At 50.4% G+C, this 124,070-nt stretch overlaps 1 protein-coding gene and 1 long non-coding RNA gene across 2 annotated transcripts in view; one reads left to right on the top strand and one right to left on the bottom strand.

Moving 5' to 3' along the window:
• Window positions 1-7,810, top strand: part of LOC147105341 (uncharacterized) — a 16,880-nt gene extending 9,070 nt beyond the window's left edge. Inside the window, exon 2 of the long non-coding RNA XR_015081738.1 lies at window positions 6,459-7,810. This is a non-coding gene — a long non-coding RNA (uncharacterized LOC147105341). The remainder of the gene's footprint in view (window positions 1-6,458) is intronic.
• A 40,871-nt stretch (window positions 7,811-48,681) lies between these two features.
• dennd2c (DENN/MADD domain containing 2C) lies at window positions 48,682-120,546 on the bottom strand (the record flags this gene model as incomplete). Its single annotated transcript, XM_086011800.1, has 17 exons — window positions 48,682-53,919; window positions 55,844-55,930; window positions 58,174-58,413; window positions 63,490-63,601; window positions 67,739-67,780; window positions 69,571-69,748; window positions 70,965-71,113; window positions 76,486-76,626; window positions 78,526-78,603; window positions 79,649-79,718; window positions 81,603-81,712; window positions 85,613-85,800; window positions 92,979-93,023; window positions 98,891-98,987; window positions 108,073-108,264; window positions 111,447-111,556; window positions 120,375-120,546. Coding segments are annotated over 17 exons (2,043 nt in total), but the record flags the coding sequence as incomplete, so codon positions are not given.
• Window positions 120,547-124,070: the final 3,524 nt, after the last annotated feature.

Genomic DNA, 124,070 nt, shown 5'->3' with positions numbered 1-124,070 from the left:
CCTCCCTCTTGTTTTCTCTCTCCCTCCCTCTTGTTCTCTATCTCCCTCCCTCTTGTTCTCTCTCTCCCTCCCTCTTGTTCCCTCTCTCCCTCCCTCTTGTTCTCTCCCTCCCTCTTGTTCTCTCTCCCTCCCTCTTGTTCTCTCTCCCTCCCTCTTGTTCTCTCTCTCCCTCCCTCTTGTTCCCTCTCTCCCTCCCTCTTGTTCTCTCTCTCCCTCCCTCTTGTTCTCTCTCTCCCTCCCTCTTGTTCTCTCTCTCCCTCCCTCTTGTTTTCTCTCTCCCTCCCTCTTGTTCTCTCCCTCCCTCTTGTTCTCTCTCTCCCTCCCTCTTGTTCTCTCTCTCCCTCCCTCTTGTTCTCTCCCTCCCTCTTGTTCTCTCTCTCTCTCCCTCTCTCTCCTCCCTCTTGTTCTCTCTCTCCCTCCCTCTTGTTCTCTCTCTCTCTTCCTCCCTCTTATTCTCTCTCTCCCCCGAGCACTTGGAAAACAGTGACAGGATCGGACAAAGTCAACATGGATTTACAAAAGGTAAATCATGCTTGACTAATCTACTGGAATTTTTTGAGGATGCAACTGGTAGAATAGATAAGGGAGAACCAGTGGATGTGGTGTATTTGGACTTTCAGAAGGCTTTCGATAAGGTCCCGCATAAGAGATTAGTGTGCAAAGTTAAAGCACATGGGATTGGGGGTAAGGTACTGACTTGGATAGAGAACTGGTTGGCAGACAGGAAGCAAAGATTTGGAATAAACGGGTCTTTTTCCGAGTGGCAGGGATCGGTGCTAGGACCCCAGCTATTCACAACATAAATGATCTAGACGAGGGAACTAGCTGTAATATCTCCAAGTTTGCAGATGACACAAAGCTGGGTGGGCGTGTGTGCTGTGAGTAGGATGCAGAGAAACTCCAGTATGATTTGGACAGGTTGGGTGATTGGGCAGATGCATGGCAGATGCAGTATAATGTGGATAAATGCGAGGTTATCCACTTTGGTAGCAAAAACAGGAAGACAGATTATTATCTGAACGGCAATAGATTGGGAAAAGGGGAAGTGTAACGAGACCTGGGTGTCCTTGTGCACCATCGCTGAAGGTAAGCATGCAGGTGCAGCAGGCGGTTAAGAAGGCAAATGGTATGTTGGCCTTCGTAGCGAGAGGGTTCAAGTACAGGAACAAGGATGCCTTGCTGCAGTTGTACAGGGCCTTGGTGAGACCACACCTTGAGTATTGTGTGCAGTTTTGGTCGCCTTATCTGAGGAAGGATGTTCTTGCCATGGAGGGAGTGCAGCGAAGATTCACCAGACTGATACCTGGGATGGCAGGAATGACGTATGAAGAGAGACTGGGTCGATTAGGCTTATATTCGGTAGAGTTTAGAAGAATGAGAGGGGATCTCATTGAAACTTATAAAATTCTAACAGGACTAGACAGACTAGATGCAGGGAGGATGTTCCCGATGGCAGGAGAGTCCAGAACCAGGGGTCACAGTCTAAGGATAAGGGGTAGGCCATTTAGGACTGAGATGAGGAATTTCTTCACTCAGAGAGTGGTGAACCTGTGGAATTCTCTACCACAAAGGGCAGTTGAGGCCAATTCATTAAATATATTCAAGAAGGAGTTGGATATATTTCTTAAGGCTAAAGGGATCAAGGGATATGGGGAGAAAGCAGGGACAGGGTACTGAATTTGGATGATCAGCCATGATCTCATTAAATGGCGGAACAGGCTCGAGGGGCCGAATGGCCTACTCCTGCTCCTATCTTCTATGTTTCGCTCCCTCTTGTTCACTCCCTCCCTGCTTCTTGTTCTCCATCCCCTCTTGTTCTCTCTCTCCCTCTTCTCTCCTCTCTCACCTCTCCCCCTGTTCTCTCCTCTCCCCCTCTTCTCTCCTCTCTCTCCTCGCCCTCTTCTCCTCCTTCTCCCCTCTCTCCCTCTTGTTTCTTTCTTCTACCTCTTTCTCCCTCATTCTGTGTCTCGCTCCTCTCTCCTCTTCCCCTCTCTTGTTCTCTCAATTCAATTCAATTCAATTCAAATCGCTTTATTGGCATGACAAGTTACATCTTATGTTGCCAAAGCATCGGAAAACATTCATGTTTGTTCACAAAAATACAGATCTATCCATACAGTGTATAAACAGATATATCCCTGAGTGTATAAATATATACTTTCATATAATTTATATATACTCTTTTCTTAAATTTGCTGGTTGTCCCTCTGTTTATGGCAAGCTGTAACATAGTGTGCCGCTAGTGTTATGCAATTTCTCTCTTCCCCTAGTAGGTATGGGAGTTTTTGGTCGTCATTCAAATTTCTGAATTCCGGGCATATTTTTGTGAATTTTGGGTAGAAATTCTCCCTTATGCCCTGATATTTTCTACAAGCTGTGAGGAAGTGCATCTCTGTCTCCACCACTCCCTGACTGCAGTGAGAGCATATCCTGTCCTCTCTTGGTAGCTGGGTCTGTCTGTGTCTACCTTTTTCGATCGTCAGGTTATGTTCACTAAGTCTGTACATTGTCAAAGTTTTTCTCAGTTTGCTATCCTTTACCATGGTCAGGTAATCAGCCATGTTGTATTGTCTGTTTAGGGCCAAGTAGCAATTGAGTTTGCTTTGGGTTTTTGTTGTTTCTGCCCAATATGACAGATATTTTTCCTTTTGCTTAGCGATGATTGTGTTGGGTTGAATTCTTTGTGTTACGCTGTCACTGTCCTGGGGCTGGTTATTGTTAGTAGTGTTAGTAGTTACTTCACTGAGTCCCAGGACTAGTTGACTGAGGGTATTCTTCTTTATGGTCCTCTCTTGGCATTTCAGGGCTTTTTCTTGTTTTCTCTCACTCTTTTATTTAAGAATCCAAAGTATGTACGTGTGTGTGTGTATATACATATATATACACACACACATATACTGTAAAAGAAAGACAGTTGTTTCATGTAGCTTCACTTGACCTGGAGCTGGAAATTTGCGAATGTGCAAACGTCCTGCCTGACAGTAATTAACCTGTGATTGGCCTCAGGTTTTCCTATGTAGAACAACGAGACTTGCCAGTAATAAAGGGAGAGAATAAATGGAGCTGTGCATTAGCAGCAGAATAGTGCATTAAACATAGAAACATAGAAGATAGGAGCAGGAGTAGGCCATTCAACCCTTCGAGCCTGCTCCGCCATTCAATGAGATCATGGCTGATCATCCAAACCCTAGCACCCGGTCCCTACACCGACAGCCATCCCACTCAAGCCCTATCCCCGTAACCCCACGTATTTAATCCCCCGTAACACTAAGGGTCAATTTTTTTTTTATCATGGCCAATCAACCTAACCCGCACATCTTTGGACTGTGGGAGGAAACCGGAGCACCCGGAGAAAACCCACGCAAACACGGGTTCTGTGGTATATTGCTGTTACTGTTATAAAACAGCATATCATCTGACTTACAATGCAACATCATGGGCTTCAACTCGTGTGTTAATATCACAATGGAATGAAACCGGGGCGGGGAGTCCACGTGAAACTTTATACAAAGTTGTGGAATTTGATCAGCAAGGTGGTTTGTGGACACATTCGCTGGGTTAGTTGTGGGAGTCTCATGCTGCAAAAAAACACCTACCTGTAGTAACGCTTCAGTTCATGGCTGATTTCATAGCCAAGCATCTGCAGGAATTTGGTGCTTCTTGGACAGTCCACTTGATCAGTGATTATCTCAAGAATCAGAAAGTCAGCCATCAGTGTCCAGCATGACATCCATCACCACCAAAAGACAGTGAGAAAACAAAAAACACCCACAGCCCACACCCTGCAGAGAAGCTGGTTGGCACAGTGATAGTTAGAGGATCTGATGGGCCCAGTGATAGTTAGAGGATCTGATGGGCCCAGTGATAGTTAGAGGATCTGATGGGCCCAGTGATAGTTAGAGGATCTGATGGGCCCAGTGATAGTTAGAGGATCTGATGGGCCCAGTGATAGTTAGAGGATCTGATGGGCCCAGTGATAGTTACAGGATCTGATGGGCCCGGTGATAGTTACAGGATCTGATGGGCCCAGTGATGGTTACAGGATCTGATGGGCCCAGTGATAGTTACAGGATCTGATGGGCCCGGTGATAGTTACAGGATCTGATGGGCCCAGTGATGGTTACAGGATCTGATGGGCCCGGTGATAGTTACAGGATCTGATGGGCCCAGTGATAGTTACAGGATCTGATGGGCCCAGTGATAGTTACAGGATCTGATGGGCCCAGTGATAGTTACAGGATCTGATGGGCCCAGTGATAGTTACAGGATCTGATGGGCACAGTGATAGTTACAGGATCTGATGGGCCCAGTGATAGTTAGAGGTTCTGATGGGCCCAGTGATAGTTACAGGACCTGATGGGCCCAGTGCTAGTTACAGGTTCTGATGGGCCCAGTGATAGTTACAGGATCTGATGGGCTCAGTGATAGTTACAGGATCTGATGGGCCCAGTGATAGTTACAGGATCTGATGGGCTCAGTGATAGTTACAGGATCTGATGGGCCCAGTGATAGTTACAGGATCTGATGGGCTCAGTGATAGTTACAGGATCTGATGGGCCCAGTGATAGTTACAGGATCTGATGGGCCCAGTGATAGTTACAGGATCTGATGGGCCCAGTGATAGTTACAGGATCTGATGGGCCCAGTGATAGTTACAGGATCTGATGGGCCCAGTGATAGTTACAGGATCTGATGGGCACAGTGATAGTTACAGGATCTGATGGGCCCAGTGATAGTTAGAGGATCTGATGGGCCCAGTTACAGTTACCGTTCATGCCCCGAACTCTGGGGAGCCCCCAGTTGCTCTCCTCTGGATCCCTGTGCAGCATCGATGACAAGTGGGACTAGGCGCAGATGCAGCCTGACCAGCGCATTGTCCAGATTCAATAAAACCCCATTGACTTGAACTCTGGGTCCACGTCAATGGATCAGGAATTTGCAATCGCACTTGGGGTCATGCAAGTGGGTGATTTTGAGGCTTTGGAAAGGGTGCAGAGGAGGTCTACTAGACTAATTCCCAGTCTAAAGCATCTTAGTTATCAAGATAGGCTAAAAGAGTTGGGACTATACACTTGAGGGAAACATAGACTTTGGAGGGACCTTATTGAGGTTTATAAGATGATGAAGGAAATAGATTGTGTTCCAGCTGACAGTTTGTTCCAATTAAATAGGTTAGGGAGGACCAGGAATCACAAATTCAAGTTGTATAAGGCCAGATCTCGGTGAGATGTCAGGAGGTGGTTCTTTTCCCAGAGAATAGTGGGCCTCTGGAACAGGCTGCCATCTCGGGCAGTGGATGCTGATTCGCTGAATTCCTTCAAGCGAGAGCTGGACCCGTTTCTAGCTGGGGCGGTGACCACCTCTTACAGAAGGTAGGTACTGCAGGGAATTCAGGGTTAGAGTGATCTCCTGGACTAGTTTCAATCGCCTAGATGGGTCGGAGAGCAATTTCCCAGATTGTTTTTTCCCCAAATTGGCCTGGGATTTTTAATCTTTATTTGCCTTTCCCTGGAGATCACATGGTTGCAAGTGTATATGTTGTGATACACAAGGTATCGCAATTGTGTGGGACAGGCTCGATGGGCCGGATGGTCTTTACCTGTCCGTCATTGTTCGTACGTTTGTAATTCCATCCCAGGTTTCAGAGTGCCATGTTTCTGAGAGGATCCCAGCCTTCCCACTCTCTTTCACGAGTTACCTTACCTTCATGCTACTTTTCTCAGACCCTGGTTTAGATCTAGAGGACTTAATTTGAGAGATTATTGAGCAGAACCCATGCCTTGCAGTACAGTACATTAGTGCACTGTGGGGGGGCAGGACTGTGACAGATATTTGTGCTCAATGCGTATCGCCAGTGGGAGGGAGAAAGGAGTATGCTACAAAATATCAGTGAGGGGAAGATGATGTGAATGATGATGTGTTAACTGACCCTGATTGCTCAGTGGGTAAATGCACTGCCCAGTGTGGTGCCAACCAGCACAGACCAGGTGGGTGCCATGGTGTTTAATCTCCCTCACTGAATGTGGATAATCGTGACAAGATATAGTTCAAAGGCCAGTGGCTCAGTGAGCCTAACCATTGAGTACTGGTGACCTATTAATCATGAGCCCAATTCTGTCTTCACCTGGTGTCCACACTTCCAGGCTGGATTACAGCCAGGAATGGGAACATTGGCTGATTGTCCCCTCCCTAAGCTTGGGACACTGGAGCCAATTGGAGGAGGCCTATTGCAGCCCTGACTTGTCATCAGCTAACTCTGCACACCACGGACATGGCCTGTATGGTCTGCCTGGCTCAGGTAGCAGAGCACAGCTGGTGTAGCAGTTGGAGGCGGGGGCTACAGAGGGGACTATCAGCGGGGGCGGGAGAGGATGACTGACCATTTTTGGCGATGAGTATCAATTGAGGTCACTATTGCACTAACAGCTCCAGGGTAACAATACGTTCTGTGATTGCAGGTTGGAAACGGTCTGAAGGTTTGGGCTCCGCTCAAACTCTGTTGTCTTTCCCAGGAGCTGAGAGATAGTCCAGGATGCAGGTTAGCCTCTGTCCAGCGCATTCTGTGTTTCTGATACTCACTGTGCGTGTGACAGCGGCTGATGAGATTCTGGAGGCTCGACGTTCGGACAACTTCCAGTCTTTTCCTTCTGGGGACCATCCAAGGGAGCCATGTGTGTTTGATATCTTTATCTTGTTGTATCCTGTCTCCCCTTGAAGGGATAACTACAGTCCTAGCCCTTTTGGGCTATCCCAGATCAGGCGTATTCCCCAGACGTTCACCCTCAACTTAAGTTAGAGATAGCCGAATTCCATAAGACACTTAAATGGGTCTAAAGGTTCAGGCTATCTCTCCCTAAAGGAAAGGAACGACTGAAGATATTGCCATCTTCCAGATAGTACTTTTAATAAGTTGAACTAGACTGTAACCTTTCGGATATTATGAGGGTCCGGAATCCCCCCCCAGAATTCTGCAACTCCTTACAAAAGAGTGTACAGAAATGTGGGTTCACGAGTTTATACAGAATTACTCTTTGAGACAATTCTAAAAATATATCGTTTTATTTAAGAGCCGACATTCAGTTAACATCTGTTGAATCAGTCGCAACATTAACAATTCAAAATACAGATAGCTTACTTTTCTTATTTCTCAGAGATCCTTATTTTCAAATCTTTACTTCATTACATTTCTTATTTCTTACTTATTTCTAAATCCAGAACATCCACCAAAATCAATCACTTTAACTTCCCGAGACTCATAGTTAAAGACTTACAGAGATGCCTCTGAAGAGTTGAGAAACGCTTTGCCCGTTCAGCGAGTTCTGCCTTTCTGTTGAAAAGGTCTTATTTTTATACCCTTTTGGCAGTGGTTTCTTCTTTGATGTTCTCTGCTGATGTTAGCTAATTGTCTTTACTGATACCTCTGTTTGATTCAACTATTGCATGCATTATTATTTCTCTACCTTTAGGTGTTCCAAAAACCATCATAAAAACAATGACAGCTATGGTTTTTTGTTTGATGCCATTCTTACAAAATGCTTTCATTCAATTCTTAATATTGGCTTTACTGGTTTTTAGCAGACATTGTGACTCTCCTTACTGCTCCAAGTTCAATACAAGCACAATGTAATTGCTTGGTGTATCTATTGAAGTCATATCTTCAAAGTGTCCTTGTTGGTATCATATTTACTATGTATATAAATTAAAGTCACTTCAACTGAATGTTTCATGCACTTCTAGCTATCTCAATTGGTTGCATATTTAATCGTGTTTCCTGTCTTCCAAGTTTAACATAAAAAATATTTGACCAGCAGGTGTTTCTTTTACTTGATGTCATTCTTTCAAAGGCACTTGCCTCTTTTAATGTTTGTGTTTCTGTTTTACGTGTTAGCTCTTAACAATTTAAACTGGGTCTTCTCATTGTGTTACCTCCAAACTCTAGACCTTTCGGAAGCACCAATGATTTGCTTCAATCTTTCATTGTTTTAGAATTTTAACTAATTCCCATTTCAAAGCTTGTTTACAACTTTGTTATCAACTGATCTTTATCTCAGAAGCCTGTTCTCTGTTTACAGCCTGTGTCTTCAAGGCTTTAGATTTTTAAACCCAGTATATTCTGTATTAATAATATCCGTATTCTGTTCATATTATGGTGTATCTTTCTCTGAATCATGGCTATTCCTTCACACCCTCACCCACCAAATCCCACTCCCCACCCTAATCCCATTCTAGGAACATTGTTCTTTTGGGGACATGCAACCACTATTTCCTTCGCAGGCCAAAACCTCTGTCCACTATTCATTCTGTGGGCCAGTCAGTACCAATCTGTCTGCTTATGGCCGTTTTTTTCTGAGGTCATGCATTGTCTGTCGCGATATTTATATCATGGGCCAGATTTTGCGGTGGTAATGACGGCAAAACTGTCAGCGTTCACTGTCATTGCCCCTCTAAAACTGACCGTAACATCAGGAATTAGTGCATGCGCAGATAAACGCGGAAATCCTGAAGTTGCGCTCAGTATTTCACTGCTCCACCACAGGCTGCACTATGGAACTCCCCATAGCTGGTAATCAGTGAAATCAGTTGAACGGACGAAAACTTCCCCTTTTCTGCTCTAATATCGCAGTTAAACACCCCATAAAAAGTTAAGCCTTGTTCAAAGAGGTGTAACTGGGGTTTTAATGGCTTTTTGATTGCTGAACAACCGTTCTGGCCCTGGAAAGCTAATTTTATATTTGTGGAATGTCAGATTTATGCATTATGATAAAAATGACTAGATTTCTAAAATAATAAAAGAAATAAATATTTTTTAAAGTTTGTTTATGATATTTCAGCTTTTACCTTAACCTCATGTGTATGTCCCAATTTTTATTATGCTCTCTGTAAATTTTTTTTTAAAGTGAATCGATAATCAGTGCTTTTTATTTCCTGATTTGCTGTCTGAGAATTCTACAGTGTGATTGGCTGCTTAGACAACTTAATGGCATCATTGCTGCTGTACGCTGGAGATCCCCTGTTGACAGCGGTACAATCAAATTAACATTGAGAAAGCTAAGGTTTTCACCACAGAGATCGCGACATCTTTGTGGGTAATGTTATTCGAGGTTAGCAGCGATCACTGTCGTTTCGCCGCTGACCGCAAATTCCGTACCCATATTACAGTGATTACCAAATTTAACTGAAATATTTCATCTACTCTGCTATGTAATTATATTTGTTGAGTTGAAGGGTGTAACTGTGTGGAAACAAGGCCAGACTGAACTTATATATCACACTGTGGGTACAGTCTGAGCCCAGTCTGTATCACACACTGGGTGCAGCCTGAGCCCAGTCTGTATCACACTGGGGGTACAGTCTGAGCCCAGTCTGTATCACACACTGGGTGCAGTCTGAGCCCAGTCTGTATCACACACTGGGTGCAGTCTGAGCCCAGTCTGTATCACACACTGGGTGCAGTCTGAGCCCAGTCTGTATCACACACTGGGTGCAGTCTGAGCCCAGTCTGTATCACACTGGGTGCAGTCTGAGCCCAGTCTGTATCACACTGGGTGCAGTCTGAGCCCAGTCTGTATCACACTGGGTGCAGTCTGAGCCCAGTCTGTATCACACTGGGTGCAGTCTGAGCCCAGTCTGTATCACACTGGGTGCAGTCTGAGCCCAGTCTGTATCACACTGGGTGCAGTCTGAGCCCAGTCTGTATCACACTGGGTGCAGTCTGATCCCAGTCTGTATCACACTGGGTACAGTCTGATCCCAGTCTGTATCACACTGGGTGCAGTCTGAGCCCAGTCTGTATCACACTGGGTGCAGTCTGATCCCAGTCTGTATCACACTGGGTGCAGTCTGATCCCAGTCTGTATCGCACCGGGAGTGCAGTCTGAGCCCAGTCTGTATCACACTGGGGGGTGCAGTCTGATCCCAGTCTGTCAGACATTGGGTGCAGTCTGATCCCAGTCTGTATCACACTGGGGGTGCAGTCTGATCCCAGTCTGTATCACACTGGGTGCAGTCTGATCCCAGTCTGTATCACACTGGGTGCAGTCTGATCCCAGTCTGTATCACACTGGGTGCAGTCTGAGCCCAGTCTGTATCACACTGGGTGCAGTCTGATCCCAGTCTGTATCACACTGGGTGCAGTCTGATGCCAGTCTGTATCACACTGGGTGCAGCCTGATCCCAGTCTCTATCACACTTGGTGCAGTCTGATCCCAGTCTGTATCACACTGGGTGCAGTCTGATCCCAGTCTGTTTCACACTGGGTGCAGTCTGAGCCCAGTCTGTATCACACTGGGTGCAGTCTGATCCCAGTCTGTATCACACTGGGTGCAGTCTGATGCCAGTCTGTATCGCACTGGGTGCAGTCTGATCCCAGTCTCTATCACACTTGGTGCAGTCTGATCCCAGTCTGTCAGACACTGGGTGCAGTCTGATCCCAGTCTGTCAGACACTGGGTGCAGTCTGATCCCAGTCTGTCAGACACTGGGTGCAGTCTGATCCCAGCCTGTCAGACACTGGGTGCAGTCTGATCCCAGTCTGTCAGACACTGGGTGCAGTCTGATCCCAGTCTGTCAGACACTGGGTGCAGTCTGATCCCAGTCTGTCAGACACTGGGTGCAGTCTGAGCCCAGTCTGTCAGACACTGGGTACAGCCTGTATCACACTGGGTGCAGCCTGATCCCAGTCTGTATTACACTGCGTGCAGTCTGATCCCAGTCTGTATCACACTGCGTGCAGTCTGATCCCAGCCTGTATCACACTGGGTACAGTCTGATCCCAGTCTGTCTCACACTGGGTGCAGTCTGAGCCCAGTCTGTATCACACTGGGTGCAGTCTGATCCCAGTCTGTCTCACACTGGGTGCAGTCTGATCCCAGTCTGTATCACACCGGGAGTGCAGTCTGAGCCCAGTCTGTCTCACACTGGGTGCAGTCTCATCCCAGTCTGTCTCACACTGGGTGCAGTCTGATCCCAGTCTGTCTCACACTGGGTGCAGTCTGATCCCAGTCTGTATCACACGGTGCAGTCTGATCCCAGTCTGTCAGACACTGGGTGCAGTCTGATCCCAGTCTGTCAGACACTGGGTGCAGTCTGATCCCAGTCTGTCAGACACTGGGTGCAGTCTGAGCCCAGTCTGTCTCACACTGGGTGCAGTCTGAGCCCAGTCTATATCACACTGGCTGCAGTCTGAGCCCAGTCTGTATCACACTGGGTGCAGTCTGATCCCAGTCTGTATCACACTGGGTGCAGTCTGAGCCCAGTCTGTCTCACACTGGGTGCAGTCTGATCCCAGTCTGTCTCACACTGGGTGCAGTCTGATCCCAGTCTGTCTCACACTGGGTGCAGTCTGATCCCAGTCTGTCTCACACTGGGTGCAGTCTGAGCCCAGTTTGTCTCACACTGGGTGCAGTCTGATCCCAGTCTGTATCACACTGGGTACAGTCTGATCCCAGTCTGTCTCACACTGGGTGCAGTCTGAGCCCAGTCTGTATCACACTGGGTGCAGTCTGATCCCAGTCTGGAGCACACTGGGTGCAGTCTGAGCCCAGTCTGTATCATACTGGGTGCAGTCTGATCCCAGTCTGTCTCACACCGGGAGTGCAGTCTGATCCCAGTCTGTCTCACACTTGGTGCAGTCTGAGCCCAGTCTGTATCACACTGGGGGTGCAGTCTGAACCCAGTCTGTCTCACACTGGGTGCAGTCTGAACCCAGTCTGTATCACACTGGGGGTGCAGTCTGAACCCAGTCTGTCTCACACTGGGTGCAGTCTGAGCCCAGTCTGTATCACACTGGGTGCAGTCTGAGCCCAGTCTGTATCACACTGGGTGCAGTCTGATCCCAGTCTGTATCACACTGGGTGCAGTCTGTATCACACTGGGTGCAGTCTGATCCCAGTTTGTCTCACACTGGGTGCAGTCTGAGCCCAGTCTGTATCACACTGGGTGCAGTCTGATCCCAGTCTGTATCACACTGGGTGCAGTCTGATCCCAGTCTGTATCACACTGGGTGCAGTCTGATCCCAGTCTGTCTCACACTGGGTGCAGTCTGATCCCAGTCTGTATCACACTGGGTGCAGTCTGATCCCAGTCTGTCTCACACTGGGTGCAGTCTGATCCCAGTCTGTATCACACTGGGTGCAGCCTGAGCCCAGTCTGTATCACACTGGGTGCAGTCTGATCCCAGTCTGTCTCACACTGGGTGCAGTCTGATCCCAGTCTGTAACACACTGGGTGCAGTCTGATCCAAGTCTGTATCACACTGGGTGCAGCCTGATCCCAGTCTGTATCACACTGGGTGCAGTCTGATCCCAGTCTGTATCACACTGGGTGCAGCCTGAGCCCAGTCTGTCTCACACTGGGTGCAGTCTGATCCCAGTCTGTATTACACTGGGGGTGCAGTCTGATCCCAGTCTGTATTACACTGGGGGTGCAGTCTGAGCCCAGTCTGTATCACACTGGGTGCAGTCTGATCCCAGTCTGTATCACACTGGGTGCAGTCTGATCCCAGTCTGTATCACACTGGGTGCAGTCTGAGCCCAGTTTGTCTCACACTGGGTGCAGTCTGATCCCAGTCTGTCAGACACTGGGTGCAGTCTGAGCCCAGTCTGTATCACACTGGGGTGCAGTCTGAGCCCAGTCTGTATCACACTGGGGTGCAGTCTGAGCCCAGTCTGTATCACACTGGGGTGCAGTCTGAGCCCAGTCTGTATCACACTGGGTGCAGTCTGATCCCAGTCTGTATCACACTGGGTGCAGTCTGATCCCAGTCTGTATTACACTGGGGGTGCAGTCTGTCACACTGCCAGTCTGTTACTCTAAGCCAGTTCCTAAACCAAGAGTCGCAGCTTAATCTTTGGTGGAGGTGAAGGCACTGACTGGTAACTGGCTGCTTCCTTATCAAAGGGCTGCTGCGGATCCCAGTGAAGCTGCCACTTGCTCCACTGGTGAAAAACCTGCCCTGATGTTGCTGCAAGTGAGAGCTGTAGACTGCAGAGTGACAGACTGACCTCAGAGGCTGCATGAAGGTGCAATGTCCATCATTCTTTTCAGACGAGTACCCTTGAGTTTTCGGTCCCACTGCTCTGAAGTCCTGGGCATCCTTCTCCTCAGCTTCCTTTGGGAGGGTGGCTCATCCACACCCATTCCCCTCTCCTCCAGCTCCCTGCTGCTTTGTGAATCACCCAGTGCCACTTCCTCACCAACACTATCTAATTCCTCCCCCCCGCCAGGTGAAGGTATCGGAGCTGGTCTCTGGGAGTGGAGAGGGGTGAGATCGATGGGGTGGTGGCAGAGGAATAAGGGTCAGTATCTTGGTCCAGGAACTCATGGGTGGTCTTCCACATCTCCTGCCTCAACATCATCATTGCATTAAAGATGCCGATTTTCCTGTTCCTATCATCCTCTTCCATACCCTGCCTTTTGTTGCAGTGATGGATCTGGCGGTAGGAGCTAGGAATGAGTGAGCATTACTACCTTGGAATTAAGGAAAGGTATGGCTCAGTGCTGCTTTGCCGGGGTGTCATGATGACCGAGTAGGTGTGGAGTCACTAACTTGCTGCCTTTGCCATCTCCCATCGCTGGTGCTCAGTGCCTGCTGCTCCCAGGGAGTGAGCTCCTGTTGGAGACCCCCCTCTCCACCTCCAGTGGGAGCTTGTTGTCAGCCCACCTCTGCCAGTGAGAGGCTATCAGGTCTGGGAAAGGATCCAGCCAGGGCCATAAGCCAGCAATAGAGGTAAAGGGGAATGGAGCCAGGGCCCCAGGCTGGGGTGGAGGGGATCGAGGCAGGGCCCCGGGCTGGGGTGGAGGGGATTGAGGCAGGGCCCCAGGCTATGGTGGAGGGGATCGAGTCAGGGCCCCGGGCTGGGGTGGAGGGGGTGGGGCCAGGGCCCCAGGCTGTGGTGGAGGGGATCGAGGCAGGGCCCTGGACTGGGGTGGAGGGGGTGGGGCCAGGGTCCCGGGCTGGGGTGGAGAGGATCGGGCCAGGGCCCCGGGCTGGAGGTGGAGGGGTCGGGCCAGGGTCCCGGGCTGGGGTGGAGGGGACGAGGCAGAGCCCCAGGCTGGGGTGGAGAGGTCGGGCCAGGGTCCCGGGCTGGGGTGGAGGGGACGAGCCAGGGCCCCAGGCTGGGGTGGAGGGGTCGGGCCAGGGTCCCGGGCTGGGGTGGAGGGGGTGGGGCCAGGGTCCCGGGCTGGGGTGGAGGGGACGAGCCAGGGCCCCAGGCTGGGGTGGAGGGGTCGGGCCAGGGCCCCGGGCTGGGGTGGAGGGGGTGGGGCCAGGGTCCCGGGCTGGGGTGGAGGGGACGAGGCAGAGCCCCGGGCTGGGGTGGAGAGGTCGGGCCAGGGCCCCAGGCTGGAGGTGGAGGGGACGAGCCAGGGCCCCAGGCTGGGGTGGAGAGGTCGGGCCAGGGCCCCAGGCTGGGGTGGAGGGGTCGGGCCAGTGCCCCGAGCTGGGGGTGGAGGGGATCGAGGCAGAGCCCCGGGCTGGGGTGGAGGGGTCGGGCCAAGGCCCCAGGCTGGGGTGGAGGGGACGAGGCAGAGCCCCGGGCTGGGGTGGAGAGGTCGGGCCAGGGCCCCGGGCTGGAGGTGGAGGGGACGAGCCAGGGCCCCAGGCTGGGGTGGAGAGGTCGGGCCAGGGCCCCGGGCTGGAGGTGGAGGGGACGAGCCAGGGCCCCAGGCTGGGGTGGAGAGGTCGGGCCAGGGCCCCAGGCTGGGGTGGAGGGGTCGGGCCAAGGCCCCGGGCTGGGGTGGAGGGGGTGGGGCCAGGGTCCCGGGCTGGGGTGGAGGGGACGAGCCAGGGCCCCAGGCTGGGGTGGAGGGGTCGGGCCAGGGCCCCGGGCTGGGGTGGAGGGGGTGGGGCCAGGGTCCCGGGCTGGGGTGGAGGGGACGAGGCAGAGCCCCGGGCTGGGGTGGAGAGGTCGGGCCAGGGCCCCAGGCTGGAGGTGGAGGGGACGAGCCAGGGCCCCAGGCTGGGGTGGAGAGGTCGGGCCAGGGCCCCAGGCTGGGGTGGAGGGGTCGGGCCAGTGCCCCGAGCTGGGGGTGGAGGGGATCGAGGCAGAGCCCCGGGCTGGGGTGGAGGGGTCGGGCCAAGGCCCCAGGCTGGGGTGGAGGGGACGAGCCAGGGCCCCAGGCTGGGGTGGAGAGGTCGGGCCAGGGCCCCGGGCTGGAGGTGGAGGGGACGAGCCAGGGCCCCAGGCTGGGGTGGAGAGGTCGGGCCAGGGCCCCAGGCTGGGGTGGAGGGGTCGGGCCAAGGCCCCGGGCTGGGGTGGAGGGGGTGGGGCCAAGGCCCCGGGCTGGGGTGGAGGGGGTGGGGCCAAGGCCCCGGGCTGTGGTGGAGGGGATCGAGGCAGGGCCCTGGACTGGGGTGGAGGGGGTGGGGCCAGGGTCCCGGGCTGGGGTGGAGAGGATCGGGCCAGGGCCCCGGGCTGGAGGTGGAGGGGTCGGGCCAGTGTCCCGGGCTGGGGTGGAGGGGACGAGGCAGAGCCCCAGGCTGGGGTGGAGAGGTCGGGCCAGGGTCCCGGGCTGGGGTGGAGGGGACGAGCCAGGGCCCCAGGCTGGGGTGGAGGGGTCGGGCCAGGGTCCCGGGCTGGGGTGGAGGGGGTGGGGCCAAGGCCCCAGGCTGGGGTGGAGGGGACGAGGCAGGGGATAAGGCAACCCCAAAAAATAAATATAACCACCTTCCCTGAAGATGCAAATGTGACGCTGTGAGGACTGAAGGTTAACATTATATAATGTTGTAAATCAGGTAGCTGGGTGTGACTGGGTGTGATGGAATAGCACTGTGTGATACTGCCTGGAAGTACAAGACGTGTGTGCTGTATGCAGGACCTTTAACACATTATACGTAGCTTTTTATAGTGGCTTTCATTTCGAGGCAATTAACACAGGGAGACACGGGGCATCAGACTCGGAGTGGGGGCCTGGAGCAGAGGGCAACAGGCAAGTGGTTTTTATATAACGTGACCTCCTCTTCAGTGTCTGTTCCAAGCAGGTGCTGTGGGGCTGATGTGCAGCTCAGGCTCACGTTATACAGCTGTTGAATTCGAATAGAAGTGAGGGACCCGATGACTATTGCAGAGAGACTAGTGTACAGGCTCCCTGTGCCCTTCGCATTGAGGAGTATTCGGCCTCTCGGGCTCATTGGGGAACTCTCGGCCTCTCGGGCACATTGGGGAACTCTCGGCCTCTCGGGCACATTGGGGAACTCTCGGCCTCTCGGACACATTGGGGAACTCTCGGCCTCTCGGGCACATTGGGGAACTCTCGGCCTCTCGGGCACATTGGGGAACTCCCGGCCTCTCGGGCACATTGAGGAACTCTCGGCCTCTCGGGCACATTGAGGAACTCTCGGCCTCTCAGGCACATTGAGGAACTCTTGGCCTCTCGGGCACATTGGGGAACTCTTGGGCACATTGGGGAACTCCCGGCCTCTCGGGCACATTGAGGAACTCTCGGCCTCTCGGGCACATTGAGGAACTCTCGGCCTCTCGGGCACATTGGGGAACTTTCAGCCTCTCGGGCACATTGGGGAACTCTCGGCCTCTCGGGCACATTGAGGAACTCTCGGCCTCTCGGGCACATTGGGGAACTTTCAGCCTCTCGGGCACATTGGGGAACTCTCGGGCACATTGGGGAACTCCCGGCCTCTCGGGCACATTGGGGAACTTTCAGCCTCTCGGGCACATTGGGGAACTCTCGGGCACATTGGGGAACTCTCAGCCTCTCGGGCACATTGAGGAACTCTCGGGCACATTGGGGAACTCTCGGGCACATTGAGGAACTCCCGGTCTCTCGGGCACATTGAGGAACTCTCGGCCTCTCGGGCACATTGGGGATCTCTCGGGCACATTGGGGAACTCTCGGCCTCTCGGGCACATTGGGGAACTCTCGGACACATTGAGGAACTCTCGGCCTCTCGGGCACATTGGGGAACTCTCGGACACATTGAGGAACTCTCGGCCTCTCGGACACATTGGGGAACTCTGGGCCTCTCGGGCACATTGGGGAACTCTCGGGCACATTGAGGAACTCTCGGGCACATTGGGGAACTCTCGGGCACATTGAGGAACTCTCGGCCTCTCGGGCACATTGGGGAACTCTCGGGCACATTGGGGAACTCTCGGCCTCTCGGGCACATTGAGGAACTCTCGGTCTCTCGGGCACATTGGGGAACTCTAGGCCTCTCGGTCACATTGGGGAACTCTCGGGCACATTGGGGAACTCTCCGCCTCTCGGGCACATTGAGGAACTCTAGGCCTCTCGGGCACATTGGGGAACTCTCGGGCACATTGGGGAACTCTCCGCCTCTCGGGCACATTGAGGAACTCTAGGCCTCTCGGGCACATTGGGGAACTCTCGGCCTCTCGGGCACATTGGGGAACTCTCCGCCTCTCGGGCACATTGGGGAACTCTCGGCCTCTCGGGCACATTGGAGTGCACTCAGCCTCTCGGGCACATTGGGTAACTCTCGGACACATTATAGGCCTCAGGGCTCCCCTCCCAATGTTCCAGGGAGCCGGAGCTCGATGTGTTTCAGCATCGACCCCACTATCTTTTTACAATGCCCTTTAAAATAACATGCCAGAGCTTAGGGCCTTGGCAGCTGTAGACACGGCCGCCAATGGTAGAGCGATGAAAATCGGGGATGTGCAAGAGAAAGAAAAATACTTGCATTTATATAGCAACTTTCTCGTCCACCGGACATCCCAAAGTGCTTTACAGCCAATGAAGTACTTTTTGAAGTGTAGTCACTGTTGTAATGTTGGAAATGCGGCAGCCAATTTGTGCACAGCAAGCTCTTAACAAACAGCAACGTGATAATGACCAGATAATCTGTTTGTGATGTTGATTGACGAATAAGTCTTTGCACAGAATTCCTTGTGGTTGCATTGATCTGCTGTAACTCCGGCGGGAGAGGGGGTGGAATCCCGGGAAACATCAGACACCCAGTTACACCAAGTCTTCGCTGTGTCCAGTGACACCTGATAAGTAACTCAGGCAAAAATAGGAAGGTGCAGTGATAATACTCTACTGCATTTTAATCCAAGTGCCCCACTGGGCAGATGTTCTGCTGACAGTTTGCCATTTATTTTGTTGCAATTAGATGCAACCAGGGATCTCCAAGGGTGGTTATTCAGTGCCAAGGTTTATGGCCTAAGTACCTCTAGCTACAGAAAGTATATACAGTGCTGCAATTCTGCAAATACTTTGTAAGTGTATTTGTGACGATGATACAATACTTCAATACTGGGCTCAAACGGTCCACAGCAATAATATTTTCTGCTAAATTGTTTCAATAAACCTTTACATGTGGCTAAGCATGTTGCCGAGATCAATGTGGACTGGATACTATACTGAGGTCATTCAGTAATCCTGCAGTTTGATATCTGAGTAAAGACGTCTTACTGCAATTATATAGGGCCCTGGTGAGACCAAACCTGGAGTATTGTGTACAGTTTTGGTCTCCTTACCTAAGGAAGGATATACTTGCCATAGAGGGAGTGCAACGAAGGTTCACCAGACTGGTTCCTGGGATGGGGGGATTGTCCTATGAGGAGAGATTGAGTAGACTAGGCCTATGTTCTCTAGAGTTTAGAAGAATGAGAGGTGATTCTCATTGAAACATACAAAATTCTTACAGGGCTCGACAGGGTAAATGCTGGGAGGATGTTTCCCCTGGCTGGAGAGTCTAGAACCAGGGGTCACAGTCTCAGAATAAGGGGTCGGCCATTTAGGACTGAGATGAGAAATTTCTTCACTCAGAGGGTGGTGAATCTTTGGGATTCTCTACCCCAGAGGGCTGTGGAGGCTCAGTCGTTGAGTATATTCAAGACAGAGAGTGTAGTGTATGTAACTGTTCTACCTTTAAGAGAACTATTGTATGTAACCGTCCACCTTTAAGAGAACTATTTTAGGTGTGGCACTACTTTATCTTGGCTGCTGTATACTGTAATACCGACGGTGACCACACCGGTATATAAGTGCTGTGTCAGGATTTATTGGGCAGATTCGCCCTGACCTTCGAATAGTAAAGTCCTGTTAAAGTTTACTCTTGTAGTCTGTGTATTAATTCGCTATACAACACACAGACTTTACAGTGGCGACGAGTTCGATCTTACCCTGCGGCAACAATACTTCCAAAGCAGTTAACGAGCGTCGAGAAGAGGCACCCGCCCTCGTCGTTCTGCGGAGAGAAAACTCGAGTCTGCAGAGCAAGGAAGAAGGAAGAATTCAGACACGAAGCCTTCCATCAGCAAGAGGCACTGATTGTCCCTTCTGCCACGGTGGTGAGTGAGCCGATCAGCACGAGAAGCAAGTCGGCCACGGTGACTGTGAGTAAAGGGAAAATAAAAAAATAAACGGAGGATAAGGGCGGTGAACTCGACCACGGTCGGGGGAAAGGAGCCGGACAGAAGTCGGGCCCAGAGGCGCTGAGACTGGGGCAGCGTGGAGCACGGAAGCCGCGGTACAAGCGGGCTGGGAGACGCAACGGCGTCGTGAGACAGCTAGACCGCGACCGCCGAAAAAGGCCGGGCAGCTACCGAGGCCACGAGGCGCTGCGACCGGGATCGTAAGGCGCGGGAAGATATAAAAATAAATAAACCGCGGTGAACTCAGCCGCAGCCGGGGAGGAAAGCACCGGACTGCGAGAGGGCTGGGAGGCGCGATTGGAGTGAAAAAGGCCGGGCAGCGACCGAGGCCACGAAGCGCTGCGACCGGGATCGTAAGGCGCGGGAAGATATAAAAATAAATAAATCACGGGGAACTCAGCCGCAGCCGGGGAGGTAAGCACCGGACTGCGAGAAGGCTGGGAGGCACGATTGGAAGCCGCTGAGGGAGAGACAGAGCCCGAGCGAGCGGGAGAGACAGAGCCCGAGCGAGGGAGACTGAGCGAGATCCAGCCCAGCGGCTGAAACTGTTCGCCGTCAACGGGTTGTACCCAGCGCCGGTTGCCCTGCCGAGAAAAGGGAACAAGGAACGCACTGAAGCCGACGCGCAGGCTGCGAACCCCGAAAGCCAGCAGTCGTCGCCCGAGGGAAAAGCTTACCCCTCCCGCCAGGGGAAGAAACGCGTGAAGCTGCCAGTAGGCGGGGAAGAAGACAGAAGCGGGAAACCGCCATTTTGAAAAAAAAAGTTAAAGAAATATTTCGTTGTTGTTTCTCAGGAAGAGTGTGAAGATGCCTAAGCGTAGTAACATCAACGGTTTCGATTCCGATGTGGCAGATTGGGCCACGTATGTAGAACGCATCGAGATATATTGTAAGGTCAATAAGATAGCAAATTATGACAAAGCTCTAACCTTACTAAACTCAATGGGTGCGAAGACATACGGGTTATTGAAGCATCTTCTATCACCAGCTAAACCAGCGGATCAGTCTTTCGCTAATATTGTTGCTGTCCTGAAGGATCATTTTAACCCCGCACCGCTGATGTTAGCGGAACGATCTAAATTTTACGTGAGAACGCAACGAAAAGAGGAAAGCAACGCGGAGTACCTGGTTGAACTGCGTAGGCTAGCAAAATACTGTCAGTTTGGGGTAAATCTGACAGAGGCACTGAGAGACAAGTTCATGTGCGGGATGTCGAAGGAAGGAACACAAAAACGACTGCTCGAAGAGAACGATCTTACACTTGATAAGGCTGTCCTTATTGCAGCATCGCACGAAGCCGCAGCGAGAGGCACGGCGGAAATGCAGCGGAAGACAGCGGTACTCAGTGTGGATCAAATGACTTCGGGTACAACGAAATGTTATCGTTGTGGGAAGACAACACACGACCAGAACCAATGCTGGTTTAAAAACCAGGAATGTAGAAAATGTGGCAAGCTTGGTCACATAGCTAAGGTATGCCGGTCAGGAAAGAAGACCAGCAATAATAAGTCACCGCAGAAGAAGTACAAAAAGGTACATAAGGTGACTGGGAAGAGTCCAGATGAACAGAATTCGGACTCAGACTCCAACAGCAAGGAACTGGGTAGTCTGAGGATTCACAATGCGAGTAAAGAAGCTGACCGACGAACTATCTGGGTCACACTACAGATTGCAAAAGTCCAAGTGAAGATGGAAGTGGACGCCGGATCGGCGTTGACGGTCATGAATAAACAAGATTACAAAAAGTTATTCAAACATATTCCCCTACGGGATACGGAGATAGTATTGCAGACATACACGGGGCACAAAGTATACCCCATCGGAAAGATAAAAGTCAAGGTGAGATACAAGGACAAAGATCACCAAGGGATGGACATGTATGTGCTGCCCAAGGGAGGTCCACCACTTCTGGGACGGGAGTGGATCAGGAAAATAAAGATAGACTGGCATTCACTAAACACAATGAAGGTAGATTCCGGAAAGGAAGATGTCAAACCTGAACGGTTGTCCAGAATATTGGACGAAGCTAAAGAGGTATTCCAGCAAGGACTGGGAACACTGAGAGGAATTAAAGCAAAAATCAAGATTGCAGAACATGCAAGCCCAAAATTTTTCAAAGCCAGATCGGTACCTTACGCGATACGACCTGCTGTGGAGGCAGAATTGGAAGAGCTTGAACGTTCAGGGGTACTGTCTAAGGTGGACTGGAGTGAGTGGGCCACGCCCATTGTTCCCGTCATGAAGTCTTCATCAAGTAACAAGCCAGGGGGACCGGGAAAGGTCTGCATCTGCGGAGACTTCAAGATAACAGTTAATCCGGTGCTTCACACGGTACAATACCCGCTTCCGCGGATTGAGGATATCTTTGCTTCATTGTCTGGCGGGAAACACTTCACCAAGATAGACCTGGCACAAGCATACTTACAAATGGAAGTCGAGGAAGAGTCGCGCCAGTATCTCACAATCAACACGCACAGAGGCTTGTATCGTTATAATAGACTGGTTTTTGGAGTAGCTTCGGCTCCAGCAATTTGGCAGAGGGCCATGGAGCAGGTCTTACAGGGTATTCCAAGCACGCAGTGTTACTTGGACGATATCCTGATTACGGGAGAAGACGAGGAGGAACACCTCACAAATTTGAAACTGGTGCTCACCAGGTTGAAGGAATATGGCCTTCGAGTTAATCGCCAGAAATGTGAGTTCTTCCAGAAACGGATCTCGTACTGCGGTCATGTCATTGACCAAGAGGGGCTGCACAAGTCACCTGACAAGATAGAAGCTGTCGTGAAGGCCCCCGCTCCGGAAAATGTATCACAGTTGAGATCGTTTCTGGGGTTGATTAATTATTACCACAAGTTTCTGCCAAATCTATCCACGGTGCTGCATCCGCTGAATGCTCTGTTGCGGAAAGAAGTACCATGGAAGTGGAGCGAGGACTGTAAGAAGGCCTTTCGCAGAAGCAAGGCGTTGATTACCTCTGAGGAAGTGTTGGCTCATTTCAACCCAACGTTACCTCTTCGTCTAGCTTGTGATGCTTCCCCTTATGGAATTGGAGCAGTACTTTCACACAAGTTACCAAATGGCTCGGAAAGGCCAGTCGCATTTGCGTCCCGATCATTGACCTCCGCTGAGCGAAATTATGCTCAGATAGATAGGGAGGCCCTCAGCCTTGTGTGGGGAGTAAAGAAATTCAATCATTACCTGCAGGGCAAGAAGTTCACATTACTGACAGACCACCAGCCGTTGGTGTCCATATTCAACCCTAACAAGGCCGTTTCCACTATGACAGCACAAAGGCTACAGAGGTGGTCCGTGTTACTTGGGGCACACCAATATGACATCGAATACAAAAGGTCCAAACAGCATGGAAATGCTGATGGGTTATCGCGCCTACCGTTGCCAGTAGTAGAAGAGGCGGCTACAGTGGACCCGGTAGAGATGTTCCACTCATCCATAGTGGAATGTCTACCAGTAACAAATTCGATGATCGAAAATGAAACAAGAAATGACCCGACTCTCTCACGAGTCTACGATTTAACAGTGGAGGGATGGCCAGCACATGGCGAACCAACGCTGCCCGCATTTTCGCAAAGAAAAGAACAGCTGTCAGTGTGCCGAGGAACCTTGATGTGTGGATCTAGAGTGGTGATTCCACCCAAACTTCAGCATAAGGTGCTAAAGGAGCTTCACAAGGGGCATCTGGGTGGAGTGAAAATGAAGAACCTAGCAAGAGCGTTTGTGTGGTGGCCAGGTATTGATGGAGACATCGAAGAAATAACCAAGAGCTGTCTAGGATGCCAGAAGGTCCAAAACGCGCCACCACAAGCTCCTCTGCATCCATGGGAGTGGCCCTCATCTCCTTGGCAAAGGGTACACGTCGACTTTGCTGGTCCATTTATGGACTCAATGTTTCTAATCGCGGTGGATGCACACTCCAAGTGGCCGGAGGTAATAAAGATGTCCTCCACCACCACGGAAAAAACCATCACAGTATTAAGGACCATATTTGCCAGGAATGGGCTGCCGGAACAGATCTGTTCTGATAATGGACCGCAATTTGTGTCCGAAGAATTCAGGAAGTTCTTAAAAAGGAATGGGGTCAAGCACTACACGTCAGCCCCATACCATCCCGCCACCAATGGATTAGCTGAAAGGTTTGTCCAGACCTTCAAGAAGGCCATAAAGGCCATGGGTAATGAAGACATCAACCTACAACATAAGGTAGATAACTTCTTGTTGGCGTATAGGAATGCAACACATGCGGTCACAAACCAAACTCCCGCCATGATGTTTTTCAATAGAAGACTAAGATGCCGGCTGGATTTGATTAAGCCAAACGTCAGAAGGGACGTAGAGAACCAGCAATTTCAGGGCATGAATGAAAGGCCAACTAGATCCTTTCAGATAGGTCAACAAGTTTTGGCCCGGGACTACCGTACCGAGAAATGGCAGCCTGGAACTATTGGGAAAAGGCTAGGGCCGCTGATGTATACCGTGGACATTGGTGACAGCATAATAAGGCGCCATGTTGACCAGATCATAGGGTCATCCACAAAGGACCAACCTACTCCACAACCTTACACGGCTAATGTTGAAGCAGAGATACCCAGAGCACCTACCTCCGATCTGGTAATACTGGAATCAGATGAACCTGACACTGTCCTTCAAGCCGAATCGACCTTGCCAGAAGAACCTACTACCCCGCCGAAAACTACTACACCACCGAGGCGTTATCCGGACAGAGTCAGGAAGCCTCCAGAGAGACTGAATCTGTGAACTGTTTTGCATAAGTTGTATATATGTTATGTTAATGGGGAATAAGTATGTTGTAAGCTAAAAAAGGAGGATTGTAGTGTATGTAACTGTTCTACCTTTAAGAGAACTATTGTATGTAACCGTCCACCTTTAAGAGAACTATTTTAGGTGTGGCACTACTTTATCTTGGCTGCTGTATACTGTAATACCGACGGTGACCACACCGGTATATAAGTGCTGTGTCAGGATTTATTGGGCAGATTCGCCCTGACCTTCGAATAGTAAAGTCCTGTTAAAGTTTACTCTTGTAGTCTGTGTATTAATTCGCTATACAACACACAGACTTTACAGAGAGCGATAGATTTTTGGATATTAAGGGAATCAAGGGCTATGGGGATAGTGCAGGAAAGTGGAGTTGAGGTAGAAGATCAGCCATGACCTTATTAAATGGTGGAGCAGGCTCGAGGGGCCGAATGGCTGACTCCTGCTCCTATTTCTTAATATGCTGGCTGGTGTTTTGTTTTCAGTGTTTTATACAGCAGGCTCACTGCAAAAACTGTCAGGAATCAGGCCTGTTAAAAAAACACAGGCCTCACATCTGGGTCATTTATCTTCCTTTGTGTAACTCAATCGTGTTAATAAAGTTTTTTTGTGCCAAAATAGTAGCATTACAACGAGAGGAGCCTTATTTGCATTTGATACGAGGGTCAGGGGCAGCACTTTGGGACATTGGGCCATGCAGTGCGCTCGCAGAATGAAAGGTAGCACCACCCAAGGACAAAGGGAGATGTGTGCCTTTGTAAAGTGAGATGTAAGCAGACCCATCACCTCTCACTTATCTGGAGTGATACATTTTGGTTCCAATGTGTGTAACCTATTTTGTCTATTTTTGCGTTATATTTTTTGAAATCGGCTTTTGCTGATTTTCTACGTTGGTATATATGAAGTGATCAAGTAGTCGTTCAATGATGTTCAATGGTATTGAAAGCCTGTGGATGTTGGAGGAAGGGGACACTGAGGGAAGTAAGGAGTTCCAGCGTTTGGAGGTTCTTGAAGTCATAGAATTTTATAGCATCATAAGCTGTTCAGCTCATCACCATGCCTGTCCCGTCTCTGAAAGAGCTCTCCAAATTGTCCCACTCCCCTGTTCTTTCCCTGTAGCCCTGCAAATTTTTCCTTTTCAAGTATTTATCCAATTCCCGTTTGAAAGTTACTATTGAATCTGTTTCCACCTCCCTTTCAGGCAGTGCATTCCAGATCACAACAATGCACAGCCCCCAGATTCGATGCTAATTCTGACAGATGGATAAAGGGGCAAGAACCTGACTTACCCAAGTCCTGCCTGCCCAGATAAAGGCGATTATGCTGATTTCAGGACGGATATCTGGGCTCCTGATTGTTCTGTGCAGGTACTTGCAGAGTATATTTAATGAGGCCATTCTTGTGGTATGAATAAAAATATTGGTCTGACGCCATAATATCTCAGAAAATGGGTTGTGAGAAAGCGAAGCTCCTTCAGTGAGCTGGCACTGTGCCACAGTAATAATATAAAACATGTTACAAATGTTTACAGCTGTGAAAAAGGAGAGACAGGCTGTGTACGTGAGTGAGGAAGTGAGAAATAAACTCTGTTAGATTTACAGTGGGAGACAAGCTTTCCTGTGGCAGGGCTCGTAAACAATCTGCAATAAAACACCAACATGAGGAAGACAGAATCTCCATCTATCAGCTGATGTCAGTGAGCTGAATCTTTAAGCATGGAATTTCCTTTCTAGCTTTCTTCAAATATAATCCTTTCCGCAGTGAATTGCCACCATAGCTTTTAACATTTATTTTTATTCTTGGGATGTGGGCGTCGCTGGCAGGGCCGGCATTTATTGCCCATCCCTAGTTGCCCTTGAGAAGGTGGTGGTGAGCCGCCGCCTTCCTGAACCGCTGCAGCCCGTGTGGTGAAGGTACTCCCACAGTGCTGTAAGGGAGGGAGTTCCAGGATTTTGACCCAGTGCCCATGAAGAAACGCCTATATATTTCGGGATAGTATGTGACTTGGAGGCAAACTTGAAAGTTCATATTAAATCCATCCGTTTGTCCCCTCAGATCTAGGGCAAAACACTAGCTCTGTGATTAACATTGAGTATGCCTGGCAGGTGTGTTGTAAAATAAACTTGTTAATCAATTCCATGGCATGTCACACAGGGCAATGTCCTCAGGTACATGAATGCCCTGTGCCCTAACCAGCCAGTCACATATATGATGGTGCACATGCAATGCTTGTATATGTGTTAAATGTTCTATTTGACCACTGGGCAACACCACATTACTAGATACTGTGCTTTTAAGGTCTCACTTCAGTCCACAGGGAGTGAGGGCATGGTACAGGAGTGGTCTTTCTTATCCTCATGTTCAAATCCCTCCATGGCATCGCCCCTCCCTATCTCTGTAACCTACTGCAGCCCTATAACCCGCCGAGATCTCTGCGTTCCTCTAACTCTGGCTTCTTGTGCATCAGCCACTCCCTTCGTCCCACCATTGGCAGCTGTGCCTTCAGCCATCCTGAGCTCTGGAATTCCCTCCCCTAACCTCTTTGCCCCTCTCTCCTTTAAGGCGTTGCTTAAAATCTTCCACTTTGACTAAGCTTTTGGTCATCTGTCCTAATATCTCCTTAGTGGCTTGGTGTCAAATTTTGTTTGTGAAGTGCCTTGGGATATTTGTACTATGTTAAATGCGCTATAGTAATGCAAGTTGTTGTTGAGCATAGAAACATAGAAAATAGGAGCAGGAGTAGGCCATTCGGCCCCTCGAGCCTGCTCCGCCATTTAATGAGATCATGGCTGATCATCCAAATTCAGTACCCTGTCCCTGCTTTCTCCCCATATCCCTTGATCCCTTTAGCCTTAAGAAATATATCTAACTCCTTCTTAGAAACATAGAAGATAGGAGCAGGAGTAGGCCATTCGGCCCCTCGAGCCAAATATATTCTTGAATATATTTAATGAATTGGCCTCAACTGCCTTCTGTGGTAGAGAATTCCACAGGTTCACCACTCTTTGGGTGAAGAAATTCCTCCTCATCTCAGTCCTAAATGGCTTACCCCTTATCCTTAGACTGTGACCTCTGGTTTTGGACTCTCCCGTCATCGGGAACATCCTTCCTGCATCTAGTCTGTCTAGTCCTGTTAGAATTTTACAAGTTTCAATGAGATCCCCTCTCATTCTTCTAAACTCCAGCGAATATAAGCCCAATCGACCCAATCTCTCCTCATACGTCATTCCTGCCATCCCAGGTATCAGCCTGGTGAATCTTCGCTGCACTCCCTCCATGGCAAGAACATCCTTCCTCAGATAAGGCGACCAAAACTGCACACAATACTCAAGGTGTGGTCTCACCAAGGCCCTGTACAACTGCAGCAAGACATCCTTGCCCCTGTACTCAAGCATGGTGGATATTTCTGGTAAAGCCCAGATCTGTAGGACAATGTCGTTGGCAGATGGAAGCTCTATCTGCCTGAAGTTACAATTAAAATTTTAATCATGGACTGTATTATTTTAGGGATCATTTAGTACTATAAAAAGGTTCCATATTCTGTCTGGTTTTGATCTACAGCTAATTCATTTCTTGAGGAAAGTTTTGCTTTAGAAGAACTGCTGGTAATGAAGTGGCTGGTGACACTCAGCTGTTCAGTGACAGGGTAAAAGTTTTGAGTTGAGCAGGAAAAGGCCTCCCGCCAGCTTCGAGTGACTTTCCTACAGAACCACTCGCTCGCCCATGGAGCAGTGGGGGAGGAAGCCAAGGTGCAGCAACAGACACGGGTGAGAACCAGGAGCAGCAGGAAGAGCCAGTGGGAAAGAACCCTTTGCTGAGAGAGAAATCTGTGTAGAAGGAGACCTCTTAACTATAATACCCAGTGCATTAAGAGTCCTGTCGACATTTTCCCAAGATAGAAACATAGGAGCAGGAGTAGGCCATTCAGCCCCTCGAGCCTGCTCCGCCATTCAATGAGATCATGGCTGATCATCCAAATTCAGTACCCTGTCCCTGCCTTCTCCCCATAGCCCTTGATCCCTTTAGCCTTAAGAAATATATCCAACTCCTTCTTGAATATATTTAATGAATTGGCCTCAACTGCCTTCTGTGGTAGAGAATTCCACAGGTTCACCATTCTCTGGGTGAAGAAATTCCTCCTCATCTCTGTCCTAAATGGCTTACCCCTTATCCTTAGACTGTGACCCCTGGTTCTGGACTCCCCCGCCATCGGGAACATCCTTCCTGCATCTAGTCTGTCTAGTCCTGTTAGAATTTTATAAGTTTCAATGAGATCCCCTCTCATTCTTCTAAACTCTAGCGAATATAAGCCTAATCGACCCAATCTCTCTTCATACGTCATTCCTGCCATCCCAGGTATCAGTCTGGTGAATCTTCGCTGCACTCCCTCCATGGCAAGAACATCCTTCCTCAGATAAGGTGACCAAAACTGCACACAATACTCAAGGTGTGGTCTCACCAAGGCCCCGTACAACTGCAGCAAGACATCCTTGTTCCTGTACTTGAAGCCTCTCGCTACGAAGGCCAACATACCATTTGCCTTCTTAACCGCCTGCTGCACCTGCATGCTTACCTTCAGCGACTGGTGCACAAGGACACCCAGGTCTCGTTGCACTTCCCCTTTTCCCAATCTATTGCCGTTTAGATAATAATCTGCCTTCCTGTTTTTGACACCAAAGTGGATAACCTCGCATTTATCCACATTATATTGCATCTGCCATACATCTGCCCAATCACCCAACCTGTCCAAATCATACTGGAGTTTCTCAGCATCCTCCTCACAGCACACACGCCCACCCAGCTTTGTCTCATCTGCAAACTTGGAGATATTACATCTAGTTCCCTCGTCTAGATCATTAATATATATTATGAATAGCTGGGGTCCTAGCACCGATCCCTGTGGTACCCCACTAGTCACTGCCTGCCACTCGGAAAAAGAGCCATTTATTCCAACTCTTTGCTTCCTGTCTGCCAGCCAGTTCTCTATCCAAGTCAGTACCTTGCCCCCAATCCCATGTGCTTTAACTTTACACGCTAATCTCTTATGCGGGACCTTATCGAAAGCCTTCTGAAAGTCCAAATACACCAAATTTATTGGTTCCCCCTTATCTATTCTACCAGTTACATCCTCAAAAAATTCCAGTAGGTTAGTCAAGCACGATTTACCTTTTGTAAATCCATGTTGACTTTGTCCGATCCTGTTACTGTTTTCCAAGTGCTCTGCTATTACATCTTTTATAATGGACTCTAGCATTTTCCCCACTACCGATGTCAGGCTTACCGGTCTATAATTCCCCGTTTTCCCTCTACCACCTTTTTTGAATAGTGGGGTAACATTAGCTACCCTCCAATCCATGGGTACTGTTCCACAGCCTATCGAGTTCTGGAAGATGACCAGCAATGCATCTACTATTTCTAGGGCCACTTCCTTAAGTACCCTAGGACGTAGATTATCAGGCCCTGGGGATTTATCGGCCTTCAATCCCGTCAATTTCCTTAACACCATTTCCCTACAAATACTGATTTCATTCAGTTCCTCCCTCTTATTAGACCCTATGTTCCCCAACATCTCTGGGAGGCTATTTGTGTCCTCCTTTGTGAAGACAGAACCAAAGTATGTATTTAATTGGCCTGCCATTTCTTTGTTCCCCATTATAAATTCCCCTGATCCATGCACTGATGCCTTCACTTACGGTGCCTTCCCTTTTCAACACAAATCACAGGTTTGCCATTCACTATTGCTGATGAAAGCAGCTCGCCAAACTTGGCAAGAACTCTCTGAACAAACAACAGTTGTAATATAATCAGACTTTTAATCTATAAATAGTGTGTGTAAAAGAGAATGTGTCTGTATATGTGTGAAAATGTGTGTGTGAGAGAATGTGTGGGTGGGTGTGTATGTGTGATAGCGTTTGTGTGAGTATGGTTGGGTTTGCTTGTATGTGTGTGTGTCTGTTTCCACCACAGTGCTCTCCCTTGGTGAGTGTGTGAAATATGTCCTCTGATGCTTTTTCTAGGCATGCCCTCCGAGGCAGGAGTGCATGCTGTGGCTCAGTTGGTTGCACACTCGCCTCTGAGTCAGAAGGTTGTGGGTTCAAGTCTCACTGCAGGGACTTGAGCACATAAAGCTAGGCTGACACTTCAGTGCAGTGGGAGTGCTACACTGTCAGAGGTGCCGTCTTTTGGATGAGACGTTAAACCGAGGCCCCGTCTGCTCTCTCAGGTGGACGTAAAAGATCCCATGCAACTATTTCGAAGAAGAGCAGGAGAGTTATCCCTGGGGTCCTGGCCAATATTTATCCCTCAACCAATATAACAAAAACAAATTATCTGGTCATTATCACAACGCTCTTTGTGGGAGCTTGCTGTGTGCAAATTGGCTGCCACATTTCCCACATTACAACAGTGACTCCACTTCAAAAATACTTAATTGATTATAGTGCTTTGAGACATCCGGTGGTCATGAAAGGCACTATATAAATGCAAGTCTTTTTTCTTTTGCATGAGGTAAATGGGTGCTCTGCATGTCAGTCGGAGCTTCTAAGGATTGACGTCACCCTTTCTAGCAACAGCTGAGTCCTGAGATGGACTTGCTGCAGAACCTCTGCTGCCACATTGGTTGGGTGGGCTTCTGTATTTTCCAGCACCTGTGCAGGCATCGGAGGGGGCTCGCTGGGGGCCCCAGATGTGTTGGTGCCCTGAGAGACAGCAACATTATCTGTGTCCATTCCAGTCATATCTCAAACACTATCACACATCCAAACCCACCCACACTCTCACACATTCTCTCAGTCACACACTCACATTTTCACACACACACACACACACATTTTCTCTCACACACACACACACACACACACGCGCGCTCTCTCACACAGATACACACACATTCTCTCACACACACACGGGTACTTGTCTCACAACGGCCGCAGTCGTGATCCTGTTTTTATAATGAGTTCACAACACGGAGTCAAAAACACTTGGAGGTTTATTAAAGTTTAAATGAACCAACATACTCACAGCCGACACCGAGATTACATAAGTACAGCCAGTTGAACTCAACTTACTCCTTCTGATTTCTTCCCACGTGTAGTCATGATCTCACCTAATTTATACTGTTTCTAGGTTGCACTAATCCATAGGCCTCTGCATCTCTAACCCTTCACCCATATTTCCAGTACTAAGTCTCTGGTAGATGATCCAGACCTGGAGATCAGTGAAGCCCTACCACAGTGTCTTGTCTAATTAATGTCCTTTTCACACCACTCGTCACTGTGGCAACAATCTGAGCATCCTTGAGCGAGATCCTGACCATTCCTAGGTCACCATATCTGTCACTGCCAACACCATCACTCTACACATCTGGAAACACTGCATGAAGGTTTGTGACCCTACCATGTCGGCCAAGGTAAGAGAAACTCCCCAGACCTTTCATTAGTGCACTGTACCAATCATGTCAGCCATTTAGAATTACCTCCTCTCGCACTCTCTTAAAGTACTTTCAGTGCTACCCATCGATACCCAGGAGGCAGTGGGATGCCCTGTACCCTCCCCCAGCCTTCACCTAGAAGCATTCCTTCACTCACACCCACATGCACCTATCGTACAAGCAGTCTGTCGTAATGTAGCTGCCTTTGAAAGCACCTATGCTCACATCCATTATGGACTGCTTGCTGACTCTTGGGTGTTACTGTATATCATGGAAACAGTAATTATTTCTCACTTTCTGTACTCTTTGAAGGAGAAGACAGAGCAGAGGCCTCTGAATTCCTATGAGGAAGATGCTCTGGAAATGGTGGTGAGCGACTCCATCAAAGGTGTGGGTATCAGACTGTAAGGAAAGGGTTAATCAGACTGACTTGACGTGTGCTAATGTAAGACTGCTGTTGATATTGGAGTAATCTTAGTTTTAGTCTTTGTTAAGCAGGGAAGTATGATTCAGCTTTAAAGTCATGACCACTGAACCTTTGAACTGGGACTGGCCCTACAGCTCTGGCAAGTTTCAATATGAAGTAATTACCTACTAATGAAGGAACTTAATTCAAGACATGACATTGCCTACTGGTTCCTAAGTTTCAGGGAGTTGTAACCACTGATACTGGGTGCAAGGACAAAGTCTTGCAAAATGGCAACATCTGGGCCAATGAGGTTTCTGCGAAATGGGGAATTAGCTGGTGCCGGATGGTCCAGAATCAAAGACATACTTAGAATTAAAAGTTTCACATGGTAGAATAGCAGTTATATGTAACAAGAGCAAAGATTATTGATGATAGCGAAGTAAGAGAGTTATACTGATCTCATTAGCTCAACGGAAAAAGAGCTCGTTAGTAAAGAAACCAGCTTATAATTTGTAGATAGGAGTTGCTATGGTAACACTAAAGCTTTTCATAGAATGCTGGCAGCCTCAACTTATGACCTCACACTGCTCTATGGTGGAATTGCAATGACATCATCCAATTGTACCTCAGTGCTCACTGTGTAAATGATGATGTCATCAGCTCACCTAAAATGTAAAGTTTAGCTCAATGGAAAAAGAGCTCGCTCGTAAAGAACCCAACTTATCAACTGACATTATTGTAAAAGTATAAGTCCAATTAGATTCTCCTTCTATGGAGTTGTATTTTGACTTTCGGTATAATTTGTCAAGATGATGAGAGGTTTTGATAGAGTAAAGAGGGAAAAAATATTCCTTTTGGCGAGTGGGTCAATAACCACAGGTTATAGATTCAAAATCACTGGAGAAAGACCTAGAGGGGAGAAGAGGAGAAATGTGGGAGACGAGGAGAAATGTTTTCACTCGGAGAGCTGTCGGGATCTGGAACGCTTTGCCTGAAAAGATGGTGGAAGCTGATTCCATAAATAATTTTAAAACTGAGTTGGACAGTGAGTTGAGGATGAGGAACTTACAGGGTCACGGACACTAAGCACGTCTGCTCATTCAAAGAGCCAACACAGGCACGACAGGCCGAATGGCCTCCTTCTGTGCTGTAAGTTTCTATGAATAATCATGTGATGCAGAAACGTGTGAATTGTCATGTAGTTGGAATGTGCGAAAAATGGTAGACTATAATGTGCATTTAGATTCATAAAGGTTTGACCAGCCTACAATGCTGAGCTCAGAACTGTAAAATGTTCGAGTCTCTGATCATCAGGTGTGGGTGTAAGTACGATGGCCTAGAAATTCGTGGCCGCCACAAAAGCTGCAGGTGCCACCGTGGCTGGGGGGTAAGGGCCGCCGAAAATGGTGGCGCTGGTAAGACCGAAAAACTGGCGCGGAGAACTATTTATCATTAGCCCAGCACTAAGCTCATGGTGTAACTTGGTCAGGTGGGCAGAACAGTGGCAAATGGAATTCAATCCGGAGAAGTGTGAGGTAATGCATTTGGGGAGGGCTAACAAGGAAAGGGAATGCACATTAAATGGTAGTGTAGAGGAACAAAGGGACCTTGGTGTGCATGTCCACAGATCCCTGAAGGTCACAGGCCAGGTAGATAAGGTGGTTAAGAAGGTATACGGAATGCTTGCCTTTATTAGCCGTGGCATAGAATACAAGAGCAGGGGGGGTTATGCTTCAACTGTATAAAACACTAGTTAGGCCTCAGCTAGATTACTGCGTGCAGTTCTGGTCACCACATTACAGGAAAGATGTGATTGCATTAGAGAGGGTTCAGAGGAGATTTACAAGGATGTTGCCGGGAGTAGAGAATCTTAGCTATGAGGAAAGACTGGGTAGGCTGGGTCTGTTTTCCTTGGAACAGAAGAGGCTGAGCGGAGACCTTATTGAGGTTTATAAAATTATGAGGGGCCTGGATAAAGTGGATAGAAAGGACCTATTTCCCTTAGCAGAGGGGTCAAAAATCAGGGGGCACAGATTTAAAGTAATTGGTGGAAGGTTTAGAGGGGATTTGAGGGGAAATGTCTTCACCCAGAGGGTTGTGGGGGTCTGGAACTCACTGCCTGAAAGGGTGGTAGAGGCAGGAACCCTAACCACATTTAAAAAGTACTTGGATGTGCACTTGGGATGCTGTAACCTGCAGGGCTATGGACCTAGAGCTGGGAAGTGGGATTAGGCTGGATAGCCCTTTGTTGGCCGGCACGGACACGATGGACCGAAATGGCCTCCTTCCACGCTGTAACTTTCTATGATTCTATAACGCCGTCCTGGTGGCATTGGTCCCGGCAGCAGGCCCCAGTGTGACGTGGCCAAGTGGCATGGCAGCTTCAACAGCCTCTGAAAGTGAGGCTGTGATTTCACAAAACATTGTGGGATTCTTAAAAGGGCAATGCCTTCTGAAATTATAAAAATAAAATGATGTAAAAATAGGCAGTTTTTAAGCCCTTACAGCTCAACTGTCTTCTGGAAAAAAAAACTAAACATTAAAAAGAATTTCCAAATGGGAGTCTTCAGCTCTTAAAGCTGAATTCCCTTCTGCACCTAAAAAAATGGGAAAAGTGCTTCAGCACGAACACAAACGGCTCAGCAAGCCAGGGAAGGGGCAGCCAGGGTCTCGCACGCAGCACTCCAGCTTTGTGCAGGGGGTTAACACTGCAAGAGAGGTCCTCTACCCACAGGGGCCAGGAGACCCTCCAGAAAGAAAGATGTGGGACCAGATCACCGAGGCCGTCACTGCCAGCAGTGACATGGCTCCAGTGCCCAAAGAAGCTTCATGACCTCAGACCAGTGGTCAAGGTCAGTGAATCCACCTTCAAAAGCTGTCTCCTACCAACTACACCACTAGCCTCATCCACTGCTCAATGCACAACTTCTCCTCCCCCCCCCCCACCAATCACTCACCGACAAACAATCTGCACCAATCACGAGGCACACCTCCTATTCCTAGCTTCACCTCACCCCCTTGGAGGAGACGGTGCAGGCCATTCTTGGCAGGGGCATGGCTGAGCCCTTGGCCAGCGGCAGGGCTGAAAGGATACAAGATGCTGGTATCCTCATACGTTATCCTCCTTCTTGCATGCACCTCTTGGCTTTCCCTCCCTCCCCTCACCACAACTCCACCCCTGTGCCTTCCTCATTTCACATACCTGAGAAATGCAGCCTGCTCAACTAGTGGTTGACCAAGAAGAGGGAGAGGAGCGAGAAGAAGAAGCAGAAACACTGTGACTCGATTCGACGCACCCAGCCACCAGCTTCTCAAGGTCGATTTGCATTGTCCCATACTGACAATCAGCAGCCTTCCACCAGCCATGCTGCAGCCATTGGGTGGCACTGCATGACATCAGTAGGATAGGCAAAGGCACACACAAGACAGTCACTAAAGGAATGCATAAGAGTGATGAGTTGACTCCTTGATATCATATTGGATGGATAGATGTATAAAGTTGGATTGGAAAGTTTGCTTTGTGGTAGCTTTTATTTCAGCATTGTTGCCAAGAGGACGCTGTGATGGTCAGTAACAGAGGGAAGGTAAGGTGTGGGACAGATGGTGAAAGGGGAATTGTGGTTGTGGTCACTGGTACCACAGGCAGATGATTCCATCCCAGCCAGAAATCGCTGTCTGGGTTGCATCTTTCCTCTGCTTCCTCCTCTTCTGCGACTTACTCTTCCCTCTGGGAGCGGATGGTGTAAATCTGAAATAAAAGCATAAAATGCTGCAAATACTCAGCAGGTCAGGCAGCATATCGACCTGAGACGTGAACTCTGTTTCTCTCTCCATGGATGTTGCCTGGCCTGCTGAGTTTATCCAGCATTTTCTGTCTTCTCAGAGGCCTTTCCTTACCATCCAAGGCCTTGCAAGCATCCAGCAGCACTCCCTGCACACTTAAAAAACTTTTAACATGTATTGCACCAAGCCACTACTTCAACAAAATAAAAACAAATCCAGTCCAAAAGCTTAAATGCAAACTTACCTGAAAGATGTATGTGTCCGGCTAAGAGGTGCTGACAGCGTCTCTGTGAGTCTGCTGAACGCTGGGTTTTCATGGTGAGCTTAGGACACAGGGCTGAACTCAGCGCTAAGGTCCAAGTTCACTGAGGCGACATTAAGTCAACGTCACCCTCTCTTAATTTACATTTCCAGGGCCAGCGCTGCTATCGGCATTGCTAACGCCCTAACCAAAATGATGGCCGCTGAGTCTCGCACCAAAGAAGGGCGCTAGAGTGGCGGCCGCCATTTTTAGACCGGAGCACGGCGAAAACCGGAGCACGGCGAAAACTTGTGGCGGTTAAGTGGGCCAATTTCTAGGCCTATCTTTTTTAGTGAATGGTTCAGTGATGCACTATCAATTGCTACAAAAGACTGGAGATTGAGAAAGTAATAAACAGGCTTTTATTGCCAAAGAACAGAGCATGCCTCTTGTGGTTGCCTGGTATCCAAAAGGGCCGGAGGCTGCCGAGCAGCGACCTTTATACCCAGCCATGAGGGTGGAGCCAGGGGCGGAGTCAGCTGAGGCATGCACAGACAAGTACAACAATATGCAAGAGTGAACAACAGTACTAACAGTGAACAACAGTACTAACAACAGTGGTGAACAACAATACTAACAACAGTGGTTTACCACATTCACCCCTTGTTTAGAATTGAGTCCGGCGGGGTGAAGTGCACTAAAAATTCGTGTACTGAAGTCTATCAGGAGGCCTTGTAAGCCGTCCTGAGCGTCGCAGCAGTGGCGGTGATGGTGCAGCATCCAACGTTGAACCCGGTGTCTCGTTCAGAGGAGGTGTAGCAGGTGGCGGACCCTGGGGCTGCTGCATGCCGTCTACAGGGGTCAGAGCATGGGTAATGGGAGGTAGCGATGGTGGTCTCTCAGAGGCACCCGAAGGTGCGAGGTCTCGTGCGGGGACTGTGTCCTGGGGGTAGGCAGGAGTAGCGGTGGGTGGCGAAGAGGGTGTTTCAGGAGCACCCGCAGGTGTGAGGTCTCGAATGGAGACTGTGTCCTCCCGCCCGTCCGGGTACACCACGTAAGCATACTGCGGGTTGGCGTGGAGGAGGCTCACCCTCTCGACCAGGGGGTCCGCCTTATGGGTCCTCACGTGCTTCCGCAGTAGGACGGGACCTGGAGAAGTCAGCCATGTTGGTAGCGAAATCCCCGACGTGGACTTCCTGGGGAAGGAGAACATTCTCTCGTGAGGAGTGGCATTGGTGGGTGTACAGAGCAGCGACCGAATGGAATGGAGCGCCGCAGGGAGGACCTCCTGCCAGCGGGAGGTCGGAAGGCCCTTAGATTTTAAGTTTAAAAGGACTGCCTTCCAGACTGTCGCATTCTCCCTTTCCACCTGGCCGTTACCCCGGGGGTTGTAGCTGGTGGTCCTGCTTGTAGCAATGCCTCTCGCGAGCAGGTACTGCTGAAGTTTGTTGTTCATAAAAGATGAGCCCCTGTCGCTATGGATATAGCTAGGGAAACCGAACAATGCGAAGAGGTCATTCAGACATTTAATGACCGTGGTACTGGTCATGTCCGAGCAAGGGATGGCAAACGGGAAATGGGAGTACTCATCAATTATATTGAGGAAGTACACATTGCGGTCAGAGGAGGGGAGGGGCCCTTTAAAATCGATGCTCAGCCGCTCGAAGGGGCGCGTGGCTTTGATCAGGCTCGCTCTGTCTGGCCTATAAAAATGCGGCTTGCACTCGGCACAGATCTGGCAGTTCCTGGTCATGGTCCTGACCTCCTCGATGGAGTAGGGCAGGTTACGGGATTTGATAAAATGGAAGAACCTGGTGACCCCCGGGTGGCAGAGGTCATTGTGGAGGGTCTGTAATCTATCAACCTGCGCGTTGGCGCACGTACCACGTGATAGGGCATCTGGGGGCTCATTGAGTTTCCCGGGCCGGTACAAGATATCGTAATTGTAGGTGGAGAGTTCGATTCTCCACCTTAATATCTTGTCATTCTTGATTTTGCCCTGCTGCTTATTATGAAACATAAAAGCTACTGAACGCTGGTCAGTGAGCAGGGTAAATCGTTTTCCGGCCAGGTAATGCCGCCAATGTCGCACGGCTTCCACAATGGCCTGGGCCTCCTTTTCGACAGAGGAGTGTCGAATCTCGGGGCCCTGGAGGGTCCTTGAGAAAAAGGCCACGGGTCTCCCCGCCTGGTTAAGGGTTGCAGCTAGGGCAAAGTCGGATGCGTCGCTCTCCACTTGAAAAGGGAGGGACTCATCCACAGCATGCATTGTGGCCTTCGCAATATCGCTTTTTATGAGAGTGAAGGCTGCACAGGCCTCTGCTGTCGGGGGAAGGAGGCGGACTTGATGAGGGGTCGGGCTTTATCCGCATAGTTGGGCACCCGCTGAGCATAGTAAGAGAAAAACCCCAGGCATCTCTTCAGTGCTTTCTGGCAGTGGGGGAGGGGGAGCTCCATAAGAGGGCGCATTCTATCGGGGTCTGGGCCGATGACTCCGTTCTCCACTACGCAGCCAAGAATAGCAAGGCGCTTAGTACGAAACATACATTTGTCTTTGTTGTATGTGAGATTCAGCCGCTGGGCCGTCCGGAGGAATTTCCCTAGATTAACGTCGTGGTCCTGCTGGTCGTGGCCGCAGATGGTGACGTTGTCTAGATATGGGAAAGTGGCCTGGAGCGCGTTCTGGTCAACCATCCGGTCCATCTCCCGTTGGAAGACAGAAACTCCGTTGGTGACGCCGAAGGGAACTCTGAGAAAGTGATAGAGCCGACCGTCAGCTTCAAAAGCTGTGTACTGGTGGTCCTCAGCCCTGATGGGGAGCTGGTGATATGCCGACTTCAGATCAATCGTCGAGAACACCTTGTATTGTGCTATCTGATTGACCATGTCAGATATGCGGGGGAGTGGGTATGCATCCAACTGGGTGTAGCGATTGATCGTCTGGCTGTAGTCAATAACTAGGCGCTGTTTTCCGCCAGTCTTCACCACCACCACTTGTGCTCGCCATGGGCTATTGCTGCTCTCGATAATCCCTTCCTTCAGGAGTCTCGCTACCTCGGATTTAATGAAACCCCTATCCCCGGCACTAACGCCTACTTTTGGTAGCGATGGGCTTACAGTCGCGGGTGAGGTTAGCGAACAAGGAGGGGGGGGAGACTTTAAGGGTGGAGAGGCTGCAAATGGCGCGCGGCGGGCGATTTAAAAACTGCTGGCTGCAGACCGTGAGAGGGGGGAGGGGTCCACCGTACGCTAAAGTGACACTCTTAAGGTGGCACTGAAAATCCAACCCCAGTAGGACGGCAGCGCAGAGATCGGGCAGGACCAGAAGTTTAAAATTTTTGTATTTCAGTACCCCGCACTGAAAGAGTCACCATACAGTAGCCACCGACTTCCGCTGACTGGGCTTTGGAAGCCATAGAGATGCGATGACGCGTCGGCAGGACCGGGAGAGAGTAACTGCGCACCGTGTCGGGGTGTATAAAACTCTCCGTGCTCCCGCTGTCAAAAAGGCAGGTAGTGGCGCGGCCGTTTACCGTAATGTCCATCATGGACCTGGACAGTTGATGCGGGAGAGATTGATCCAGCGTCACGGAAGCCAGCGTATGTTCAAGCGCGTCGATGCGGTCGTCCGATGAGGCGGTGGTGGAGTCCGGGTCCCCCGTAACCGAAGTCGGAGGCGTCCAAGATGGCGGACAAAATGGCGGCGCCCACGGTCCCGATCCCCACGCGGCTGGGGGAGCCCAAGATGGCGGGCAAGATGGCTGCGCCCACGGTTCGCACGCGGCGCTGCTGGCGTTAGCGGTCTTCCCTTTGCAGGCGCTAACGTAGTGACCTTTCTTCCCGCAGCCGGAGCAGGTAGCATTCTTCGCGGGGCAGCGTGCTCTAGGGTGTTTAGCTTGGCCACAAAAATAGCATTTTTGTGCCTTGGACATCGCTGCAGCAGTCGGAGGTGGCAGTCCCATGGCCCAAGATTGCGACGTCCACGGCGCGGGGCGATTAGGGGAGAAAGCGTCCATATTTCTGTGGGCCGCGTCGAGCGAGAGCGCGAGGGACACTGCCTTTGTCAGGTCTATTTCACCCTTCTCCAGCAGCCTCTGCCGGGAGTAGTCGGACCTTAGACCCGCAACGAAAGCGTCTCGTATCAGTCCCTCCGCATGTGCCGCGGCCGATACTTCCTTGCAGTCGCAGCCGCGTCCGAGTACCCGCAGTGCCCGTAGGAAGGCCTCCACCGATTCCCCGGGCTGCTGTCTGCGAGATCTTAAAAGGTGCCTGGCATAGACCATGTTAACTGGGCGTGCATACTGCCCTTTCAGTAGGTCGATAGCCGCCGCGTATGTCGTCGCATCTTGGATTAAAGTATAGACTTGGTGGCTCACCTTCGAGGCCAGGATTTTCAGTTTATTTTCATCAAGAGTCACGGTCGAGGCTTCCAGATACGCCTCAAAGCAACGCAGCCATTGTGCGAATTTAGTCGACGAACCCGCTTCTTGGGGGTCTAGGTCCAGGCATGTTGGTCTGAGGGCTCGCAGCAGCGCCTGCTGCTCAGCGTTTTGCGCCATCGGTTGATCAGCATCCGCAGCCAACATTTAACTTTGGTAATAAAATTGATGCACTATCAATTGCTACAAAAGACTGGAGAGTGAGAAAGTAATAAACAGGCTTTTATTACCAAAGAACAGAGCATGCCTCTTGTGGTTACTGGTATCCAAAAGGGCCGGAGGCTGCCGAGCAGCGACCTTTATACCCAGCCATGAGGGTGGAGCCAGGGACGGAGTCAGCTGAGGCATGCACAGACAAGTACAACAATATGCAAGAGTGAACAACAGTACTAACAGTGAACAACAGTACTAACAACAGTGGTGAACAACAATACTAACAACAGTGGTTTACCACATTCAGTACACTTTGCACTTGGAGTACTGTGCACAGTTCTGGCCTCCATATTATAAAAGGGATATAGAGGCACTGGATTCCAGAAGGTGCAAACAAGATTTACAAGGATGATATCAGAACCTAGAGGTTATAACTATCAGGAAAGATTGGACATGCTGGGGCTCTGTTCTCCAGAAAAGAGAAGACTGCGGGCTGACCTAATAGAGGTCTTAGAGTGGCTAGAGCATGGAACCTGCTACCACAGGGGGCAGTTGAGGCGAATAACATAGATGCATTATGTACACACACATATATATATTATATACACACAGACATAAATACACACACACACATATATATACATATAAATACACACACATATACGCATATAAATACACACACACGATTGATTACAGAATTATAGAATGGTTACAGTACAACAGGAGGCCATTCGGAATCAATCCCAAACAGAGCTGTGTGCAGATTTGTATCAATTCTGTGAACCCATCATGGACTCAGTTCTCTACTTCAGGTGCCATTGCCATCTCTCTACTGCTACTGATTGTAGCAACAAAAGCAGTCAGGCTGACGGACATCTGTTCAGTGCCTTGACAGGTGATCATCATCAGGTTAAAGGGGCTGGGGCCACTGACACAATGGAGCAGAGGTTTCCACATTTCTATAAGCTCAGCAGGAAAGCTCCCTTCACGGGCCTGGCTGTGCCCGAGCTGGCGGATGCTGTGCTCGATTGGCAATGAACGATGTTTGGTTCACTAGGATGTACAAAGCCTGGGCCCCACTAACCCCATGCGTGGAAGATGGTGACTCAGGGAGGTAATGTCCCTGATGACTAGTAGTGAGATGCAAAAACTTCAGTGACAATCAGTCACCAGATCAAGTGAAAAGTCTGCAGAGAGTCCGATAAAGGAGAGGCGGCTTGAGTTGGTCAGCCCATAGAATTTGAAACATCCTGCTGCTGTAGGTATTAAGGGATATGGAGTTAGGTCACAGATCAGCCATGATCTTATTGAATGGCAGAACAGGCTCAAGGGGTGAATGGCCTACTCCTGCTCCCATAGGTCTAGCTAACAGGTATGGAGGCTTATAGAGAAGGAAAAAGTGAGGGACAAGTAACGTGAAATTTAACTTCTCATCCAAAAGACGGCACCTCTCTCAGTACTGCATTGGGCGTGTCAGCCTAGATTTTGTGCTCAAGCCTCTGGAGTAGGGCTGACTCAGAGGCGAGGGTGCTTCCACTGAGCCAAGGCCGACAGTAATCCTCCCCCTGGTCAAACAATTTGCCATCATTCACTTGATGAGAGACTCCACAGGGACAGAGCCCAACAAGACTCAGCCTTGCCGGAGAGGCGGACTGAGAGCTCAGGTGATATTACACTCAATTCAATTCAAATCGCTTTATTGGCATGATAAGGTACATCTTATGTTGCCAAAGCATCGAAAAACATTTATGGTTGAACACATAAACGCAGATCTATCCATACAGTGTATAAACAGATATATCCGAGTGTATAAATATACATTCGTATAGTTTGTATATACTCTTTTCTTAGGTTTAATGGTTGTCCCTCTGTTTATGGCAAGCTGTAACATAGTGTGCCGCCAAGGTTACACAATTTCTCTGTTCCTCTAGTAGGTATGGGAGTTTTTGGTCGTCATTCAGATTTCTGAATTCAGGGCATATTTTTGTGAATTTTGGGTAGAAATTCTCCCTGATGCCCTGATATTTTCCACAAGCTGTGAGGAAGTGCATCTCTGTCTCCACCACTCCCTGACTGCAGTGAGAGCATATCCTGTCCTCTCTTGGCAGCCGGGTCTATCTGTGTCTGCCTTTTTCGATGGCCAGGCTATGTTCACTAAGTCTGTACATTGTCAAGGTTTTTCTCAATTTGCTATCCTTTACCATGGTCAGGTATTCAGCCATGTTGTATTGTCTGTTTAGGGCCAAGTAGCAATTGAGTTTGTTTTGGGTTTTTGTTGTTTCTGCCCAATATGACAGATATTTTTCCTTTTGTTTAGTGACAATTGTGTTGGGTCGAATTCTCTGTGCTACAATGTCACTATCCTGGGGCTGGTTATTGTTAGTAGTTACTTCACTGAGTCCCAGGACTAGTTGACTGAGGGTATTCTTCTTTATGGTCCTCTCTTGGCATTTCAGGGCTTCATAATGATAGCAGTGGGGGTTGCTCATTTTTAGGTGTTTCCAAAATTTGGTGGCTCTTTTTTGGATAGTAATTATTAATGGATATTGGCCTAGTTCTGCCCTGCATGCATTGTTTACGGTTTTCCTTTGAGTCCGGAGGATACTTTTACAGAATTCTGCATGCAGGATCTCAATTGTGTTTGTGTCCCATTTTGCAAATTCTTGTTGTGTTAGCGGTCCCCACACCTCACTGCCATAGAGTGCAATTGGTTCAATTACTGATTTAAAAATTTTGAGCCAAATGCTAATTGGGCTTTCTATTTGGATTGATTTTTTAATGGCATAGAAAGCCCTTCTAGCTTTCTCTTTCAGTTCATTCACAGCCAGATGAAAATTTCCCATAGAGCTGATTTTTAAGCCCAAGTATGTGTAGTTAGTGGTTTGTTCAATTTTAGTTGTTCCTAGTGTGAAATTTATTCTGGGTCCCTGATGTCTGGATCTTTGCTGGAACACAAGGACTTTGGTTTTTTGGGGGTTTATTGTCAGGGCCCAGGTCTGACAGAATTACTCTAGCAGATCCAGGTTCTGCTGTAGACCCTCCTTAGTTGGTGACAGCAGAACCAGGTCATCTGCATAGGGGAGGAATTTAACCTTGGATTCATATAGGGTGAGGCCGGGTGCTGTAGATTGTTCAAGTAGTTTTGCCAATTCATTTATGTAAATATTAAAGACTGCAGGCTCCGCTCTTTAGGCTGCAAAGCTGTAGGTTCACAACCGAACGAGCTCTGTGAGGCTGGTGTCGAGATAAGAGAGCAACAGTCAGCAGCATAAATGCCAGGGATCGGAATTAAAATGGTGCTGATAAATGGAACAGCAGTAAAATATTCCATTGAAATGACCAGCAGGTTCCCAGTCTGCACAACTGAACTGCCGACCAGACAAACTCACCGAACCACCTGGGACTGGGAGAAAATTGTCTGGAAAAAAAGGGGGTTATTTTTGACAGAATGTGTCAGTTTTATATTGTTAAACACAGACTCCAAGTTATTGTCATGTTTCATGATTAGAAGGTAATTTTCCACAGAAAGGATTTACTGAGAGATACTTTTAAGGCAACGTGCATTTAGGCAAGTTTAAAAAGGCCGAGACAATGGATATACTATTGAGCTGCGTTTGATGTTGTTTCCTTATAGACTATAAATAATAAGCAATTTGTTAGCTCGTCTCAATGATTGAAAAGCACCTGACCCCCATTGTATTGGAAATTCTTTGATCCATTGTGTGACTGTGACAGCTAATAGACACTGGGACATCAGCTAGCAGAAACTCTCTGGACTTGTGCTCTTACAGTGAGAAGGTTTGGATATGATATGATGTACATGAACTCCTCGAATGACTGTGTGACCGGGCTGTGTGTGTGAAGGATGGCAGTGTCGGTGAGGTTCTGGAGGTTGCTAGCACCCTTGGGACTGCCAGAGTCACCTCCTTCAGGATCGGTGGAGAGAAAATTAGAAAAGGAGAGGAAAGGGTGAGCTTGGACCCCGGCTATGAGTGTCGTGTGGAATCCATTCCTGGCGCTGGGCGAGTTTTCACAGGTCTGGGCAGTGGGGCTCGCGGCTGTATGGGAGCGATCTAACTCCAGAATCAGTGGCACCGGAGCAAAGCAAGAGGAGAAGACAACCCATAATCACAACACCAATGGCAGAGAAAAATTTGCAGATGCGAGATATCCTGGACGCTTCTCGTGGGCTGGACGACCACGTGTGTGGTAAGTGTCGCCAGCTACAGCAGCTCGAGCTGGAGTCACTGCAGTGCATCCGCGAGGCTGAGAGTTACGTGGATAGCACATTTCTAGAGGTGGTCACCCCACAGTTTAAGAGTGTGCAGGCAGAGAGGGAATGGGTGACCGCCAGAAAGAAAAGGAGGACCAGGCAGGTAGTGCAGGAGTCCAACCAGTTTTCAGTTCTGGATACTGGTGAAGGCGATGGTTCCTCTGGGGAGTGCAGCCAGAGTCAAGTCCACAGCACCATGGGTGGCTCAGCTGCACAGGTGGGGAGGAGGAAGAGTGGAAGAGCAATCGTGGTAGGGGATTCGATAGTTAGGGGAGCAGACAGGCGTTTCTGTGGCTACAGAAGTGACTCCAGGATGATATGTTGCCTCTCTGGTGCCTGGTGGTCAAGGATGTCACTGAACGGCTGCAGGACATTCTGAGGGGGGAGGGTGAACAGCCAGGTCGTGGTCCACATCGGTGCCAACGACATAGGTAGAAAGAGGGATGAGGTCCTGCAGGCAGATTTTAGGGAGCTAGGAAAGAGATTAAAAAGCAGGTCCTCAAGGTAGTAATCTCCAGATTACTCCCGGTGCCACGTACTAGTGAGTACAGAAACAGGAGGGTAGAGCAGATGAATGTGTGGCTGGAGAGATGGTGCTTTAGATTCCTGAGGCATTGTGACCGTTTCGGGGGAGGGGGGGGGACCTGCACAAGCCGGACGGGTTGCACCTCAACAGGCCCAGGACCAATATCCTCGCGGCGGGGTTTGCTAGTGCTGTTGGGTAGGGTTTAAACTAGCTTGGCAGGGGAAACTGAGAGTGGATTCAGAAGGGAGAAGCAGCAAAGCTGGAAATGGAAGGCAGAAAATTAGTAAGCGAGTTTGGAAGGCAAAGGAAACAAAGGCTAGAAAATAGACAAGGGAGCTTGGCAGTGCTAAATGATATATACTTCAACTCAAGAAGTCTAGAGAATAAAGCAGATGAGCTGAGGGCACAGATAGACACGTGGGAGTATGATATTATAGCTATTACTGAGGCATGGCTGAAAGGGCAGGAACGGCAGCTCAACATTCCTGATTACAGGGTTTTCAGACGAGATAGAGAGGGGGATAAAAAGGAAGGGGGGGTCACAATACTGATTAAAGAATCAATTACAGCTGTGAGGAGGGAGGATATCTTTGAAGGATCAAATGAGGCCATATGGGTTGAACTGAAAAACAAAAAAGGGGCAATCACACTGCTGGGAGTGTACTGTAGACCTCTGAACAGTCAGTGGGAGATAGAAGAGCAAATATGTAGGCAAATTTCTGAGATATGCAAAAATAGGGCAGTAATAGTAAGGGATTTCAACTGCCCCAATTTAATACTGGGATAAAATTAGTGTGAAAGGCATAGAGGGAGCCGAATTCTTAAAATGCATTCAGGAGAACTTTTTTAGCCAGTGTGTAGCAGGTCCAACAAGAGAGGGGGCGGTTCTGGACCTAGTTTTAGGGTATGAAGTTGGGCAGGTGGAAAGGGCATCAGTGGGAGAGCATATTGGTGGTAGTGATCATAATCCAGTTAGATTTAGGGTAGTTATGGAAAAGGATAAGGATGGACCAGGAATAAAAGTTCTCAATTGGGGAAAAGTTAATTTTACTAAGGTGATTTAGCCAAAGTGGACTGGAGACAAAAACTTGAAGGTAAATCAGTGTCAGAGCAGTGGGAGGCAGGAGGAGATAGTGAGGGTTCAGAGCAAGTATGTTCCCTTAAAAAGGGTGGGACTAACAAATCTAGAGCCCCCTGGATGTCAAGGGGCACACAGGGTAGGATAAAGAAAAAAAGGGAAGCTTATGACAGACACCGAGGACTCAATACTGCAGAAAGCCGAGAGGAGTATAGAAAGTGCAAGGGGTGAAATCAAAAAGGAAATTAGAAAAGCAAAGAGAGGGAATGAAAGAATATTGGCAAGTAAAATCAAGGAAAACCCAAAGATGTTTTATAAACACATTAAGAACAAGAGGATAACTAAAGTAAGAGTAGGGCCTATTAGGGACCATAAAGGTAACCTGGGTGTGGAGGCGGAAGACATGGGTATGGTTCTTAATGAATACTTTGCATTTGTTTTCACAAGGATGATGCAGACATTGCAATCAGGGAGGAGTGTGAAATATTAGATGAAATAATCATAATGAAAGAGGAAGTATTAAGGGGTTTAGCATCTTTGAAAGTGGATAAATCCCCAGGCCTGGATGAAATGTATCCCAGACTGTTAAGAGAAGTAAGAGAGGAAATAGCAGAGGCCCTGACCATCATTTTCCAATCCTCTCTGGCTACAGGTGTGGTGCCAGAGGACTGCTAACGTGGTACCGTTGTTTAAAAAGGGAGAAAGGGATCGACCAAGTAATAACAGGCCAGTCAGCCTAATCTCGGTGGTGAGAAAATTATTGGAAAAAATTCTGAGGGACAGGTTAAATCTTCATTTAGAAAGACACGGATTAATCAGGAACAGTCAGCATGGATTTGTTAAGGGAAGGTCGTGTCTGACTAACTTGATTGAATTTTTTGAGGAGGTAACAAGGAGGGTCTATATGGATTTTAGCAAGGTTTTTGATAAGGTCCCACATGGCAGACTGGTCACAAAAGTAAAAGCCCATGGGATCCAGGGCAAAGTGGCAAGTTGGATCCGAAATTGTTTCAGAGGCAGGAAACAAAGGGTAATGGTCGGAGTGTTTTTGTGACTGGAAGGCTGTTTCCAGTGGGGTTCTGCAGGGCTCAGTACTGGGTCCTTTGCTTTATGTGGTATATATATCAATGATTTGGACTTGAATGTAGGAAGTATGATTAAGAAGTTTGCAGATGATACAAAAATTGGCCGTGTGGTTGATAATGAAGAAGAAAGCTGCAGACTGCAGGAAGATATCAATGGACTGGTCAGGTGGGCAGAACAGTGGCAAATGGAATTCAATCTGGAGAAGTGTGAGGTAATGCATTTGGAATACACAATAAATGGTAGGATATTGAGAAGTGCAGAGGATCAGAGGGACCTTGGAGTGCATGTCCACAGATCCCTGAAGGTAGCAGGACAGGTAGATAAGGTGGTTAAGAAGGCATACGGGATACTTGCCTTTATTAACTGAGGCATAGAATATAAGAGCAGGGAGGTTATGCTTGAACTGTATAAAACACTAGTTAGGCCACAGCTAGAGTACTCCGTGCAGTTCTGGTCACCACATTACAGGAAGGATGTGATTGCACTAGAGAGGGTACAGAGGAGATTTACGAGGATGTTGCCCGGGCTGGGGAATTTTAACTATGAGGAAAGATTGGATAGGCTGGGATTGTTTTCTTTGGAACAGAGGAGGCTGAGGGGGAGACCTAATTGAGGTGTTATAAAATTATGAGGAGCCTAGATAGAGTGGATAGGAAGGACCTATTTCCCTTAGCAGAGAGGTCAATAACCAGAGGGCATAGATTTAAAGTAATTGCTTGGAGGTTTAGAGGGGATTTGAGGAGAAATGTTTTCACCCAGAGGGTGGTGGGGGTCTGGAACTCACTGCCTGAAAGGGTGGTAGAGGCAGAAACCCTCATCACATTTAAAAAGTACTTGGATATGCACTTGAAGTGCCGTAACCTACAAGGCTATGGACCAAGTGCTGGAAAGTGGGATTAGGGTGGATAGCTCTTTGTCGGCCGGCACAGACAAGATGGGCCGAATGGCCTCCTTCTGTGCTGTAAATTTCTAAGATTCTATGGTAACTCCAGCGTCAGCGGCACCGGATCGAAGCAAGACAAGTCAGGCAATCCGCTAATTCTGGAAGAGAAGACGACAACCCACAATCACGACAACACCAATGGCAGAGAAAAACTCACAAAACTCGGGTTATGCAGAGTGTTCGTTCAAATGTTTATTTCTTTACAGTTCACATGTAAACAATGTCTGTTACAATTATTTGTCCTACTCACAATATATAGAGAGAACACTCCGCCCTGCAGCACTGAGAGGCGTCAGTGTCTCATCACATTACAGGGACACAATGCTGCAAGGAACCCTCCTTCACTGTAAACATGGAGATGGGAGACCTCCGCATTAGTGCACCGAGCAGTGGAATTAGTGGTTTTGCTGACCCCTCACAATCAGTTTAGTACATTGGCATTTCCACTGCAGTCACCTTCCACCAACACACAATCATCAGATATGTTCTGTCCTGGCCTCCCACAGTCGGTCAGGACCTTGGAGCACCCGGCTACATTCCTCTTTTAAAAACATAAGGCAAAGAGACCTCTAAACAGCTCCGAGCCAGGGCAAAGCAATGAATGGGCCAAGCGGAGAGAATGAACTGTCCAACTTTCCTGGGGGTGATGAAAAGAAAGACTTGCATTTATATAGCGCCTTTCACCACCTCGTGAATTCACTGTTGTAATGTAGGAAGCATGTAGGGACATGTACCCCCATCGGTTGTACACGACTGAATTGAGTGTGAAATAACTCAGGGGAAACTTGATTTGTGCAAAGTCAATTGAAAAGTTACATTGAGCTCCAAGGAGACATGTCACATGTACCTGCATGTGCTCTTTTCACTTGAAACAATTAGGGCAAGTAAAGGCGGAGCGTTTAAGAAGCAAATCGGACAGATGGCGTGGAACAGCAGTGTGTGGAGAGGAGGCTGAATTAATGTGTTTCCTTCGTGCTGTGAGGTGAGGAGTTTTTATAGTGAGTTGTAGATGTGCACCTTTGCTGTGGTGTGATCCTCACTGGCTATTCCAACCTCACGACAGCGGACAGTCTGCCCTACTCGCAGGGTTAAACTGGCAGCTCCCTTTCATCAATCGCGACTCAAAACAAGCTGCAGTTTCTCAGGAACTGGCTTCAGAGCGGCTCCTTCCTTGTGTCAGGGCTAAACTACTAACGGAGGAAGTTCATCTGCATCGTGCCATCCAGTCAGAATATTCTGTCAGTCATTTCTTCCACTGAGAATAAATATTCACCCAGGGGTTCCGAGGGTAGGAAAAATAGGATTGCAATTAAAATGGAAACACCACCACCCACTCCCGCCGCCCCGTGGGTCAGTGGTACATAACGGAGTCATTCAGACCAGAGTGGCACTTGGGTGATGCTGCTGCAATTGGCTTCAGCGTTCCTGAGCTAGGGAGGAAGAGGCAGGGCTCCTGCTCACTATCCAGCGGGCCTTGCACATGCACATGTTGGGTCAGGCTTGGCTGTGCCACCCCTCCCGTTGATGAATAGCTGGCACCGGGCATCTCGGCTCGCGTGTGGCTGAGGTGCCAATGAGTCGCTGGTCCCGCGTCACTGTATCAGACCGAGAGTCAGCACCTTCAGCCGATCAGCGGGACATTGTGGGGAAAGTCACAAGACTCCAGTACTGGTTTTAATAAAGTGATTTTCAGCAGTTTCAGTGGTGCAGCTCTGTGGGATGGTTAAAGGCAGGGCCGAGCTCCCGTTCTCTCAAACTCCACGGGACACAGAAGCAGGAGTCCACGGTGACTGGAAGCCATCAATCAGTCACCCCCCACAGAGGCACCTGTTGGCGATGTCTTTAAACTGGTTCATTAATCACGTTATTAAATAAAGATTTCTTTCACAACACGGAGGAAAAGGCAGAAGTTAGAGTCGTAATCACTGAGCAGAAGGCAAAATATCGTACAAGTTACCGAATGATAGGAATGAGAATCCACATGGTTGTGGTGGCCTATAAAAGGGCAGCTAAAGGTTGCGTGAGTCAGGATTTCCAGTCCATCTCTCAGTGTTATAGACACCTGAAGTGATACCGACATGGTCGCTCTGAGTAATGGCTTGGGCTCTGCAATGTAAGGAATGAGGCAAAGGCCTGGCCCTGGGCTCTGCAATGTAAGGAATGAGGCAAAGGCCTGGCCCTGGGCTCTGCAATGTAAGGAATGAGGCAAAGGCCTGGCCCTGGGCTCTGCAATGTAAGGAATGATACAGGCAAAGGCCTGGCCCTGGGCTCTGCAATGTAAGGAATGAGGCAAAGGCCTGGCCCTGGGATCTGCAATGTAAGGAATGACACAAAGGCCTGGCCCTGGGCTCTGCAATGTAAGGAATGACACAGGCAAAGGCCTGGCCCTGGGCCCTGCAATGTAAGGAATGACACAGACAAAGGCCTGGCCCTGGGCTCTGCAATGTAAGGAATGACACCGGCAAAGGCCTAGCCCTGGGCTCTGCAATGTAAGGAATGAGGCAAAGGCCTGGCCCTGGGCTCTGCAATGTAAGGAATGACACCGGCAAAGGCCTGGCCCTGGGCTCTGCAATGTAAGGAATGAGGCAAAGGCCTGGCCCTGGGCTCTGCAATGTAAGGAATGACACAAAGGCCTGGCCCTGGGCTCTGCAATGTAAGGAATGACACAGGCAAAGGCCTGGCCCTGGGCCCTGCAATGTAAGGAATGACACAGACAAAGGCCTGGCCCTGGGCTCTGCAATGTAAGGAATGACACCGGCAAAGGCCTAGCCCTGGGCCCTGCAATGTAAGGAATGATACAGGCAAAGGCCTGGCCCTGGGCTCTGCAATGTAAGGAATGATACAGACAAAGGCCTGGCCCTGGGCTCTGCAATGTAAGGAATGATACAGGCAAAGGCCTGGCCCTGGGCCCTGGGCCCTGGAATGTAAGGAATGACACAGGCAAAGGCCTGGCCCTGGGCTCTGCAAGGTCAGGAATGACCCAGGCAAAGGCCTGGCCCTGGGCTCGGCAATGTAAGGAATGACCCTGGTAAGGGCAAGGGCCTGGAGTGACTGTAGAATTGCACTTCCTGGATGAGGTCTGTCTCCAGGACTGTTTGCCCTGTGTGGGGGAAGTCCAGGCTCGGTTTCCTCCTCTTGATGCTCTCTCCTATTGCCTGGTACAATCAGACATCGTGCATTGCCACTCAGTGATTCTCCAAACTGCTCTCCACGTTAGTGGAATCCACCAGTCATTGCCTGCATCAGATGAAAGCTGCCAGTGCCTTGATCTAATTAGTACAGAGCTGTACTTCACTAGGAATGCAGACTTTAAACATTGCTATATATAGCTTATAAAAATCGTTAAAAACATGTAAAACCCACCAACAGTCTGCTGTAAGTTAATCTCACTAAGCATCCGAGGGCTGGGAGACCACCTGGTACAACCGCCATAGGTGAACCATCTACGAAACACTGCAGACAGGGTGAATGCATTAGTGCAGTGTTTACCAAACCCCCTCGCCCCTCCCACCAGAGTATGGGCCGCCTCACTCCCCAACTGTGTGACCCGCCAACTGGCCATGACATTCGAACATCCCTACCAGCGGTGTTGTGCAGTAAACCTATTAATTTGCCTTTTACAGCTTATGCTTGTGCAGTTTAAAAATAAACTTATTTCTCTGTACAGATCCCTGTGCTTCAGCGAGTACATGCACCACCTTATATGACATTGAATTGCAAAGGGGAAATCAAGGAGCTCTCCCATTCCTGATCGCTATCTAGTGAGGGTGAGAGAGTGAGGGTGAGTGAGAGAAGGGGTGAGAGAGAGGGTGAGAGAGCGATAGAAAGGGTGAGTGAGAGAAGGGGTGAAAGGGTGAGTGAGAGAAGGGGTGAGAGAGAGAGAGAGAGAGAGGGGGATGAGTGAGAAAAGGGGAGAGAGACAGGAGGTGAGTGGGTGTGAGTGAGTGGGCTTACATGCCAGTCAGGCGAGATTGGGCTGAGTTCCCAACAGTCTGGCAGAATCCAGGCCGACACAGGAAGAGGACCAGTTGAGTGGGTTACTAGAGGGCAGCACAAACATATATCAGCAACCTCAGGACAGGGGAGAACTGCACACCGTTTTCATGATAATAGAGTGAGATCCAGCGTCTCGCAGTTCACTGTTGGTGAGTATTATAGCCTGTAACATGTCCTTCCTTTAGACAGGGGATTAACTTTTTCCACTTATAGGGAAAAACAAGAAATTCCTTTCAGAGCAAACTGGACTTTCAGTGATGGGAGTCTCCCAGTGAGGCCTCGGACATGGACACTGAGTAAGCCAGTGAGTAATATGGCTTGCAGCAGCCCACTGATACGCTGCACTTTTCAAAAAAACCTCCTATTTCACAGATTGACGACGATAAAAAGTTATTAAAACTTGATTTTTTTGACCTGTTAAGGGACTGTAATTGGAGAACTTGTACCCAGGTTCAGATCCAGTGCAGATGGCCAAGGCCCAGAATCCCTCTCTGGCTGCTGAGAGTTCGAGACCCTCTCCTGCAGACAGAAATTCACACACGCCACGGCCATCAAATTCAACCCCAGTGTCACCATCTCACTCATAAAAGGAAATGTTAGAGCTGTCGCATGAGGCTGGCTTTCAGGCACCTTGCCAGGGTTGTGTAGATGAGTGGGGGGGGGGGGGGGGGGGAGGGTATGGGCTACATTGTGCTGCCCTATCAGTCCCATGTAAAACAGCACCATGTAAATGGCCTGTATAGCATTTAGTCCCACATATCTGTGATCCATGTACATCTGTCATTATCATACCATTTACTTCAAATAGGAACCACAAATTACACACAGGATCAAATCAGGGAAAGGCACATTTAGGACTGGTGTGAGGAAGCCCTTCTTTACACCAAAAGCGATGGACAGATGGAGTGGATTTCAGGAACTGGAACCATTTAAGAAATAGTTGGATGCTGAGAGGACAGGTCCTTTTGGTCAATGAGCCAAGACTGGTCCAATGGCCTCTTTCATTCACATCCATCTTGTGATTGATCTTCCGATTCATTTTGTTTCGCTGCAGCTGGACAGAGAGCGCCAGAAAATGGACATGTCCTTATATGGAGTGCTGGCATTCTTCAGTGTCAGAACAGGGCACGAAATCCAGCACCTGTTGCTAGAATGCCGCTGGGCTTGCAATCCCAGTTCTGTGAAGTGTGTGTGCATGCGTAAGTTGCCAGCTCAGTGCAAATCACACGAGCCAGGGGCCCTCCAGCCACCCAAATGACCAGCAAAGGCAGGTGGTGGAGGGGGGAGGGATGTCGAGAGTCACTCACACGGCACAGTTAGAAGATGCTTGGTTATGGAATCCATGGTGGTGGAATGTTCAGATCACTGGATCTGGTTTCACTTCTTGGAAAGAAATTTCATCTTATTGCCTGTTGAGGAGAAAAGCTAGAGTTACTGGAAGATGTAGTGGTGTCAATGGTCAGAGGAGTAATCATTCAGGGCGCTCTCACCGTTACAAGTTATACGCTCTGCTCTCTTCTGCTACTCAGCCTCTCCCTTCCCCTCCCTCCAGTAAAACTGGGCAGAACTGTGCGTTTATACATTTATATCAATTAACACCTGTGTTTATCTAGTGTTTTATCATATCAAAATGCTTCAAGGCTCCTGACACAGTGGGCTTATTAGCATATGCAAAGGGACCAATGCCTGTTTCGGGCACGAGCCCTGGACGCCTCGTTTGATGCCTATACCAATATGGCGGGTGGCACACTTCTGGCTCCGAATTCTGCCATATTGGATGTTTTTGCACCTTATCTGAGGAAGGATGTTCTTGCTATGGAGGGAGTGCAGCAAAGATTTACCAGACTGATACCTGGGTTGGCAGGAATGACATATGGAGAGAGATTGGGTCGATTGGGCTTGTATTCGCTAGAGTTTAGAAGAATGAGAGGGGATCTCATTGAAACTTATAAAATTCTAACAGGACTAGACAGACTAGATGCAAGAAGGATGTTCCCGATGGCGGGGAAGTCCAGAACCAGGGGTCACAGTCTAAGGATAAGGGGTAAGCCATTTAGGACAGAGATGAGGAGGAATTTCTTCACCCAGAGAGAGTGGTGAACCTGTGGAATTCTCTACCACAGAAGGCCGTTGAGGCCAATTCATTAAATATATTCAAGAAGGAGTTGGATATATTTCTTAAGGCTAAAGGGATCAAGGGATATGGGGAGAAGGCAGGGACCGGGTACTGAATTTGGATGATCAGCCATGATCTCATTAAATGGCGGAACAGGCTCAAGGGGCCGAATGGCCTACTCCTGCTCCTATCTTCTATGTTTCTATGTAAAACTAGCGCAACGTCATCGAATTTCTAGGCCATTGAGTTACTTTTAGAGTGCAAGGGTTGCTGTTATGCAGGCAAACAGGGCAACCATTTGGCAACAATCACACCTGCTGCACGAGCCAGCACCTTCAGAAGGAGAGGAGGGGAGAAAAAGTACTGTGTCAGGTGGTAATTCTCGGATTATTGATGGGATCATGTCTATATAATCAATATTTTCGCACCATCAATCGCAGCCTTGGGGGAGGAGCAGGAAAGGTGGTTAGGAGGGAAGATTGGCGGCTAATTGATCCTGGGCTACACAGTCCGACAATGGCTTTGTGACGAGGAGTGGGGAATGTGGGAAGCTGCTGGAACATGGAGCTGGAGCTGCAAGATGCCGCTGTAAGGAGCAGGTGGCCAGCCCACTCTCTTATCCGGGGTGGGCGTCGTTCATGTGTGGTGGGGCGGGGGGGGGGGTGGTCAAGAGAGAAAATTAGAAGAAAGGTTTGTGGGGGAGACACTAGTGGGTCACCTGGTGGCCATTTTGAATGTTTTGTGCCTCTGGAGGCAGAGCCAGTGCCCACTGTGGATGTGATCCAGGGTGAGTCCAAGTCCATTTTTAATGGCAGAGCGGAAGGACCGAACTATCTGACCTGTTATTACTGTAAGTACTGATCAGTGAAGTCTGAACTTCCAGTCTGGAGCTTTCCTTTAGAAACCAGCAGGGAGTTGCTCCATCTCCAGAAGAGTTATGACTGGCTGAGAACTATTGGACATGGGGTTCATGGCACAAGATTGCCCACAATTGTAGATCATACTCTGTGAAGGCCCCTTCAGGCCAGAGAGTGTCTGAATGGGGGTGGGGAGGCTTCTCTCAGACCAGATACAGTGTGAATGGGGGGAGGGGGGGGGGCAGTGGAAGTAAAAAGAGAGGCGCTCCTTTCGGACTGGATACACAGGGGCGGAGGGGGTCTGTCCTCAGACAGGGCACAGATTGTGAACCGGGAGGACTCTCGCTGGTCAATACTCACCCAGGCCTTTAAGGAACCTGTTGACACTGCTTGGTCCGGTTTCAGGGATGGTCTCCAGATATTCCCCCGCTCGCACCTCAAAGAGACCTGCATCGACAACACCCAGATATCAGTGCTCGGTAAATGTGCAGGTATCACATAACCCACAAAGAAAAGCTGCTCTTTGAGGGTGGGCCGCGGCGGGGCATGGGGGGGTGTTGGGGGGCTGTAAATTGCATGAGGAGAACAGCTGGAGTCCAAACCTTCCCTCAAATCCCTACTTCACTTCTAACAATCATAGGAACAGGAGTGCAACTGTGGAAGATGCTATCCATCCCCCTAATTATCGAATCCCCTATAACTGCAACCTGTTTATTCTGCTCCTCCTGCCCTTGGACTGTCTCCTGCTCCACAGTGCCTTGGTCAGCATTCTGGCTATCCCTCTCACAGCCTTCCTCCTTATCCTCACAGGTAGCGAGTACACTGTTCCTGTTGGACAGGACCAGTGTCTGTGGTCCCTCCTTCCTGGTCTCCCCGAGGCTCCCCTTACCCTGCTGTCAGTCACGCACTGCTCTGCCTGTATCTCTCTACGTGGTGTGACTGTTTTCTGGAGCAAAGTATCCAGATATTGCTCCCCCTCCCTTATGTGTTGGAGAGTCTCACACTCGCTCTCCTGCTGAACAACTCTGAGCCGGAGTGACTTGAGGTAGAGACATTCTCACAGGTGTGGTCACCCGGGGCAGTCTCGCTGTCCACAAACTCCCACATACTGCAGTCCCGACAGCGGCCGTTTATTCAGCAACATAGCAGCCAGAAGGGGAGCACGTTTGCACAAACATGGATGCAGGTCAGACGGGAGGAAGCCCATGGGAGCAACTTCAGGCACGGCCACCGAGACCAGCAATCCCTGGATTCAAACCCCCCCGTCCCCATCTGATGGGCTCAGTGGAAGAATGCACGGAGCCTGTAAAAGTCATCTTATCACGTGACACTCCACACCCCCCCACCCCCGTTCCATGCGGTCAGTATGGTATCACCCCCCGATCCCCCCCCTGCTGTCAGTATGGTATCGCCCCCAATCCCCCCCCTGCTGTCAGTATGGTATCGCCCCCAATCCCCCCCCTGCTGTCAGTATGGTATCGCCCCCAATCCCCCCCCTGGTGTCAGTATGGTATCACCCCCAATCCGCCCCCCATGCTGTCAGTATGGTATCGCCCCCAATCCCCCCACCCCCACGCTGTCAGTATGGTACACCCCCAATCCCCCCCCCCCCCCCCCATGCTGTCAGTATGGTATCACCCCCAATCCCCCCCCCCCTGCAGTCGGAATGGTATCACCCCCAATCCCCCCCTCTCCTGCTGTCAGTATGGTACACCCCCAATCCCCCCCCCCCCCGGGCAGACTGCCAGTCCATGTCAACAAAATTTTACATTAGGGGAGACCCTTTCTTTGTATAAAAGGAAACCTTACTGAGCCAGTGTCAAAAGCTTCCTTAAAAAAAAAGTAAGGTTCTGTCCTTTTTGGCAGTGAGTAGGAATTGACACAGTCCCTGTACCACAGGTAGCCAGGTTTCAGTCTTCAGAATGACTTACACTGGAAACTGATCCAAATCAGACAATTGGGAGTTATCTGTGAGGTGAGGCACCTATAGAATGAATGCTCAGGCACCGAGAGACATCAAACCCCGAATTCAGCCCTAGCGCCGAGAGCTGGTTATCAACTCTTAGAAAGATATGAAGAAATAACACAGAAAATGGCCATTCAGCCCAACCAGTCCCTATCGGCATTTACCCTCCATGCGAGCAAATAGTCTTAATCACATCTAGCCACCCTGTTCCCACATCCCTTCATCGGCGTCTGTCCGGGTCGGGTCGGGGCCGGCCCGCACTCGGGGCCTGTCCGGGTCGGGGCCGGCCCGCACTCGGGGCCTGTCCGGGTCGGGGCCCACCCGGGTCGGGGCCCGCACTCGGGGCCTGTCCGGGTCGGGGCCCGCACTCGGGGCCTGTCCGGGTCGGGGCCTGCCTGGGTCGGGGCCCACACTCGGTGTCTGCCCGGGTCAGAGACTCGGAGTCAGTACTCACACTGTCTGTCCGTCTGAGTTGGGGAGTGCACTGCCTGTCTGGGACAGAGCATGAACTCTAAGAAAAAGTGGGGAAGGACAATAACTAACAGTAAAGGGCTCGCACCGAAAAAAGCCCTTTGTAAAATCCAGCTATGTAGTTTAAAAGGTGGCAGTCAGAGAAAATGATAGATTGGGAGGCATAAAAATATAGAAAATGTGCAGAGATGATTATTGACGGTTGCTAATCACTGGGTCATTTCCTGGTCCTCAGGTGATTGGCAGTACTAACCTTTGACCCCACTTTTCCTTAGCTCCCTGTCCTGCACGAAGCCAGCGAACATCTGTGTCTCCATGAAAAGTTCCAGGAACTGCCGAATGCTCTTGGAGGTGTGCGATTTGCGAAAGGCCTCTCTCTGAAAGGACCGCTCGCCCTTCTCGTTGACCGACATGTGTAGGGAGTAGTGGCCTGCGATTTCCACAAAGAACCTGACGCACACTTCCGATACAAGTGTGCTGAGAGAGCTCGGGCCTGGGGAAAGAGACAGGTAGAGCTGAGGACAGAGCACGACAGAAGGCAAATGGTCTTACAGCTAACACGTGGTCCAGTGATCTCCTGGACTGGTTCTGATTGCCTGAGGGGATCGGAAAATAATTTTCACGAGTTTTACCCTTATTGGCCCGCGGCGGCGGCGGAGGAGGAGGAGAAAAACCATCGTGAATGTGGGACAGGCTTAATGGACCAGCGGGTCTATCCTGCCTGTAATTTTTTTGTTCGTATAACCCACATTACAAGAAAGCCTGACCTGAACCAGCCAGAAACTGGAGCCGGCCCGCGAGCGCCCCCAGTGGTTCAGTGGGTATATGGACCTTGTGGTGACCCATGCAGACCAGACGGCTCCAGGTCCAAACCCAATCTCCCGGTAGGTGCTGAGTTAGCAGATTTCAACTGGGGCAGCAGAAAGTGGTTCTAAAATTGGAAGCAGAGGGAACATCCGCCAGGGTTTCCTGATCACTGTGCAATGACCACTGCTGGATACTGCACGGTAAAGTTGTCTGTGAACACGCACCACCTGGAGCCACAGCTTAAGCGTTAGTTGGCAAGGTGCGAGAGGGTGACCGGCGCCCTGGAACCATATCCCAGCAAGAGGCAGCATCTATCAGGTGGGAGAGAGAAAAAACCCAACAGGTACAGTATTGACTACTGTCCCAAGTCTACTGGGAAGACAGGGAAATCTCAGCCAGACCTGACCCTGTGCTTTATGGACATCCAGACTCAGGCGCCTTACAACAACAACTTACATTTATATAGCACCTTTAACGTAGTACAAATATTCCAAGGCGCTTCACAGGAGCGTTATCAGACAAAATGTGATGCCAACCCACATGAGATATTAGGACAGGTGACCAAAGGCTTGGTGAAAGGTTTTAAGGGGGTTCTTAAAGAAGGAGAGGTGGAGGTGGAGGTGGAGAGATTTAGGGAGGGAATTCACAGGCAGCCACTGGTGGGGCGATGAAAAGAGACCAGAATTCCTTGGTCTTCTTCAGCTTCTCGATCCATCTACCTGTGTGTGTGTGCGCAAGACCATGAAAGGTATTCCAGTTGTTTCCACTCTTGAAATGTGCCCAAACCATCACAGTCGCCTTTCTTGGATCTTCTCTAAGCGTCGTTTCTCGTCCAAGCTATGTTCTTATATCATTCTTCATTTTTTGCATCCTGGATACTCCCAGTATTCCTCTCCACCAACTCATCTCTGCTGTTAGTATCTTTTGCTCATCAACTTTTCTCATGTTCCAACACTCTGATCCGAATAATAACCTGGGTACAACCATCGCTCCATAAACTCTTACCTTCGTTCCTGCCGAAATATCTTAGTCCTTCCGTATCCTGCTTAATCTTCCAAAAGCAACAGAAACAAGTCCAATCCTTGTTTTGAGGTCTTCAGAACTCCCATTCTGACACTAACCCACCAAGGGACATAAACTTTTCCACCTGTTCAACTGCACCCCCTCTAACTGTAATGTGCATTTTCCTGCAGCTTCCCAAATGACATGACCTTTGTCTGCTTTGTGTTAAACTGCAATCAAAATATTCTACTCGCCACGCTCACCTCATCAGTCTCTGAAAATCTGTTTTAGATGTTGCTACAAGGTCAATGCCATCAGCAACTCGGAGGTTGTTTAAAATCTTGCCACATTGTAGACTCCTCCAATATCATCTTTTAGTGCGAGATTCATTACTGCTTCCAGTACTAGATTAAGTAGATCAGGCGACAGTGTCTCACCCCAACTGTAGATGGAAACCATTCCGTCAGTTTCCTACACACTAACAGCTCTCGGGGACTTGTTATTGATGCTTTCTATCAGTCTGACAAGTTTCTCAGGAACACCATACATCCTCAAGACATGTCCCTTCTCGCCGTACACTGTCAAAGGCCTGTAACAACACATGTTGTGTTCTATAAATTTCTCTGAAATCTGTCTCATCACAAACAGTTGATCCGTTTTACTTCTTCCTGGTCTAAAACTAGTTTGTTCTTCATGCAGTACCACTTCCACATAACTTTTCATTCTCCTCTGCATACCGGGTATACCCAGTAAGCCGACTCCTCTGTAATCGCCGCTTTCTTTCTGAAGACTGAGGAAAGATGATAGTAAAACCAGTCTTCAGGTACCTGCTCTTCTTCACAAATGTATTAAACAGCCTTTGCATCTCTTTCACTATATGTTCCTCACACCACCTGCAACAACTCTGCAGTTATAGACCAAAGAGGTAAAAGTCCCAAATTACTACTGTAGTTACTGGGGAGTGGTGTGGCCTTCACCACTGGGCAGTTTATTCTGTGTAAGGTATGGGGAACCTCCCTGTACACCTCCAGTCACAATGTGCTGCTGTACTGAAGACTCACTTCTGTGAAGTTAATCTCAAACTCATATTCAACTCTGATTATGGACTTCAGTTTGCTAAAATAACAGTCAATGTGCTTCAAACGTAATTAATGTGCTGAGGCCCTATATAAATCCAACTATATTATTCTAACTGGGCAGTCAGTGATATATATCGGCTGTGAAATAAGTTGATGTGGAAAGTATTGCTGCATTTAAGAGGGAATTAATCCATTTCTGAAGCAAAGAAATTGTGGGTTATGGTGAGATAATGGATAGGTGGCTAAAGGGTTATGGTGCGAAGGTGGGTGCGGGGAGATGGGAAGGTGGGGTTCGGGGAGATGGGGAGATGGTGCGAAGGTGGGTTCCGGGGAGATGGTGCGAAGGTGGGTTCCGGGGAGATGGTGCGAAGGTGGGTTCCGGGGAGATGGTGCGAAGGTGGGTTCCGGGGAGATGGTGCGAAGGTGGGTTCCGGGGAGATGGTGCGAAGGTGGGTTCCGGGGAGATGGTGCGAAGGTGGGTTCCGGGGAGATGGTGCGAAGGTGGGTTCCGGGGAGATGGTGCGAAGGTGGGTTCCGGGGAGATGGTGCGAAGGTGGGTTCCGGGGAGATGGTGCGAAGGTGGGTTCCGGGGAGATGGTGCGAAGGTGGGTTCCGGGGAGATGGTGCGAAGGTGGGTTCCGGGGAGATGGTGCGAAGGTGGGTTCCGGGGAGATGGTGCGAAGGTGGGTTCCGGGGAGATGGTGCGAAGGTGGGTTCCGGGGAGATGGTGCGAAGGTGGGTTCCGGGGAGATGGTGCGAAGGTGGGTTCCGGGGAGATGGTGCGAAGGTGGGTTCCGGGGAGATGGTGCGAAGGTGGGTTCCGGGGAGATGGTGCGAAGGTGGGTTCCGGGGAGATGGTGCGAAGGTGGGTTCCGGGGAGATGGTGCGAAGGTGGGTTCCGGGGAGATGGTGCGAAGGTGGGTTCCGGGGAGATGGTGCGAAGGTGGGTTCCGGGGAGATGGTGCGAAGGTGGGTTCCGGGGAGATGGTGCGAAGGTGGGTTCCGGGGAGATGGTGCGAAGGTGGGTTCCGGGGAGATGGTGCGAAGGTGGGTTCCGGGGAGATGGTGCGAAGGTGGGTTCCGGGGAGATGGTGCGAAGGTGGGTTCCGGGGAGATGGTGCGAAGGTGGGTTCCGGGGAGATGGTGCGAAGGTGGGTTCCGGGGAGATGGTGCGAAGGTGGGTTCCGGGGAGATGGTGCGAAGGTGGGTTCCGGGGAGATGGTGCGAAGGTGGGTTCCGGGGAGATGGTGCGAAGGTGGGTTCCGGGGAGATGGTGCGAAGGTGGGTTCCGGGGAGATGGTGCGAAGGTGGGTTCCGGGGAGATGGTGCGAAGGTGGGTTCCGGGGAGATGGTGCGAAGGTGGGTTCCGGGGAGATGGTGCGAAGGTGGGTTCCGGGGAGATGGTGCGAAGGTGGGTTCCGGGGAGATGGTGCGAAGGTGGGTTCCGGGGAGATGGTGCGAAGGTGGGTTCCGGGGAGATGGTGCGAAGGTGGGTTCCGGGGAGATGGTGCGAAGGTGGGTTCCGGGGAGATGGTGCGAAGGTGGGTTCCGGGGAGATGGTGCGAAGGTGGGTTCCGGGGAGATGGTGCGAAGGTGGGTTCCGGGGAGATGGTGCGAAGGTGGGTTCCGGGGAGATGGTGCGAAGGTGGGTTCCGGGGAGATGGTGCGAAGGTGGGTTCCGGGGAGATGGTGCGAAGGTGGGTTCCGGGGAGATGGTGCGAAGGTGGGTTCCGGGGAGATGGTGCGAAGGTGGGTTCCGGGGAGATGGTGCGAAGGTGGGTTCCGGGGAGATGGTGCGAAGGTGGGTTCCGGGGAGATGGTGCGAAGGTGGGTTCCGGGGAGATGGTGCGAAGGTGGGTTCCGGGGAGATGGTGCGAAGGTGGGTTCCGGGGAGATGGTGCGAAGGTGGGTTCCGGGGAGATGGTGCGAAGGTGGGTTCCGGGGAGATGGTGCGAAGGTGGGTTCGGGGAGATGGGTTCGGGGAGATGGTGTGAAGGTGGGTTCGGGGAGATGGTGCGAAGGTGGGTTCGGGGAGATGGTGTGAAGGTGGAGTTCGGGGAGATGGTGCGAAGGTGGGTTCCGGGGAGATGGTGCGAAGGTGGGTTCCGGGGAGATGGGAAGGTGGGTTCGGGGAGATGGTGCGAAGGTGGGTTCGGGGAGATGGTGTGAAGGTGGAGTTCGGGGAGATGGTGTGAAGGTGGGGTTGATTGATGAAAAAGGGACAGGATTGTTGGGCTTAAAGGTCTTTTCCAGTTCCTAAAACTTCCTATGTTCTTATGCCAGGCTGCCTGGAGCCTGAATGTGTCACACCATTGAGCTTTTACAACATGGAGTTCCTGGTGTCTACCAAGCCCATGCCGTCGGTGAGGGGGGTGGGGTGGGTCTTAGAGAACAGCCAGAGGGAGAACTCTCCAAATACATTGTGTATCTCCCACCAGCCAGTCAGACCAGAGGACTGGTAAAGCCATTTGAAGTCACATCATCAATAAAAGGGGGAGAAAAGACAAGAGTGTGATAAAAATGGATTTCTAGAGTCTCTGTTGCCAATTGCCCACCCGTTTCCCACTCCCGTGCTGAGGTTCGACAGGCTCCTGTTTTTCCTCAGTCGTTGTCATCACAAGATATGATGCACTGAGTAAGGCAGTCACAGTGAGTGCAAGTTACAGCTTCCTCCTACTCACCATCTCCACCATCCATTTCATCCTCCACAGCAAGCATTTCATTTCTTTGCTCGAGGATCTGCTCCAGTGCGGCTTGTAGCTTGTGCGGAAGAATGGAATCTTCATCGTCCATCTAGGGGGGCAAAAATCAGGAGAAGAGCCTGTGAAAAACATGGGCCGTGAAAAATAGGCAGCGTTTATTTGCAACACTAGTGGGTTGGCCAAGATTTCTGATTGGTCCCCTTGAGGAACAGACACACCCAACAGTTTGTCTGCAATGTGTAATTTGATCTAGTCTTATCAGGCAGCCTACAGAAAATGGAAGTGTAGTTAGCTTTGTGAACATCCTCTGTTATCTAGTGTTCTGCAATTGTAATTATAGTTGTCCTTGGCTGGTAAAATAAAAGATGTTCTACTCTAATTAGTGGATTAGTTACTCCTTTGGAGTTTTGATATTTTTCCTTCTGGAAGTGATAAAAATTCTTTAATTCGGAGTGTGGGGTGCGAGTGTGTATCCAACCTTCTGACACCAGCGAGTTCACACTGGGGGGAGGACATTCACCTGCTCAGTGTGTGAGAAGGGATTGATTAATTCATCCGAATGGAAGAACGTGATCTACATCTAACGGAGGGCGGAGAACGTGATCTATCTTCCAATCTGGATCACGTTCTCTCGCTCATTACCCCCTCCTTTAGACTGGATCATGTTTTCCCTCCATCCCCACTGTTCTCGCTATGCTCTAACCACCCCACTCCCTAGAGTTCCTGGCCTTCTCTCCCTCCCCCCTCCGAGCTCCTCTCTCCCCCTTCTGATCCCCTCTCCTCTCTCTTCCCCGCTCCTCCCCGATCCCCTGACCTTCTCCACGGGGAGCCGAGGGAAGCGTGGTTGAGGCCGCAGGCTACAGTCCTGCAGCCAGGCGCATGCACGTTTAGAACCACCGGTGCGCATGCGCGGTTCCAGTGGGGGTGGGCGGTGTTTAGGCTCCGCCCCCATATGGTGTGCATGCACTGGACGCAGAAGACAATGTGCAAATAATCACAGTGTGAAAACTCGGCTCAGTCTTGCATGTGGTGAATCGCAATGACTAGTCTATGCCACCAGAGGGGGCCACAGGCTCCACATTTTAGCAGCGAGGCCTGTGGTCTTCACATGGGGATGGACTGATGTGAAAATATTTCAGGAATGTTACCACTAACTTACAAACTGTACATAATATCCACACCACACAGTCACTTGTCTTCACTGACGTGTTTTGGTAAACATACATAAAGCAACAGCGTAAACTGCTTTGAAATACATTGTTACACTGGTCTGTTATCGTGACAGGAATGAGACAGGATAATCTCTGACCCCAGTGAGGTCAACAGTTCCCCTTTAAATAATCAGGAAACGTCACAAAACAATAAACTTCAAAATTATCAGGGAGCAACATAGGGGGAAGTACAGGGCTGGGAAGACTCTGCAGTTCAGCTGGAAACCCCACAACCAATACCTCCCAATCATCCACTCCCTCAAATATCTCTCCGATTCTTGTTCACTTTTCCCACCCGATTCTTTTTTTAAAATTCTATCACGGGATGTGGGCATCGCATTTATTGCCCATCCCCAATTACCCTTGAACCGCCTTCTTGAACCGCTGCAGTCCGTGTGGCGAAGGTAATCCCACAGTGCCTAAGTTGAAGACAGGTGGACCGTCCGGTTTTATCCTTATAGTTGTCCATAGCAGTTTGGTACAACTGAGTGACTTGCTCAGACAGTTCAGTTAAGAGTCAACCACATTGCTGTGGGTCTGGAGTCACATATAGGCCAGACCAGGTAAGGACAGCAGATTTCTTTCCCTAAAGGGCATTAGTGAACCAGATGGGTTTTTAACAACAATCCGGTAGTTTCATGGTCACCATTACTGATACTAGTTCTTTATTCCAGATTCATTTAATTAATTGAATTTAAATTCCCCAGCTGCCGTGGTGGGATTTGAACTCACGTCTCCGGATCATTAGTCCATGGATTACTAGTCCAGTAACATAACTGAACCATTCCCAGACCGTTCTGCTGTGTTCTGTCCTACAGCCTAATTTATCTCAGCACGACCCCCCCCCCCCCCCCCAATTACCAAATACAACCCCGAATTTAAAAAATATAAGAACGGACAGGCTGCCTGGACAACGCTGGGGAACTGCACCACCCAGCATGGCACTGAGCCAAACGATCAGGAAAGTCCCAGGATCCATTCCAGGCCTTTGGCGTGTTAACTAATCTCAGCCAAAGTCACAGTGTGGCACGATGATTGCACTGGAGCCACCAGGAGACGAGGAATCAGCCCGAGCTCCTGCTCAGTATCGAGGGAGCCTCCGAAGGAAAGTGTGTGCACTTAGGTGTATGTGTGAGAGTGCGTGTGGATGGGCACGTGCTTGTATGTGTACGTGTGAGGGAGTGCGTGCGTTCGTGAGTGCATGAGTGAGTGTGTACGCGTGCATGCAGGTGGGTGAGTGTGTACACATACGTGTGTGTGCGCGCGAGTGTGAGCATGTGTGAGCGTGTGTGTGTGTGGACATGTGTGGGAGGGACAGGTTTTGGACTCAGCTGTGAAGCTGCCCCTCCCATTTTTAAACAGCTCAGTTCAGTGCCAGGGAGCGGATTTGTAATGGGGGCAATGTATTTGGACTGGCCACACACGGTACTGAATTAAAATGACGCAGCAGTCAGCTGCGGATTTAAGGAAAAATGAAAACCGTTTATTTACAATATCCTCAGTTGTTTCTTTGCCATCAGTCCCAGGAAGGTAGACTCGCCCTGCGGTACGAGATGAAGCTCAGAAAGCAGATTCCCCACCGCCCCCCACCCCTATCAGAGGCTCTGTGATTGCGAGAGGGGGGGTGGATCAGCATACCCTTCCCCCACCCTCAGTCTGAGCCAATGATTAGTATGCAGGTGCAGCAAGTGATTAAGGCGGCCAATCGAATGTTGGTTTTCATTGCTAGGGGGATAGAATATAAAAATAGGGAGGTATTGCTTCAGTTGTACAAGGTATTGGTGAGACCGCACCTGGAATACTGCGTACAGTTTTGGTGTCCATACTTAAGAAAGGACATACTTGCTCTCGAGTCAGTACAAAGAAGGTTCACTCGGTTAATCCCGGGGATGAGGGGATGGACATATGAGGAGAGGTTGAGTAGATTGGGACTCTACTCATTGGAGTTCAGAAGAATGAGAGGCGATCTTATTGAAACATATAAGATTGTGAAGGGGTTGGATCGGGTGGATGCGGGGAGGATGTTCCCGATGATGGGTGAAACTAGAACTAGGGGGCATAGTCTTAGAATAAGGGGCTGCTCTTTCAAAACTGAGATGAGGAGGAACTACTTCACTCAGGGTGGTAGGTCCATGGAATATGCTGCCCCAAAAAGCTGTAGAAGCTACATCATTACATAAATTTAAAACAGAAAGAGACAGTTTCCTAGAAGTAAAGGGAATAAAGGGTTACGGGGAGCGGGCAGGAATTTGGACATGAGTCTAGGTTCGGATCGATCATGGTCCTGTGAGTAGCGGAGCGGGCCCAGGGGCCGTGTAGCCTGATCCTGCTCCTATTTCGTGTGTCTAATTCTGTTAGATTCAGGAGATGGTTCTGTGATAGTGGATTGGCGGTTAGGATCAGATCAGCCATGATCTTATTGAATGGCGGTGCAGGCTCGAGGGGCCGATTGACCTACTCCTGCTCCTATTTCTTATGTTCTTATGAAACGACTCGCGTGCCCTGGGCCTGGTGCTCACTGTCTGGAGTCTATTTGACCGGGAATGTGCTGTTCCCTTCTGTGGTGAGGAGGGAGGGAGACAGCACATCAACAGCTCCGCACTGCACAACACATCGCTTCCAACAAGGCAGCGGCAACAGCACCGCAGATTTGCAGCCTTCATAGCTCTAGTAATGTAACATTAACACAACACCGTGCTAAACCCCAAATAAAAACCATTCTAAATAAAGGGAGATGAGACTCTTCTAAACATGTATTCATTCTCGGGTGATGGGTGTCGCTGGCAAGGCCAGCATTTATTCCCCATCCCTAATTGCCCTCGAGAAGGTGGTGGTGAGCCGCCGCCTTGAACCGTTGCAGTCCGTGTGGTGAAGGTGCTCCCACAGTGCTGTTAGGGAGGGAGTTCCAGGATTTTGACCCAGCGACGATGAAGTATATATCGATATTAATAAAGTGGGGGAGCTGCCCCTGCCTGACACAGGCCAGTTTTCACACACGGAGGCAGCACTGTACTCACCTGCCGTAAGAACTTGTCTGCACACAGGTCGACAACCAGCACCTGGAAAACAGACGCAACAATAGGCAGCCAGTGAGTTACATTGTTCCAGGACTATCCCACTTTATACTGGCACAGCGCAAACTCAAACCTGGGCCCTCCTGGGTCTGCATGTCTCAGTACCACACTGGGCCGTGCATTAAACTGCCGAGCCCTCGTTACAAGTGACCGTGCGTCAGACCCAGCTTCATGCCACAGCAAAGTGAAAGAACTTGCATTTATATAGCGCCTTTCACCATCTCAGGACATCCCAAAGCACTTTACAGCCAATGAAGTACTTTTGAAGTGTAGTCACTGTTGTAATGTAGGAAGCGCGGCAGCCAATTTGCACACAGCAAGGTCCCACAAACAGCAATGTGATAATGACCAGATAATCTTTTTTTTTAGTGATATTGGTTGAAGGGTTAATATTGGCCAGGACACCGGGGAAAACTCTCTTGCTCTTCTTCTAAATAGTGCCTTGGGATCTTTTACGTCCACCTGAGAGGACAGACGGGGCCTCGGTTTAACATCTCATCTGAAAAGACAGCATCTCCGACAGTGCGGCACTCCCTCAGCGCTGTCCTGGAGTGTCAGCCTGGATTAGGTGCTCAAGTCTGTGGAGTGGGGCTCGAACCCACAACCTTCGGACTCAGAGGCTACCCACTGATCCACAGCGGACACCCGAGTTACTGACAGGAGCTCTCTCTAACAAACAATAGTGGCAACGATGGATTTACTGAGCTCATTGCACATTGAGATCTTGGCATTGAGGCAAAACATTGGAAAATTACCAAGAGGGACTGAGGAAAACCAGCTCCGGAATCAAATCAAATCCAAACCAAGCACATAGCTGGATGTTACGGTCCCTGCAGCACACGGCGACTGTGGTCAGTGCAGCCTCCGTACCCCAGACTCTCTACTCCTCACTCGTCAGATCTACAGAGGAACTTTTCATCCAACCGACTGATGATTAGGATGAGGAGAATATCCCTCTACTGCCCTCGGAGACTCACTCACAGACTGACTGCACACAACCTGCCCTCGGAGACTCACTCACAGACTGACTGCACACAACCTGCCCTCGGAGACTCACTCACAGACTGACTGCTCACAACCTGCCCTCGGAGACTCACTCACAGACTGACTGCACACAACCTGCCCTCGGAGACTCACTCACAGACTGACTGCACACAACCTGCCCTCGGAGACTCACTCACAGATTGACTGCTCACAACCTGCCCTCGGAGACTCACTCACAGACTGCTCACAACCTGCCCTCGGAGACTCACAGACTGACTGCACACAACCTGCCCTCGGAGACTCACTCACAGACTGCACACAACCTGCCCTCGGAGACTCACTCACAGACTGACTGCACACAACCTGCCCTCGGAGACTCACTCACAGACTGACTGCACACAACCTGCCCTCGGAGACTCACTCACAGACTGACTGCACACAACCTGCCCTCGGAGACTCACTCACAGACTGACTGCTCACAACCTGCCCTCGGAGACTCACTCACAGACTGCTCACAACCTGCCCTCGGAGACTCACAGACTGACTGCACACAACCTGCCCTCGGAGACTCACTCACAGACTGCACACAACCTGCCCTCGGAGACTCACTCACAGACTGACTGCACACAACCTGCTCTCGGAGACTCACAGACTGACTGCACACAATCTGCCCTCGAAGGCACTCTCTGGACCCAATTATTTTAACACCTAATTATTGAACTCACACTAAAATTAGACTCAAATTATATCTTTGGAGATTGGCACCTCATGATGGTTTGCAAAGGTCTCACCTCCTCGATGGGCAGGTCATTCAGCAGAGGCACCGAGTTTGAAAGAATTCCGATAAGGAAGGGAGTGGGAGAACAAGCGATATCGATCATGACAGCCGGAAGCACGGGGATGTAGGTGTGCTGCCAGGTGAATGGGTACAGCATGGCCACAGCTGCATGCCCACATTTAGAGAGGGTGCTGGAAAACAAGAGGAAGACAGTGTGAATCCACCCCTCAGTGAACTGGGGGATTAATTACAATAAATGTGACTGATTCAGAGTGACAGAGAAATGTGGCAGGGAAAATGGTGCAGAAAATGGGGAGGGGTTACAGGAAGTGTGAGACGGCACATGCTAAACACAAGACCGTTACAATATTGGAGGTACAGTCCCAGACGTATGGACGTGTTGTGGCACACTGCTCACCGTCAGCCAGAGGATGGATTCAATTACAATAGCGAGGATATTAATGCAGAATGTTGTGTTAACTGAATCACTGGAAAGCTTAGAGGTAAGATCAGAACATTAGCAACTCCGTCGGCAAATTTAAACTTTCTTTGTTCAAAACTCAGACATAAAGATGGTTAGCCCAGGTGGGGCTGGGGTAGAGGTCAAGACCGGTCACGAGGGTCACGGGAGAGAAATAAAAGTAATGAATAACATTTAAATTCGACAAGGAAACAGTTGGAATCTCAGCAAGGCAGCGGCACAAGGTTATTACTCCATGTTCCAATGGGGCATTGGCACTGGATGATGCCAACACATTACTATACAGTGCCCACACAGGACAGGCCCAACATATAGGATTTACAGCACAGAAACAGGCCATTCGGCCCAACTGGTCTATGCCAGAGCTTATGCTCCACACGAGCCTCCTCCCACTTTACTTCATCAAACACTAAGCATAACCTTCTATTCCTTTCTCCCTCGTGTTTATCACGCTTCCGCTTAAATGCATCTCTGCTCGTCACCTCATCCACTCCCTGTGGTAGCGAGTTCACATTCTCACCACTCTCTGGGTAAAGAAGTTTCTCCTGAATTCTCTACTGGATTTATTAGTGACTATCTTATATATATGGCCCCTAGTTTATAACGCCGTTGTTATCCAATAGGGAATTCAGAAGAAACTTCTTTACCCAAAGAGTGGTGAGAATGTGGAATCACCACCACAGGGAGTGGTTGAAGTGAATGGTATAAATGCATTTAAGGGGAGGCTGGACAAGCATATGAGGGAGAAGGGAATAGAGGGTTACGCTGATAGATTTAGATGAGGAAAGACGGGAAGAGGCTCGCGTGGAGCATAAACACCGGCATGGACTGGTTGGGCCGAATGGCCTGTTTCTGTGCCGTATATCCTAAGTAATCATATGTATTACCATCACGTGACGTGTACAGCCCTGATTTAACTTCCTTACCTGAGCTTGTCTGCAATGAAGATCACTCTCCGTTCCAGGAGGAGAGAGGCAAACACATGAATCACATGCCGGACGTTCAAGCAGCCGAAGAGACATTCAAAGTCGACGTGTTCCAGTCTCGAATCCGTGGGCCTACAGAGCTCAATCACCTGAGGGAGATCAGCCTGGTGTCAATGTGTGGCAGTTCAATACAGCTTAACTGGCAGCAGTAACTAGCAATAGCAATCATTAGTAATGGTAACTGGCAGTGGTCACAACACAACGATAATTACAGGTGGGGGGGAACAGACTGTTTGGCCGATCAAGCTCATCCTTACATAGAAATCTATGGCCCCTCCATTACAGCATCTGACGGTCGGTTGGACGAGTTCAGAGTCATTGCCCCCAGTACCCTACCCTTTGACATGAATCCTGCACTTGCCTTTTCCCAGTTGTCCCAATGTCTCCTGGTCCTGCAGTTGTGATTTCACTTGAATTAGTGACTCAGGATTAACTTTTCCTATTCCACTGACTATCATAGATCTCTATACGTCCCTCTCGGATGCCTCCTTTCAAGGCTGAAGAGTCCAAGTTTTTCAGCGTTCAGATACTGAGCAGCAGCCTCGTGGCCCTTTCTCTGTGCAGCTCCCTTGTTCACTTGTACCTCGGTCACCAGGCTTGAACACAGTGCTCGAGGTGCTGCCTGAGCAGAGCACTCCCAGGACGCACCTGTTCACTTGTACCTCGGTCACCAGGCTTGAACACGGTGCTCGAGGTGCTGCCTGAGCAGAGCACTCCCAGCACGCGCCTGTTCACTTGTACCTCGGTCACCAGGCTTGAACACAGTGCTCGAGGTGCTGCCTGAGCAGAGCACTTCCAGGACACGCCTGTTCACTTGTACCTCGGTCACCAGGCTTGAACACAGTGCTCGAGGTGCTGCCTGAGCAGAGCACTCCCAGCACGCGCCTGTTCACTTGTACCTCGGTCACCAGGCTTGAACACAGTGCTCGAGGTGCTGCCTGAGCAGAGCACTCCCAGGACACGCCTGTTCACTTGTACCTCGGTCACCAGGCTTGAACACAGTGCTCGAGGTGCTGCCTGAGCAGAGCACTATACAGCTTGAGCACAACGCCTCATCCTACACTCTAACGAAAGACTTGTATTTCTATAGCGCCTTTCACGACCGCAGGACGTCCCAAAGTGCTTTACAGCCAATGAAGTACTTTTTGAAGTGTAGTCACTGTTGTAATGTAAGAAATGCAGCAGCCAATTTGCGCACAGCAAGCTCCCACAAACAGCAATGTGATAATGACCAGATAATCTGTTTTAGTGATGTTGATTGAGGGATAAATATTGGCCTGGGCACTGGGGAGAACTCTCCTGCTCTTCTTCGAAATAGTGCCATGGGATCTTTTAAATTCAACCGAGCGCAGACGGGGCCTCGGTTTAACGTCTCATTCGAAAGACGGAACCTCCGACAGTGCAGCCCTCCCTCAGCACTACACTGGAGTAACTGGCTGTAGTAACTAGTGGTGATAACTGAGTGGTAACCAGCAACAGTAACCATAACTGACAATGGTAACCACCAACAGGAAGTAGTACTGGTAACTGACAGTGGTAAACAGCAACAGTAACTCGCAGTGGTACCATATTGTTCTAAATAGAGGTTGTGTGCAATTAGATGGGGCTTAGGGCAGGACTGCCAGCCTCAGCCCAGGACAGGACAGGACAGAGTGTGCATGGAGCCATCAGGTCAGATACTTTAAGCAGAGGTTTGTGTGCGGGATGCTGCTCATTTCTCCATAAAGTCTACACAGATGTGAAAATAACTTCCTCGGTGGGTTTGGGCAGTTTCATTGGGAACAAAATAATCTGAGAGAATTCCTCAAATCCAACTCTCTTTCCAGTAAACAGTGTGCGCTCATTACAGCGGTTTCCATGGAGATGACAGCCGTAAGAGGCACATGGGTCCCAGATCAGCACGAGCAGGTCTCTGGGAGACAGTCAGCCCATTAATAATATTCCTGAAAGTGCAATTAGACAGTGAGACTTGCCATGAGCCGGATTCCAGGTGGTCTCTACAGATAGATGGTCTCCCGCTGCAGATTAAAATTAGAAGCTGCCATTTAGGAGGAGGAATCGGTCGAGTTTCAGAAATGTTAATACTGTATAACAAATCATGATCCCTTCTCAAGAGTAATTAAAAATTATTTGAATTTTAATAGTCTCTGTTACTGCCTGTGATTACATACTCTTCATTGAACTGCTCTTAAGCCCCTTCTGTGTTGTCACGGTGACAGAGAGTACATCATGTGTGCCCCTGTAGGACACACTGGCTGGGAAGGTAGTGGGTCACAGCAATGTGCCGCTATAGTCTCCTTCACTCTTTCAAGATGGAACAGGTCCACAGGTCCCAACATCTTAGTTACAGCTCTCTTTGTATAAAGGAGAGTTTTAGTTTTTCCATAATCCTGCCTTCACTGTTTTAACTACGCGAGATAGAATCCTAACACACGAAGGAGACCATTCGGCCCATCGTGCCTGTGCTGGCTCTTTGAAAGAGCTCTCCAATTAGTCACATTCACCTGCTCTTTCTCCACAGCACGGCAAATTTTTCCTTTTCAACGATAAATCCAATCCCCTATTGAAAGTTACTATTGAATCTGCTTCCATCAACCTTTCAGGCAGCACATTCCCGATCACAACAGCTCGCTGGGTAAAGAATTCTCATCTCCCCCTAGTTCTTTTGCCAATTCTCTTAATTGTGTGTCCTCTGGTTGCTGACCCACCCATCAGTGGAAACAGTTTCTCCTTATTTACGCTATCACAACCCCTCATCATTTTGAACAACTTTATTAAATCTCCCCTCAATCTTCTCTACTCTAAGGAGAACAATCCCAGCTTCTCCAGTCTCTCCACATAACTGAAGTCCCTCACCCCTGGACCATTCTAGTAAAGCTCCTCTGCACCCTCTCCAAGGCCTCGACATCCAGCGGAGGTCTAACCAGTGATTTATAAAAGTTTAGCAGAACGTCCTTGCTCCTTTTCCTCCTCTATTTATAAAGCCCAGGATCCTGTATGCTTTAAAAAAAAAAACAGCCTTATCGTCTTGTCCTGCCACCTTCAAAAGAACAACATTAGCAACTTTACCAGCACAACTATTAATGGATAGGGAGCCAAGGCGGGAAAATGGAGTTGAGATATAGATCAGCCCTGATCTAACTGAATGGTAGAACAGGCTTGAGGGACTGAATATCCTACTCCGATGATGTCGGGACATGCTCAGTTAACTTTAGTCACTGAAGCCTTGCTGCAATATAAAAAATAAATATGTGTAAACATTGGTGATAAGGGGCATTGTACCAGGTGGTGCAGTGGTTCCCTTTTCCTCTGGGATCTAGCAGAAGGACCCGTGGGAGAAGAGGGCAACTCTTTCCCAACTGGGAAGAACCCAAGGAAAATGGATTTGAGGCAGTTTCAATTCAGGGACTAATGGGCAAGGCTGCCTACATTTCTGCAATAAATTGGCAATCTGACTTAGAGGCCACAGGATGGCGGGTCAGGCAAGTGGAAAATTACCAAACTAGTACAGGCAGGGCGTGTTCTTCTTAGACTGAGATTCAGCAATTGGGGCAGAGGAGAGGGAGCTTCACTCTGTAGCTTGCCGAGAGTGCTCAGTGCTTACACATGATGGGAAAAGTGGGAGCCCGCTCTATATGGCGGCACCCAGGTAACTCAATGTGATCAAGACACGAGTGCTGAGGATGCAACTCCGGAACTGCATCTCAGAAGAAAATTACAAACTAAAAGACAGAGAAAAAGGCCGAGTGAGAGAGAAACTAACAGGCATCAGAGGGCTGGGATGTGAAGGAAAAACAGCCGATTTTCCACCAAAAATTGGAATTAAACATTAACGAAGATCGCTTAGTCTGATCTGGGAATGGTGGTCAGGCAGATATTCTTCACAAGAGCTTCCCCGTGCGGTCACAGACCCGGCCCCCCCTCCCCCCACAGCCCCCCCCCCCCACCCCACACCACCCAGCCACCCAGCCCCCTCCCACCCCACACCCCCACCCGCCCCCGACACCCCCCCTCAGCCCCCAGTCCCCCTCTCCCCACACCCACCCCACAGCCCCTCCCTCTCCCACACCCCTCCACAGCCCCGTCCTCCCCACCCCCCACAGCCGCCCCTCCCCCCCTCGCCCCGGCTCCTCCACAGGCACCCCTCCCCCACACCCCGGCCTCCCTACACCCCACAGCTTCCCCTCCCTCACACCCCCCAAGCCCCGGCCCCCCTCCCCCCCCCCTCCACAGCCCCGGCCTCCCTACCCCCACAGCTCCCCTCCCCCCACAGCCCCGGCCTCCCCTCCCCCCACAGCCCCGGCTGTCCTCTCCCCACCGCACCCTCTCCCCACAGCCCCGCCCCCCCCCCCACACTGCCCCGGGCCCCCTCCCCCTCTCCCTCCCCCCCACAGCCCCGGCCCCCCTCCCCCTCTCCCTCCCCCCCACAGCCCCGGCCCCTCTCCCCCTCAGCCCCGGCCCCCAGCCCCCCTCCCCGGCCCCCCCTCCCCCCAGCCCCGGCCCCCTCCCCGGCCCCCCCGCCCCCCCTCCCCCAGCCCCGGCCCCCCCTCCCCCCCACAGCCCCGGCCCCCCTCCCCCTCCCTCCCCCCCACAGCCCCGGCCCCCCCCCCTTTCCCCCGGCCCCCTCACAGCCCCGGCCCCCCTCCCCCCACAGCCCCGGCCCCCCTCCCCCCACAGCCCCAGCCCCCCTCCCTCCCCCCCAGCACCAGCCCCCCTCCCTCCCCCCCCACAGCACCAGCCCCCCTCCCCCCACAGCCCCGGCGCTCCTCCCTCTCCCTCCCCCCCCACAGCCCCCGGCCCCCCTCCCTCCCCCCCACAGCACCGGCCCTCCTCCTTCCTCCCCACAGCCCGGCCCCCTCCCCCCAAGCCGCTCCTCTCCCCCACAGCCCCGGCCCCCCTCTCCCCCCACAGCCCCGGCCCCCCCTCCCCCCCCCACAGCCCCGGCCCCCCTCCCCCCCCCACAGCCCCGGCCCCCTCCCCCCCCACAGCCCCGGCCCCCTCCCCCCCCCACAGCCCCGGCCCCCCTCCCCCCCCCACAGCCCCGGCCCCCCTCCCCCCCCCACAGCCCCGGCCCCCCTCCCCCCCCCACAGCCCCGGCCCCCCTCCCCCCCCCCACAGCCCCGGCCCCCTCCCCCCCCACAGCCCCGGCCCTCCTCCCCCCCCACAGCCCCGGCCCCTCCCCCCCAACAGCCCCGGCCCCCCTCCCCCCACAGCCCCGGCCCCCCTCCCCCCACAGCCCCGGCCCTCCTCCCCCTCCCTCCCCCCCACCCACAGCCCCGGCCCCCCTCCCCCCACAGCCCCGGCCCTCCTCCCCCCTCCCTCCCCCCCACAGCCCCGGCCCCCCTCCCCCTCCCTCCCCTCACAGCCCCGGCCCCCCCCAGATGGCCTGTGCCCATCCTCTAACCATGCTGAGTCTTTAATACACATCTGACTGTATCGGAGTAAATGCTCCGATTGTTACCTCATTTCCTGACCCTGGGAGAAAGTTCTTCACCGTGATCACTCGGCCTGGTGCGGGGAACGGAGCCTCCATGACGCTGCGCATGAAAGGATAGACGAGGGCCGGCGAAATCTCCCTTCTTTTTTCCACTTCATCCAGAATCTGGGGCAGGTACACAGAAAGAAACACACGTGATGGTGACCAGTGATGAGGATATCTCCAGGTGAAGACACAGTGTTTTAATAGGGGGGCATTGGACAAGGCCGATAATGCAAAATCCCACCAATGATGTAGTACCAGAGAGAAGATCACATCACGAGGAAAGCAATTCGGGCCACCTTCCATCATTCATCCCGAACAATCCTACACTTCCCACATTAAAACTTCTTAACAGTGCAACCCTTGGGTGCTATAGCACGATGGGTTACTAGGGCAATAATGGGTGATGAGGGGCAGATATCAGGGTTGGAAAAACAGACAATGTTCTGGCATGGAAGGCAGAGCAGCTAATCTTGACAACATGTTTATATCGGGACGGGGGCAATTAAATCAATAGCTGATGTCACTGGACAGCAACCGAGAAAATAGGAGATAAACCCGACAGGAGAGCACCGTGCTGGTCCGTGAATCACTCCACATTCGGCACTGGTCTCAGCCTGGGCCACCGGCCATTCGCCTCTAGTGATAGCCTGCAATGGGGTCGGGATCAGTTTTTAGATTCCGGTGCAAGGATACTTGCAGCTGCTCCTGATTGAGGGTCAATCTTTGGACCCAATGACCCAAAGTAATTTTCAACTCAAATCACTTGTGTGATCAGTTAAACTAAATTACATTGCTGGCTGGTCATCACCCTGGCCCCTCGTCCCAAACACAAGAGAAGCTGCCAAAGGAAATACTCGGAAACTCCTTAAAATACAGCAGGGGCCAGGCCAGAAACAACAGCCTGAGGTAACACTCAGCCTCACGGCGGCTTCCTGCATGCTTCCTACTTTAGCACTTCCGAGTTTTGTTTGGCCAGGAATTGTTGCGGATTTTTATCTGCCGAATTGAGACTCAGGGCAATACATCCGGGACCTCAATGGGGCCGCTGAGATTTTCTCCCAAGCGAGCGGGGCTGTGATCAGGAAGCGGAGATGAAGCTATTTAAAGCATTGGCATTGCTTGCCTCCACACACACAGAGACAGAGACAGAGCGGCCGCCAGATTTAATTAGTTCTCCACACATCTCGACATCAGGGGTTTGTAGTGAGTTAAAAATGGTGCCGAGGATTAATAAACTTAATGTAACCCTAAAGCAGGGAGCAAACGTGTGAAACAAAGGGCAAGATAATAGCAGTGTTTAAATTAATGGAAAGATGGGACAGGGGAGATAGAAGCAGACAGTTTTCAGTAATTGAGGGGTCAAGAATGAGGAGCCATTGATACAAGCTTAAATGTAATTGATTTAGAACAGAGTTCAGGAGAAACCTCTTTACAGGGAGTGGTGAGGCTGTGGAATTCACTCCCGGGGTTAGTGCTTGAGGCAGAAACGATGTCAACATTCCAGATTACATGAGATAGGTGATGAAGGAAAAGGGCTTGAAGGGATATCGGAACAGGGTGGGTAAATGTGATTAGAATTATTTGCTCGTGTCGAGGGTAAATGCCAACACAGACTGGTTGGGCCGAATGGCCGGTTTCCGTGTTGCAACTTCCGTGTAAGGTCTTGCACTGGGTTCATTTCCAAGTTTTGTGCAACAAATATTAGCAGTTTGGTTTCTCACTGCCTTTACCAGGCATGAAGCAACATCAAGTTTAAAGCAAGGTGCTTCCCAATGGAAATGCCGTCCCATGACCTGCCGGCCACCTCTGTGCAGGTCGTGGGTCAAAGGTCCTGTATTACAGCAGGAATGAGCTGGTAATAGGAGGGCTTGTGGGCACAATTCACCACACACAGTGAATTCCTCATCTGGGCAATCTCCAGAAGGAGCACCGCTGCCTGTACCCCCTTCCCCGGCGACGGGAGGGGGGTGCGTGACGAGGGGGTGGGGGTGGTGCGGAGAGTTTCAGATTTGCTCTTACCTTTGAGAAGAGGTTGAAGCAGCCTAGCCGACTGACAATACAATAAACCTCTGGCAGCCTTTTACCTTTCCCATTCGGCTAAAAGCAACACAAGAAATAAAGGAGATTAAAGGGATTCAGCCAAAAAGGGTTTGGTAGCATCATAATTAGAAGTACTGTTTGGAACATAGCTCTGTGCCACAAGGTGGCAATCTACCATCCCCCCCCCCCCCCACAGTGGGTGGCCCAGTCCGCCACCCCGCCCCCCCCACAGTGAGTGGTACAGTCCGCCACCCCCCCACCACAAGTGGGTGGCTCAGTCCGCCATCCCCCTACATGGAGTGGTTCACTCCACATGGCAAGTGCCTCAGTCTGTACATTGCAGGCTGCTTTAGTTACAATACCTTTTCAGTACAGTGTAATTTTACATCTGGAGCCCTGGGTACACATTTCCAGCATTGACCCAGCACAACTGCCTCTGCTCGCACCAGGTCAGAGCTTTGCCATCTGCAGCAAGGGCTCCTGCAGCCAACTTACAACATTGCAAGGGCAGTGCCAGTGGTTGCACCTTGCCAGGCATGGTGCAGAGCCGTCCAATGGGGAGAGTATCCTCCAAACGGGGCAGCCCTCCCTACACCTCATGCTGCCACACATCCACTTCGCCAGCGGTCAAACTGGTGACCTGGGCACTGCCATTTGCTCCCAGACTCCGTTTCATGGGCTTTGGTTCCCATCCAGCACACCCCTTCCCCTTCCCATGCAGACTTTGCAAAGGCTGAAAACTTGTCTTAAGTATTTTTAAGCCCTTTAAACAAAAAAAGGTCTCAAAAGAGCCAACATTTTTTTTAAAATCTGCATATGCGGACACTTATCGTTAAGACGCTGCATCCCTTTATTTTTCTCCAGGCCCTTTCACCTCCCTCTATGTGCAAGGCTGGAGGTGGGGACGATTGAAATGATAGAGGAGCTGGCCTGGGTGTATTCAGTGAGACCAGCTCGAACAGAGCTCCCTGCAACTTTTTAAGCTGGGGCCTTGGGTACACCAGACATTACCTGAATCAGCCGGTATATATTTTGTACAAATCTCCCATGTTGTTCGCATTTACACCGGTCACACCTCACGGGAATGGGACAAAGGACTCACCAAGAGCTTCCGGCAGTATCCAAACCTCCTGCTTCCATCCTCACCAGTTAGAACGAAGGAAAAGGTTTCACTGTTGACAATGAACAATGATCTGAACAATGATTTGATAACAACCACTGAGTTTATCGTTAAGAGAGCATCCCACAGCAAACTGATATACAGACATGACGACTCACTATCAGTGTCTACACGTACCATCACTGGCAGAGGAAGAGCCCATTATCAGCGACATCACTTGCTTTAAAATCAGCTGATTCAAACACTCCAGGGAATCGCCCTTCAGTCACCATGGCTCCCTGGAGTGTAACATTAGAATCGGTGGATTTTCGGTGGTTGTGCACTGCTGATATCCAAATGAGACGAGCATTGGGCCCATCCGTCTCCGATATAAGCCCACGATTCCCCCCCCCCCCCCCCCAATCATATTGTCTAACTGCCCCTTCAAGCAGTCCACAAGTTTTGCCTCTACTCCCCTACCCAGAGACCACTGAAGGAATTGTTCACACAGGGTGAACAATTCCACCTTCCCAAGGGCAATTAGGGATGGGCAATAAATGCTGGCCTTGCCAAGGATGCCCACATCCCGTGATTGAATAAAAAAAACACGCGCTTCCTGATGTCAGTCCTTTCCCACTTTATACCTGTGTCCCCTTGTCCTGCACTCATGGCTTAACAGGATCAGCCTTTCTTGTGTCTCAGATACCCGTTTAAGGCCCCCTCTCATCAGGGTCCAGTGGGCCTTCAGGTGAAAACAGTCCCTAATTTGGTATTAATTAGCAATCTCACTTAAAGAAGCCATGGGCTGCTTGGTGTGAGAAATAGATGTGTCACACAGATGGCAGTAGGGGACACTCTTCTGAGCTTGAGGCTGGGGCATGCTGTTGGGGCAGGGTAGAGGGAGCTTCACTGAATCGAGCTCTGCTATCCTTGACCAGGGAGTGCACGATGTTGAAATGGGAAGAGCTCCATTCCCCAGCACTGAAACCCCTCGCTCTGCGGAGTACAAATACAATCGTTGGTTCATGTACAGTCCAGTGACTGCCACGTATGACTCTGAATGAACTCGCACCCACCTCCTGTCTGGTCAGGCAGATTGCTTTTTCAGGTCCTCATTTACATCCAATTCATTACTAACAGCCTGTACAGAGCAGAGACCCCAAGATGTTCTCTTTTTCCCAGTGCTCCACAGGGCACTCCTAGGTTTGAGACAAGGTCCAAACAGAGAAAAGGCCCCTTCTAACAATTCACCCATCATTAGAGAGTCATCAACCCACAGCTTTAAGTCCCACTTCAAAGATGAGCACATAATCTAGGCAGACACTCCCACTGCACTACTGAGGGAGCGCTGCACTGTCAGAGGTGCCATATTTTGGATGAGACGTTAAACCGAGGCCCGGTCTGTTCTCTCAGGTGGATGTAAAAGATCCCATGGCACTATTCTGAAGAAGAGCAGGGGAGTTCCTTCCCCGGTGTCCTGGGGCCAATATTTATCCCTCAACCAACATCACTAAAACTGATTATCTGGCCATTATCACGTTGCTGTTTGTGGGATCTTGTTGTGCACATATTGGCTGCCGCGTTTCCTACATTACAACACTTCAAAAAGTACTTCATTTGCTGTAAAGCGTTTTGGGTCGCCCAGAGGTCATGAAAGGCGCAAGTCTTTATTTTTCTTTCTTTTGCCTGGAATTTCCTGGGAGCTGCTCCCGGTCCACTGTCGTATCTGCGCCAGAAACCCAGTCTATGCCCATATATGGGGCTTCCGCCACACTTAAAGTCAAGTTACGGCGGCGGAGCAGGAGCAGCTCCAAAGAAAATTCCGGCCTATTAATCTCCTGAAGTAAAATTTACAAAATGGTAAAAAGTTTTTGGAGATTATTTCAACCGCTTTTACACGGCAGGTGGCAAAGATTTCATTCCCAACAAACACCGCACGTGTTACGAGAACCGGTACCTCATCAATTGGGAAACCGCAACCCATTCGCTGACATCAGGAAAGCAGAATTGTGGGATAGCTTTCAGTCTTTCCTCAGCGTCACGGGCCTGCCTTGTGGACTTCTCCAGCTGCACCAGAACATACGAACAAGCCTCTCATGAGTAACCATGGACTATTACAGCAAATATACCCAGCTCAGAAGTTCTTTTTGTTTCCCCTCTGACAATTTTCTCCCCCGTTCGAGCCATTGGCTTCAAGGTGACGCTTAGTTCCATGGGCATCAGTTGTCCTCTGGTACCACACCTGAGTGGCCATTCGTCACGCAAGAGCTTAGGCCGGCTTTTCATCACCAGGGCAAAGAGCCAGATCAAGATCTGTGAAAAATTCCTATGTTGCCATCACAGCCAATGTTCTGGTCACACCAAACATGGAGCACGGTGTTCCGTTTCGGTCACCTCGCCCCACAAATGACAGACACGCATTTGAGCCTGCGAGCGAAGGATGTGGGTTTGCACCCGATTCCCGGCAACAGTTTCCCATTTCCAGCACGCTACCAAAGAAAGGGAGTGAAAGGAGCCGGCCAACATGCTCCTGCAGACACACTGGCTTCTTACAGTGGGACAGAGGAGGGTGGGAGGGAAGAAACGGTCAGATTCCGAGTTCTGTTTCACTCAATGGTCTTTCACTGTGCCTTTAATGTATTTATAATTGAACCAGAGCTACATATTATAGCACGATGTAGAACTCCACGAATCACTCATCCAAGATCCAGTTAAAGGGCCGGTTGTTAAAGTGATGTTGCTTCTTCAGTCTTGGATGGACAATTCTTCTGGCATAATTTGGATCTTTACATTATCTGTTGGACTGAGTTCTGTTACAATTTGGGCTCTCATGCAAGGTGCTCACAGCAACAAGGCAGGCTATGTTGGACAGTGTATGAACTTATACACCTCACGCATGAATTGAATAGGTTGGTGCGCCGTGGGAGTAACAATAACCTTTTATCGCGTTACATACGAAAAATAAATTGGGATATTCATTGTATTCTCTCGATCACTCCAATAGACAGTAAAGCAACATGCTACACACTATATTTCAGGCTAAACTCAAAAGCATATATAGTGAGATATATATTTACACAGAAACAAATAACTAGTACAAGAGTAATACATGAATGTAACGGAGTAATTGTTAATCCTACAGCTCTTTAACCTGCTCACTCCATGCATGGGAGATACAAGTTTCAGCTCATAGATGGCATGGGTCTGCTTTGTTGCTGTATGCATGAAGAGTGTTGGGAGAAAGCCTGAATTGTAACAGACCTCACGGTTCAACAGATGGTAAAAAGATTCTAACATATCAGAAGAATAGTCGATCAAGGACTGAAGGAATAATATTAATTTTAACTCCCTACCACATGGAGTAGTTGAGGTGATTAGCATAGACGCATTTAAGGGGAAGATAGATAAGTACATGAGGGAGAAAGGAATAGAAGGGTATGCTGAAAGGGCGAGATGAAGTAAACAGAGTGGGAGGTGGCGCGTGTTGAGCACAAACACTGAATGGCCTGTTTCTGTGTTGTAAATCCTATGTAATAAAAAAAATGTAAGATATCATTTTAAAGCTCCTTTCACTTTTATTTCTTCCTATTTCTTCATAATCTGCTCTGTGGATCTTGTATAGGGAAGCTGTTGTAAACTGGAGGTTAAGGCACATTCTTGGTGCAGTGTATTGGAGGCTGGTAATTACTGAGCTGTTGTTGATACCTTTGAAGAATAGCAAGGGCAGTGGGAATCTCACCGTTACACTTTAAAAGGTGAGGGGCCAAGGCCTGTGACGCAGGACAACCAAGGAGGTAAGTCAGGAACTAGCGATTAGATGACCTGAAGCTTGGGTTGTAAAAGCCTGTAGACCAGGAGGAAGGGAAGACTGAGGATGGTAAAGGGTTTCTGAGGACTGGGAAAGAATGAGTGACGAGTTGGAGACAGCAGTAATTCAAACCAGTGAGGATGTAGGGAGGAGGTGGAGTGTGTCGGAAGGCAAAAGAGAGAACCAAGAATGGTTGAAATGCAGGAGGTGGTTCAAAGCTAGAGGCGCAAGAGGGATCGATCACCTGTCAGGTAACAGCAGTGGGAGTAATTAATGCCTGTAACCGCACTGGCCCTCCCAAAATACCAGAGAGCGCCGACCTCAGTGAATGGGAACAGTGTGCCAGTCCAGTGTGGCACTGACCCTCGGTGAATGGGAACAGTGTCCCAGTCCTGTGTGGCACTGACCCTCGGAGAATGGGAACAGTGTCCCAGTCCTGTGTGGCACTGAGCTCGGTGAATGGGAACAGTGTGCCAGTCCAGTGTGGTACTGAGCTCAGTGAATGGGAACAGTGTCCCAGTCCAGTGTGGCACTGAGCTCGGTGAATGGGAACAGTGTCCCAGTCCAGTGTGGTACTGAGCTCGGTGAATGGGAACAGTGTGTCAGTCCAGTGTGGTACTGAGCTCGGTGAATGGGAACAGTGAGCCAGTCCAGTGTGGTACTGAGCTCGGTGAATGGGAACAGTGTCCCAGTCCAGTGTGGTACTGAGCTCGGTGAATGGGAACAGTGTGCCAGTCCAGTGTGGCACTGAGCTCGGTGAATGGGAACAGTGAGCCAGTCCAGTGTGGTACTGAGCTCAGTGAATGGGAACAGTGTGCCAGTCCAGTGTGGTACTGAGCTCGGTGAATGGGAACAGTGTCCCAGTCCAGTGTGGCACTGAGCTCGGTGAATGGGAACAGTGAGCCAGTCCAGTGTGGTACTGAGCTCGGTGAATGGGAACAGTGTCCCAGTCCAGTGTGGCACTGAGCTCGGTGAATGGGAACAGTGTCCCAGTCCAGTGTGGTACTGAGCACGGTGAATGGGAACAGTGAGCCAGTCCAGTGTGGTACTGAGCTCGGTGAATGGGAACAGTGAGCCAGTCCAGTGTGGTACTGAGCTCGGTGAATGGGAACAGTGTCCCAGTCCAGTGTGGCACTGAGCTCGGTGAATGGGAACAGTGTCCCAGTCCAGTGTGGCACTGAGCTCGGTGAATGGGAACAGTGTCCCAGTCCAGTGTGGTACGGAGCTCGGTGAATGGGAACAGTGTCCCAGTCCAGTGTGGTACTGAGCTCGGTGAATGGGAACAGTGTCCCAGTCCAGTGTGGTACTGAGCTCGGTGAATGGGAACAGTGTCCCAGTCCAGTGTGGCACTGAGCTCGGTGAATGGGAACAGTGAGCCAGTCCAGTGTGGTACTGAGCTCAGTGAATGGGAACAGTGTCCCAGTCCAGTGTGGTACTGAGCTCGGTGAATGGGAACAGTGTGTCAGTCCAGTGTGGCACTGAGCTCGGTGAATGGGAACAGTGAGCCAGTCCAGTGTGGCACTGAGCTCGGTGAATGGGAACAGTGAGCCAGTCCAGTGTGGTACTGAGCTCGGTGAATGGGAACAGTGTGTCAGTCCAGTGTGGTACTGAGCTCGGTGAATGGGAACAGTGTGTCAGTCCAGTGTGGCACTGAGCTCGGTGAATGGGAACAGTGAGCCAGTCCAGTGTGGTACTGAGCTTGGTGAATGGGAACAGTGTCCCAGTCCAGTGTGGCACTGAGCTCGGTGAATGGGAACAGTGTCCCAGTCCAGTGTGGCACTGAGCTCGGTGAATGGGAACAGTGTCCCAGTCCAGTGTGGTACTGAGCTCGGTGAATGGGAACAGTGTCCCAGTCCAGTGTGGCACTGAGCTCGGTGAATGGGAACAGTGTCCCAGTCCAGTGTGGCACTGAGCTCGGTGAATGGGAACAGTGTGTCAGTCCAGTGTGGTACTGAGCTCGGTGAATGGGAAGTGTCCCAGTCCAGTGTGGCACTGACCCTCAGTGAAAGGGAACAGAGGAAATCTTCACAAATGTTTCTGATGTTGTTACATCGCGAGACCACAGGAATTTTCACACCTCAGTGTTGATGGCAGAAAGACATGTCCGATCGGTGTCGGGTTTGCACATACTTTCACACGCACAGCGCTGCCAGCCTCACCTTACTAGGAAACTGCTGTGTGACCTGAGGTTCGTAGGTGTTCACGGGAGCTTTCTTCCGAAGTGATACCACCACAAAGTATTCAAAAAGCTTCTGTTCCTGTAACTCGATTAAATCTCGCTCAAGGGTTTGATAGCGAGTGTTTCTTTTCAATGTGGAGTGCACATATACCAAGCGCTGACTGTGAGCTGTAAACAACAAGGACAGAAAGGTTAGTTTAACCAGGAGAACTACTGCACAGATATAAAACAGGATAACGTACAGCCGGAGAGAGTCCGGTACAGGATAACAGGCAGGCCGAGTGTGTCCGGTACAGGATAACGGGCAGGCCGAGAGAGTCCGGTACAGGATAACGGGCAGGCCGAGAGAGTCCGGTACAGGATAACGGACAGGCCGAGAGAGTCCGGTACAGGATAACGGACAGGCCGAGAGAGTCCGGTACAGGATAACGGGCAGGCCGAGAGTGTCCGGTACAGGATAACGGGCAGGCCGAGAGAGTCCGGTACAGGATAACGGACAGGCTGAGAGAGTCCGGTACAGGATAACGGGCAGGCCGAGAGAGTCCGGTACAGGATAACGGGCAGGCCGAGTGTGTCCGGTACAGGATAACGGACAGGCCGAGAGAGTCCGGTACAGGATAACGGGCAGGCCGAGAGAGTCCGGTACAGGATAACGGGCAGGCCGAGAGAGTCCGGTACAGGATAACGGGCAGGCCGAGAGAGTCCGGTACAGGATAACGGGCAGGCCGAGAGAGTCCGGTACAGGATAACGGGCAGGCCGAGAGAGTCCGGTACAGGATAACGGGCAGGCCGAGAGAGTCCGGTACAGGATAACGGGCAGGCCGAGAGAGTCCGGTACAGGATAACGGGCAGGCCGAGAGTGTCCGGTACAGGATGGACGGGCAGGCCGAGAGAGTCCGGTACAGGATAACGGGCAGGCCGAGAGAGTCCGGTACAGGATGAGGGGCAGGCCGAGAGTGTCCGGTACAGGATGGAGGGGCAGGCCGAGAGAGTCCGGTACAGGATAACGGGCAGGCCGAGAGAGTCCGGTACAGGATGAGGGGCAGGCCGAGAGAGTCCGGTACAGGATAACGGGCAGGCCGAGAGAGTCAGTACAGGATGAGGGGCAGGCCGAGAGTGTCCGGTACAGGATGAGGGGCAGGCCGAGAGAGTCCGGTACAGGATGGAGGGGCAGGCCGAGAGAGTCCGGTACAGGATGGAGGGGCAGGCCGAGAGAGTCCGGTACAGGGTGAGCGGCAGGCCGAGAGAGTCCGGTACAGGATAACGGGCAGGCCGAGAGAGTCCGGTACAGGATGGAGGGGCAGGCCGAGAGAGTCCGGTACAGGATAACGGGCAGGCCGAGAGAGTCCGGTACAGGATAACGGGCAGGCCGAGAGAGTCCGGTACAGGATGGAGGGGCAGGCCGAGAGAGCCCGGTACAGGGTGAGCGGCAGGCCGAGAGAGTCCGGTACAGGATAACGGGCAGGCCGAGAGAGTCCGGTACAGGATGGAGGTGCAGGCCGAGAGAGTCCGGTACAGGATAACGGGCAGGCCGAGAGAGTCCGGTACAGGATAACGGGCAGGCCGAGAGAGTCCGGTACAGGATGGAGGGGCAGGCCGAGAGAGTCCGGTACAGGGTGAGCGGCAGGCCGAGAGAGTCCGGTACAGGATAACGGGCAGGCCGAGAGTGTCCGGTACAGGATAACGGGCAGGCCGAGAGAGTCCGGTACAGGATAACGGGCAGGCCGAGAGAGTCCGGTACAGGATAACGGGCAGGCCGAGAGAGTCCGGTACAGGATAACGGGCAGGCCGAGAGAGTCCGGTACAGGATAACGGGCAGGCCGAGAGAGTCCGGTACAGGATAACGGGCAGGCCGAGAGAGTCCGGTACAGGATAACGGGCAGGCCGAGAGAGTCCGGTACAGGATAACGGGCAGGCCGAGAGAGTCCGGTACAGGATAACGGGCAGGCCGAGAGAGTCCGGTACAGGATAACGGGAAGGCCGAGAGTGTCCGGTACAGGATAACGGGCAGGCCGAGAGAGTCCGGTACAGGATAACGGGCAGGCCGAGAGAGTCCGGTACAGGATGGAGGGGCAGGCCGAGTGAGTCCGGTACAGGATAACGGGCAGGCCGAGAGTGTCCGGTACAGGATGGAGGGGCAGGCCGAGAGAGTCAGTACAGGATGAGGGGCAGGCCGAGAGTGTCCGGTACAGGATGAGGGGCAGGCCGAGAGAGTCCGGTACAGGATAACGGGCAGGCCGAGAGAGTCCGGTACAGGATAACGGGCAGGCCGAGAGAGTCCGGTACAGGATAACGGGCAGGCCGAGAGAGTCCGGTACAGGATAACGGGCAGGCCGAGAGAGTCCGGTACAGGATAACGGGCAGGCCGAGAGAGTCCGGTACAGGATAACGGGCAGGCCGAGAGAGTCCGGTACAGGATGACGGGCAGGCCGAGAGAGTCCGGTACAGGATGGAGGGGCAGGCCGAGAGTGTCCGGTACAGGATGGAGGGGCAGGCCGAGAGAGTCCGGTACAGGATGAGGGGCAGGCCGAGAGAGTCCGGTACAGGATGGAGGGGCAGGCCGAGAGAGTCCGGTACAGGATAACGGGCAGGCTGAGAGAGTCCGGTACAGGATAACGGGCAGGCCGAGAGAGTCCGGTACAGGATGAGGGGCAGGCCGAGAGAGTCCGGTACAGGATAACGGGCAGGCCGAGAGAGTCCGGTACAGGATGAGGGGCAGGCCGAGAGAGTCCGGTACAGGATAACGGGCAGGCCGAGAGAGTCCGGTACAGGGTGAGGGGCAGGCCGAGAGAGTCCGGTACAGGATGAGGGGCAGGCCGAGAGAGTCCGGTACAGGATGAGGGGCAGGCCGAGAGAGTCCGGTACAGGATGAGGGGCAGGCCGAGAGAGTCCGGTACAGGATGAGAGGCAGTACTGGCGAGGTTGAGGTACTGGGTTAACATGCAGCTGGATTGGTGACGACTCGGGGAATGTGCAGGCTGGCAGGTACAGGGTAACATGTCAGTTGGAGGGAGTCACATGCAGCATAATATCAGCGGATGGACAGAATGTCATAAACCACAAGCTGTAACACAAGCCAGCCAGTGTTGCTGTATCACCATCACTAGCAACCTGACTGTACTGTGCTAGTGAGACCAAGTGAAAGTTAGTGTACCGCACAGTATGTTGCAGAGAAACACCACACACAATATATTTGTATATTTGGTCTGCAGACTGATAAGTCAACTGTTAGAATAGTTACAGAATGAAACAAACAAGTTTAATATACGCACGGCTTACTGTACTTCAGTAGCTAATAATCACATGAAACGGAGACTCGTCACAGCAACCAATCCCCTCAACTGTCACAGAATGTCCATGGGTTCTCAGACACAGTTACTGGGTTAGCAGTTCCGTCACAGCTCCCGCCCTCAGTGCCACATATGCCAGGGCCAATAGCATAGTCCCAGTGCCTTGGCAACCGGAGAGCTGCTGTTTGGGCCCTGGGTGTGCCTGCAGTGCGAAGAGCTGACCTTGCACCACAATGAGAGATTGGCATAAGATTTCAGCACCCCTGGTGCACAATTCATGAAACAAAGGGGCACATTATCTGGCAGCAGCAGCGTTTAAAGGGCTGCCGCCGATCAACTGGGTAGAAATAGCTACAAGACAAAGATGGCAAATGGCACGCTTCCAGAATGCAGCTTTGAACATCCTGCTGTAGAGAAGTGCGGGACCGCAACGCTGTCCTTTTTGGAGCAGGAGGGACTCTTCCCCCTCTGAACAGCAGTGCGAGAGAAGCGTGGATGGAAGTAGCAGGAAGTGTCCCACCCGTGACCAGAACCGGGGAGTAGGTGAGGAATTGCTAGTCTCCGGAGGTGAGTGTGCTCACAATTTGCTTCAATTTTACAACGTTTCCTAACAATGCATCTCAACAATACTTCAGTGCAAGTATCACAGAGGAACAATTAGCCAGCACTCTGGCAACTGTTCACCTACCTCACAAATGCATAGGTATTCCCATGTTTTAAAGGGCCAACTCGGAATTGCTGTCACGTTAGTGCATTTGCTGTGAGCCATTAATTGTGGCAAGGAACAAACATCAAGCACACCGGCCGCACAAAGTTGGATGTCCGCCGACTCACAAAAGGGCCCCGATTTTAACTCCAGGTGGATTCCCCGCTCAGGCCCAAGTTAAAATTATAGTTGGGTCTTAATGATGTTATCGGGCCTCAACGTGCTTATGTAAAGAAGGACCCTGTTGTCTCCGGGTGCGTGTCCTTGCTGGCTGCCTTTGGAGAGCAGGTTAAAATTGCAGATGTTGCGGCTTTCAGACAGGCAAGAGCCAGGACGATTTTAACTGCCCACCCGCCAGGTTTCTGCTGAGCGAGTAGGTTTAAAATCACCCTCAAGGTGACTGGGATCCTCCTCTTTCACTGGCTGGGGCAAGTCTCTGCACCTCCACCTGTTCCAGCACAATGGTCCTTTTCAGGGCAAGGTTGTGTAATTGGCAAATGTATCAGGGGGGAGATGAGAATTTTTTTGCGCAGCGAGTTATGATGACCTGGAATGCACTGCCTGAAAGGGTAGTGGAAGCAGATTCAAGAATAACTTTCAAAAGGGAATTGGATAAATACTTGAAATGGAAAAAAAAATTGCAGGGCTACAGGGAAAGGGCAGGGGAGTGGGACTAATTGGATCGCTCTTTCAAAGAGCCGGCACAGGCACGATGGGCCGAATGGCTTCCTTCTGTGCTGTACGATTCTATGTTGCATGCCTCCTCCGATTCTACCCTTCCCCCGCACCCTCCACCACCACCCCCCTCCACCGGACCAGCAGAGTGGAACGGCCAGCAGGCTATCCACATGTCCTACTGGGGCAGAGCTCAGTTACAATTCCCTCCGCTAAGATGGCTTCAAGAAGGTACGACTAGTATCACAACCCAAGGACACCATGAAAAAAACAAAATTAAGCCACCACTCGATGAGGCAGATGCCCTTTAAAAGGAATAGAAACCATTGCGGCCCAACCATGCCCACGTTAGATGTGTGCTGAGCTCCAGCAATGGGACAACGTTATGAGGCCTTGACCTCAGTGATGAATTTTGTGTGGCCTTTCCTTTAGAAGGCTATCGCCGTGTGCTACAGGCGGACAGCAGACCTCAGGCTTCAGCACCAAATAATGCGGGTTGCCTACACCCAGAGTGCAGTTGTGCCGTGAGCACTGACCATCGCATTATTGGTTCCTTCACATATCCGGATTTCTGATTTTTTTTTTTTTATTATAAAAACAGTGAAGGAATTTGCGGAAGAGTTACATTTAAATGTTGGGGTTTTAAAGCAAAGCGCATTCACCCACGTTTTTTTTAAAAAAGCACAGAGGTGGAAGATGATTAAAATTCTAATGGGTTAGGCATTGAAGTTCCCCCTCCCTCCAAAAAAACTGTAAGCAATAAGCAATTTGTTAACCTCACACCCATTGTGTTGGGAGATCCCTGATCCTTGGTGCTTAGCAGGGATTGCTAGGCATAGACCTTCCCGAAGGGTTATACACACAGAGGTAAAAGCAGACACAGAAGCAATGACAGTCAGGCTTTTAAACAATAACATTGTGAGGGAAAGCTTGGGCCAGGCTCAGGAGGTTAGAATGCAGGCGGGTTGTTAGAAGTTACTTTGTGCAAATCAAGTGCGATGACCCACTAACATGGGAAAGCATAGAGTGTTCATTATTTTGTAGTATTACATGAAGCTAAGTTGTACTGATTGTACAGAAAGCCCAGTCACAACTGTTGCCTTGTATGTTCACATGCTGTGAAATTAAGCAGCTTGATGATTCGTATATAGCCTCATCTTACCAAGTGTTTTCTAGGTCCACCTTCAAATAGGTTAGAGAGGTGCATGTGTAAAAGACATGAACATCTGGTTCAGATCACAACAGGTACTATTGTTACACCCCCTAGGTTACGCTCTTGCTACAGTACAGGCACACCCTTAAATGCAAGACGCTCAGACTGCTTAAGCACTCAAGAAGCTCGACATCATCCAGGACAAAGCAGTCCGCTTGATTGGTACCCCTTCCACTAGCTTAAAACTCCACTCCCTCCACCACCAGCGTACTGTGGCTGCAGTGTGTACCATCTACAAGATGCACTGCAGCAACTCGCCAAGGCTTCTTCAGCAGCACCTCCCAAACCCACGACCTTCACCACCTGGAAGGATAAGGGCAACAGGTGGATGGGAACACCATCACCTCCAAGTTACCCTCCAAGACGCACACCATCCTGACTTGGAAATATATCGCCATTCCATCATTGTCGCTGGGTCAAAATCCTGGAACTCGCTCCCTAACAGCACTGTGGGAGTACCTTCACCACACGGACTGCAGCGGTTCAAGGCGGCGGCTCACCGCCACCTTCTCCAGGGCAACTAGCGATGGGCAATAAATGCCGGCCTTGTCAATGACGTTCACATCCTGAGAATTAATATTTAAAAAAAAGACTAGCGCTGCTGCAAATATCTAAGGCAGGGCCCTAAACTGTAATGTCACTGGGTCACATGTTGCAGTATCCTCACTGATAAGTGGGTTTCGGTGAAAGTGACTGTAGAAATTTCACAGTTACACATATCACCACCTCACATACGCGCAGTGTCCCCACACTGAATTTGGGGGTCTGTAACACCATAAAGAGCAATATCTCTTACTATATCCATAAAAATAGATCTAAGTACACAAGTTTCCAAACCTCAGCAATCCATCTCAGACCACCCTAATCATTAGGACTTTGGTAAGCAAGACTATCTGAGGCTAGGTGGGAATGTCCCAGCCATTACTGACAGATCTATTCCTCCAGGTCCCATCAATAAGCTAAGCTGGTTGATCAATCACCAACAATGCCCTGAAATAGTATGGACCTGCCTGGACCAGCTATCAGATTACAGGCTCTGATAGTTAGTTACAATCTTTCATCACAGGTAGGTCATGCTCGAGCTAACTTGACCCCATGTTCTCCATACATCATAAAGTCAACAAGGGCACCAATAAGGAAATCCCCAGGCACGAGAAGCATGGAGGAAACCCAAGAGGATAGTACGGAATGAAAAGTTCCGTCTGCATCATTGGACTGTAGAGATTTTGTAAATCAGGAGCAGCTCAGCGTGCTGGGATACTTACAGTAGATATTAACATCGAGATCGGCACTGCCAACTCACCATGGCTTTGTGTAAAGTAAGTTTATAGTTATTACAGATATCTTCCCTCAGTGCCTTGCTCAATCAACCCCGCCAGCCCACCGTCACCCAGGATACAAGTTACCGTTGGCAACATGTTATCAAAGTGCACACCTTCTTGTCATTTGGACAATCCCTTACCTTTCTGTTGTTCTTCTGTATCACTCTCGGTCTCACTGTTCTCATCTGAAAGATACAAGAATACAGATGGATTTGAAAGGCATGAATTGCATTTGTCTTAAAGGACTGAATCACACCTTTCCCCCAAAGTACAATATGATGACATTGACTCCTCAATTTCCCTCAGAACAGCGAGAATCCGTTCAGTCCTATAAGGGAACAGACAAAGTTACAAACTGACCCCTGACCCCCTACACACCAATCGCATCATCAGATGAACGGATTACTGGTGTTTTTTTTAGCTCTTTCATTATTAATAGGAAAAGGTTTAATAAAGGTCAGAGAAGAATGAAGCATGGGCTAGGGGTTAAAGAGAAAGCCTGTGAATGGTGGAATCCTGAAATAAAAAGACAAAATGTGCCGGAGAACCATCGGATGAAAAAGGAAAAGACTTGCATTTTATAGCACCTTTCATGACCTCAGGACATTCCAAAGTATTTTTTGAAGTGTTGTCACTGTTGTAGTTGAGGAAATGCAGCAACCAATTTTCACACAGCAAGATCCCACAAACAGCAATGTGATAATAACCAGATAATCTGTTTTTTGGTGATGTCGGTTGAGGCTTAACTATTGGCCTGGACACCAGGGAGAACGCCCCTGCCCTTCTTTGAAATAGTGCCATGGGATCTTTTGTCCACTTGAGAGAGCAGACGGGACCTCTGATTAACATCTCATCTGAAAGACGGCTTCTCCTACAATGAAGCACTCCCTCAGCACTGCACTGGATTTTGTGCTCCAGTTTCTGGAGTGGGGGTTTAAAAAAAAAATTGTATTTGTTCCTGGGATGTGGGCATCGCTGGCAAGACCAGCATTTATTGGCCATCCCTAAATGCCCTTGCGAAGGTGGTGGTGAGCCACCTTCATGAACCGCTGCAGTCCGTGTGGTGATGGTACTCCCACAGCGCTGTTAGGGAGGGAGTTCCAGGATTTTGACCCAGTGACGATGAAGGATCGGCGATATACTTCTAAGTCAGGGTGGTGTGTGACTTGGAGGTGGTGGTGTTCCCATGCGCCTGCTGCCCTTGTCCTTCTAGGTGGAAGAGGTCGCGGGTTTGGGAGGTGCTGCCGAAGGAGCCTTGGCGAGTTGCTGCAGTGCATCGTGTAGATGGTACACACTGCAACCACAGTATGCCGGTGGAGGGAGTGAGTGCTTAACATGGTGGATGGGGTGCCAATCAAGAGGGTTGCTTTGTCCTGGATGGTATCGAGCTGAAGATGGTTGGGTCTAGGACACTGCCCTGAGGAACTCCTGCAGCAGATGTCCTGGGGCTGTGATGATTGACCTTCAACCACAACCATCTTCCTTTGTGCTAGGTACGGCTCCAGCCAGTGGAGAGTTTTCCCCCCCAATTCCCATTGACTTCAGTTTTACTAGGGCTCCTTGATGCCAGTGTACCAGAGGCGCAGCTAGTTCTGGAGCACAAGTCTTCAGCATGACAGCCGGGATGTTGTCGGGTCCACAGCATTTGCTGTATCCAGTGCGCTCAGCCATTTCTTGATATCACGTGGAGTGAATCGAATTGGCTGAACACTGGTGATGGTGGGGACCTACCTCAGGAGGAGGCCGATATGGATCATCCACTCGGCACTTCTGGCTGCAAACACTTCAGCCTTGTCTTTGCACTCACATGCTGGGCTCCACCATCATTGATGATGGGGATATTCATGGAGCCTCCTCCTCTCATTAGTTGTTTAATTGTCCACCACCATTCACGACTGGATGTGGCAGGACTGCAGAGCTTTGATCTGATCCGTTGAACGTGGGATCTCTTAGCCCTGTCTATAGCATGCTGCTTCCGCTTTTTAGCATGCATGTAGTCCTGTGTTGGACTTCCCCAGGTTGGCACCTCCTTTTTAGGTACTCCGGGCATGCTCTTCTACACTCCTTATTGAATGGTAATGGTAGAGTGAGGGATATTAGCTTTTTAATCCCAGATTTATTTAATTAGCTGAATTTAAATTCCCCAGCTGCCGTGGTGGGATTTGAACTCGCGTCTCTGGATCATTAGTCCAGGCCTCTGGATTACTAGTCCAGTAACATAGCCACTATGTTACCGTTGAACCCTGATCTTCTAACTCAGAGGCAAGAGTGCTACCACTGAGCCCGAGATGAGGTGCTCGACACACATTGGCTGATGTGCTTCTTTGGGTACCTATTGGGCAAGGCATTGGGTTCCAAGACACAAGCTCTTCAGCAAGATCCATGGCTGACAGGAAGCTGACACTCCTGCAGGCTGCCCAGTGACATTATATTTATGACACTGTCAATCAGCCATCCTTCCATTCAGAGGACCTGCTATCTCTAGAGATGGACTGTTCAGAAAATCCATGTCTTCAGTTGTAAACTACTCATGATTTATTATGCTTATATTGAGGGGGCCAGGGTTCTGCCTCTAGCAGTGATAGTAATTCTAACTCAATGACCCTCAGAGAAGGCTTCAGCAATTCTTGGCTCAGCTTTTAGATGGAGTGTTTGAAAGAGATGGTATGTTCATGTTAGGGGAAGGACAAACACAGAGAGTGACTGTCTGTTTTTGGCTGATGGGGGGTGGAATGAACAGCAACACGAGTTCTGTGCCCCAGACTTTGCCAGCCACCCAACTGCAGGATGTAGCACAAAAGGTGAGAAATCAGAGAAATGGGAAAGAATCAGGGAAACCACACTCCAAAGGAGACCAGCAAGATGTAGAAGGTGCAATAACCACCGGTACGGATAGGATGAATCGAGGCTGCTCATTATCAGGGATGATCAATCAGACCAGCCACTTGACCTTGGCTACATTTTCCATCAGGTCAATTTCATTCACCAAACAAGTCCCCAGACACATTTTCCAGAAATTGGGTTTTCCTTCCCAGCTCCGAGCTGCAGAGAGCCTGAGGAACCTGGGAGTGGGGGTCCACCTCGGACACCGAACACTCCTCTCCCACAGCCAGCACACCCGGCTCAACTTCATCAGCCCAGACTGCTCGCCAGGAAGAAAGAAAGGGGGACAGGAAAGCAAGAGAAAGAAAGGAAAGGGAAAAGGGAAAGATAAAGGGAAAGGGGAAGAAAGAAAGAGAAACAAAAATGTGAGCAAGTGACAGACTATTTACGCTGTCTGTACATTCTTTTGCTCAACTCAGAAATCAAATATTGTTTACGGAAATGTTTTAATATAAATATCAAATTGTGTTTTTGCTTAGGCTTTAACAGTATCAATGTTTTTCCGAATGAGATGGAAGATGAATTTAAGAAACACTTGAATAAAAGTTTTGTATAAAATATATTGTCAACTTATTTCTTCACTCCAGGCTCGCCTATTCTTTTGGTTATATTGAGAAATTGTGAACAATTGTTATGTAAAGATTTAAATTATCAAGCTGCTCTAGCTACTTCACAATGTCAAACCTCAAGATATCTTCCTCCAGTACTTCCCTCCACCCCAATCCCAAGATCTGTCCCCCTCTGCATTGCTGCCGAATCTGAAGACCCTTCAACTGCCCAACACTACTGTACCCTCTAACTCACTGTGCAATACCACGGGAGACTACCAATAATATATTAAACACGGTACATCAGACTTAACCACACTCCAAATAGAAGACAACCCTAAATTTCTAGGTGCTTCTGACCTGCACCTTCTAATCTACAAAGTTCCCTGACCAAGAAATAGCCCGAGACGCCGATTCTTCATAAGTAGACCATGTTAACTTAAAAAATGAGCCCAGCTCAAACTTAGCAGAATAGTATATTGTACGTGATTAAAGAGCATACCATCCAACTTGTGAGCAATGCCACAGGAGTACCTCCAGTAGACATATAAAACTGATCCATTTAGGCTGGGATTTTAACCCCCACCGAGAATGGTTCTTGGGAAGGGTTAATTTGTGAAAATTCTATCTTCCGGCTCTCACACGCTGCGTTCCCAGTCGCTGTGATATTTCTGACGGTGAATCACGCCATCGATGAGGCTCCCACTGAACATGCAGAAGTCGTGGCCCAATGACACAATATAAACCTCACGCCTGGGGGAGCCTCGCACTGTCTGCAGCCCGACAGCAGGAGGAGCCCATTGGCCAGGAGAGGCCCAAGTTAAGTTGAAGAAATTTGCTTCTGTTTGAACCCCTTGTGGGCCAGGAGGAGCAGGAGTGCTCCCCACCCCCCAGGCTCCGCAAGGTGTGCCTGGGCCTCCCAGCCCTCCAGATTCGATCCTGCTGGATCCCTCGCCCCCACACCTCCGATTCCCGATCGCCCCCACACCGGACTCCCTGGGACCGTTCCCACGAGTTCCCGGCTGCAATCTCCTGCCGTCAAAGTCCCGCTGCCACCCACCGGCCAGGCAATAAATCTGTCTGGGTGTCGGGCGGGACGCCGGGAACGTTTATTTAAATGAGGCCTCAGCACGTCCCAGAATACGCTGCGCCCCCACTCCACCTCCGTAAAAATCTAGGCCAAAGAGCCAGTCACACGCAAAACACTAAATGACTCTCATTATCCAGGCACCAATCAAGAAATGGAATTCATTGCCCAAGTCTCAAACTTCATTCCAAATCCCTTCAGTTGAGATGTACACCCCTCTGCCACTGAAACAACGCCCCCGCCCCACTGCAGCCTAACTCTGAGAAACGCCAGGGGAAATCCTCCGGCATTAATCTAATCACATTGTTATGTTGGAAACAGAACACGGGACTGTAGGGCTTCTACCAAAATCCCGTGTAGACTACCGCCGAACACCACCTGGGCAAAGACCAGCTATCACAGCAGGGACCGGGGATCCTCTGGGCCAGTGTGGCTCAGTTCCACCTTCGATAGCGCATTTACACAGTGGGCCATTGCACGAGCTCCACTCACCACTGTTTTAATGTATATACATCATTGTTTTAGGACTAATCGCTTGAGTTTTAAGGTTATAATCTAAACATGAACTCTGAGGTGCAACGTGTTTGCGGAGGAGTCCTCGGAGTTTGAATCAATGCTAACACTGATTATCTCAGCATCCCTTCAATCAGTTTCCTGACAACGGACCAAACACACAATACAGGACACTACTGTCAGATAGATTGCAGCTTCAGATAATTCCTACCATTGTTTCTGCTTCTTAATGAACTATATCCTGCTGAACAAACAGTAACTCCATACAGTTACACAGTAACCCTTACCCTGCTGAACAAACAGTAACTCCGTACAGTGCCGCAGTGATTAACTCTTACCCTGCTGAATAAACAGTAACTCCGTACAGTGCCAGTGAGTAACTCTTACCCTGCTGAATAAACAGTAACTCCGTACAGTGCCACAGTGAGTAACCTTTACCCCGCTGAATAAACAGTAACTCCGTACAGTTAGTGAGTAATCCTTACCCTGCTGAATAAACAGTAACTCCGTACAGTGCCAGTGAGTAATCCTTACCCTGCTGAATAAACAGTAACTCCGTACAGTGCCACAGTAACCCTTACCCTGCTGAATAAACAGTAACTCCATACAGGTACACCATGAGTAATCCTTACCCTGCTGAATAAACAGTAACTCTGTACAGTTAGTGAGTAACCTTTACCCCGCTGAATAAACAGTAGCTCCATACAGTTACAGTGAGTAATCCTTACCCTGCTGAATAAACAGTAACTCCGTACAGTGCCACAGTGAGTAATCCTTACCCCGCTGAATAAATAATGAACTGAAAATATCTTCCGTAATATTTTGGTGTTTGAAACTTTTGAATCACCCTAAATTTTAATAGCCATGTCAGAACTAGATGGTTCTTGAGGCATCTTGTAAACAGACTTTGTAAAATTGTAGTGTGTGGTACATTTATACCTCAAAGCCTGGTGTCTTGGTTTTGCAGAACTTACATTTTACTTAGAAACATTCAGTAAAATGTAGGAATATAATTCAGTACCTTTCAGAGGCGTGGACTCTGATCCCGAGGAGGTCAGGGCCTTCACCTTCTTCTTCCCTCTTTTTGCATCATACACCGCCTGTATCTTCAAAACCAACTGAAATAAAACAGTAGCAATCAGTCACCACGGCACTATAACACTTCCCAAATACTGCCCACTGCTTACCGTGGGATCAGAGAGACCCGGCACTGTAACACTTCCCAAATACCGGAGACTGCTTACCGTGGGATCAGTGAGACCCGGCACTGTAACACTTCCCAAATACCAGAGACTGCTTACCGTGGGATCAGAGAGACCCGGCACTATAACACTTCCCAAATACCAGAGACTGCTTACCGTGGGATCAGTGAGACCCGGCACTGTAACACTTCCCAAATACCGGAGACTGCTTACCGTGGGATCAGAGAGACCCGGCACTATAACACTTCCCAAATACCAGAGACTGCTTACCGTGGGATCAGTGAGACCCGGCACTGTAACACTTCCCAAATACCAGAGACTGCTTACCGTGGGATCAGTGAGACCCGGCACTATAACACTTCCCAAATACCAGAGACTGCTTACCGTGGGATCAGTGAGACCCGGCACGATAACACTTCCCAAATACCAGAGACTGCTTACCGTGGGATCAGTGAGACCCGGCACTATAACACTTCCCAAATACCAGAGACTGCTTACCGTGGGATCAGTGAGACCCGGCACTGTAACACTTCCCAAATACCAGAGACTGCTTACCGTGGGATCAGTGAGACCCGGCACTGTAACACTTCCCAAATACCAGAGACTGCTTACCGTGCGATCAGAGAGACCCGGCACTGTAACACTTCCCAAATACCGGAGACTGCTTACCGCGGGATCAGAGAGACCCGGCACTATAACACTTCCCAAATACCGGAGACTGCTTACCGTGCGATCAGTGAGACCCGGCACTGTAACACTTCCCAAATACCGGAGACTGCTTACCGTGGGATCAGTGAGACCCGGCACTGTAACACTTCCCAAATACCGGAGACTGCTTACCGTGGGATCAGTGAGACCCGGCACTGTAACACTTCCCAAATACCAGAGACTGCTTACCGTGGGATCAGAGAGACCCGGCACTGTAACACTTCCCAAATACCGGAGACTGCTTACCGTGGGATCAGTGAGACCCGGCACTGTAACACTTCCCAAATACCAGAGACTGCTTACCGTGGGATCAGAGAGACCCGGCACTGTAACACTTCCCAAATACCGGAGACTGCTTACCGTGGGATCAGAGAGACCCGGCACTGTAACACTTCCCAAATACCAGAGACTGCTTACCGTGGGATCAGAGAGACCCGGCACTGTAACACTTCCCAAATACCAGAGACTGCTTACCGCGGGATCAGAGAGACCCGGCACTGTAACACTTCCCAAATACCGGAGACTGCTTACCGCGGGATCAGAGAGACCCGGCACTGTAACACTTCCCAAATACCAGAGACTGCTTACCGCGGGATCAGAGAGACCCGGCACTGTAACACTTCCCAAATACCGGAGACTGCTTACCGCGGGATCAGAGAGACCCGGCACTGTAACACTTCCCAAATACCGGAGACTGCTTACCGCGGGATCAGAGAGACCCGGCACTGTAACACTTCCCAAATACCGGAGACTGCTTACCGCGGGATCAGAGAGACCCGGCACTGTAACACTTCCCAAATACCAGAGACTGCTTACCGCGGGATCAGAGAGACCCGGCACTGTAACACTTCCCAAATACCGGAGACTGCTTACCGTGGGATCAGTGAGACCCGGCACTGTAACACTTCCCAAATACCGGAGACTGCTTACCGTGGGATCAGAGAGACCCGGCACTGTAACACTTCCCAAATACCGGAGACTGCTTACCGTGGGATCAGAGAGACCCGGCACTGTAACACTTCCCAAATACCGGAGACTGCTTACCGTGGGATCAGTGAGACCCGGCACTGTAACACTTCCCAAATACCGGAGACTGCTTACCGTGGGATCAGTGAGACCCGGCACTGTAACACTTCCCAAATACTGCCCACTGCTTACCGTGGGATCAGTGAGACCCGGCACTATAACACTTCCCAAATACCGGAGACTGCTTACCGTGGGATCAGTGAGACCCGGCACTGTAACACTTCCCAAATACCGGAGACTGCTTACCGTGCGATCAGTGAGACCCGGCACTGTAACACTTCCCAAATACCGGAGACTGCTTACCGTGGGATCAGTGAGACCCGGCACTGTAACACTTCCCAAATACCAGAGACTGCTTACCGTGGGATCAGAGAGACCCGGCACTGTAACACTTCCCAAATACCGGAGACTGCTTACCGTGGGATCAGTGAGACCCGGCACTGTAACACTTCCCAAATACCGGAGACTGCTTACCGCGGGATCAGAGAGACCCGGCACTGTAACACTTCCCAAATACCGGAGACTGCTTACCGTGGGATCAGTGAGACCCGGCACTGTAACACTTCCCAAATACCGGAGACTGCTTACCGCGGGATCAGAGAGACCCGGCACTGTAACACTTCCCAAATACTGGAGACTGCTTACCGTGGGATCAGTGAGACCCGGCACTGTAACACTTCCCAAATACCAGAGACTGCTTACCGTGCGATCAGTGAGACCCGGCACTGTAACACTTCCCAAATACCGGAGACTGCTTACCGTGGGATCAGTGAGACCCAGCACTGTAACACTTCCCAAATACCAGAGACTGCTTACCGTGGGATCAGAGAGACCCGGCACTATAACACTTCCCAAATACCGGAGACTGCTTACCGTGGGATCAGAGAGACCCGGCACTATAACACTTCCCAAATACCAGAGACTGCTTACCGTGGGATCAGAGAGACCCGGCACTGTAACACTTCCCAAATACCGGAGACTGCTTACCGTGGGATCAGTGAGACCCGGCACTGTAACACTTCCCAAATACCGGAGACTGCTTACCGTGGGATCAGAGAGACCCGGCACTATAACACTTCCCAAATACCGGAGACTGCTTACCGTGGGATCAGAGAGACCCGGCACTGTAACACTTCCCAAATACCAGAGACTGCTTACCGTGCGATCAGTGAGACCCGGCACTGTAACACTTCCCAAATACCGGAGACTGCTTACCGTGCGATCAGTGAGACCCGGCACTGTAACACTTCCCAAATACCAGAGACTGCTTACCGTGGGATCAGTGAGACCCGGCACTGTAACACTTCCCAAATACTGCCCACTGCTTACCGTGGGATCAGTGAGACCCGGCACTGTAACACTTCCCAAATACCGGAGACTGCTTACCGTGGGATCAGTGAGACCCGGCACTGTAACACTTCCCAAATACCGGAGACTGCTTACCGTGGGATCAGTGAGACCCGGCACTGTAACACTTCCCAAATACCGGAGACTGCTTACCGTGGGATCAGTGAGACCCGGCACTGTAACACTTCCCAAATACCGGAGACTGCTTACCGTGCGATCAGTGAGACCCGGCACTGTAACACTTCCCAAATACTGGAGACTGCTTACCGTGGGATCAGAGAGACCCGGCACTGTAACACTTCCCAAATACCAGAGACTGCTTACCGTGGGATCAGAGAGACCCGGCACTGTAACACTTCCCAAATACCGGAGACTGCTTACCGTGCGATCAGTGAGACCCGGCACTGTAACACTTCCCAAATACCAGAGACTGCTTACCGTGGGATCAGAGAGACCCGGCACTGTAACACTTCCCAAATACCGGAGACTGCTTACCGTGGGATCAGTGAGACCCGGCACTATAACACTTCCCAAATACCGGAGACTGCTTACCGTGGGATCAGTGAGACCCGGCACTGTAACACTTCCCAAATTCCGGAGACTGCTTACCGTGGGATCAGTGAGACCCGGCACTGTAACACTTCCCAAATACCGGAGACTGCTTACCGCGGGATCAGAGAGACCCAGCACTATAACACTTCCCAAATACCAGAGACTGCTTACCGCGGGATCAGTGAGACCCGGCACTGTAACACTTCCCAAATACCGGAGACTGCTTACCGTGGGATCAGTGAGACCCGGCACTGTAACACTTCCCAAATACCAGAGACTGCTTACCGTGGGATCAGTGAGACCCGGCACTGTAACACTTCCCAAATACCGGAGACTGCTTACCATGGGATCAGAGAGACCCGGCACTGTAACACTTCCCAAATACCAGAGACTGCTTACCGTGCGATCAGAGAGACCCGGCACTGTAACACTTCCCAAATACCGGAGACTGCTTACCGTGGGATCAGTGAGACCCGGCACTATAACACTTCCCAAATACCGGAGACTGCTTACCGTGGGATCAGAGAGACCCGGCACTGTAACACTTCCCAAATACCGGAGACTGCTTACCGTGGGATCAGTGAGACCCGGCACTGTAACACTTCCCAAATACCGGAGACTGCTTACCGTGGGATCAGTGAGACCCGGCACTATAACACTTCCCAAATACCGGAGACTGCTTACCGTGGGATCAGTGAGACCCGGCACTGTAACACTTCCCAAATACCGGAGACTGCTTACCGTGGGATCAGTGAGACCCGGCACTGTAACACTTCCCAAATACCGGAGACTGCTTACCGCGGGATCAGAGAGACCCGGCACTATAACACTTCCCAAATACCAGAGACTGCTTACCGCGGGATCAGTGAGACCCGGCACTGTAACACTTCCCAAATACCGGAGACTGCTTACCGTGGGATCAGTGAGACCCGGCACTGTAACACGTCCCAAATACCAGAGACTGCTTACCGTGGGATCAGTGAGACCCGGCACTATAACACTTCCCAAATACCGGAGACTGCTTACCATGGGATCAGAGAGACCCGGCACTGTAACACTTCCCAAATACCAGAGACTGCTTACCGCGGGATCAGTGAGACCCGGCACTGTAACACTTCCCAAATACCAGAGACTGCTTACCGTGGGATCAGTGAGACCCGGCACTGTAACACTTCCCAAATACCAGAGACTGCTTACCGCGGGATCAGTGAGACCCGGCACTATAACACTTCCCAAATACCAGAGACTGCTTACCGTGGGATCAGTGAGACCCGGCACTGTAACACTTCCCAAATACCGGAGACTGCTTACCATGGGATCAGAGAGACCCGGCACTGTAACACTTCCCAAATACCGGAGACTGCTTACCGTGCGATCAGTGAGACCCGGCACTATAACACTTCCCAAATACCGGAGACTGCTTACCATGGGATCAGAGAGACCCGGCACTGTAACACTTCCCAAATACCGGAGACTGCTTACCGTGGGATCAGTGAGACCCGGCACTGTAACACTTCCCAAATACCGGAGACTGCTTACCGTGGGATCAGAGAGACCCGGCACTGTAACACTTCCCAAATACCAGAGACTGCTTACCGCGGGATCAGAGAGACCCGGCACTGTAACACTTCCCAAATACTGGAGACTGCTTACCGTGCGATCAGTGAGACCCGGCACTGTAACACTTCCCAAATACCGGAGACTGCTTACCGTGGGATCAGTGAGACCCGGCACTATAACACTTCCCAAATACCGGAGACTGCTTACCGTGGGATCAGAGAGACCTGGCACTGTAACACTTCCCAAATACTGGAGACTGCTTACCGTGCGATCAGTGAGACCCGGCACTGTAACACTTCCCAAATACCGGAGACTGCTTACCGTGGGATCAGAGAGACCCGGCACTGTAACACTTCCCAAATACCGGAGACTGCTTACCGTGGGATCAGTGAGACCCGGCACTGTAACACTTCCCAAATACCGGAGACTGCTTACCGTGGGATCAGTGAGACCCGGCACTGTAACACTTCCCAAATACTGGAGACTGCTTACCGTGGGATCAGTGAGACCCGGCACTGTAACACTTCCCAAATACCAGAGACTGCGTACCGTGCGATCAGTGAGACCCGGCACTGTAACACTTCCCAAATACTGGAGACTGCTTACCGTGCGATCAGTGAGACCCGGCACTGTAACACTTCCCAAATACCGGAGACTGCTTACCGTGGGATCAGTGAGACCCGGCACTATAACACTTCCCAAATACCAGAGACTGCTTACCGTGGGATCAGTGAGACCCGGCACTGTAACACTTCCCAAATACCAGAGACTGCTTACCGTGGGATCAGTGAGACCCGGCACTGTAACACTTCCCAAATACCAGAGACTGCTTACCGTGGGATCAGTGAGACCCGGCACTGTAACACTTCCCAAATACTGGAGACTGCTTACCGTGGGATCAGCGAGACCCGGCACTGTAACACTTCCCAAATACTGGAGACTGCTTACCGTGCGATCAGTGAGACCCGGCACTGTAACACTTCCCAAATACCAGAGACTGCTTACCGTGGGATCAGTGAGACCCGGCACTGTAACACTTCCCAAATACCAGAGACTGCTTACCGCGGGATCAGTGAGACCCGGCACTGTAACACTTCCCAAATACCGGAGACTGCTTACTGTGGGATCAGTGAGACCCGGCACTGTAACACTTCCCAAATACCAGAGACTGCTTACCGTGGGATCAGAGAGACCCGGCACTGTAACACTTCCCAAATACCGGAGACTGCTTACCGTGGGATCAGTGAGACCCGGCACTGTAACACTTCCCAAATACCGGAGACTGCTTACCGTGGGATCAGTGAGACCCGGCACTGTAACACTTCCCAAATACCGGAGACTGCTTACCGTGGGATCAGTGAGACCCGGCACTGTAACACTTCCCAAATACCGGAGACTGCTTACCGTGGGATCAGAGAGACCCGGCACTATAACACTTCCCAAATACCGGAGACTGCTTACCATGGGATCAGAGAGACCCGGCACTATAACACTTCCCAAATACCAGAGACTGCTTACTGTGGGATCAGTGAGACCCGGCACTGTAACACTTCCCAAATACTGGAGACTGCTTACCGTGGGATCAGTGAGACCCGGCACTGTAACACTTCCCAAATACCAGAGACTGCTTACCGCGGGATCAGAGAGACCCGGCACTGTAACACTTCCCAAATACTGGAGACTGCTTACCGTGGGATCAGAGAGACCCGGCACTGTAACACTTCCCAAATACCAGAGACTGCTTACCGCGGGATCAGAGAGACCCGGCACTGTAACACTTCCCAAATACCAGAGACTGCTTACCGCGGGATCAGAGAGACCCGGCACTGTAACACTTCCCAAATACCGGAGACTGCTTACCGCGGGATCAGTGAGACCCGGCACTGTAACACTTCCCAAATACCAGAGACTGCTTACCGCGGGATCAGAGAGACCCGGCACTATAACACTTCCCAAATACCGGAGACTGCTTACCGTGGGATCAGTGAGACCCGGCACTGTAACACTTCCCAAATACCAGAGACTGCTTACCGTGGGATCAGTGAGACCCGGCACTGTAACACTTCCCAAATACCGGAGACTGCTTACCGCGGGATCAGTGAGACCCGGCACTGTAACACTTCCCAAATACCGGAGACTGCTTACCGCGGGATCAGTGAGACCCGGCAGTGTAACACTTCCCAAATACTGGAGACTGCTTACCGCGGGATCAGAGAGACCCGGCACTATAACACTTCCCAAATACCGGAGACTGCTTACCGTGGGATCAGTGAGACCCGGCACTGTAACACTTCCCAAATACCGGAGACTGCTTACCGTGGGATCAGAGAGACCCGGCACTGTAACACTTCCCAAATACCAGAGACTGCTTACCGTGGGATCAGAGAGACCCGGCACTGTAACACTTCCCAAATACTGGAGACTGCTTACTGTGGGATCAGAGAGACCTGGCACTGTAACACTTCCCAAATACCAGAGACTGCTTACCGTGGGATCAGAGAGACCCGGCACTGTAACACTTCCCAAATACTGGAGACTGCTTACCGTGGGATCAGAGAGACCCGGCACTGTAACACTTCCCAAATACCAGAGACTGCTTACCGTGGGATCAGAGAGACCCGGCACTGTAACACTTCCCAAATACTGGAGACTGCTTACCGTGGGATCAGAGAGACCCGGCACTGTAACACTTCCCAAATACCGGAGACTGCTTACCGTGGGATCAGAGAGACCCGGCACTGTAACACTTCCCAAATACCGGAGACTGCTTACCGTGGGATCAGAGAGACCTGGCACTGTAACACTTCCCAAATACCGGAGACTGCTTACCGTGGGATCAGAGAGACCCGGCACTGTAACACTTCCCAAATACCAGAGACTGCTTACCGTGGGATCAGAGAGACCCGGCACTGTAACACTTCCCAAATACCAGAGACTGCTTACCGTGGGATCAGAGAGACCCGGCACTGTAACACTTCCCAAATACCGGAGACTGCTTACCGTGGGATCAGAGAGACCCGGCACTGTAACACTTCCCAAATACCGGAGACTGCTTACCGTGGGATCAGTGAGACCCGGCACTGTAACACTTCCCAAATACCGGAGACTGCTTACCGTGGGATCAGAGAGACCCGGCACTGTAACACTTCCCAAATACCAGAGACTGCTTACCGTGGGATCAGAGAGACCCGGCACTGTAACACTTCCCAAATACCGGAGACTGCTTACCGTGGGATCAGTGAGACCCGGCACTGTAACACTTCCCAAATACCAGAGACTGCTTACCGTGGGATCAGAGAGACCCGGCACTGTAACACTTCCCAAATACCGGAGACTGCTTACCGTGGGATCAGTGAGACCCGGCACTGTAACACTTCCCAAATACCGGAGACTGCTTACCGTGGGATCAGTGAGACCCGGCACTGTAACACTTCCCAAATACCGGAGACTGCTTACCGTGGGATCAGAGAGACCCGGCACTGTAACACTTCCCAAATACCGGAGACTGCTTACCGTGGGATCAGAGAGACCCGGCACTGTAACACTTCCCAAATACCGGAGACTGCTTACCATGGGATCAGTGAGACCCGGCATTTATTAAAATTCTTAAAATCTTACACACCTCCTAATATCACAGGTATAAACTTCTAAAGTAATGCACTGTATAATATTACAGGTGTAAATTCCCAAACTAAACGCACCCTATAGTCTTACAGGTGTCAAACACTTAAACTTGGACACCACTGAAAATGACAGGTATAATGAAGCTACCACACCTCCGAATATCGGTTCACCATCTTCAACTCACCACGGGGATCCTTTTTCTTTTCTTCACAAACACATCTCCGCTGACAGGGTCCTCGGGGTTGCCAGGCAGTGGCAGAGGGTTGGAGCGAAGCAGAGGGACTGTACTGTCCTTGCTGATCTTCCTCAGGTCTGCAACTTTCAAAGTTTTACTTTCCTGAGCTTGTTCCAGGAGGCTGGAGGGTTTGGGTGGGAGCTGAAAGTAGTGGAATGAGCACACATGCACACATGAGACTGTGTCACTGGATGGAAGGGCTGAGGTTGCCCACTCCACTTCTCAAAAGGATGGGAAATTTCACTGTCTATCCGGTACTTTACCCTTTCCAGAATTTTATGCTGAAATATCCCCCAATTTTCACTCCTCCTCTGCCAAAACTGTTGCCTCTTGCTGGGATAGCAGTTTGCCCGCACCTCACCCATTCCTAGCCAGCGTCACTGCCAATTTGACATGGGGAACATCGTAGCCGACCCCCAGCATACCCTCACCAAGTGCACATTCTACTGCCACTCAGTGCAGTGATCATTAACCAGCACCAGACCCAAAATGCCTTAAAACAACAACAACGTGCATTTATATAGTGCCATTAACTTAGCAAACATTCCAGGGCGCTTGTAAAATAGTATAAAGGGGCAAGTGAACCATGGACTTCCTGCTCATTGACTTCACTCTCATCGCTGGGTGCCGAGCAGCTGTTTCCCTTGGCTGGAGAGTCTAGAACTAGTGGTCACAGTCTCAGGATAAGGGGTCGGTCATTTAGGACTGAATCGAGGAGAAATTTCTTCACTGAGGGTGGTGAATCTTTGGAATTCTCTACCCCAGAGGGCAGTGGAGGCTCAGTCGTTGAGTATATTCAAGACAGGGATTGATAGATTTTTGGGCACGAAGGGAATCAAGGGATATGGGGATCGGGCAGGAAAGTGGAGTTGAGGTCGATGATCAGCCATGATCTCATTGAATGGCGGAGCAGGCTCGAGGGCCATACGGCCTACTCCTGCTCCTATTTCTTATGCTACAGCCACAGGGGCTGATACACTGGTGAGGAATCTCATCCTTTCTAGTCATGCTTCTGCTCGACTTCTGTTTTAAAGAGGCTGTTCTTAGCTTTAGGTGACGGAGGAGTTTGACAAGGCTACAAATTACACCCAGCACATTCTACCACAACCCCATTGTGATAAACACACCTACATTCCCGAGCCATATATCCCCAGGGTCAGAATAGAGATGGTCTCATCAGGATGGGTGAGACACACACATCAGCCCACAGCCATCCCCAGGGTCAGTATCGATACCACTCCATGGTCAGTGACAGTTACCTTCCCCCATGACCCAGCTGAGACCGGTAGAAGATACTCCCTCGACAGGAGGTCTGTTGGTTGCTGCTAAACCCAGCCCAGAAAAAAAGCCTCCCCTTCGCTCCAGTGACAGCTTGGACCCTTCACTCTAGGTGCCCTGACTGTGAATCCAGTTACTGCTGCTGTATCGAACCGTACAGCGTGGGGCATACGTGGCCCATGCACATTGCACGGTCCGTCCATTGCAACAGGAGTAGGTCATTCAGCCCCCTCAAGCCTGTTCCACCATTCAATTAAATCATGACTGATCTGTATCTTAACTCCATTTACCCGCCATGGCTCCATATCCCTTAATGCCCTTGCCTAACAAAAAACCTATCCATCTTGGTGTGAAGAATTGCTTCCCGACATCACCCCTGAACAGACTAGCTCTAATTTTAAGGATATGTCGACTTGTGACTGGGCCCTCCCACTGGAGGAAATTGTTTCTCTCTATCTATCCTATCAACTCCTTTAATCATCTGAAACACCTCAATTAGATCACCCCTTAAATCATCAATACTCAAGGTAATACAATCCCAGTGAACTCAGGCCCAATATGACAGCGCCGCGATTACCCAAGTCCAACGGGCATCACTAGGAATCAATGCAAGTGAGGCACTCACATGAGAACAGATTGGTTTAAAAAAAATTGGAACAACTCTGAAACACAAGTGTGTGCGTGGTTTCTGGAGCGCAGCATCGATCAGCGGAGGATGGGTCACTGTGTCACTGGTGGAACATTTCAGTAGGATCCCACTGACAGATGTGTGGAGTCTTGTGTGCAGTCAGCTTGGCTGGAAACTGAACACAGCTTCAGACAGACTTCCACACCACGTCCAGGCCCCAATCACAAGTGGAATAAACTTGCGAATCAGCAAAATGTCACATGGAACGGCCTGCGCTTTTATTCAACAACAACAACTTGCATTTATATAGCACCTTTAACATCGTAAAACGTCCTAAGATGCTTCACAGGTGCATTATTAAACAAAATTTGACCCCGAGCCACATAGGGAGATATTATGGCAGATGACCAAAAGCTTGGTCAGAGGTAGATTTTAAGGAGCATCTTAAAGGAGGAGAGAGGTAGAGAAGTGGAGAGGTTTAGGGAGGGAATTCCAGAGCTTAGGTCCTTGGCATGACCACCAATGGTGGAGCGATTAAAATCAGGCATGCTCAAGAGGCCAGAATTGAAGGAGCGCAGATATGTGAGAGTTGTAGGGCTGGAGGAAGTTACAGAGATAGGGAGGGGCGAGGCCACGGAGAGATGTGAAAACAAGGATGTGAATTTTAAAATGGAGGCATTGCTTAACTGGGATCCAATGCAGGCCAGCGAACATAGGGGTGATGGTTCAATGAGACTTTGGACACGGGCAACAGAGTTTTGGATGACTTCAAGTTTATGGAGGGTGGCCTACCAGGGGTGTGTTGGAATAGTTAAGTCGGGATGGAGTCGGGCAATGTTATGGAGGTGGAAATTGGCAGTCTTAGTGATGGCGCAGATATGTGCTCGGGAGCTCATCTCGAAGTCAACTACTACACCAAGGTTGCGAACAGTTTGGTTCAGCCTGAGACAGTTACCAGGGAGAGGGATGGAGTCGGTGGCTAGGGAATGGAGTTTGTGGTGGGGACCCAAGACAATTTGGACGTAAAAAATCCTATTTGGAAGAAGAGCAGGGGCGTTCTCCCTGGTGTCTGGCCAATATTTGTCCCTTAGCCAGCATTACACAAAATCAGATTATCTGGTCATTATCATGTTGCTGTTGGTGGGATCTTGCTGTGCGCAAATTGGCTGCCATGTTTCCTACATTATAACAGTGACTACACTTCAAAAAGTACTTCATTGGCTGTAAAGTGCTTTAGGACATTGAGGTTGTGAAAGGCGCTATATAAATGCAAGTCTTTCTTTCCAATTGTGTACAGGTATTAGGAACAGCTCTAAATGCCCCCGAGTCATGAGCTCCTTTGAGAAGTTCACTCAGTTCAGGGGTCCTTTGTACTGGGGGTGTGAATGACACACAGAGAATAATGTGGGATTCTTACCTTGGGAGGCCTCCTGGGCCGTGGAGAAGGTGATCCCCAGACTCTCTTCCCTCTGGACAGAAGTGACGGGGTGAACTTGACATCTTCGTACGGATTTTCCTTGGAAGGACCTAAAGCCAAGGCAGAGGAGGAAGATGCTGATCAGGTTGCCCTGCCTCTGGGGAGGTGTTGGCTGCTTACAGCCATAACAGGAGGCCAAAGCAAGCAGAGTCCAGCTGGTGAGGTGACAGACATGGTGCAGAATGGATAGATTTCCAATAGGGGGTGCACCAGTCAATGCAACAGACACGGTTAAAACAGAGTCCAAAACTGAAGGATAAAGTGTTGTTCAATTTAAAAAACTGCCTGGTCATTTTTTGCCCAGAAACACGAGGTGGCCAGTGTTGCCATATAAATGTAGCTCACCACGGACCTGAGGGAGCCTGGTCCCAGTCATCGCCCAGGCTGGGATGATTGTACTTGGGGCGGGAAACCTTGATATACTCGAGTGGAGAGTTTACTTTGAACATGGAAACCCCCTACTGGCATGTACCCGCATCGGGTAGGGAGGTCAGACTCCTTACTGGCGTGTACCCGTATCGGGTGGGGAGGTCAGACTCCTTACTGGCGTGTACCCGTATCGGGTGAGGAGGTCAGACTCCTTACTGGCGTGTACCCGTATCGGGTGGGGAGGTCAGACTCCTTACTGGCGTGTACCCGTATCGGGTGGGGAGGTCAGACTCCTTACTGGCGTGTACCCGTATCGGGTGGGGAGGTCAGACTCCTTACTGGCGTGTACCCGTATCGGGTGGGGAGGTCAGACTCCTTACTGGAATGGACTTGTCCGCGGGGTCGGAGGAATTAAGACTATTTGCTACCAGGGTGGACTCGCTGGGACATCAGCTTGTCCAATTCTATTTTTTTGCTGTCTGTCACATTCGCCAGAGATTAAATGAAACCTTCTTGGAGCTGGTGTAGCAGAGTCCGTACACCAGTGATTCCTGGAAATTGATCCTGAACGGAACAATCTCCAGCCAAATTCCTAGCAGCAGCAGCAACAACTTGTATTTACAGCGCCTTTAATATTGTAAAACGCCCCAAGGCACTTCACAGGAGTATTATCAAACAAACTTTGACACTGAGGCATGAGAGATATTAGGGCAGATGAGGTAGGTTTTAAGGAGCGCCTTAAAAGGAGAGGGGAGAGGGGTTTAGGGAGGGCATTCCAGAGCTTAGGGCCTCGGCAGCGGAAGGCACGGCCGCCAATGGTTGAGCGATTATAATCAGGGATGCTCAATCGGCCAGAATTGGAGGAGCGCAGATATCTCGAGGGGTTGTAGGGCTGGAGAAGGTTAGAGAGATAGGGAGGGGCGAGGCCATGGAGGGATTTGAAAACAAGTAACACAGTCAGAGCAATGTACAGGAACAAACCTCAAGTAACACACCATCAGGGCAATGAGCATATCAGGGTATAAGACAGTGTCATCTATTCCATAACTAGAGGTCATAAATATAAGATACAGGAAACTCTCGCTTAAATGGCACCTAAATATCCGGAAATCTCTATTAACCGGCAAAATTCAGGAGTAGGTTCAGGTAAATTTTACTGTATATTAGTGGCCGTGTAACCAGGATTCCTGCACCTGTGGCCGTGTAACAGGGACTCCTGGATCTGTGGCCGTGTAACCGGTGTGCTGTGTAATGGGGCTCTCGTACCTTGGTAGGTATACCTCTCCGTTATCCGGAATTTTTAATCAACCAGCACCATTCCGGTCCCATAGGTGCCGGATACCAAAGAGTTTCCTATAGTTACTAATAAATCCAATAGGGAATCCAGGAGAAACCTCATTACTCAGAGTGGTTAGAAGGTGGAACTCGCTACCACAAGGAGCAGTTGAGGCAGTAACAGATGCATTTAAGGGGGAGCTAGATAAACACGAGGGATTAAGGAGTAGAAGGATATGTTGATGGGGTGAGATGAAGTAAGGTGGGAGGAGGCTCGTGTGGAACATAAACACCAGTATAGACCTGTTGGGTCGAATGGCCTGTTTCTGTGCTGTAAATTCTATGTCATTCAGCAATAACACCCAATAAGTCCATCACTACAGGTCAGAGAGAGCACTGGAGTGGCACCTAAATTCAAATCACGACTGACTTGCTGAGGCAGCCAGCAGCAGGATACCACATGGGCCTGCTTATCACCCCAACAATGTACGACTTGGCCCTGCACACTTTCCCATACAGGGGCCAAGCTCCCTCACCTGACCGAGTCAGGGCACAGCCCTCCCCTTTTCCAACAGGCACCAGTTGGCTCCATGCACCCAGCCTCCCGCCCTAGACAAGGGCCACCAGCCAACACAGGATGAGCAAGGCTGTGCGTATCGACAGTGGAGTTCCTGATACAATGCACTGCTGTTAGTGTCTAACTGTGCAGCCCCTCTAGAGTTACTGCCACCAGCTGCATGACTCAAAGCAAGTGGGGGCGTCAAAGGCATCTGGAAGCGGAGGGGTTGAATTTCTCACAGCCCTCCACAATTGACCCAGCAAACAGTGACCCAGCTCCAAGGAGCTCCAGATACTGGCCTCCTCACTCTCATACATTCCAGTAATTTGACATTACATACCAGCCAATTTGTAACTGGGGATATAAAGTATCACAGCCACATTCCAGGGAACTTCTGGCCTGCTTCCAACCAGGGAGATGGGAGTGTGTCGACTGCTGGATGAAGGTTGCTCTGTGCAATGACAACCTGAATCTGCCGATTCTTACGCAGTCTGCAGCTCAGCCTTGCTCAATGAGTGCTGCATGCATTCTCCACCTCCACGCACTCCCCCCACCCTGCCCCAGGTTTCCCCCCATCTTAAATGGAGTTGCACCTTGCTGGGGTACAGTTCTACAGACACCGGTAGCCTGCTGGTCCCTTGCTCACGTGGTTCTCCTTTATATGTGAGCCTAGGCCTCGAGTGTTGGCAGGCTATTTAACTGTGGAGGACCTCACATTTGAGCCAATTCCTCTTCATAGAATCTTACAGCACACAAGGAGGCCATTCGGCCCATCATGCCATTTACCTCTTTGGTAGAGCTGTCCAATTAGTCCCACTCTCCTGCCCTTTCCCCATAGCCCTGCAAATTTTTCCTTTTCAACTATATATCTCATTTCAAAGTTACTATTGAGTCTGCTTCCTCCACCTTTTCAGGCAGTGCATTACAGAACATAATTCGTGTAAAAAAATTCTCATCTCCATGTTTTTTTTTGCCAATTATCTTAAATCTGTGACCTGCAGCCATTGGAAACAGTTTCTCCTTATTTACTCTCATCAAAATCCTTCATAATTTTGAACGCCCCTATTAAATCTCTCATTAACCTTCTCTGCTCTAAGGAGAACAATCCCAGCTTCTTTAATCGCTCCCAGTAATTGAAGCTCTTCGTCCCTGGTAATATTCTGGTAAATCTCCACTACATTTTCTTCAAGGCTTGACATCCTTCCCAAAGTGTGGTGCCCAGAACTGGCCACAATACTCCAGGGGTCACTGGGCGGGGATCAGTAGAAACCCTGGCTGATCTCTGGTGCCCACCTGTTAAACTATCACTTAGGAAGGATCAGCACCTTTGGACGAGGGGAGAAAATTGGAGGAATAAAATGCATCACTCTTGGGATCTGCAAGAAACATTAAGCAAAGGAGTTTATCTTTTGCAAAATTGGTCCTGCTCCATCATAGCCCCATTCCGTGGTCCACCAGGATCCTGCATGGGCTGCAGCCAAGTGGATGAACCAATCCCAGGTCTCTGCCCCATCACTTTGAGCCAGCTGATGAGAGCAGAACAACTTTCACTTGTGTAGTGCTCTTGAGTTGATAAAACATGGGCTTCACATGGACAGAGGGGCAGTTGGAGAATTAGGAGAGTTCACCAAATGCAAAGGTGGGGAGGGAGGTAGCAAGTTGAAGTTCCAGACACGAGGACTTAAGATGGCCGAAAGCTGCGCCACTAAGTGAATGCACAGAAGGCCAGAGTCGGAGGGCTGTAGGATGGGGCAGAGGGCTGGAGGAATGTTGGGCAAGGATGTGGATGAAATAACAACAGAAAACGCTGGGAAAACTCAGCAGCTCAGGCAGCATCCGTGGAGAGAGAAACAGAGTTAACGTTTGAGGTTGAAGACCCTTCGTCAGAACTGGAAAAAAGCAGGAAATGGAACAGATTTTAAAGTAAGTTTAGGGGCTGGAAAATGGGGGAGGGGATGAAAGAACAAAAGGGAAGGTCTGTGATAGGATAGAAGGCAGGAGAAGTAAAGAGGCATTAAGAGATATTCAAGGCAAGAGGAGCTGGTAATGGGACAGGTTAAGAAACAAAGGATGGCTCTAGATGAAGTGTAAATTGCGCTGGCAGAATGAAAGACAGCTGCCGTGTGGGAGAGAGGAAAAAAGGCACAAACAAAAAGTGTGGATAAAAAAATATATATATGATAGGGGCTGAGGTTATGATCTGAAATTGTTGAACTCTATGTTGAGTCCAGAGGGTTGTAAAGTGCCTAATCAAAAGATGAGGTGCTGTTCCTCGAGCTTTCGCGGAGCTTCCGTGGAACAATGCAAGAGGCCAAGGACGGAGAGGTCCAAGTGGGAGTGGAGCGGTGAATTAAAGTGACAGGCGACTGGAACCTCGGGGTGTCCCTTACGGACTGAATGGAGGTGTTCCTCAAAGCGGTCACCCAATCTGCGTTTGGTCTCCCCAATGTAGAGGAGACCACATCGTGAGCAGCGAATACAGTACACTAAATTGCAAGAAGTACAAGTAAATCGCTGTTTCACCTGGAAGGGGCAATTGGGGCCCTGGACAGTGGGAAGGGGGGAGGTATAAGGGCATGTGTTGCATCTCCTGCGCTTGCACAGGAAGGTGCCGGGCAAAGGGGAAGGGGTGCTGGGAGTGATAGAGGAGTGGATTAGGGTGTCGCGGAGGGAGCGGTCCCTACGGAATGCTGAAAAGGGGAGGTGAGGGGAAGATGCGTTTGGTGGTGGGATCACGCTGGAGGTGGTGGAAATGGCGGAGGATGATTCATTGAATGTGGAGGCTGGTGGGGTGAACGGTGAGGACAAGGGGAACTCTATCGTGGTTCCGGGAGGGCGGGGCAGGGGTGAGGGCAGAAGTGCGGGAGATAGAACGGACACGGTCGAGGGCCGTGTCAACCACGGTATAGGGGAATCCTCGGTTGAGGAAAAAGGAAGACATGTCAGAAGCACTGGTATGGAAGGTAGCAGCGTCAGAGCAGATGTGGTGGAGATGGAGAAACAGGGACAATGTAATAGAGTCCTTACAGGAGGCGGGCTGGGAGGAAGTGTAGTCCAGGCAGCTGTGGGAGTCAGTGGGCTTGTAGTGAATGTTTGTCAATAACCTTTTCCCCAGAGATGGAGTCGGAGAAGTCGAGGAAAGGAAGGGTCGGAGATGGACCATGTAAAGGCGAGGGAAGGGTGGAAATTGGAAGCAAAGTGAATGAAATTGTCTAGTTCAGGGCGAGAGTGGGAAACGGCACCGATACAGTCATCAATGTACCAGAAAAAGAGGTGAGGGAGGGGACCCGAGTAGGACTGGAACAAAGAGTGTTCCACATATCCCACGAAAAGGCAGGCATAGCTAGGACCCATGTGGGTACCCATAGCAACAGCTTTGATTTGGAGGAAATGAGTGGAGTCAAAGGAGAAGTTGTTCAATGTGAGAACAAGTTCAGCCAGGCGGAGGAGGGTGGTGGTGGATGGGGACTGGCTGGGCCTCTGTTCAAGGAAGAAGCGGAGCGCCCTCAGGCCATCCTGGTGGGGGATGGAGGTGTAGAGGGATTGGACGTCCATAGTGAAAAGGAGGCGGTTGGGGCCAGGAAACTGGAAACTGTTAAAGTGGCGGAGGGCGTCGGAAGAGTCGTGGATGTAGGTGGGAAGAGACTGGACAAGGGGAGAAAAAAAGAGTCGAGATAGGAAGAGATAAGTTCCGTAGGGCAAGAACAGGCTGAAACAATGGGTCTACCAGGGCAGTCCTGTTTGTGGATCTTGGGAAGGAGGTAGAAGCGGGCTGTGCGGGGTTGGGGAACTATGAGGTTGGCGGCCATGGCGGGGGGGGGGGGGGGGGGGGGAGATCTCCAGAGGAGATGAGGTCAGTGACAGTCTTGGAAATGGTGGCTTGATGTTCGGTAGTGGGGTCATGGGCCAGGCGGAGGTAGGAGGTGGTGTTGGAGTGCTGGCGTTCAGCTTCCGCTAGGTAGAGGTCGGTTCACCAAACAACAACAGCACCACCCTCGTCAGCAGGTTTAATGACTATGAGAGAATGGAGTGCTACAAGTTCAGAGGGAGGTAGGTTGGAGTGAGTGAGGGGAGCAGAGAAATGGAGACGGCCGATGTCACAGCGGCAGTTTACAATGAAAAGATCTAGAGAGGGTAAGAGGCCAGGGGGAGGGGTTCAGGTAGAATGAGAATTCTGAACGCAGGAGAAAGGGTCAGCCGTGCAGGGGGGTTAGACTTCTGGTCAAAGAAGTGGGCACGGAGATGAAGGCGGTGGAAAAAGAGCTCAGCATCGTGCCGAGCTCGAAACTCATTGAGGTGGGGGTGTAAGGGGATGAAGCTCAGGCCTTAGCTGATGAGCTGCTTTGGGGGACAGTGAGTCAATTGAGGGTGGGGAGGGGCAAGGGAGCAGGGTTTTGATGGGAGCTGAATAATGGCTTTGGTTTTTCCAATATTCAATTGGTGCAAGTTCTGGCTCATCGCCAGAAGGCAGCATGGAGGAGAACACAGGAGAGATGGTGGAGGAGGAGAGAATAAATCACCAGAGTAAGGCTGAGGAGGTCAAGAAGGGATAATGAGCCATTGTTGCAGGCGCAGAGGATGTTGCTGATGACCAATTGGGACCATTTCAATGTGGTAACAGGGAATTTTGGGAGAGATGAGCATAGGGCTGAATGGAAATGACTTCAAGGGTTTTGGAGAGAAAAGGCAGGGTCAAAATGAGACAGTGGTTTGAAAAGAGAGGGGTGAGGTGGATTTTCTTGAGGACAGGGTGGTAATTATGGACTTGAAAAAGACACTGTGCAAATGATGATGTCAGCAAGCAGTTGAGGCCTTTGGATGGGGAGGGTGGGAGCAGGAGGTGGATCAGAGGATATGAGTCTGGTGAGGGCAGGAGGGAGGGGGAGCAGGAGGTGGATCAGAGGAGACGAGTCTGGTGAGGGTGGGAGGGAGGGGGAGCAGGAGGTGGATCAGAGGAGGGGAGGGGGAGCAGGAGGTGGATCAGAGGAGACGAGTCTGGTGAGGGCGGGAGGGAGGGGGAGCAGGAGGTGGATCAGAGGAGACGAGTCTGGTGAGGGCGGGAGGGAGGGGGAGCAGGAGGTGGATCAGAGGAGACGAGTCTGGTGAGGGTGGGAGGGAGGGGGAGCAGGAGGTGGATCAGAGGATACGAGTCTGGTGAGGGTGGGAGGGAGGGGGAGCAGGAGGTGGATCAGAGGAGACGAGTCTGGTGAGGGAGGGAGGGAGGGAGGGAGGGGGAGCAGGATGTGGATCAGAGGATACGAGTCTGGTGAGGGCGGGAGGGAGGGGGAGCAGGAGGTGGATCAGAGGAGACGAGTCTGGTGAGGGAGGGGGAGCAGGAGGTGGATCAGAGGAGACGAGAATGGTGAGGGCGGGAGGGAGGGGGAGCAGGAGGTGGATCAGAGGATACGAGTCTGGTGAGGGTGGGAGGGAGGGGGAGCAGGAGGTGGATCAGAGGAGGGGAGTCTGGTGAGGGTGGGAGGGAGGGGGAGCAGGAGGTGGATCAGAGGAGACGAGTCTGGTGAGGGAGGGAGGGAGGGAGGGAGGGAGGGGGAGCAGGATGTGGATCAGAGGAGACGAGTCTGGTGAGGGTGGGAGGGAGGGGGAGCAGGAGGTGGATCAGAGGAGACGAGTCTGGTGAGGGTGGGAGGGAGGGGGAGCAGGATGTGGATCAGAGGAGACGAGTCTGGTGAGGGCAGGAGGGAGGGGGAGCAGGAGGTGGATCAGAGGAGACGAGCCTAGTGAGGTCGGGAGGGAGGGTAAGTGATGGGGATAAACTGCAGTCATATTGGTTCAGGGCTGTAATGGGGAAGGAGGCTGAGGAGATGGGGAAGGAGGAGACGGAGATGGTCTTGATTTTTGAGGCCTGACAATGCCGTTTTTTAAAATTTTCAGCCCCTCCCTGTGCGAAGTGTCGGAACTCTGCTCCGGTTCGCCTGCAACAATGTAGCTAGACTGGGATCTCAGTGTGCGAGTGATCAGGGACACAGACTCACAGCTCATCACGACATCCCCCTCCCCAGCTTCCGGCTCCGTGACCCCCCCTCCCCGGCACCGAGCCCCCTCCCTTGGCTCTGAGTCCAGCTCCGTGCCCTGTCCCCCTGCACACATTGTATACCAGCACCCCATCCAAGGTTACCTTAAAATGGTCATTCTTTGAAAACCTATGGAGTGGGACACACAAAGCTACTGATTCTGTCCCTATAAATACCATCTCGACCAATATTGTCCCTACAGATACCTATAGAGGAGCAGGAGCTTTACAGGAAACGGGCTCATACAGGGGGAGCTCCTGTCCAAGGAGGGAAGCACAGGCTGATGCTTATGCGTGCATACACACGCATAGAGAGCTTATATGCAATGGCAATTGAAATGACTACATACGAGGGAGCCCATTACTGCACTACTGCCCTCTACAATAACCCCTTTAGTGCCCCATTTCCAGCTCCATTTGCATTTCCCCATTAATGATGCAGTATAAATGGTGTGCCACTTAAAGGGGCGACACATTCCATCTTACAGATGTGTGGCCCATTGACGCTGGAGCCGAGGGACACTTTCAGGAAGTGTGGTGGAAATCTGGGGAATCACTTTTAAAGGCAGAGTGAAAATAAAAGAACAACTGAATATAACAAAGAATTATTTCATATTTGAATCACACTGCTTACTTATAATATCCTCATAGATGTTCTCTTCAGACACAGTTTTGGAAAGTGTTATTTTAGTCTTGTTGCCATCTTTGTTACGAGTCCTCTCACTCGCCGCTGGTGTCTGGAGGATCTGAAGACCTTCCGCATCTTCAAACTCAAAGGACTTCCTGCAAAGAGAGGGTTGCAGTGTATGGAGTCAGGTCAAGGAGGAAAGACTCTGGAGTTCAGGAGTATCGCAGGTAGAAGTGGGTTACACGTGACAATGGCACCACTAGTCACCCAACATCCAGGAGATCGTCCCTAGGGACAAGGCCCCAAAATGAAAACATAAATTCAGAGAGAGTTACAGCACTGGTCTTCACATCAATCTCTAGGTGATCTTAGATCCTTAGCACTAGATATTACATCTCTTTCCACCCTCAATAAACCAAACTCTTGATGAACACAAAGAAGGTAGGGGAGAGAGAGAGAGGAGGGGAAGGGGGGTGGGGGGAGAGAAGAGAGGCACAAAGCAGATATTTGAAAATCAAGAGAATACATAGGAGCCCACCTGTTGTGTGGCTCGCAGTCACCCAGTCATTGGGTGGGAGCAGCGGGACTTGCAAAGTATTATTCTGCAGTGCGGGTAGAACTTGACCTTCATGTTTAACTGGCCCTTCCAGGTCTTGGCTATTGAAGGCACAACCTGATAGTCAATTAGAGGTCAACCGTTAAGCATGTCTCGAGGTCATTTAGAGGTTGATTGCTCAGCATTACCCGAGGTCAATTAAAGACAAGCACCTGGCATTCTTTTGCTACTGTACTTCAAGAATGTTCAGGTGTGGTTTGCTGTTGTTTTTATACATAGTCTGAAGTGAGACAGAGTGACACATGCTGGGGCTGTCAATCATTTATCTCACCTCGACATTTCCACGCCTCGCCTAGCGAGCTGATCATTTGAACCTAACACAACAGGGCTGAAGAAAAGAGTAATCAGAGTAATGGGTGGGAATCTCCTGCTGTCTGCCCTGGTCGCCCGCCTGCAGCTCTCACTCATTCCTCTGCGGCACATCAATCCTATTTATCATAACCACCACAGATACTTGTGGGGCCCATCGTCAACCAGCCACCTTGTGAAAGGTGAATAATGGACTCCTGCAACCAGCTGCTCTCAACCTTCTCAATGGGGGGCGTCAACCAACTGGGGAGTTTACCACCAGTAATTAACGACCTGCTAATCCCGTTCCCAGGAATTGCTTCACGTTTCCCACAATTGTGTTAGGGACGAGTTAAAGATGGAGAAACAGGAATTCTGTCTCCTGTGAAAAGAGGAATTTCACTCGGTTAACATTTGCTGCCTCTGTGGTGAAGCTGTTTTATTGAACAATTGCTGCATGTTGTCCACAATTATTCACTTCTTGCCGTTTTACCAAATATGGCAACGGCTCGGTTAAAGCACCAAATAGATTTGGACAAAACACATGCATTTTACTCATTCTTTCCCCTCTCTGACAGTCCAACAAATATCCCCGTCAAGGAGATGGTCAAGCCCCAAAACTGTGGAAGGGGCGCGAGAAAAGTGTACCAGCAAGCACTTGGTCTAACAAGTAAGGGAGCTATTCACAAAGTATAAGCTTTACAAGAGGCTGCTAGAAGTGCTGATTCTACGGAGTTTGGAGTGCAAGGTCAGTTCCACAGAAAGAGCATCCCTCCACGTCATCTACCCACAGAGCTCGAGGAAAAATACATCCCTTGTTCTCTCTCTTTTTAAAAAATTCTTTTTTCTTTTGCTGATTCATGCTGGGATGAAGCCCTTTGGACCCGGGCAGCCTGAGAGACTTCCTTCAAACTGGCATTGTTCATCAGTGTGAGCATCAGAATGCTCAATCAAGGATCCTGTTCCCGTCCTCGCCAGACATCCACCCAACAAGGCTAATTGCATAGTGATCAGCAAGGGGAACCCGGGCAGGCTTTCCCCACACCACCGACCACCCTGGGGGTACTGAACCCAACGGTAGCACCCCTACCACCAGCACCAACCAGAGACTGAACCAGGGCTTGCCCCACTCAGGTACTTCCTCACAGTTGTCAGTCATCAGGTTCAGTGTCAGAAGATTGTGGGGTCAAGTCCCACTCCAGACACTTGAGCACAAAATTAAGGCCGATACTCCCAGTGCAACACTGAGGGAGTGCTGCACTGTCGGAGGTGCCGTCTTTCGGATGAGACGCTAAACCGAGGCCCCGCCTGCTCTCCTCAGGTGATGTAAAAGATCCCATGGCACAATTTTGAAGAAGAGCTCACCGCTGGTGCGATGGGCAACTTTTATCCCTCAACCAACATCATTAAATAACAGATTATCTGGTCATTGTCCTATTGCTGTTTGTGGGAGCTTGCTGTGCACACATGGGCTGCCACGTTTCCTACATTACAACAGAGACTACACTTCAAAAGTACTTCATTGGCGGTAAAACATTTTAGGATGTCCAGAGGTCGTCAAAAGGCGCTGTTGAAATGCAAATTTGTTCTTTCTCTTTTCTTTTTCACATTGTGCACCCATCCACTGAACGGCTGGGGAACTGTTCCAATTCTTTTCCAAGGTAATTTGTTTTACTGTTCAAGTCCGATCACACTGTTTGGTTGAAAGCCCTTCTCCAAACCACGCTGTAACAGGTGCAGGTGCCTTAGAACACCCACTTGTGTTGTAAACCACAGCTTCAGATGTTCTGTGATGATAAAAAAAAAACTTGGAAAAGAGGTTTCCCAAAGCTGAAACCATCCACTATAATCCAGTGTCATTTGGCCGTAACTGAGGAGTTCTTGCCTGGTTTGGGCGTGCACCAGAGTTCTCTTTAAGCTGCGTTGGCCGCGCAGCGATCTGGTGCTCCCACGCAGGCTGCTCGCCGGCTTTTCAACTGGAATAACCGCACATGCGCAAAAATTTGAATGGGCCACGCAGCCACTTAAAGGGGCCTCGCACTCAAAAAAAAAACTCACAGGGAAAATTGGCGAGCACCATGTTATTCTGGAATTAGGAAACTTTCCAAGATAAAGCAATCAGAAAAACCTAGGCAAGGAACTAAACAAAAAATACACAAACAAGGTATTATTTTCCCCACTGTCCTGTTCTTGAAACAGAACAAACAGCATTCGCGCTCTGCCCAGTTACACCTGATGAGGACAATGCGACCTCACAGCAACAACTTGTATTTATAGCGTCTTGAGCAGAGTAAAACATCCCACGGTGCTTCACAGGAGCGTTATCAAACAAAATTTGACACTGAGCCATATAAGGAGATATTAGAACAGGTGAAGAGGTAGGTTTTAGGGAGTGCCTTAAAGGGAGGGAGGGGGGGAGAGGGGGGGAGAGAGAGAGAGAGAGAGGGGGAGAGAGAGAGGGAGAGAGAGGGAGAGAGGGAGAGAGAGAGAGAGAGAGGGAGAGAGAGAGAGGGAAGAGGGGTTTGGGGAGGGAGCTGAAGGTACAGCCGCCAATGGTGGAGTTATTCTATGTTAAAGGCACGATATAAATGCAAGTTGTTGTTGTCATTGTCTTGCTCTAGTGATAGCTGATACGCATCTGTACTCAATGCTTGTACAGGGCACGAGTTATACATGACACCCAGTCCCTGCTTAAATTGGACACTGGCTGGTATGTGGACATCCGTTCCCCCTCCTGCCCTGAAGATAGTGACTCATGCGGGGCTATGATTGAACAGGTTGGCCCCCACTCACAGCCC

This window comes from Somniosus microcephalus, chromosome 18, assembly GCF_052327205.1.
Source record: "Somniosus microcephalus isolate GS21.2 chromosome 18, FLI_Smic_1.0, whole genome shotgun sequence".
Classification (NCBI taxonomy): domain Eukaryota; kingdom Metazoa; phylum Chordata; class Chondrichthyes; order Squaliformes; family Somniosidae; genus Somniosus; species Somniosus microcephalus.
Note: the sequence above shows the minus strand (reverse complement) of the source record. Positions and strands in the feature narration are given on the sequence as shown.